This window comes from Cibotium barometz, chromosome 29 (assembly GCF_041138505.1).
Source record: "Cibotium barometz isolate CiBa-2024 chromosome 29, ASM4113850v1, whole genome shotgun sequence".
Taxonomy (NCBI): Eukaryota; Viridiplantae; Streptophyta; class Polypodiopsida; order Cyatheales; family Cibotiaceae; genus Cibotium; species Cibotium barometz.
Window position 1 is genome coordinate 16,173,597 of NC_141074.1, and position 144,179 is coordinate 16,317,775.

A 144,179-nucleotide genomic window follows, 5' to 3' on the forward strand; every position below is an offset into this window, starting at 1 on the left:
ATTCAAAGGTTGGAGGTCACTTAAAACTACCCATGGAGTTGATAAGTAGATATTTCAGTGATATGAAGAATATGACACGATCCATGGCAGAGGATGGCACATAAATCTAGAAATGAATAAGCAAAGGAGCACAAGTATGGAAACATGACTTCAAACCATATGGAGTCATGGGTTTAGTACAATGCTAAACACCAAGTCTCTTGTTAGCCCGCTAGGGTACCAACAAGGAGAAAGCTAAAGGCATGGGCTGAGCTTATCAAAATAAAACCTTGGCTTTAACCAAGAACCTACACAATGGGTCCTCTAGATGAGAGTTTCCTTAGTAAGTTCAAAAGAAAAATGGTGCAAGAAGTATGATGGGACTCATAAAAGCCTAGATATGATCGAAATTAAAAAATAACTCTTCATGAAGAGCATACTAACATTAGTGAGTAATCATCAAAGCCTAGATATTATCAAAATTACAAAACAACTCTTCATGAATAGTAGACTACAATGAGTAACTTCAATAACAACAAGACAACATTAGCTACATCACGCAGAGAAAAAGTGAGTGTGAAAGAGACATGTGGGCAAGCTAGAATGACAAGAGGCAACATCAAGCAACTATGACAACTCTATGCAGCATGGAGCATGGAGATAGGTGGTATAATCACAGAGCATAGCACGACTCATAATATTCTACAATTGTAGTAAAGCTTAGGAAAACCTCAACATTGAGGGAAGTCTCACGAGTGAGAGAAGCCAAAGCTCATCTCCATGGTAGCCTGCAAGCAAGAAAGTAAACACCAACAAAACAACAAGAGAGCACGATTTGAGTTGTAACATGTACAAGTTACCGAGCAATAGCATTGATGGTGGTGGTAGCTTCCACAAACAAAGCAAAGCCTCGAGCATGATTGTGTGGCAACAATCAAACAACATGAGTGAAGATAAGTTTTCATTTATTTTGGAAACCCTAACCTTAAGTTTATAAGGTTTTGATAAGAGTAAACATACTTGAATCAGCCCATGTTTACATACATCTTGTAAAATTCTACATGTGAGTGTTTACAATCACCTTGTAAAATACTTGAATCAACCCATTTTTACATACACCTTGTAAAATTATACATGTGAGTGTTTAGCACATGCCCAAGTGGAGGCATATTTGTATTTTATGTAATGTGTTATGTGTGCCCTAGTTTAGGCACTGATGTATCATATGAGAGTGCCCTACCTAGGCCACAAAGAGCCTGAAAATGGAATTTTGCTCAAAATATCATGTAAGCAGGTGTGCATTGAGTTATGCATACATGCACATCGCTTTGGATTGGTTCTTTGCCCAAGCATGTGGGTGTCCGAAAAGCACTATGGGTTCTTTGGAGCACGACCCATATGGTGGATGTGCATAGATTCAGTCGCACACTTGCACATGCATGTCGAACACTCTAATTTGTCTCCAATTTGTCATTGAGGAGGAGTGTTAAAAGATGACTTTGGCACAATGCAAAATTGTCATAGTGTGGGTGAGTGTTTAATTAATTGATTGGATAGTGGTTAAGTGTGAGTGGAGAGATAACACCCTTCACTTAAGAGAGGAGGTATCAAAATTGTAGGCTCGACTTATGATTGGCATGTGAACACACTCTTGAAGTGTGTAATATATTATCTTGTGTAAGTTGGATGAGAGGTTACCACATGGAGCGTAAGATGGTCAAGAGATAAAGATGTCACATGGGTGGACACATATAAAGTAAGTGGGGCTAAAGGCTGTCTATATTAGAAGTCTCTCAATATATGGTTTACAACACATTACAGTAGAGACTAAGTTTATTGTCTCTATGATCTTGCATTAGTGTGTTAATTATCATTATGGTTATTTTGAGCCTCCTTAAGCATATGCTAATCGTGTGATTAGACTAGACTTAACACAATTTCACATTCTTGATAGTAAAGCTGTGAGGACGATAGACACCAATGAACTATCTTGATAGGCCTCATCAATACATGCAAGCTTTTCCCTCAGATATTTAATCCTTGTGAGTAATTCATCCATTAAATCTCCCTTATTAATATGCTTAGACTCTAATGGCTTATGCAAATAGGCCACTCATGCCTCATTATGCACCTGGTAAGTGTAGCAAGCACATCCCAAGCCTACTTGGCAGTGTTACATAAGCGAATATAAGGAAGAATGCTCCTCTTTCATAGAGAGTATCACTAATGCCATAGTTATATCTAAATTGGTGTCACCATCTTGTGCTAGTGAGATAGGACATGCCTCAATGCCATTGATGACATTCCAAAGCCCTTTGGAAATCAATACTTGACGCATCATATATATGACCACAAGTAGCTGATCCCATCAATCTTGTCCAACGGATCTTAAATATGTTATTTTCTATCATTTCACCATGTAAATAACTAATCTCAGATGATAGAAAATACAAATATCCCAACTACGTGTAGTATTCTCAATACCCATTAAATGCAATTAAGATGAATGTGCTACCAGCAGATTATTGATGACAAAGGAAACCTTCAAAGTGTATGAAAATTTATAGAGTTTAGAGTGTGAAAATGATCCTTGGCACATGAATGCAACAAATCGATGATAATGAGCATGATGCTGAAGCTGAGTAAGATGAGCTCTAAGGTACGATATTGAAGATGACAGTGGCCGTGTCTTCTACACACCAAATACTACTACCTATAGTGCAGAAAACCTAAAATCAAATAAAAGCAATTTGAACTAACACCCCCCTAGATGTCGCGAAAAAACTTTGTTAACAACACAATAATGGTATTCCTTCTCCACTTAAGAAGATAGTTCAATTTGAGATAATCAAAAGAGAAGCTCGAGGAGAAGATAACAAGGGGGTGAGGTCCAAGAGGACCTGCTCTAATACCAATTACTAGAGTGGAGATCAAGGTAGTAACACACGTATTTAGATAACGAGGGGGTGAGGGCCAAGAGAAGATGACCAGAGGTGAGTGCTGTTAATCCCATTTTGGATTAACAAAGATGCTCCTCCAATTTAGAACATTAATAAGTGTTATGTAAAGGCACTTGAGATACTGGCCACCCAAGGCCTTAGTTAGTAAGTTTTGGGTGCCCAAGTGTGAATAAGGGCCAGATGTATAAAAGGAAATTTCTCATAATGAAAGAACACAATCCCCCTTTATGCTATGAGAGCTCTTGCCATGTCTTGTGAGAGAGAGAGAGAGAGAGAGAGAGAGAGAGTACTTTAGTGCATGTTCCTCTTCTATGCATGTGTTTGGGAGAGTGAGAGGTAGATTTCCTTGCATTGTGGTGAGAGTGACTCTGCGGTGACAACGTGGAGGTGGAAATTGAAGGAGTGAAGCTTCCAAAAGCGAGCTTGGGAAGCCTCAAGGAACGTGAGCTCGAAGCATTGGTAAGTACCATTGATAGTTTCTGTCTAGCGCTTCTTTCGATTATGAATGGGTAGAATTCTCTCTTGAGAAGTGCGGTAGCCCATAACATTTTTGACAACGCCTGCTGAGGAAAGACCATTGTTTCTTCTATCCTCTTAGAGCTCCGGCTTCCATTATGCAAGATTCACCATTGCCTTTGCATTTGGAAGGTGCATTGTGAAGAAATTGTGTAGATAAGGTTTGCATGATAGAGAAGGAATTACATTAGTTCTAGAAAATCGTGTGTTGGAAGTGTGGGTGAGTACTTTGGTATTACCTAGAGGAAAGCTACACTTAGTTTTACATTCAATTTTGTTGTTTTCTATCACCAATTCCTACAGTGTGAGCTAGTAGTTGGTGACACGCATTGTATTGTTTTTTTTTTAAATCACAAAAACTACAAAAACAAGGAGCCATTGGTTGTGCATTGCATTTCTAATCCTTGGCACAACCTTTCTAGATCATTTGGATAGGAAAATCACCCAATAACCATCATTCTGTTGACGCAGCTATAAATACGTGAAAGTGCAGGAAACAGTTCATAACATGAACCATAACTTGCTACTTCACGGCATGAAACACTTTTCACAATCAAAGCCGAGAATCTTGGGATTACCTTACTAAAATTAGGGTGTCTTATCCTTACTAAAATTAGGGTGTCTTATCACATCTAACGCAGCGAAACAAAAAAAAAGCTTATCTCATGAAATAGTAGTAAATTGAACAACATTGTGTTTCATGGTGTGAAATAGAGAAGCATAGTCTACTTCACGACATGAACCATAACCTTCTACTTCACGAGTTAACACTTCACAATTTAACCCTTCACATGCTAACACTTCACGTATTAGCAATTCATGAAATAACCTTTCTTACGAACTGCTAGTTCACGAATTAAGGGTTGTCATACCAGCAGTAAGAGAGTACCCTAATTGTACCTTTAGAGTCTATTCCACTTGAATTAAAGTAATTTTGAGCTGAAAAAATGAAACCTAAAACCCAAGTTGCCGTGCAGCATAAAACATAGTTCACGACGTGAACTACAATCTGCTACTTCAACCATTGTCTATTGTTTCACTGAGATCTGCTATTTCATGACCAGAAAAGACAATTCAATAGAAAACTAGGTGAAATGGTTGGAGTAGTGATTTAGCCTATTGAAACACATTCATGCACTTGAGGTCCGGGAAACTCATTAGAGGTGACCTCACCCCCGACAATAGTGCATCAAAACACCTTAGTTCTTCCTACCAAAAAAGTGTTGGCTCAGGCCACTCGATAAGCACTCAATTCTAACTGGGATCTTGTATTCTGCATCAAACTTCGCTATAGGATGCATATTGGCACAACTTGGGGAATTCAAATTGGATTACCCAGTTTGCTTTGCCAGTTGTTAAATGAATGATGCAAAGATAAACTACACCACCACTGAGCATGAAGGGTTCGCCATGGTTTATGCTATAAAGAAATACCAACATTACATGTTAGCCAACAAATTTGTATTCTTTATGGACCATCAAGCCCTATTATATGTGGTGAACAAGCCTTGCACTATAGGAAGAATCACACGCTAGTTGCTTCTACTCTTGGAATTTGACTTTACGATCACGATGAGAAAAGGAACACAACATGTTTTGGTGGAAAACCATATGTCTAGAATTCCAAACAAAGAACCTGCAACCACTGGCATTGACGATGACCTCCCAGATGCTTGTCTATTTGAACTTGACATGATGCCTAAGTGGAGTGAGAAAATATCTGACTATCTAGCTCATGGGTCCCCATAAGATCAACCTTTGAACAAAGATAAGATGCGTCGGCTTATTAAGCTAGCCACACCTTATCAATTGATTGCTAGAGAATTATATAAGTTAGGTAAGGACAATATCTTGAGGAGATGTGTGCGAGAAGATGAGTTTGTCACGATATTAGAAGAAGCACACTTAGAAATAGCCGGAGCACATTTTGCTAGAGAAATTACAACTCACAAGGTGCTTCAAGCAGGACTGTAGTGGCCTACGTTATTAGAAGAAGCACACATAGAAATAGCCGGAGCACATTTTGCTAGAGAAGTTACAACTCACAAGGTGCTTCAAGCAGGACTGTAGTGGCCTACGTTATTCGAGGACGCCATAGAATTTGTAAAGAGATGCAAGAAATGTCTACAATTTTCTATTCCACAAGAAAAGGATAGAATGCCACTCAACCCTGTGACTATGAGACAACCCTTTGAGAAATGGGTTATTGATTTTGTTGGACCCATTAGTCCAGCACAACGCATCCATCACAAGCCCGCCGTTATGTGATCCTGGCCACAGATTATTTCACTAAGTGGGCAGAGGCAAGAGGCTCAACGAACTATGGCCAAGTTTCTATATGAACAATTCATTTCCGAATTTGGCTGCTAACTTGAATTAGTCAGTGTGACTAGGGTTCACATTTCATTAATGAGGTGATTGAACAATTACTTTTATAGGATTCCTTGTAGTCCATCAAATCATAACCTTATTATCCATAGGAAAATGGCTAAGCAGAGAGCACAAACAAGATTTTATGTGCTATCCCTGACTAAAACCTTAGAAGCCAATCACATGGATTGGGAGCACAAGCTGACTCCAGCACTATGGGCCTATCGTACATCATATAAGGTAGCGACGGGGTACACTCCCTTTGTCTAGCTTATGGCATTGATGCAGTAATGCCTATGGAATTTTTAGTTCCAAGCCTGCAAATTGTTGTATACAAGAAAGGCTCTCTAAAAATGGGCTGAGAGGTTGGTTACTTGGAGAAACTCGATATAAAACCCAACTGATTGCACCCCATGGGCTTATGGTCAAAAAACTACAAAGAAAACACTCGTTTGACCATAACCTAAAACACAAAGAATTGGAAAAGAGGGATCTCATCCTCATGTATGGTGTTGGAAGCACTAAGAAAAAAAAACTAAAATACAGAGGGTTAGGACCTTTTAGAGTTTATGAAACCACCTCTCAAGGGTTAGTCTGAATCAAAACAATCAAGGGGGTAGAAATGGAAGGGTACATCAATTGGAGTAAACTCAAAAAGTATTACGGATCCCTGACCTAGGAAATACTCATCCAAGAGAGTCTTCTGAAACAAAAGAAAGAGCTAGTTAAGAAAAAAATCAAACAAGCTCAAGAAGAAGCTAAGGCAAGGGAAGCCAAAGCAAAACAGAGACTCCAAGGGAAAATGCTACATGTGAACATGGCTTCACTCACCTTTCTTGATGAGGATGACCTCAACATTGAGCTTGCATGCCTCAATATAAAAGTCTCCACAAAAAATAGTCACACTGAGAGCATTGCATTGATTGATATGGGATCAAGTCATAACTTGATCTCCTATAAAACATGGGTAGCTCTAAACAAACCCCACCTCAAGGCCACTAATGTATAGGTTCACATTGTGAATTTATCTCACTTAGAACCTAAGCAGTTGCACAACAACACATACCCACAGGCTCCAAAGTACAACATTGGTTCTTGTGGCAAGAAAAGGAAGGAGGATAATGAGGCGAACCCATCTCTAAGCAACTCGGTACAAGGTAAAGGGGTATGTTTTTCATGCCGTGAAACATGTTCATTCATTTCACATGTAAGCTTCTACTCCTCAGAATGCATAACATGTGACCTTGGAGCGTTTGAGCATATAGGAAACCATAGGGTATCAATATTTGCATGCATAAGGGTACAAGCTTTTTCACATCATGAACCAATTCGAAATAGTTCACGTTGTGAAATGCACAGGATTGTTTCACAACGTGAAACACTTCAAAATAGTTCATGTCATGAACCAACTCATCCCAGTTCACGCCGTGAAACGGTCAAAAAACCTCCACGAATCACAGATGGACACAAGGCATACCCAATTAAGATGGCCACTGGGCCCGACAGCTAAATCATAAATACATCTTTTTTTCCTTTTTTATACATTTTTCATCGACCTGTTTCCATCGCTTCTCGGCATCATCATCATCTTCATTGTCTTCTCTAGAGTGCGTTCGTTTGTCTATGCTCATCCTCATTTGATTGCTTGCGACCATCGATTCTCATGTAGGAGCTCCTCACACAATTCCGATTGTTTCATTCATTTGCATTAAAGCATTATTTGAGCTCTTAAATGACACATTCGAACACATTTCTACATTTTACAATTCTTAATCGATTTCATTTGTCCTTTCCCTTATTGTTTTCATCATCCCTCCACTTTAGAAAATGACACCTTCTTCCAAATCCACTCACATGACATAAGGAAATTAACCCGCGAAATATTAGTCTGCTATTTCATGGGGTCCAAACTAAACTCTCGGTTTGGATAACAATGCACCGATCGCTTAAAGATGTTTACTCATACCAAGCGTTAACCACTAACACTCATTCCACACTGATAATCATGACACCACAATCTGCTATTTCACAAAATAACTTACTGCTAGTTCACAGGTTAAGCCTTTCACGAGCTAAGCCCTTCACGGGTTAAGCCTTTCACAAGTTAAGCTCACGAACTAACAGTTCACGGGTTAAGATTTCATGCATTAACCCCTCACGTCTTTACACTTCACGTGTTAATAGTTAACGCTATAACCCTTCACATTGAAGGGTTAACACCTCACAGATTAACCTTTCATGTACAGCTACGTCATGCTCAGCCATCTCACGGCCTGCTTCTTCACTGATTAGTACTAATTCCCAAAAAACACTAATACACACTCTTTATTGATTCATTGCTCACCCCACTAACACTCTTCCCATCAAACATCACTGTACACAAACACACACACACACACACACACACACACCCCTAAAAAAAGGAGGACCGCGAGCTCCTACCAGTCACTATGATTGATGTTCTTACAGATGACCTCCTCCGCTACTTTTGAACTAGAGGTTGAGGGGAACCCAGCCGTAACTTAGGCCAGTACCACAAGGTCACTAGCACAGAAAAGAGAAAAAGAGAACCACATAGCACCAAGCTCACTTACCTTTGGGCCATATGCATAGAAATTACAAGGTACGGTGATCCATAAAGATATTTAGATAGCTCACAAGAAGATTGTATTCTAGTATCACATCCCGAAGTGTTTGAAGATCATAGAGGATTCCGATGTCAATAACAAGTTGGAGAAGGTCGACGGACTTGGCAGAATGGCAAAGGTCCTTTCCCACACCCTCAACCCTCACTTATGTGTGGAATTTCTGAAGTCTTATGATAGAAATACCAAGTGAGGTACAGTCACAAAGGTGGATGGCTCCACTAACAGTAGGTTCTCATCATAGATGAAATGATACAGGAATCTCTATAGTTAACCCCCCCCCATACTAGCACATGTCCATACAATCGATCAGATGCCCATGGAGAACATGCTAAAGAGGGTTTCCTTTAACTCGAATGGGGCGGCGGAGTACGAGAATATAAAGGATGAAGTAGATAAGAAAGCTTGGAGAGCAATGTCATTCATCATACAAGTAAATCCAATGGACAGATATAACAAGGTCCCTCTCAATCGCATAGCAAAGGTCCATGAGGAGAAACAGGAGGACTGGACTGGTATATACACCGAGAAATGGAGAATTACCTCAAGTCACACCAATCCAAGGTGTGTAATCCTTATCTCCTAGCCAAAGTACTCAGCCATGTAGTTAATCTTTCCATTCCCTAAGGCACTCAGGAGGCAGAGGTACCTCAAGCTATTTACCCTCATTCTAGAAGAAGATCCATGGAGCCGTCTATGCTCATTCCAGAAGAGCTACAACAGGGACAAGCGGTCCTAAAGGAGACTAAGGCGCTACTTCAAGAGCTGAAGGGTGGTAAGAAGACAAAGAAAAGTAAAAAGATGTGAGGTAGCCTCCAACATGTTGAATCAAAGATGCAGCATCTAGAAGAAGAGGTAGCCCAGGATATTGCATCCTTTCAACAGGTTTTGGAGCAACAAGAAGCAAAATAAAGGGAACATATTAGCTTGATAGCAAGTGTCATTCCCGAGTCAGCACTACACACACCGCCTTCAGTTAATCTTCAAAAACCTCTCCCCACTCCGTGATTTGTTAATTATCGATCAGCCCACCTCAGTGAAAATTGGTGCAACACATGCTTCAGCAGAACAACAATTGCAATAAATAGATGTGGGAAAAAGTAATGAAGAGGCCACTTCAAAACAACCAGAGGAATATCAAGAAGCTAAAAAAGCCAAGAAGAGGAAGAGAGCCAACAACACTCTAAGTCCCAGTAAGCAACGACGATTGGACACTGAGGACAAAATAGGAGAAGGATCCTTCTTGCACAATCTTGACACTAATCGCTTCCTAGAAGAGACCATGGAGGGCCTCAACATGCTGCTGATGCACCAAATAGAAGGCTCAGCCTCCACAAGTGCACATATTTGGACCCAAGAGCAAAGGGTATGGAGATGTCATTTGCTTACTGCTTATATGATGTATGATAGGAATGCTGAACTCTAGAAACAAGTCCAGGATTCCACTAACTAGGTGAAGGCACTTAAGGAGCAAATAGTGGGGCAGATGCTACACACAAAGAAGTGATCCTAAAGAGTTTAAAGGAAACAGAATAACATGAGGCAAGGCTCTAAACTTTGGAGGGAAATAACAAACTAATCAGCAAGACTATAGGCCACACCACCAAAGAAAATGAGGAGCTCAAGGCCAAATTAGAGTAAGCCCCAAGGCACAACTTCAAAAGGAAGTGGCACGTACCAAGGAGAAAGAAGAGAAACATACACAGCAGCTAAGGGAAGCCCAGGCCATGTTCCAAGATAAGGAAGAAGGATATACAGGGTAGCTCAATGCACTTAATGAAGCCATTGCTAAAGCAAAACAAAAAGTGGTAAGCTCCCAAACAGAAAGAGAACAACTAAACAAAGCACATGCTGAGAAACTGAAATCCCTCAATGAGGTGACCACTACAAAGTTAATGGAGATAGATCAGATGTTGGTCAGCCCATCAACAGGTGCTTGAGCATGTACACCAGCAATTAACTAGCAGCCAAAGCTATTAACTAGCAGCCAAAGCTTGGTAGAGGAGTGGCTAAAGTAGATTGAAGAGGCTATTCAAGTCACCACTTCTAGATTGCAACGGAGGAAGCTGCAGGATGATATGAAGAGCTAGCCGTTGCTCAAGATACATGGGAAGCAGCCATCTCCCCCTTACTTATTACCACCAAGATTCCAGGGTTCAAGAACTGGAATGCCAGCTCGCCCTCCAACAAACATCTCAAAGAACTGACCACCCAGATGAATTATGCCAACTCATCAAACACACCTCAAAGATAGGTTCATTGCCAGTGACTCCTCGAGCCCCTCCTCAAACTAACATTATTTTTATCCACATTAACCCTCTCTCTTCTTCAATACAAAATTAACCTAACCAAAGACATCAATTTAGGATACCTAACCCTCATTCATCAAAACACGTAAAGGGTGCAAACACCCAACCATAATAATGGGAATCCTATGGGGGAGATATACTTCTAACTGACCCAACTAATATTTTATTTTTCCCCTTACATCCTAGATTGCTAAACCTTCATGGTTGGTGTCGAGTGCTACAATAGTCAGACATCTTGGATGACAGTGTTGAAAACTTGACTTGTTTCTACCAGATGATATTCCAATGACACCAGCCGACTACAAGGTTGTTGCACGTAGCTACCACTGGGTTATTAGCCATGGCTGTGGACTAAAGTTTATAATACCCATCAGCATCTAAACCTATCAGAATCCACATTATGGTATCCTTTCTGTATTATAAAACTTTATCGAAATATCCATAAGAATTTGGAGGCTATGCTCACTAATGTGGTTTATAATTTTGATAAGGAGCATATAGAATATCCTAATATAACCACAAGAGATATTCTTGACCCCCAAGAATTTATGAAAACTAACAAGCCCAGCCTACCACCCCCAAGTTCTAGAGAGGGTCAAGAAGAAACACCGGGAACCTCCACTTCTTTTACTTATCCATTGTTCTCTTCCATTGCCAGTAGTAATTAAATCCCTTCCCTATTGTATCCCCTACTAACAAAACTGAGGCCGATTGTATCTTCTCTTGCTTCTCTTCTATCCCCATTAATTTTCCCACTAACACTCGCCCTCGAGTAGATACCAGCACCAACTTTATCTCCACCAAGGCCGGTTGATGAGGTACGTAATCATCACCCTCAGGATAATATCCAAGCTTTTACTGATGTAAATGTTCTTGAGTCTTTGTTAGCTACAGACGAGGGCTTCATCCGCGTAGGCAACCCACTCTTGAAACCTAAACTCATGTTCAAGGTGCTAATACAAATGACACCATTTGAGCCTACCAAAAGGATCCTACCGGGGATGCATACTCTAACATGAAGTCATGGATGCAACCTTATGTACCATACCCTCTTTGAGCCCCAATGCTTTTACCAATGGGAGGAGAGGGGACCTTGTGGGAGAATGTGGCTCATCACACCAAGCTGGCCAATTTACACTTGGCCGATCTGTTGGAGATCTAAATTGTCACATTCATGATCAGCTATTGTTTTTGTAGATGGCACAAACAACACCTAGTGCATACAAGGGGAGGCTATATAGCAATCCAAACAGATGATACCAACCCTTGCCTAGTGGATTTTGGCATACAGTCGGATTGGCACAAGGAGTATCTGACAATCCCAGAATACAATTTTCAATACAGTGCTCCCCGCTAACACAATGAGTGGATCCATTATTCATGCCAATCAAAAGATGACTCACTCCACTCCAATTTCAGAAAGCAAAACAATGGGACTCTCATGTCTATTACAACTTCACTCACTTCTCCGCCATCCACATTCCAGGATATAACAAGTCAAAGATAGCAATTGCTCACATGGATGTGAGCATGGCATAGAATTCCAAATCCAAATATAGTAGCTACCATAAGATTCATGAAGTTGATTGTAGTTCTCATCAATCAACCAAAGGAAAGGCATGATGGATTTGAGGCACAGCAGCTTTGCTTTAACATGAATAGAGGCCCATCTGAAAGAGGCATGATGCTTTATTAACATTGCCTAAGGTGTCTTCCAGGTTACATGCATGTCACGTTCGAAGACATGGTTGACACTGTTGACGTGGAGAAGAAGAAAGAGATGAGAGACTCTAAACATAGCTCCCAAAAGTGTGAGGAAAGCACATTGAGGTTAGGTATATATAGGTGAGACCTAGGGTTAGGTTGGGCAGGCTATATATAGCTCCAACACCCTCGCTCAAACAAAGGTCTCTAGCTGTGGGATAAAAAAACCCTTGGGGAGTAACAAGGGAAAAACCCATAGCCCCGATATATGCCTACCATTTTATTTTATATTTAAAGTGTTACAATGAAAAGATTACAAGTATAATGGTCATAGAGACCTTTCACAGCCTATAGAGCTACGAAAATATGAAAATATTATAAGTACAATGGTCATAAAGACCCTTCATAGCCTATAGAGCTACGGAAATATGGAAATATTACAAGTAACAATGCTTCTTATCACAGAAGTATTGGGATGAGCCTTTTAAAGCTCTGTATGGACAAGATTGCTTAACTCCATTAACTAGGTCCGACCCATTGATTAGGGTCGAGATGTCCAGACAAATGCTTGACGACATGTAGCAGCAGATGCAGGCAATTCATAAAGATATAAAAGCTGCCCAGGATCGACAGAAGCAGTATGCACATAAAAAGAGGACAATCAGAGAATTCAAATAAGCAGATATGGTCTTCATTCGAGTACGGCCCAAAAGAAGTTCTTTATCTCTTGGGAAGTATAAGGAGTTATCCCCCAGATATTGTGGGCCATATCTGATTTCAAAGAAAGTAGGTGACTTAGCCTACGAGCTTCTTCTACCTCCTTCCTGCCCTCAAAAATGCACAAGTTTACATGAACTCTCCTCCTATGTTAAAATTGCATTCCAATGCATGTATAATATTGTTGCCTTCAAATGTTCCTCTAACTGCAAATGAAATATTCTGATCCTTTCTTGGATTGTGTTAACCCGAAATCTGGGTTTAGTTTGGTGGAGCCTTGCCAATTAAACTTTAGTTTACACTAGGAAACCTGCTCAGAGGTTTCTGTGGTCTTCTTCTAAATCTGAGGCCTCCACTCTCTCAATAATTACTAGCAAACTGGATGCATCCTCTAACGTTTTGCTATGATTCCTTCCAACCTAGAGCTTATAATCCGAAGACATTTCATCAACAGCATCCATGTGCTCCACCCTAACTATAACTCCCTAAACCTTTGAACATACGTGTCAAAACTCACGTGTTCGTTTCAACTTGAACATCCATTCACCCTTGGTAACTTATTAAGATTGTGGCAACTTCTCATTAACATCCTTTTATCATGTAAGATTCCTCCCTCCAGCTTTTGAGGTGTAAAGGTGTAAGGACCTCCCCTTCTGTTCTTGTAATTATTCCCCTCTCTGAAATAGAAGAAAGATCTTGTTTTACCCTGCTTGGCCTAGAGAGAGAAAATATCTAGAGAGAGGTAATCCAAAATTGAGATATCTTTGGATATAAAAATCCTCCTAGTGTCTAAAATGGTTTCCCCTGAAACAGAAGTTCAAAATAAACTTTCCAATGTGCATTAGGAATCAATTAAAAATGATATAAGGGACCTTAAGACCCTTCATAGCCTATAGAGCTACGAAAATATGGAAATATTACAAGTACAATGGTCATAAAGACCCTTCACAGCCTATAGAGCAATGGAAATATTACAATGAGCTGGAGATGTATGGTTGAATGGCATGGGAGAATAATCCAATTCTCACCAAGAAGGAACCACCAAGGTCTATGTTTAAAGACCCCCAATATTGATAAAGCTCCAAGGAGTCTTGAAAAAATAATATAAATTGTGGAATTGTATGATACCTGCTAAAAATTTATATGAGTTATGCACAAAACAATGTCTTTAGAGATGGTTCGCGACACCACTCTTTAGACAACATGATGAACATGTACAAAATGATTTATGCACAATATAACATACAAGAACATGTGTACACACATAAATATAAAGTCAACTTAAACAAGGGGCCCAAGTACTAATAGTATGTGGAGCAAAATTGCCCAGTATCTGGACCAAAACTGCCCAAGTATATGGAGAAAAATTGCCCAGTATCGGGAGCAAAACTACCCAAAAGTATGTGGAGCAAAACTACCCAGTATGTGAAAAATATGTGGAGCAAAACTACCCAGTCTGTCTCAAATCATAACCAGGGATATAATCAAAATGCTGCAAGTGATATAATCAAAATCCGACAATTAATAATGAGATTCACCCTTGTGTTATGAGGCAAGGCAAGGCATACATGTCAAGATTATCTGCAAAACCATGCATGATTACCAAAGTCACCATACATGTCAAGATTATCTTTAAAACCATGCATGATTACCAAAGTCACTATAACTTTTATGGTAACATAAATCAGCCATGAGTTACCCCAGAGAGCATATAAAAATGACTCAAATAAAAAGTCAATCATGATGACTCAAAATATCATTCCTTTTGTAATTTGTAATTTTGACTTCTTAGCAACAACTAGAAAAGTCAAATTTGTTAATTTAAAGCATTATAATAGATTTAAATCATAATCATTATAATAGATTTAAATCATAATCACAATTTATAAAGATAGGGTTAGAACGCATCCTTGGAATGTCCAGCTTGAAATAAGTATGTCGATAAAAATAGGAAAGACGTAACATCAATGCTAGTCCAAGGGTGCCGCTACTAAAAGTCCATAAGAGTTGAGGTGGGGATGACCGCCACTAGAAAGGAATTGTCTCTGAAACTAGAATAACATGTAGATAGTCATGCTTTCCATGTTAAAGTTGGAAATCAAGAGAAGCTTCTTGTGAGAATACCCACTAGCCAAGATGAACATTATTTGCTAATAATGGAAAAATTCCACAATATTACTTATTGTCCACATAGTATATCAACATCAACAAATAATATAAAGTCTACCATGATCTGATGGTAAAGGAGACCAAGAACTTATGTAATTTATAGCCATAGATCAACTCAACATGGATGATTGTAGTAGAAATCTTTGCTGCCTTAGAAGAAAAGAGAAAACACAAATCTTTTTTATGATTCCTACATAACCTTGCTTCTGCAACTTGAAACGAAAACTAAAAGAACATATCTCTAAAGATAAAGCTTCTCCAAATCTCTTATTATGCATACTTTAAGAAGGATATTTATTCATAAAGATGATGAGAAATAATAAGCTAAATAATCAATCGTCGTAAAGACAGAATCAAATAAATAATCTGCAAATGAATACTTATAGGTTAGAGCTAGGGTCTTCACATGCATGGATCATGCATCACATATGAGGCATATGTAATCGTAACCTCATCAGAGAAAGCCACATGCAACCATAGCCTTTTTAGAAGAGAGAGATGAGAGACTCTAAACATAGCTCCCAAACTTGTGTGGAAAGCACACTAAGGCTAGGTATATATAGGTGAGACCTAGGGTTAGGTTGGGCAGGCTATATATAGCTCCAATAGACACCGAGTTATGGATGTCCACTCAACATTCCAAAGAACCCTTAAAAAGCTTCAATCCCACTGAAACTTCTACAGACACGAGTTCAGCGCGACCAGGTATTTCGACCTAGGTAAAGGTTCAAAGGACATAACCTACATTAGGTAGGGGGATGTTAATCCCATTTTGGATTAACAAAGATGCTCTTCAAATTGAGGACATTAATAAGTGTTATGTAAAGGCACTATAAAAGTTGTACATTTTGAGATACTGGCCACCCAAGGCCTTAGTAAGTTTTGGGCACCCAAGTGTGAATAAGGGCTAAATGTATAAAAGGTAATTTCTCATAATGAAAGAACACAATCCCCCTTTGTGCTATGAGAGCTCTTGCCTTGTCTTGTGTGTGTGTGTGTGTGTGTGTGTGTGTGTGTGTGTGTGAGAGAGAGAGAGAGAGAGAGAGTACTCTAGTGCATGTTCCTCTTCTACGCAAGTGTGTGGGAGAGTGAGGTAGATTGCCTTGCATTGTGGTGAGAGCGACTCCGCGGTGTGACAACATGGAGGTAGAGATTGGAGGAGTGGAGCTTCTAAAAGCGAGCTTGGGAAGCCTCAAGGGACGTGAGCTCAAAGCATTAGTAAGTACCCAATGATATTTGTTGTCTATTGCTTCTTCCGATTGTGAATGGGTAGAGTTCTCTCTTGGGAGGTGCGGTAGCCCATAACAAGTGCCAAGAGAACGTGCTCTGATACGAATTATTGGAGTGGAGATCAAGGTAGCAACACACGTATTAGATGCAACCAGCAAGAAAAGAGAGAGAGAGAGAGACAAAAGCATCACACTTAAAGTAGATTAACAAGAATACGTGCAAGTACAAGTGAAGTGGCATGATAAGGTCACTTATACACACTCATAAGAGTGTGTACATATGCGTAGGAAAAAAAACTCATAAGAGGGAAAAAGTGCCCCAGCCCATTATTATCACTACTATATAAATGGCTATAGAAAAGAATGCCAAGCGCTCAAAGCTGAGCTCAAGAAAGCCACACGTGAAATCCATCAACTTCAAATGAGCTTGTGATAGCTAAATCCACATGGAAGGAGTTGACCCACACTCTCATGAGCAAGACATGGATGCCCTCAACGTGCAATACCAAAACCTGAAGACCACTAAGGTTGCACCACAAGCCAATGAAGCCGAAAGAGACCAACTCCTAGATGAACTCAAGCAAGAGACCAACTCCTAGACGAACTCAAGCAAGAGGCCCAAGCGATCCATGCTGCTAACCAATTTGCCACCAAGGAGTGTGACGCTAACCTCCCTTGCAACACATGAGGCCACCAAATCTCTCATAGAATTCCAAGAGTACAACCTCACAGAGTGAACAAAGCGGTTGCCAAGGAAGGCTACTAAGGAAGAAGTCTACAAAGATCTCCTCCCTCACAAATAACCCTTGATTTCCAAGGTACATGCAAAAATTCATAAACTGGAGGCCCTCGCCCTCGAATGATACCCCATTGGGCAAGGCCAAAAGAAGCTACACATACTTCTCTCATGGGCTACAGACCTTAACACTTTACCCACCATGAGCCGGTTCTAAACTATACCACTTAACCTCGGCCAGCCACTTCACCCACCAACTTGAGTGATGTAAGGACGTAGTCATCATTAGGAAGTGTGGTATGTTAACCAATATGTAGGTTACCATGGTTTCGCTCACTGGACCTACCATAAGGCACTTTGCCATCTTACTTGCTCGAATGGGCACATAACTTTTGTAAGACGTCTAGAACATATAAAGAAACCTTACCCTATGCACAATGTCAAAGAGAGAAGGTCTATGGACTTAGTGTACATAGTTGCTCAGAACTAGTAATAGAGACTGGCCTATTTTTAAGTTTGGCTAGCCTAGTGTGAAAACTAGTCACTTGTATATAAGTCATTTTTGACAATAAGAAATAAACACTCATTCCCTTATAATAGTTTACTTATGAGCTCTCCTTGTTCCCTCTTCTTGCTTGGTTATATGTTATTGGATTCATGCACGATTAGTGGATACTTGCTTTGAATAGGCTTGCTTCTAGGTTTCCCTCTTTTATTAGCTTCTTCTCCCCCTGCCTTTTATGAGAGAGAATCATCTTGAAGGTTTTCTCTTTTTGCCTCCATCTAGGCATTACAAGCTCTACCTTCACCCTATTGGAAATGGATCATTTTCGGTGACAAACGAAGTGAGGACACTAATAGACAGGCTATAGTGCATCCACATAGAGAAGTTACATTTGTGACTCAAATGCAAGATCCAATGACACATGCTTTGGTAAGGCTATTGTAAGCTCGTGACTTGAACATATTTGGGGCCACTACAAGGACTAGCTTAGAGCTTAGCTTTATTTTTCCATCCATTCCACGCTATTGGGATTATCTAATATTACTCGGTGTTGATTAAAAGGTCACAATCCATTTCTCATCCATTCCAAGCTATTGGGATTACCCAAAATTATACGGTGTTGATTAAAAGATCACACTCCAAAACAAATATGGTCTTGGAGCCATTGGATGTGTTTGTTTGTTGTGTTTGATGTGTTTGTTGTGTTTGATTTTGATTCAAGGTTAATTGCATTAGGGGATTCTATTTTCATCTATTGGTAGGGAAAGACCCTAGTTTATTGGTGATTTGCATGAAACTGAAGCCCAAGAGGCTTAGATTTCCTTACTTTAATATAAGAAATGGCTTAAAATTTGTGATTAACAGTGGGGCCACAAAGAGCCCTATGCTCTTGCATGAGACACACACATCAGCCAGCCTGATATACCCTTGAGGTCTCAAGCCCCAAGTTGCATCACAAGATGGTCACAAAGAGTGTTGTCCTCATTACCATCTATGACCACAAAGAGCCCCACCCTCATTGCCATATGGTCAAGAAGAGCCTTGCCTCATTGACATCTATGACCAGTCCCACCCTCATCACCATCTCTACAGTCAGCAAGAGCCCCGCACATCATCATCTATGGCTAGGAAAAGCCCCACCTCATTATCATCTAGAGCAGCCAGGAAGAGTCCCACCCTCACCACCATTTATGGTGACTAGGAATATCCCTACCTTGTCATCATTATCCTTTTACACGATGAGGGCTGGATCGCCATTTACTCATGCAAATCATTCATTAGTGGTCATGTTGCTAATTCTGATCAAAAGGAACCAACTACTTCTACCAACCACCTAAATTTGAAGGGCCCATGCCACTTCCACAATAGAAGGAGGCCTCGCACATGAAGAACTTCTACATCGCATAATGTGACCTTGAAAGCTGCCCACCCACCAAGGCTACCCAAAGCTTATCACCAATTTGCCCTACATAATCCAATTATGAATTGGTCCTGAATTTACCACTTAAACTCTCACACCAATCCTAGATCATTAACTTGATATTAGCTTTACCACCAACCTAGGGACATGGTGTCAGCATTAGGAAGGAAACCACTTCTTAGGTTGATATGGTTTCACCCGCCTAACCTATCGTAAGTTACCCGCTCAAATGAGCACCTATAATTTGTAAGATGGTATTAGAACATATAAAGAGGCCTCAAGAGCTTATTAATGTCAAATAGAGAAAGCCTATGAACTTTGTTTACATACTTAATTAAGAGTAGTAATAGTGGTCAGTCCATTTTTAAGTTATGGTCTCGTTATGGTCAGCTTAGTGTGAACACTAGTCTCACTTGTATATCAGTCAATTTTGATAATAAGCAATTCATTCCTTTTAGTAATATAATACTTGGGAACAATAGTCACTTGTGTAGAAGTAAATTTTGACAATAAGCAATATATATTGATTCCTTGGTAACAAAATACTTATAAGCTCTTCTCTTCTCTACTCTCGATTGCTTGTGCTCTATTGAATCTTGTATGCTTGTTAGATAGGTTAGGTTTCTCTCTTCTATTAGCTTCTCCCCCATTACACAAAGGACATTCTCTTCTTGCCTCCATCTAGGCTTATACATCTCTACCTTCATGCCTATAGCTATGGAGCGTTTTGGTGTGACAATGAAGCAAGGATGTCATAGTCAAGCAAGCACACCTGCGTGTCAGGGAGTTGCATGCAATGCAAAGATAAGACCCAATAACACATGTTGATTTGGCAAGGCTAAGATAAGATCTAGACTTAAGCACATGATTATAGGGGTGAAAGAATTTGCCTAGATGGAGGTAAGAAGATGTAACAAAGTTATTAATGCCATGTAAATAATGGTATGGGTCAAAGGCCATGGACAATTGTAAAAGGGACATTAAGTGTAGTGTGCAAGGGGCCAAGTATATAAGCCATTGAACATGCTCATTTACCAACTTTTGGAATATAAAATCTCTCTTGAAGCTAATACCTCAAGGTTTCATGGTGGTATGACTACTCATGTGTGCATTCCATACAATGAATGCTAGGATGTGTGCACTTCATCATCATTGAGTGTGCTAACCTTTCTTGCCTTGGTATCAGAGCTTAGCTCTTGATCCATCTTTATCTTCCTTTCAATTTACTTTTTGTAAAAATAAAAAAAATGTGTGATTCTTGAGTTTCTTGATTTTTCCCAATATTTTCGTGAGGAAATTGGTGCAAACATGGAAAATACTTCAAGTTTAATGATGAGAATCATGACAATGGTGATCTTGAGTGATGGTCATGGCATTAGCACATAATTTGGTCTCAATTTTAAGCAAGTTGGACCAATTTTTGACAGGCAAATATGGTTTGGCCAAAGTTTGGTGTGCAATGGACAAGGTTTGAGAGGTGTGGACCTACATCTTCTTCCCCTTCATTTTCTCTCTCAGGTTTTTTAGTCAATAGTGGATTTGGAGCAATAGTGATCACCATTGAAACAAGGGAAGAAATTGAGATGATTTGTAAGCTTTTAAGGGTTTTTGGAGCAGAAATAGTGCCACCTACAATTGATTTCTCCATGGCTTGCTTGCGGTTTCGCCTCCTCCTCCTTGGTTTATTCTCTAAACCCTAATCACCATAATCATCAAAGCTTGGTTTCTTATGTTTTTCTCTTCAGATTATAACTCATACAAGGGCTATAATGGTTGTGATTGGTACTGTCTCTTGTTCAAAATACGAAAATAGGCTGCATCGATTTTCATTAGGGTTTCATAAGAAATTAAATGCATAGTGAAGATTTTTCTTGTGTAGTAATCGTGAGGAAATTTTCGTGAGGAAATTAGTGCAAACATGGAAAATACTTCAAGTTTGATGATGAGAATCATGACATTTTCTCTCTCAGGTTTTTTAGTCAATGGTGGATTTGGAGCAATAGTGATCACCATTGAAACAAGGGAAGAAATTGAGATGATTTGTAAGCTTTTAAGGGTTTTTGGAGCAGAAATAGTGCCACCTACAATTGATTTCTCCATGGCTTCCTTGCGGTTTCGCCTCCTCCTCCTTGGTTTATTCTCTAAACCCTAGTCACTATAATCATCAAAGCTTGGTTTCTTATGTTTTTCTCTTCAGATTATAACTCATACAAGGGCTATAATGGTTGTGATTGGTACTGTCTCTTGTTCAAAATATGAAAACAGACTGCATCGATTTTCATTAGGGTTTCATAAGAAATTAAATGCATAGTGAAGATTTTTCTTGTGTAGTAAAGCTCTTTCTTGCCATACTCTTCTTCTCTATGATTTCCTCTCCCCAAATATGCCCTCAATGCTTGAGTTTGATAATAAATGAGGGTTTATGGCCTCTTTTGAAAAATTAGGATTTCCAACAAACTTTTCTAAAAATTGAAGCATGATCCTCTTCTCCTTGCCTTCCTCTTCCCATGCATGTTACTATGGCTAGATTTTATCAACATAATTAGGGTTTCTTAGTAGATACATGGTTTAGGAAACAAAATCATCAAAATTTAGGGTTTACTTTTATACCTTCTTTCCATATCTACCTTGCCATGACTCTAATCATGCTTCCAAACCATTCCATGAGACCTCTTCATCAAACTTAACATTGCATATGGAATAAATTTAATTTGGGAATAAAGAGGGATTACTAAAGCCTATGATTATACTCATGTGATGCCATGGTGAGAGAATATATTACAATTTGGTGTGTTTTAATCTATGGATACCTATGGGAGAAAGGAGGCCATTTGAAAGTGATGATAAAATGAGGATGTTCCCACCATGAGTGCCTTGGAAAAGTGGTAAGGAGGAGGATTAGGTGAGCTAGAGAGGAGGCAGTGAAAGTAGCTGCACGGCATCAACTTCTTCTTCAATTGGTCACTTATCAACAATTAATGGCAATGATGGGACACATGTATGATGTATACATTGAGCCATGAGCCTATGCTTAAGCACTAGTGGACAAATCATTGGCATTGCAAACTGGTTGGGCATTGAGATGCACTATATGTGGTTATACATGGTGGTAACATGTATATATGAGATGGTTGGGTATTGAGAGTTGGCCATTATCTGGTAAATGTATACTTTGGATGCCTATTACATGTTGGAATAATCACTTGATGTTGGAAAATTGAAATGTGCATCAATTTTAGGGGTAACTGTGGTAAATTTTTACAGTTGAATTGATAATGTTTGATTCAGTCAAAACTACGCAAACAAAATTGAAAGTGAGTACATGGCTTGGAAGCATACTCCATAAGCTTCGAGTCAAGCTATCAAGCATCAAAATCAGAGTCCAAATTCTAGGTCTGATTGGCGATTTCCTACCACATGCGAGTTTTGGACAGCTTGATATGCACATGGAATTTTTGAGATCCAAGGTGTTCATTGGTTCACCTAATTCTTCTTAACAAGCCAAAGAATGAAAGGATCAGGGTCAAAGTGTATAGTCAACTATTTCATAAAAGTCAAAACAAAGGATATTTGCCCTTGGACTGAAGTGAAGCGAACCACATATTTGGATAGTAGACATCTAAAGCTTTCTATAGAGCTAACGATATCCAAAATCAGATATAAGACAAAGAACGCAAGGATCAAGCATCGTTTGGAGGGTCAAAGTGTATAGTTGACTATTTCATAAAAGTCAAAACAAAGGATATTTTCCCTTGGACTAAAGTGAAGCGAACCACATATTTGGATAGTAGACATCTAAAGCTTTCTATAGAGCTAAAGATATCCAAAATCAAATATCATTTGGATGGTAGACATCTAAAGCTTTCTATAGAGCTAAAGATATCCAAAATCAAATATCATTTGATGGTCCAAAGAGGTTTTTAGAGGTGTTGCAAGATGTCAATATTGAGCATGATAATGTGGATGCAATGGATGATGAGGTTGTTTTCCAAGTGCAATTAGGTGATGGTGGCCACAATGCTATGTATCAAATGCATGCCAGAGAGGAGAATGCGGATACCCAAGGGGAGATGCCTAACACAAACCCTCTAATGAGGATGGAGATGGAGATGGAGATGGAGATGGAGATGCCTAACACAAACCCTCTAATGAGGATGGAGATGCAATTAATGGATAATTATGATGTGTTCTATGATGGAGGGCATGATGGATAGATTCAACAAGAAACAAGAGAGATGTTGATTTAAGGAATGATGAGTGAGATGTCTTCCCTTAGAAAGGTGAAGATATGCATCATTGAGGCAAATCCTCTATGGTTGTACAACTCATGGTGAAAACCCAATGTATGGCACACAAGGATTGGCTTCTTCTTCTTCTAGGGTGTATGAAGAAATGGCATCTCAAGCAAGGCAACCCATGGACATTTCCATTGGCAAAGCTGATGAGGATGGTCATGCTAACAAGAATAACCATTCACCATCATCGAGGTCTATGGGAGGAGATCATCATCAAATGCCTTCTTCATTCTGGAATCAAGACAAAGGGAATGTGGCTTTTGATTTCACACGCATTTATGGCACTTGGAATGATAGAAGACCTTCTACAAAGGATGAATTGGGATAACAATGTTGAAGAAAGGGATGAGTTCAAAGGGGTGAAGGACAAAGTGGTTCTCACCAAGTTCAAAGGAGAAATCATTTCCAATGAAGAGTATGATGAGCATGTTATTTTGGTGAAAAGGTAAGAGATTGTAACAATAAGTACCAAGGACAATAAAAAGGGGAAGATATGATAAGATGTATGAAGTGGTGTGCTCCAAATTACCAAAGCCTATGAAGAGGAGTGAATTCATTGCGTACATGGTGTCTACTCAAGTAGGAAATCTATGATTCAAGCATGGTGAACCATTATTCCAAGCTTTGTTTTCATTTATAATGGTGAAGGAGCCACTTGTGTACAACTTAAGAGGCCTACTTCTATGCATTTCCTTGTGGAGACAAAGGCAAGGTGGAGATAGTGACTTTACATTTCGTGGGCAAAGCTAGATCTTGGTGGTTGCAAACAATTCGCAAGCCCATGTGGTGTTGGGAAAGTTTAGCCTATGAAGCTGTGCAAAGATTTATGACTATCCATGAACAAATGAGCTTTAGAATGCATGACACTTCTACATGAGGAGTCTTTGTCTAGGTATGCCGAGGAGAATTGGCATCTTTCTTAGTTTGTGCCGAACTTCAAGGAGAAGGAAGACATAGATAAATTTGTGAGAAAACTAGACAAAGGTTTCATGCAAATGGTTCAATGCATTATGGAGAGTGATGATGACATTTTTCTATATGAGATCAAGATGAGATCTTGGTGTTGGTGGTACTTTTCCACAAGCCAAATTTATCTTTTATTGGGAAATCCACAAAGAATTCACTTCTGTCCATACCTTCTATTGGGAGTCACTCTCTTGAGAACATTACAAGTGGAATCAAGATAGGAAGAATCAATGTAAATGAATTGTTTGTGCCATCTCTTGGTTTATCTCTTGATTTGAGTGGGGATGGAAAGGCTATAATGCATTCAATTTTGAATGATGGTGGCTTCACAAAGAGCAAAAGGGGATATCCATTCACTCTTGCATTTGGTCAATGCATGGACTATGATTATGTGGGGCTTTATGAGCTCATTATGGGAGTTGAAGTGGACATGACGCTTATTGAAACTTCTAGACAACAAGATGAGAAGAAGCCATACACACATCAATGTAAAGATTTGGATTTCATCTTGAGTTTCGATTACACCTCTATATTAGTGGATCATTCTTGCGCTGATTTTATGGAGGGCGTTTTAGATTTTGATGATAGTATTAGTTAGAAGAAGCAGGAGTTCATGCATTGATGTGGATGATGATGACACATGTATTGAAGACCATGCTGATGAAGTAACACTCTATGACAATGTCTTGTATGATCCTTACTTGGATGAGAAGTGGGCGATCCATGGAAATGCATTGTATGAACCCATTGGGATGGAGGTTAAACATGAGGAAGACCTTGTTTATGATGAGAAAATTTCATTTGGTATGGAAGTTCATCACCTAATGGTGGATCTGCCACTAGGAGTTTATTTCAGTTTGGGGCTTTTATAAGAGACAACTCTTCTTGTGGGAACTTCAAGGGATGGAAGAGATTCCATTGATTATAAGGATATCTCTTTGTACACAATGGGGAACATAAATGCATTTGTGGACAGATTTGGGCATGTGTGTAACAATGAGTTACGAGAAGAGAAAATGCATGGTTCTCTTATTGAGGAGAGCGGCATTGATAGTGAGGCATAGGAAGGGGACTATTTCAATAAAGACAAAAGCTACTACGAAGGTCTTGGTAGTGATGAAGGTCAAGATGCATACAAGGTTAGTGAGATTGAAGATACAAATATTGAAGAATATCAAGATGTGGATGCTATTGAGGGTTCATATGCTTATGATCCTTATGTTGATGGCATATACATTGATGATGATCATGAAGTATTGGATGATAATTATATACATTGATAATGATCATGAAGTATTGGATGTTGCTTATGTATATGGGGATCCTCACCATAGTGATATTGATGTTGAGCATTACATCGATCATATCATTGATGTGTTTAAGATGGATGCTCATAACATTGGGGATGAGATTGTGGATGTTGATGAGGATCATTGTTATGGTCACAAGGATGGGCTCTTGAGTTTTCCCTTCACCCTGGATGGCATTGTGATAGAGGATGTGGATCTGTTGACATTTGAGGTGACATGAGAGCTAGAGAGAATGAGAATTATCCCACATACAAGAGAAAAGCCAAGTTGTACTCTCCTCATATAAAAGAGGGCCATTTCAAGCAATGAATATATCACTTGCACTTATCTCAAGTCTCTTTATGTATCAAATCTAATTCATCTTGGTGTCTAATTGTACTTGAGTGCATCTTAATACACACTGATGACTTTTCTTCATTTCTATCCACCTTATATTAGTGATGTGATTAGTGTAGGATTAGTTAATGATTAGGTCGATGTCTTGTCATTAGGAGAGCTTGATCCATGATTCTTAACATGGTATCAGAGCCTGGTTTTGCTCTCCTAGCTTAGTTTAGCATTGATGCATATTATTGGCACTAATCTCTATTATTAAGATTTCTCAATGTGATTAGAGCATCTAGGTAGCACCATTGGTTGATAGTGGTTCTTGTCAAGCATGACAAGGCTAGTAGCAATGGGTACCTTGCATTGAGCATTGGTGGGTTTAGCAAAAGAAGAGGCAAGCTAGAAATAGAGAGAAATCTGTGAGAGAGATAGAGAGAGAGAGGGGGGGGAGGCAATGTCACCCTCGTCCCAGCCTTCACCCGCATCTCATAAGTTTGCATTTCCTAGGTATTCAAAAACCATGCACATGTGATGCCCATTTGGTCTAATGTGCTTAAAATTCTCCAGTAACTTAACAACACTCTTTGTATCGTCTAGATCCCCTTCGGTGACCTGGATGCTGCACACTTTTTCTGAATCTTCAGTGCTACATAGTTGTGCACGTCCTAAGCAAGCCAAACAGTGGAGAAATGGCCTCATTCCAGATTGCGTGCACAACATATCCTTTGACCTTATCATACGGGCTCTTCACTCGCTCTCATCCCAACAAACCAAGCAAGCTGCCAAGCATCACCAAAACAGAAAGGACGAGTGTCATTGACGAAGGAGAGAAAGAAGAACTCAATGCTAATGATGATGACAATTGGGAAAAGAGCTTCCTCTAATGCTATTCGGTAGCCACAAACTAGGTGACATAAGATAAAATCATTTTCCTTTGTGTGGCTCAAAGGATTTAATCCTTATCACTTTAAATTGTGGTGTAAAAGAGCCTCTTATAAGAGGTGTTCACATGGCCTTTGTATGTTGAGTATTCAAAAGGTTGACGAGCATTACCAAAATCTTCAACATCGACATATAGGCCATGCTATCATAGGTTCTTCACTAGCATGATTGTCATCATCATTCACATTCTCTATGTAAGTCTTGTAAGTGGCCAAATGAGCACACTAACATGTGTTTGGGTGAAAGAGAAGAATGCAACTCTTGTAAAAACATCGCAAACAAATGAGTATACGAGTGCATGTGTGCATAATCAAGGCAAAGGTGTATACACATCTAACCTAAGCATACCTATATCACAAGTGCATGAGATGACCATAGCACATAGCATGGCATCCACACATAAGGCATCAAAGGCACATAAGGAAATAAAAAACAATGTATCATGCAATGAAGAGCATCCAAATAGAATTAAGAAAATGGCTATATGGAAGAAGATCAATTTGTAGCAGAAAATGCAATTCAAGATGCCTCTAGCTCCAAAACTCCCCTCTAAAAAAACATTGTATGTCCTACCCTTTGGCACTAATGATGTAACCAAGGTAGAAGAAATAGCTAAAATTTGTAACCCTACTCTTAGAAGAAACCTCTAGACCTCAAAGATAGGTCAAGTCTCCATAAAGTGGGGAACCTCACTCTTAGAGATGACCTCTAGGCCTCAAAGATAGGTCAAATCACCATCTAGGGGGGGTGTTGACATTTAAGGTGACATGAGAGCTAGAGAGAATGAGAATTATCCGACATACAAGAGAAAAGCCAAGTGGTACTCTCCACATATAAAAGGGGGGAATTTCAAGAAATCAATATATCACTTACACTTATCTCAAGTCTCTTTATGTATCCAAGCTAATTCATCTTGGTGTCTAATTGTACTTGACTGCATCTTAATTAGCACACACTCATTATGAGTTTTCTTCATGTCTATCTACCTTAGATTAGTGATGTGATTCGTGTAGGATTAGTTAACGATAAAGTCGATGTCTTGTCATTAGGAGAGCTTAATCCATGATTCTTAATAGGGTCTACTTGGAAATGTAATTGATCTAAGTGGTTACCGATTTAGTTTAAGGGAGCATTGTGCACAAAAGGGGTATCCATTTGATCTCGGAGGTTAAATTTTTTATGATGGTAATGGCCAATTTCCATTTGATATTGGAGGCTATGCGATCAATGCAAAGTTCCTTTGGTAACTTGATTTTATATTGGAAAGGTTTGAATGGCTTTTGGACACATATCATGAGTGATATGGTTGCCAAAAGGAAGCTACTTGCTTGCTGGACTTTTCTGTTGTGATAGTTTTTGGGGCCCCATAAGTGGGAGATTTGGGTCTCCATGTGAATAATCTTTCATAGGAACTATACATTGACAATGGAGATAATTTTGGAAATGATTTGAGAGAGTATTGTGCAATTCTTGATGTATGGAGAGGCATTATGTTCTTATGGACAGATTTAGATCCATGTACATCAAGACCATTATATGCTACATATGGCCTACATGGTCATGGGAGTTACATTCCATTTCATGAGCTGAATTTTTATGGGTTTGAGGATGAAACCAATGGAAAGGGATGGTTTGTAATAAAGTTATTAATGCCAAGTAAATAATGCTATGGATCAAAGGCCATGGACAAGTGTAAAAGAGACATTAATAAGTGTAGTGTGGAAGGGGCCAAGTATATAAGCCCTTGGACATGTTCATTTACCAAGTTTTGGAATATACAATCTCTCTTGAAGCTAATAGCTCAAGGTTTCATGGTGGTATGAATACTCACGTGTGCATTCCATGCAATGAATGCTAGGATATGTGCACTCCATCCTCATTGAGTGCTAGCCTTTCTTACAAAAGAGAAGAGCCTTCATAGTGATTCTCTCTCATAAGAGATGGGTAGAGAAGAAGCTCATGAGAGAGGCAGAAACCTACGCCAAACCTATTCAAGCAAGTAAACCATCAAGCATGCAAGAATCCAATACAATATAAGAAATCAAGAGAGTAGAGAAGAGGGAGAGCTCACACACATTCGTAAGGGAATGAATGTGTATTGCTTAATCTCAAAATTGACTTACATACAAATGACTAGCTTTCACACTAGGCCAAACAAATGACTAGCTTTCAACTAGGCATGACAAAACTTAAAAAATAATTCTAGACTACTAGTTCTAGTCTTAAGAAAGTATGTACACAAAGTTGGTGACTTCCCTATTTGGCATCAGGGTAAGACCATAATAAAAAGTCCAATGGTGTCTTACGTAAGACATGATTTTGTTACACACAGATGGATGGTAATCTTCATACTGTAGGATGGGCGAGTGAAACCATGTTAACCTCCAAAGTGTAACAATCACTAACCCACTCATCTAGTACATAAGCTTATGATAGGCATCTTACTGTAGGATGGGCTAGTGAAACCATGCTAACCTCGAAAGTGTAACAATCACTAACCCACTCATCTAGTACATAAGCTTATGATAGGCATCTTACTATAGGATGGGCTAGTGAAACCATGCTAACCTTGAAAGTGTAACAATCACTAACCCACTCATCATTAAGCTTAGGCTAAGGCCATAATATAAAGTCCAATGGTGTCTTACATAAGATGGGCTTTCGTTACATGCAGGTAGATAACATTTTATGGTAGGCGTAGTATTGTAGGTTGGGCAAGTGAAACCATGTTAACCTCTAAAGTGTAAAAATCACTAACCCACTCATCTAGTATACATATGCACAAAAACTCTACTATGGGCCCTAATTAGCCATCCCTTGACTTACAATGTGACTCCTAACTCACCTTGTCGTCTATCTTCACTTTATCTAACATCACTAAAGCCATACATTTTGAAATGGGTGGGCGTAAAATTGTGAGGGGGTATACTTTGCAAAGCACGTTGCACATGCATGTGACACTCTTTCACCCTTGGTAGGCTTTTTGTTCAATAAAGCCTTATGTCACGAGTTCACACACTCTTGGTCCTATCAACAATGCCAGGAAGGACCCATTAAAGATAACTACATGATTATCATGATGGTCAAACTTTAAGGAATTGTGTTAAAGCTTAGTTCCCTTGTAGAGAGAGATGGGTTCAGGGCCACAAGGCACATAAGACTTATTCCACACAAGATCATTTTTTTACATTGAGATCTATCACTGAGGAGACAAATTATAAAAATGCTGGGTTCACTATTTCTTTGTGAACGTCCGTAAACCTTCTAACATTATATCTTGGGGATGCCCACTAAACTACAATAAGATCTAGGAATACCTTTAAACATGATATGTGCATCATAACACAATGAGTCAGCCACCACCAGTAGCCTAATCAGATCTCCAAAGGACATGTCACAAGAGAACTTTAGGACAATTGAGTGAAATGTGGCCATATCAATTTTCCATTGGTAGGGGGTAGGCCGGAGGCAATGAAACTTGGATAATTGAACCAACCAAAGACCTTATAGGAAAATATAGACCCAACTCTATTTGGACTCTACATTGATGAGATTAGTGACTTCATTGACAAGCTTGGAGTTATAGGTTCCCCTTTAACACATACCTTAATCTCCATTCTATTTTATGAGATTAGTGACTTCATTGACAAACTTGGAGTTATAGGTTTCCCTTTAACACACACCAAAAATCCCCATCTATTTCATGCAAATGATAAGTCCTTATTTTATATTCAATTGAGGGGCTACAGAGACATCTAGACGATTTGTGCATGTTTTATGAGCAATGGGGACTTGACAATGAACCTTAACAAGACCAAGGTGATAATTTTCAACACTTGAATATTAACATCAAAGCATCACTTCACCTACATAGAGGATCTAGTGGATATGGTCAAATCCTATGTCTACATGTGAGTTACCTTCTTTGGGCATGGAGCTATGTAGCCCAAGCTAGAGTGGACAATGGGCTATGTAGCGCTAGCCCTCCTTATTGATAATGCTTCTAGACACACTTTAGGGAACCCAGTACTAAGGGATGCCTTTTTGACACCTTAGCAATCAAGCTTTCGACAATCTATGGGGTCCTTGTTTGGGGGACGAGACCTTGGGCATGAGGATTGGAGGAGGCCTACACCTTTCTTTGTGGGCACCAACACCTCATACTAATGAGATTGTAGCTCCTAGGATGACTCAAACTATGCTTGTACATACGTGCCAAATTTGGTGGAGCCCCTCAATCTAAATGGCCTATCGACTTGATTGCACTCCTTATAACTAATCAAGCATGTGTAACCCCTTTGCTAAGGGTGATCCTCACACCCCACTCCCTCACATATAGTGAGTTGCATTCAAATTCTTGAGAAAATCACCTTCAGAGCTACATGGCAAAGATCAGCCCCCCCGGGCATGTGCTAAGAAGATTAAAGAGACCAAGATTTTTTCATGACCAGGCACATACTTGCTACTAAAACTCTCAACCTCAATGGAGCTACCATGCTATTAAATTTCTATGTTCAATTGGTTTAAAAAATATATTCCCCAACTTAATGTGCAAGCAATAGGGATAACTCTAAACACCAACCCCTCCACCACTTAGCTAATAGCACCTTCCATACAATTAACTCACACTATGTCCTAAGTTCTTAACCCTAATTACATAGATAATTTTGTAGGCATATCAAGCTTTATGTTGTAAAAATCAATGCATGAGTGCATGTGCTTGTCACAAAGTTCTCAAGGTCTCTTGTGCAATTACTTGTTAGAAGGTCTCCTGTGCTGTGACTTGTTAGAAGGTACATACACTTTTTTTTTGAGCTTATCTCTCACCAAAGAACTATGTGCGTCTCACCTACATAGAATTATACACGTGTTAGTATGGGCCTTTTTACATTCACCGGCCCAAAGATCTTCAATGAGCATGAAATATTACTCGGTAATCATGTGTGAATGTGATAGTGCTTGATCTCCTAAGATGAGTCATAACTTTACCTTGATGTGCTTGACTCCACCTTCATGTGCAGTAAGAACTTAACATAGATGTGCTCGACTCCACCATGTACACGCCACTTTCATTCGATATGCATTAGGCTTTTAGGTGTGGGAAAGGATGCTTGTCCACCACCTCCACCCATGCCTCCTTGTCTAGCCCCATGTGTGAAACAATTTCGTGTGTGTGTATGGGATTTAATAAGAGCGATACGTTGTGTATGGGATTTAATAAGAGCGATACGTTGTGGCTGAGATGGCACTTGCTACCATTGGCACAATAAGTAATCGAGTGATTGGCTACACCTCACATCTCTTTTAGCCAGGGAGTGGATCGAACTCAGGCCTTTTATGTGGGCTTTAACAAGAGCGATACGTTGTGGCCGAGATGGCACTTGTTGCCATTGGCAACAAGTAATCCGGTGATTAGCTACACCTCACATCTCTTTTAGACAGGGGAGCGAATCAAACTCAGGCCTTTTGTGTGGGCTTTCACAAGAGTGATACGTTGTGGTCGAAATGGCACTTGCTACCATTGGCCTCACATCTCTTTTAGCCAGGGAACGGATTGAAATCAGGCCTTTTGTGTGGGCTTTAACAAGAGCGATACGTTGTGGCCGAGATGGCACTTGCTACCATTGGCAACAAGTAATCGGGTGATTGGCTACACCTTACATCTTTTTTAGCCAGGGAACAGATCAAAATCAGACCTTTTGTGTGGGCTTTTAACAAGAGTGATATGTTGTGGCAGAGATGGCATTTGCTATCATTGGCAACAAGTAATTGAGTGATTGGCTACACCTTACATCTCTTTTAGCTAGGGAGTGGATCAAACTCAGGTTCGAGCCAACGCCCAACTTGGGTAGGGAAATTCATATGCAGAAATCTGCCGGCTATATAGAGTTTTTAGTGGGTGCACCAGAGGGCAAGTCCCACACTACTCAGACTCCTTACTAAGTCGCTATTGTACCTAGCTCATGGGTCTTCCGGGGCAATGCCTTAAGGAAGTAGCAAAACTGTCTCTAAGACTGAAGAAAGTTAATGACAAAAACGTTTCTCTGTTCGAGTCCGAGAACGAACTTGTTTGTTTCTGATCGCGACTCGAAAAACAAACAAATCAAACTCAGGCCTTATGTGTGTGAAACAGTTTCATTGTAGGGAGAGTAAGGAAAAACCGAAATTACAAGAATTATGGCAAGCAAGCAAGTAGAGTTGTGCTCTGCAGCAAGACGACATCACATATGATAGACCATCACCACAACTCTGCACCGATCGATCTGCAGACCTTCAACCATGGCGGGCAAGAGCCCCCCTCGTCATCGCCACGATGGGAGCTCCCCTCTTCCTCTGGGAATGGATTACAGCCCCGCCCCCCTGCGATGGGTGAATCATATCTCGCCTTAATCTGACGCAATTACCGCTAATCATGTTACAAATTTAGCTAATTACAGCACAATCACATTCCCCTGATGCATTTTTTGGTTAATTATTGATGCTAATCCAGCTGTGTACAGAACTAATTATTTTTCTTCTGGTATTAAAATCATCTTTTTTTTTTGCAGACCGGCCCTAATGCTGTGTGGCCTCATGATCCACGGACTGGCTGGAGTTACTGCGTAATGATCCCTTCTTGGACCATGCTCTCAGATGCTAAGGCTGCAGATGCCCAGCTTGCAAGCCCCATAGTGGTTGGTCATTCTGAATTCTTCCCTGTTTTGTATGCCCACACATAGAGTGAGTGTGAAATTTTTTCATGGGTCTGAAATAATATGCTTTAATACATACGAGCTAGCTCGTTCATGATATCATCATCATCATTGTGACCATGACCATGATAATGACCGTGACATGATCACGATCATGATTACCTATCATCCATCCCTGTATCCTCTCTTGTATCTCAAAAAAAAAACGTAACAATCAATCAAAACGTCTTTTTGAAAATCGCAGTAGTGTACCCAAGTATTGTTATGTGATTATGGAATGGAGAAATTGCACAGCAAAGTTTGTTGAATGGGTGCACTACAGAGACGAAGGCTGATCTTATCCATTATTATCAGAATTCATTGATGGAGTCTTCATCTTTCAGAGGGAATATCAAGAAAGAATTGCATCCTGAGCCTTATGTACTCCACTTGACATTTGCTATGTAGTCCCATAATGGGCTATCTCAGGACACACATAGAAACATATGATGTGTATGGAGTCTGGGCTACAAGCTGCACAAAAAGTGCATCAATGGAACCACTTTAAGAGATAGATTGCACTCAGTTTAGGATTGCACTTGATCAAAAAAACGAATGAGGAATTTGATTCTTGGTGAAAAGGATCTTGCACTTCCTTCTTAGCAGGAATTTTTTGTACTCCTCCAATCTGCAAGTACCTCTGCTGCTTGAGGCTCAGTACAGAACCTTCTCTGTCTGTGGGATGGGCAGGGAGTTGGCCAGGCAAGATTGCTCATCCATCCCTGACGGGCGCTCATGATGGGTGATGGTTACCCAAGCTAGGCCTGTCTGAAAATGGCATTTTGTCCAGCCCTAAAAAGGGGATTTATTAGATTTTATCCATCTTTTTTGTGTCGTGCTGCTTTTCGACTGCCCTTTCACTGGCCGACCAGTAGCCCCCTTGACTATATATAGCATTGCCTCTTCATTCAGTTTTTCGTACCACTTCATAGACATATCCGGTACCACATCATCTATCTGCTGCTGCTGCCGGCGCTTGCCCTACATCAGCACATCTTCTTCATTGACAGCATATCTGCAGTGGTTTCCTTCAGCAGCATACCTTGGGACAGCAGCCCACTCTCTGCTACACGGTACAGTGCCTCAGTATTTTATCATCAATACACCACTTGGGATAGCAGCCCACTCTTTGCTCACCATCTCACACCACTCAGGACGGCAGCCCTCTGCTCCTCTCCATCCCTCAAGTACTGCAGCACCCTTGTCACAAGAGCTTGCACCACTACAACACTCGGGACGGCAGCCCTCTCTGCTCCTCACCACCCCTCAGGTATTGCAGCACCCTTGTCACTAGAGCTTGCACCACTCGGGACGGTAGCCCTCTCTGCTCTTCATCACCATTCAGGTACTCCAGCACCCTTGTCACTAGAGTCATCATCATCATCATCATCATCATCACTTCAGCTTCCGCTGCCCACGACCACCTCATGAAGTACCTTTGCCTCACATTGACACGAGCCTTCGGCACCGACCGTGCTTCAGCTCCGACATCCTCTTTGCTTTTGCACTGGTCTACTACTAAGAGTCACCTCACATTAGAGGGCTCTTGTACATATGTTCACTCACCATTATATATAGACTCACTCACCTATTTCATGCTGTGTTGTTTTACTCTGATCTCTTGTACATGTGGTCCTTTTGTCTTTTTGTCCTCACATGGTATCATAGGTAACGTGAGCAAAAGGATTGAAGACTGTGAGAGCACAAAGCATGGATCGTCTACCCGCACTCTTGAAGGACCAATTTTTCGCACCAGAAGTTGATTCTCCAAACTTTGATCTGGACCACCTAGGGAATGGGACTTCTTACTCAGAGGAGAGTCCCGTTCAAGGTCTTACTTTGGGAGATGATCAACCCATCTACATCACCTCACCTCACCACCTTTGCCATCATGATCGCGCCCTCTTTGACTTTTTCAGACTTTGCTTCCAGAGGGGGATACATTCCTTCTGCCAGTGTGTTAGTGTGGGGCCCTGGTATCCTTCATCTTCTCTCATGGTCCCCTTTTTGGCCTGAGAGGGGGTGTCTGAAACTGGCATTTTGTCTAGCCCTAAAAAGGGGATTTATCTGGATTATTCTAGATTTATTAGATTTTATCCATCTTTTTTGTGTCTTGCTGGTGGCCGTTCGCCCTTTCATTGGCCGATCAGCAGCCTTCATTCAGTTTTTCGTACCACTTCATAGACACATGTGGTACCACATCATCTATTTGTTGTTGCTGCTGGCACCTGCCCTACATCAGCACATCTTCGTTGACAACATATCTGCAACGTTTTCCTTTAGCAACATACCTTGGGACAACAACCCACTCTCTGCTACATATCATCAATGCTTCATATCAGCTCATGGGACAACAACCTTCTCTGCTACAGTAGAGCATACCATCATTTTACCTCAGCTTATGGGATAGTAGCCCTCTCTGCTACACACAGCACATCAGCGTTTTTATCTGCGGTTCATGGGACAGCAGCCCAAGCTCTGCTACATAGTACATCGCCTCAACGTTTTATCATCAGTACACCACTTGGGACAGCAGCCCATTCTTTGCTCACCATCTCACCCCACTCGGGATGGCAACCCTTTGCTCCTCTCCATCTCTTAGGTATTGCAACACCCTTGTCACAAGAGCTTGCACCGCTACACAACTCGGGACGGCAGCCCTCTCTGCTCCTCACCACCCCTCAGGTATTGCAGTACCCTTGTCACTAGAGCTTGCACCACTCGGGACTGTAGCTCTCTCTGCTCTTCATCACCATTCAGGTACAGGTACCGTAGCACCCTTGTCATCAGAGTTTGCAGCATCATCATCACTTCAGCTTCTGCTGCCCACGACCACTTGACAAAGTGCCTTTGCCTCACATTGACGCGAGCCTTCGTCACCGACTGTGCTTTAGCTCCGACATCCTCTTTGTTTCTACACTGGTCTACTACTTAGAGTCACATCACATTAGAGGGCTCTTGTACATATGTTCACTCACCATTATATATAGACTCACTCACCTATTTCATGCCGTGTTGTTTTGCTTTGATCTCTTGTACATCTCATCCTTTCGTCCTTTTGCCCTGTGTCTTGTTGTGGGGTGTCGAAGGCTGAAGAAAATCCTCAAATCAGGCCCCAAACTGCACATTTCTTCCATGCTGAAATCTACCAAGTCTAATGTCCTATGGGTCCTCAAAATTCTCCATTTTGCTTGACTAAATCTCCTTCGGGTGCGGATCACAAAGCAAAGTGCAAGGAAAAACATTGTGGATGTCTGGCTGAATTGAACTGACAAATGGGATTAACTGGAGGAAGAAGTTGTTTGGGTTGACGTGCCAAATCATGTGCTCGGTATGTTCTGGATCATCATGAAGAGTTTATCCACATGTGTGTCGAGACTCCCCAGTCAATGAAATGGGCAAATGCTGAATTGACAATGACTGTCCTGAACTTGTTCTGACAGAAGTTGCCTTGTCTTAATGTTGGAGAGTGCCCTTGTGCCATGCTTATACACTATGGACAACAACTGGATTTGGATTTCCCTGTTAATAGTGATGGTGTGATGTGGCCTACTGCTGGCAAGAGTACAACTCTCAGGCTGGAGGCGGCCAGAAGTGGGGCAGCTGGTTGGTGCTTTAGTAGTGACACTAGAGGCTGTCAGAAGGTGACCAACAGCAGGGTAAAAAAGCAGCCAGCTATGGGGTGCAGAAGGGTTGTGTGCACAAAGAAAAAGCATGCCAGAAAAAGCCTGCAGAAGCTCACCTTTACAGACCAGCAGAAGGGGGGGCATATGGATGTGAGAACCCGCCAATAAAAGAGGATGTGTATGTGATATCAGAGGCAGCCAACTTTTTTTTGGAAAAAGCGTGCTAGGGAGGGAGCTCAGAAGAAAGCAAGAAAACTAAAAAGAAGGGTGTCCTATATAACATAAAGTATGGGGCGGCTTTTTGGTAGTTATAACAAGTGGATGTTCCCATGTGCAACAGCAGGCAGTGGCTCCTGCTACCTTACACTTCCAGGGCATACCTTTTTCTGCAGAGAAAAAGGAATACGGGGAGACATTTGTGCACAACTGGTTGAATCGGTGGACCACATATTTTGATTTGGTCAACGAGACAAGATGATCATAGAACCCCCCGGGATGAGATGTTTTTAAAGTAGAAAGCTTTTATTTGGTGGCGAGGTCTGCAGCCAAAGCGAGTTACGTGGCAAGAATTTGTGGATGCCTTTCATTGACAGTTTGTCGTGGTAGATTCCTCATAGATCCTTTCTAGGCCTATTGCAAACTGAAGGACTTGTAGCCATTTATATGGTAGTGATGTGTGGACGTAGGCTATGTTGGAGTATGCACAGGTGGAAGCATAGACAAAAGAAAGAGAGAGAGAGAGAAAGAAGGAGAGAGAGAGAGAGAGAGAGAGAGAGAGAGAGAGAGAGAGAGAGAGAGATTCTAGACAAGATCACTTTATTGATTAGCAAGAGGCTTACAATGGTGATTGCTGTAGGCATATGCTCACTTATGGTAGTGCTATGTGTGAACAGGGCTTAACCAAAGGCACTTTTTCCCATGTGGTTTTGCCCCTTGGATATCAAGTGTGAAAGGACACTCCATCCATATAATATTTTGTACTTCTATATTATATGGATGTGTGACACATGCAAGGGTTGACTTGCATTTTGTGGCTACCACACTTTTGGGAGGAGGTGGAGAGTGAGGAGCATTATGTATGCAGATGCAGAGCATATACAGCCATGAGAGAGAGATATCCCATTTTACTCAGAGAGCCACATTCCCTACGCCAGCTCTTTGAGGCAGCAGACCAGCGCATACTGGGGAGATTCATTCTAGACATACAACGTCACATAGAGACATCATTACAGGCTCAGACAGCTCCAGAGGGGGGACGACAGACACAGATTACTACATTTTTTCAGAGATCCACCCCACTCCCAGCCACTACACAGCAGGGAATTACTCTCCAGAGAGCAGACACTCAGAGCCCACAGGAGACAGGACACCTGGCTTTCGGACACCACGCCTCTACTAGAGAGAGATGACAGAGATCAGAGCTCAGTTTCACAGAGAGGGTGCGGAGCGACTGGCTAGCTTTAGAGCAGACCCAGGCATGTTCTTCAGGGAGCCGTGGACACCCCCTTCATTGATGTATACCATTTTATACCCCCAGTATGGTACAGGATGGAGCTAGCTAGGTTGCATATCATGATTGTATACTCCATGCATATAGCTTTGCATTCTCCTAGTAGTAGAGCTCCATCCCCTCCCCCACTCATTGTACTTATTGCACACCCAGATTCAGCTTTTTAGCTCAGTACTTTTTCATTTTGTTGGGATGACAGAGGATACCCCACAGAGGTACACTGATTTGTCTCATAGGCCGAGTTCGGTCTTTTGGAAGACGTTAATAAAATCTCTCTCTCTCTCTCTCTCTCTCTCTCTCTCTCTCTCTCTCTCTCTCTCATTTCTGTGTGTGAGCTTCTTCTTCTTGCACCTAACCCTAATTTGCAGGATTCTATGTGTGTGTGTGAGTCCAACACCAACAATTAGTATCAGAGCTGGGCTGCAGCTGTCTTCTTTCTGTCGCCAGAGGATTTCCGTCGAACAGTCTGTCCGTCGGTTGTGGAACAGTTCGTTCGTCCGTCGGCTTTGGTGTAGTCCGTCGGATCCATCCGACCGTCAGCCGCCTCTCAGCTGGCGGCGCTAGTGCTGAGGGATCCGTCTGCCCGGCTTGCCCTCCCAATCCGGCGTCGCCACTGCCCATCGCTCTGCCGTTTCGCCGCATTTCGCCTCCAATCCCGGTGGACCTAGTGCAGATAGCTCCACCAACGCCTCGCACATTGGCTACGCTGCTTGTCCGTGCTCGTAGGGTCCACCGTCCAGTGTGGGGGGTTTCGGCGCCCATATAGTTCCGGCCGCGCCACAGGTCCGTCAGGTGTACGGTTCCATCGTCTGGCGCCCACCCCTCAATGCTTGCTCGCCTATACCTCTTGCTTTGTCACCCGCCCTCTGTACCTGTACTTGTACCTGCTTGTCTGACATCCACTGGCCAATCCGTACGTGCTCGGACTCTGACCGGTTCCATGGCCAGCTTGGCCTGCCTGTAAACTGCTTGGACGCCGTGCAGTTCTGTCTCACACCCACTTGGCTTGCCGTACAGAGGTACTTTTATTTCAAGGAATATTTTAAACCAAAAAAAAAACCAGACATTCTTGTGTAGGTTGAGGAAATTTTGGGGGTTTGGCCAAAAATTCCCCCTTTGCATGGAAAATTGCAGGAGGCAAAATTGCATGGAAATTATTTGCTGCAGAATTGCCCATGCTGTTTTGGTTGGAATTTGGGGGTTGAGGTCAAAATCAGCAAATTAAACCTCCCCTGGTTGTAGAAATTTGGGGCTTTTGTGAAAATTGGGCAATTGACTGCAATTGCAATGCATAAAAATTGGGGCTTTTCAGATTGGAGCATGTAATTGGGGATTACAACGGTGATTTGTCACATATGTATACACATTGTGTGTAATTGGACAATTTGGTGCAGGTTTATACTTGCTTCAGGTGCAGGTAAAAATTTGCACATGACATTTGGTAGCCTGGCAGTGCACATTGGTGCTTGGTTTGGTTGCCTACTTGAAGAGGCAATTGGATCTTCTTTCTATGGATGAGGGTGACTCCATGGCAGATCATCTCACCAAAGAAAAAGATTTGCAGGAACAATTGCTCAACATTGATGAGGTTATCCCAGACAGCTGGTCACCAACACTCTTCATTCTTTACCACTTTCCTACTTGGACTTTCACGCCTCTCTTAACCTCTCTATGAGAGGAGGTGGCGATCCCGTCACTTTTGAAGAGCTGGTGGGTTTACTCTTGCAGGAAGAGCAAACAAGAGCAAACTTATCTAGCAACCGTGGTGGAGACAAGGCATTTATAGCCAAGGATAAGGGTAAAGCAAAGAGCTTTAGGCATGGGGGACTACAGTCTAGTAAGGCTGGTCATGGGCAGCCCTCTTCTGGTTGTGAAAAGTCTGACAAAGGGGATGTAAACAAGCCTAAAAAGAAGGGCAAATGTCACTACTGCCATAAGCCTGGACACTACATCAATGAATGTTGAAAGCGGATTGCAAAAGAGAAAAAGAAAGATGCAAGCAATGCAGTAGCAGACTCTTTTGATGATAAAGCACAGCAATCAGCTAATGTAATTCCACTAGTGACACACCAAGTGCTTCAGAAAACGATATGTCTTGCATTGCATCTGACAGACAGGATGTATTGTGGTATTTTGATAGTGGTGCTTCGAGCCACATCACTTCATGCAAAGATATATTTTAGCACTTGGTTTATGCTTCAAATGGCCACACTGTATCATGTGCAGATTATACCACATATCTAGTAAAGGGAATTGGCAATGTCATACTTGTTGCAGCCAATGGTGCCAATATATGTATGAAAAATGTGTTGTATGTTCCATGGATAAAGGAAAATCTGCTCTCCGTCTCAGCCATAAACGACCAAGGTTTAAAGGTTGAATTTGAAGATGGGAAGTGTTTGGTAAAAGACCCATCAAAGGGTTATGAAATAGTCACTTTTGGAACACGATACAAAGGCTTGTATAAGCTGGACAGCTGTCACCATTTGGCCACCCAATTGGTCCACCTGTGCTTTCTCATCATGTATGTACATTGGACTGGTGTCCATGGTAGTTGTATATGCTAGGGATTGATGCCACTCATGTGATACTGCCGTTGGGACTTGTGCCTCCGTGTACATGCCCGGAAATGCTTGGTGGATTGGTGTTCCATTGGGTCTGGTACTTCGTGTACTTGCTTGGAGCACGTCTGAACGGGGATTGTCCATACCAATGCTGCATTGCATAGCATCTTTATGTGCTTGCTTGCAATTGAAATTGCATGCTGTTTTCATGCTTGCTTGACCAATGTGTAGTTCTGGGTACGGGGACGCCTGCCCGCGAGAAACTGTGTGTTGACATGGTTATGTTGCATGTGACAAGTAGTAAGTATTGGTCATAAACCCAGCCTTAGGAGTTAGCACTAATTTATAAGTGAGTGTGTATACACTTCATTAAGTTTTGGGCGACCAAAACTCACTTATAAATTATGACCAGCCCGGTGTTCACACACACTGATGTCCCGAGGTGGACATAACCCAATGTCCACCGCCCAGACCTTATCCCCTTTGTACAAAGGGTACTACGAGCCATTGATGACTACTCCAGGTTTGCTTGGGTTTACCCCTTGAAAGCGAAAGCAGAGGTGTTTACATGCTTTTGACACTTTGTAGAAATGGCTGAAAATATGTGGATGTAAAGTCCAATCACTCCTCTCATAAAGAGGTGGAGAATACATGTCAAATGCATTCAAGGATTATATGCTTCAAAAGGGCATCAAACACTAATGTACTGTGCCTTATACACTGCAACAGAATGGTGTAGTAGACAAGAAAAATAGATCTCTCATGGAGATGGCAAGATGCATGGTGAAAGCACCAAAGTTGACTCATAATTTTTGGATGGTAGCTATAATGTGTGCAACTCACGTGTTGAACAGGTCTCCAACAAAAGCTTTGAAAACCATAACACCATTTGAGGCTTGGTGTAGCCGAAAGCCAAAAGTGGATTATATGCGTACATTTGGGTGTTTGGCATATGCACATGTGCCAGAACAACTCCGAACAAAGCTAGATGATAAAGCAATGAAATGCATTTTTGTGGGCTACAGCAATGAGAGCAAAGGATACCGTCTTTATAATCCAACAACACGCAGGATTTTTGTCAGTAGAGATATGGTATTTGCTGAAAATTCAGTATAGCCCATGTATAGCTTGTATTAAAGTCATGATACAGGCATACAGAACATGTTTGATGGGCTATTACCCATTGCAATTCGGGGGGATTCAGATCAGCCAGTCCCTACACAAGAAAATCCTCATGTAGAACATGTGGAATAGCCAGCCATTCAGCCCCCTTCTATGGAAGAAGTGGAAGATCTCGTCAGGGAAGAGCAAACAGCCATAGACACAGCCAAGTCGGTGCGAAGATGGTTGCTGAAAACTTTGCAAGAAAGCAAACTTGCAGCTCCACTCACAGGTAGAACAAGGGCTGGTTCCAGCCATGCATTGAATATGCATCATGGGGAGTCTGCATTAGCCATGGGTAGTCTCTTTGATTCAGAAGAGCCTTCTTCTTATGAAGAAGCACATGAGAATGAGCACTGGGTGCAAGCCTTGCAAGATGAAATCTCTTCTATCATGAAGAACAATACTTGGGATCTTGTGGAATTGCCGAAAGGCAAGCATGTCATTGGAACAAAGTGGGTGTACAAAGTCAAAAGGAAGTTTGATGGTACTATTGACAGGTACAAAGCAAGACTTGTGGCTAAAGGCTACTCTCAGAAAAAGGGAATAGATTATGAGGAGACTTTTGCTCCTACTTCGAGAATGACTACAATAAGATCAGTGATTGCATTGGCTACACATAAAGGTTGGAAAGTGCATCAATTGGACGTCAAAACTGCATTCTTAAATAGGGATTTACAAGAGGAATTATATGTAAATCAGCCCATTGGTTTTGTAGTTCCTGGTGAGGAACATAAAGTATGCAGGTTACACAAAGCATTGTATGGTTTAAAGCAAGCTCCAAGAGCTTGGTATGATAAAATACATGCTCATCTAACCAGCCAAGGTTATGTGAATAGTCTAGCTGAAAGCACATTGTATGTGAAGAAAATTGGTGCCAATATTCTCAGAGTCATCTTGTATGCAGATGACATGCTCATTACAGGGACTAGCAAAGCACAAATTTCAGATTTGAAAGCTGAATTTGATATGTCAGATTTGGGGCCTTTACACTACTATCTCGGCATACAGTTTATGCATACAGATGATGGCATTGTTATGCAGCAAACTAAGTACATAAAAAGTTTGCTAAAAAGGTTTCACATGGATGAATGTAAGTCCATTTCTACTCCAGTAGAACCAAGTGTACGGCTTGTTAGACATCATTCCCTTCCTGCCGGTTTCCTCTTTGGTGTCCTATTTTAGCCTCTAGGGCTGACCATGTTAGTTAGAGGGGCTGGTCACCCCTCACTTCTATTTTACCCATATTTATTCCCCATTTATGGTCCTGGGTATTTTTCCCAGTCGTGGAGGTCTTTTTCTCCAGTCGGCTGCCTACATGTAGAGGTATATATAGCCGGCATGCCTCCCTCATATTTCATTGCTTGCTTAGCCTTGTTTGCTGCAGTCCCTCACATACGAGGTTCTCCTCTCTTGCTCGGGACATGTATTCCTTTTGGTGATGATATTGAGAGCAGGATCTCACCTGTGTTTCCTCTCCATCTCTCTCTCTCACTCTCTCTCCTGTGTTTCCCTTCTTCCGCTGCACATTCTATCATGGTATCAGAGCGCCAGTGATCACTAGCGTTGGATGCTCCCTCCTCTACCACTTCAGTTCTGCGTTTTTCTGCCCATGTGCAGATCTGCGTTTTTTCTGCAGACGAAGCTTGCGTTTCAGATTTTCAAGGGCTGATTGATCCCCATTTAGTGGGCTGCAGTTTCTCCTCTTCAGGGCGTCAGTTTGCAGCCTGACAGGGGCGTGTTTTTTCCGGACAGCATACCTGCCCTTTCTTGGTGGCACCTTCGAGGGGTTCTCAGGCGTTTTTTTCAAGTCTGGACAGCAACATAGCTGTCCCAAACAGGCTGTGTTTTTTGCCTGTTTGGGCTTGCTTTCCCAAGCCTTGATCTTGGAGCTCTCTGGGCCCCCTTTTGCCTGTCCCTTCTGGTTATCTTGTGCCATCCCCCCTCCCCCCCCCCCCCCCCCCCCTCCCCCGATTGTTCTTATTCTCTGCAGCAATTCTTGATTTGAGGCTTCAGCGTTTCCATATTCAGCCCCTTCTACAGCCCCTTATACCTCTGCGTTTTCAGATTTGCAGCCATGGTTGCTGCGTTTTTCTGATCCGATCTTGCTAGTAGCTCTACCTTCACTTGGGCTTCATCTGTTGGACCCAAAGGTACCTTCTCTTCGGTGTTTTTCCTCATAGGAGGTGTGGACATTGGTTGACCTGAATTTTCAGGTTTGTAGCCCTTGTTTGGCTGCGTTTTCTTCTCCAGTGGACACAGATCACTTGCAGAGGGGGTTTCTCGTTTGGATTGTGGCTTTGGAGGCAGTTTGGTACTTGAGGAGGATTTTGAATTTCAGATTTGACTCAGCTTTTTGCTGATTTTGGAGCATCTATACCTGTGTTTTGTTCTTGGCCTACACGGTTTTCCCAGTTTCTTCATGTTCCTTGCCTTCTGTTGGCGGTGGAGTGCTATTTTTTGCTGGACAGCAGTGTTTTGGCTACATTTTGCTTCCCACAAGAGCTTTCTACACTCAGAGGGGGCCTATCTCCAGCTACTTCATTATCGGTTTCGGGAGCTGCTTTGTTTCTGTGGAGACTTTCTTATGTGACAGGAGTTTATAGATTTTGGAGGAGAGCAGTGATCTTTTCAGAGATCCTGAGCAGAGTTTATTTTGTCCGAGCTTGTGTTCTTTGAAGTGTTTGCAGAACAAGGAGGGTGTTTTGTCCGTGCGGTGTGATCCTTTCAGATCCTTTCACATGGATCATTTATTTGTTGTTGATTCTTGGGATCTGATTCTACTTATGGAACAGTCTTCAGCTCTCAGTGATGCTTTTGAGGACTTTGTTACACTGCAATTTATATTCCTGCTTCCCTTCCGCATTGTGAGGAGCCTACCTCTGCCTCTCTTTGTGATGCTTATGAGGATGCTCCTTCCCCTGCCAGTTCTGCAGGTTTGTTGTTTTGGACGGTTTTTTGGACCCAGTGGGATGCTTTGGATTTGAGGTTGCTAATCGTGCCTGGGGCACAGTGGTACTTCCAAAGTTTTTTGGATTTGGATCAGAATCAGGTTGGGCTTGTACTAGTCTGACGACATCAGTTTTCAGAGGGGGATGTGGAGTCCTTTTATCTTGCGATGCCCACCTCAGTGGTGTGTACTTATGTACAACATTGGGCAACTCATGGTGCAGAGTTTGAGCAGATGGACCCCATCTTTTCTACAGAGTCTTTACTCCTTGCGATGCCGACCTTTTCAGAGGATGCTTTTGTACAACATTTGGCTACTCTTGATACAGAGTTGGAGCAGATTGACTCTATTTCTTTTGAGGGTTCCAGTGAGGAGCAGTTTGCTTCTCCCAGGATTGATTATATACAGGATTTGATCTTGGTTGGTTATGAGGTTTTTCATACCTTCTCCAGGCTGGATACACGACATTCGACTTCGGGGAGTGTTCTTACACTTGGGTTTGGAACCATTATTTGGAGCAGCACGTCGCAGCCTACATGGTTGTTTTCTTCCAGAGGAGCGGTGTACTTGGCAGCTTGTTCTGTTGCTTTTGTAGCTGAGTTGCTGAGGAGATTGCTTGTGGAGCTTTCTTGGTACCTGTTTCTGCAGTCTTTCATCTTTGATCGAGGACGGTGTCTCTGGCTTCTTGGAGTTTACTCAGCACCCGGTGCTGAGAGGGGGTGTTAGACATCATCCCCTTCTTGCTGGTTTCCTCTTTGGTGTTCTATTTTAGCCTCTAGGACTGACCATGTTAGTCAGAGGGGCTGGTCACTCCTCACTTCTATTTTACCCATATTTATTCCCCATTTATGGTCTTGGGTATTTTTCCCAGTCGTGGAGGTCTTTTTCTCCAGTCGGCTGCCTACATGTAGAGGTATATATAGCCGGCATGCCTCCCTCATATTTCACTTCTTGCTTAGCCTTGTTTGCTGCAGTCCCTCACATACGAGGTTCTCCCCTCTTGCTCGGGACATGTATTCCTTTTGGTGATGATATTGAGAGTAGGTTCTCACTCGTGTTTCCTCTCCATCTCTCTCTCTCACTCTCTCTCTTGTGTTTCCACTTTCCCTTCTTTCGCTGCACATTCTATCACGGCCTACTATGCATGATATTGGAGAGCCTTTTGAGGCCGACATTTACGTCCAGGCAGTGGGATGCCTCATTTACTTGTGTAACACAAGGCCTTGACATATCTTTTGGGGTGTCTTTGTTGAACAAATTCATGCACAACCCATGCACAAAGCATTGGCAAGCAGTCAAATGCATTTTTCGTTATCTTCAGGGTACCCTGGATCTTGGTTTGTTCTATCCCAGGGGGCAGCTTGCAGCTTTATGCATACAGTGATTCAGATTGGGTTGGTGATTATGATACCAGGCAATCCAAAGTGGGAATTGTTTTTTTTTCTTGGCAGTTCATGCATATATTGGTTGAGCAAAAAGCAACCCACTGTTGCCACATCTACTTGCGAGGCTAAGTACAGGGCAGTATTCACAGCTACAGTAGATTGTGTATGGTTGAGGAGACTATTGGCTGATCTTCGTGAGTGTCAGCAGACACCCGCCACCATTCTCAGTGATAGCCAGAGTGCTGTGGCCGTGGCACAAAATCCCTTATTTCATGCACGTACCAAGCACATTGAGATCATTATCACTATGTCAGAGAGAGGTTACATGCAGGGGAGATCAGTTTATCTTACTGTCTACGCATGATAATGTTGCATATCTATTCACAAAGGCTTTACCTCGAGAAAAGTTTGAAGCTTTCCGCAAAGCTTTGGGCTTACTCTCATACAGAGAGTGATCTGCTACCTTGTACAGGTTCACACTTTCACTACAAGGGGGATTTCTATGAGTTCTTGGTTATGCCTTTCGGTCTCACCAATGCTCCAACTACTTTTAATCGCATGATGGACCAAATTTTCAGAAATCATAGAGCATTTACAGGTGTCTTCTTTGATGATATTCTTGTGTTTTTCAAGAATGAGGAAGAACATGAGAAGCACTTGAGAGTGGTCTTCGATGAATTGAGGCAACACAAACTTATGAGATAAATGGCAAAAAGAGTGAATTCTTCCTTTCGGAGATTCACTATTTGGGACGTATAGTCTCCAAATATGGTGTGAGAATAGATCCCGCAATGATCCAAGCCATCAAAGATTGGTCAGAACTCAAATCCATACATGAAGTACGTAATTTTCTTGGTTCATGCTCACACTATAGGAGATTTATCTTCCTTTTCGCAATGATTGCTTTGCCATTGCATGAATTGACCAAGAAACGTGCTATTTTCAAATGGACGAAAGCTGAAATTAATGCTTTCAATTCTCTCAAGAATGCCATTATTATTGGGTCAATCTTGATCATAAGCCATTCATTGTTGAATGCGACGCATGTGGCAATTGTATTGGTGCTGTCCTAAATGAAGTGACGAGTGTGAGACCACTTGTCTCACTTTGATCCACAATCCTGTCACATGTCTCAATTTAAGAGCTGTTTCCCCCCCCATTAACTTTATCTCCAAAAATATCTCAACTTGTAGACATTTTGACAAAGGTGTTTCTGCAAGTCCGCCCATTTGCTTAGCTTATAGACATCATGATGTGAATGGAATTTCTATTGAGGATGTCCAAAAATAGTAACCCTCCTAGATTTTAGGAGTGTGTTCCTCTCATTAGAATTGTATGTGAGCACCATGTAGAACCATATTTTAAAGCTAGATCTCTCCCAAATCTCGGGAGCTCACCATATATGCTTTCCACTGGACACTTGAGCTCCAATGCCCATTTCTATGTCCAAGAAACCATCTCGGGCGCCTAGAGCAAGCTTCAAGCACTTGATCTTTTGTACTGGATAATCCCCCATTCCCAAAGCTTGTACATCAACGCATAGTTGGGCGTCTTGGAATCCACCATACCCCTTTTCACACTGAAAATGTCCAGGCTGGTGACATTGGAGTGGGAAAGGTAAAACAACTATAAGGGCTTATGTTTCAAAACGACAGTTAAAGTGGAAAAGGTATCTTCCCCACACTTGGAATTCACGTACAATAGCAATAAGCATTTGGCTACAACTTTTACCCATTCATGCCTATGTACGGTTTTCAACCTAGGTCACCAATTGTAGTTGGGTTGAGTAAGATCCAAAATAGGCAAGCTTTAGGTTTTTTGCAAGATATGGAGGAGACGCTTAAGTTAGCTAGGGAGAGTGTAAGAACAACTCCAGAAAGAGCTCTATCTTATGCTAACCAACATAGATCTCCAAGAATCTTGGAGGTGGACAAGTGGGTATTCTTGAAAATACCAAAAGATTCCAAGACCATGCGTGCAAGAAAACATTACAAGTTGTCTTCCAGGTATTGTGGGCCATTTTGGATCATAAGGAAGATTAGTGATATTGCTTACCAATTAGATCTTTCACGGGAAGAGATGGTCCATTCAATTTTTCATGTCAGTCAACTAAAGGAAAATTTGGGTTACTCGGAATGGTGGTTCCTTTAGAAGAACTGTTTTGAGAAGGGTACTAAGCACTCAAGAAGTTCTTATGACGAGTATGTGATCAAGTGGAGGGGTAGAATTGAGAGGGAAGCTACGTGGGAATTTGTTTGGAATCTCAAGGCTCAATTTCCCCGGTTCATTGCTGAGGATATCAATGATCCTTGAGGGGGGAAGTATGTTGTGTCCACAGGTTATCCAAGGTTAGTTTTAACCGAAGATTAGGAGATAATTCCACATGGGTTAGGGCTTATAAAGGGAGGCCATACTTATAGTCAATAATAGGATTACTAGCTATTGTTAGGCCCAGGCTAAAGTAATTGGCTAGAGGTTTATATAAGCAAGCCCTAGGGACTCGTTGTGAGACAGGATTGTCAAGTGTGACTTGTGGCGCATGGCCCACAGGGAGTGCTCGGCATGAGGACACCCTTGAGGTGTGACTAGGTGGTATGGGACGCCTAGTCTTATCGCGTCTGGAGTATGGCCTAGGATGTACCTATAGCTTGGGGTGAGCTCGACGGATTCTATGAATGGGAGGTGAGCCTTAAGCCTTGATTCTCAGTTGGTTCTATGCAGAAGATCTTTGGGTTTGGGGGTCATATGCTGATGATCTTTGGGTTTGGGTCTTTGGGACCTTACATTGGACCAATTTCTAGAGTCTACCAAAGTATGAATCATGTTGGCAACACCCCTTGAGAGATAAATAAAAGTTACTCGATATCTCCGTGAAAGAGGTAGCATTTTGACCTCGAGAATCCTACTAGGTGCATCTGAAACCTGATTGGTTGCCCCCTTTCGAAACGACTTAATCTTGGAAATGGAAACGGATAAGAAATGGCTTCTTGGAAAGAACATAGTTATATTTTGTATGCAACCTTAAGAGTTTTATCAAGAAATGGCACAAGGAATCGAGAAGTGGGTGACATTGGAAACGGAGTTTCCGATTCGATAGACCCCGAAACGGAGTTTTCTTGTGACTATGGGCCCGTTAGCCTCGTAGGTACTCTCTTACTCCCTTTAGAGCGGTTCTTGCAAATTTAACATGTGTGCCGTCACCCCAAAATGGCAACACTAGTACACTTTTGGGGATCCAAAATGGCAACACTAGCACACATGTTTTGTCTCACCTCCAAAAATAGAGGAAGCCCATGTGCACCCATCTTCTCCCCTTTCGTTTTCCAAATTGGGCTAGTGGCCTGTCTTCTGGGCACCTTCTACAAAGCCCACACGCGTCCCAAGGGCCGCCCATGCAGAGAGTCAGCCATGGCCACTTGCTGTAACTGTACGGCCACATGCAGTACCTATCCGTACAGGACAGCTAGCCTCATGGGAACTCTCATGGCTTTTACTCCATGCCTGTGGTGTTGCGAGTCCAGCCCCTGTACAGCCCCCCCGGCACAGTGAACTTGGCCAAGCCGAAATGGAAGTGGGCCAAAAACGACCCATACCACCCATATAGATCTTAAATATGGGTGTGAACACTCTACCTTATAAAAATATAACTAAGCCTTAATCATGATTTTTGAGCCTTTCGACGGCCAATTTTGGTGCCTACAAAAAGCTAATCACAAATCAACAAGCAAAGGCATCCACACAGTCTCGTAGCCAGTAGTTCTGGGCGTATCCAGCACTACAAGACCGAACATAAGCAAGCATGCCACTCGCACTACTGATCATATCAGCAAAGCTCTCATCCCTTTGGAAATACTGGTCCATGTCACAGGACTACTGATCATATCTGGTGAGCCCAAACACTGGACATCCTGAGGGTGATTCACCAATCAAATTGGTGTCCAAATGCATAGAAAGGTCCAGTTAGAATCTATCGTTGCATTTATTTAAGGATACCTTGTTGTTTAGGGAGCCAAATGGTGACATCTCCCCCCTCTTCTAAAGAGTTGACCACAATTGAAAAGCTTCCAAGTAGGCATCCAAAATCTAAGGATAATCTTTCAATGTGTGTTCATCCAACCATTTAGCATCCATAGCGGGATAGTTGCGAAACTTCACTAGATACCACTGCTGCAAATGGCCTCCAGGGAGTCTCTTTTCGTTATGAAAAAGAATTTGCTCAGGTTGAAGAAGCTCTTCCTTTTCCTCAACTTCAGGAGGGTCCTCTTCCATAGGTTCACTGGGTTTTGGTCCCATATACTTTCAAAGTAGGCTCATATGAAAAGCATTATGAATCTTCCAATGATCTGGGAGAGCCAATGTGAATGCAACTTTATTAATCTTTTGGGTGACTTTGAAAGGGCCATAATACCTGTTGGCATTGGGCAAGCTTAGGAGTAGCACCCTCCTTGCGAGGTCTTTTACGAAGTCTGGCCTTATCAAATTTCAGCAATACCCAATCTCCTTCTTGGAGATCCATGTGTAGTCTATGCTTATTAGCAGCCTTTTTATGCTTTTACTGGGACGTTTGAATGGCTGTCCGTACTTTTGCAAAAGCATCCTGCAAATCACGTACATATTCATATGTTGCAAAGATTTCATCTTTTGTACGCAAAATGGGACTCTGCAATACATAACCTCAAATGGTGCTTTGCCCGTAGAGGAGTGTATGGTATTGTTGTAGACAAATTCTACCAATGGTAAAAGTTTTTCCCACATGCACTTTTGCTTGGCAACATGGCGTTTAAGCAAATCAAGGATGGCTGAATTTGGAGCTTCTTTCTCTCCATCCGTCTCGAGGTGGAAAGGTGATGAAAAGTTAAGTTTTGTGCCCATATTATCGAAAAGAGCCCTTCGGAATAGGCTAGTAGTCCAGAGATCTTTGTCACACACAATGGACTTAGGCATTCCATGATGCTTAAAGATATGTGAGAGAAAAAGTTTAACCATGTGCTCTGGCTTAATGGTCTTCTTCACTGGGATGAAGTGAGCCTGCTTGCTGAATCTGTTCACAATAGTCCATCTGGCATCATTGCCATATTGTGAGACGAAGCAAATCCATGATGAAATCCATAGTTATGCTTTCCCAAGGTTCATTAGGCACGGGTAGGGGCTGAATTAACCCTTGGGTCTTTGCTTGCTGAATTTTACTTTTTGGCAAGTAATACATTGAAAGAAATACCTCTCAATAAACTGAGTGGTTGGTAAAATTCCTCTATGCCCTACATAAGGTGGTGCATGAGACTCGTGCAAAACTTTTGTACTTAGTTCTTGGTAATACATAATCTGTTAGCATACATGGGGTATTGTTAGCATAACCTGGTGAATCAAGGAAAAGCTAACCAATTTTTTATTCGGAATGGTCTCTTATTCCAAAATGATAAGGTTTGCGTGCCGGACGTGCCGGAAATTAGACTCAGAATCCTCTTTGAGTGTCATGATGTAATATGCAGCGGAAGTCTTTGTATTGGAAGATCTTGTCACACAAATGCTCACACCGTCTTCTATATCCTGAGTTTCGTGAGTTTAGCAATCCACTTTAATACTTCAAACTTTAAAGAGATGAGAGATATATATATGAGAACTGTACACCAGATTGGGTCCCGAATTACCCACTGAAGGGCCCTCTATCCCAATAACAAGATAGTATTTGCTTTATTACTTTAGAGAGAATGACTGTGGATTGTAGATAAGCCAAACACAAGATCTCGGAGGATCGGGAGCCTGGCTGAACTGTACACGGTTGTAGAAACACCTCAATGAACTCCCAAGGGCATGAGGAAGGGCTACACACCTGAGGCTGAGAAAGGACTGCGGTGGACTGTTCTAAGCTATGTAGCTATGCTGTAAATGCTTATGAATGATATGTTACCTTCACCAAATGACTGTTGCATGTATGGATGATGCACAGAAGGCGGGGTACTGCTATAGGACTGAAACGCAATGCTGGAAACTGCTGTAGATTTGCAAACGCAAGACTGAACTGACCTGAATACTTGCTGGTGCTGATCTATGCTCAAACGCAGAGGGTACCTACTAAACTGGGGCCTGAAAGAGTGCTGTATGCAGGCGCCTGTAGGCTGAAAGGACAGAACTGCTGCGTTAGGGTAAAGATGGTTGCGCCTGAGGGCTGTAAGGACTGTGGTGCTGCGTTAAACTACTGGGACTGCTGATGTGCTGCGTTAAACTGCAGGGACTGCTGAGAGCAAAAACGCAAGTTTCAGGGGTGTTGAGAGGCTAACGCAGAAGCTCCAGAAGGGCTGGATTAGTCTTGGCTGAAGGCGGGGAATGCTCCTAGTGCTGAGGATGAAGGCACCTAGCTTTCTGTAGACTGAATGGAGAACTAAGCTCTATGCAAGCCTATTTATACTAGATAGGGGTTGGTCAAGTTGGCTGGTCATAATTTAATAAACTTTATGTTTATAAATGACAATAAATGCTTAAATAAATACCATAAAATATGGGAAAAATACAAGATAAACCCTAGTAAATTCCCTAAGGCTTCTGGGATGTTCTAAATGATGCACATGCATATGAATGCATATTATGCAAGATGCAGAGTGCTTTTTGATGCAAACCCTAAGGCTTCTACTGACTCTATATGCATGAATGATTCTCTCCAAGTGGGTCAAGGGACTTGGCTGACTGACTGACCCGCTAAGGCTGAGGAATGACCTACGTAACTCGTGCCTGACTTATCCTGGATTGAGGATGTACAATGGGGTCACGACGTACGACAAATATCATCCTACTGGGTTCTAATAATGTACAAATGTTGCACTGCTGTGATAATGAGTCAGTTTGTCACCATGCACTGATTGTAGAGTGCATGTGACATTCCCTCCTGCTTAGCTTGGTGGCAGGTTCATGGCTTCCAAGTAGTCCGCCAACAACTGGGGGTACTCCTGGAAGAACTCCTCGTCTTGCCATACGGCTTCGTGGGTACCTCGATCTTGGAATTTCGTATAGAACTGATGTATCCGTCGATCGGAACCATACTTCCATCGATGAAGAAGGATCTGCTCGGGCTCAATAACTTCTGCTTCGTCTATCACGTCTGGCTGTTGTTCATCTGAAACATCAAACACTTCTGGGCCAACATATGGTTTTAGCCAAGAAACATGGAAAACATCATGCATTGTCCAACTGGTAGGCATATTTAACTTCATGGAGACATCACTTAACTTCTTAACTATTGGAAAGGGCCAAAACTATGGAATGAAAGCTTGGGACAATGTTTGCCCACTTATTTCAATCTTTGTTTCATGATGCACTGATAGACCCAATCCCCTTCCTGGAAGTGGATATCTCGTCTAAACTTACTTGCTTGTCTGTGAATTGAATAAAGGCCAGGCTCAAAATTGAGGGCCAAACTGGGTTGAGTACCAAACTCTGCGGAATCGACATACTGATCTTCTATGCTTTTTAAGTCTTTTCCAGAGATGTTGAGAATGGTAGACTTCTTACTGGTCTGGATGCTGGTCTTTCTACTAAGAACATCTACTACTGGGTTATGCTGACCAGGGATGTACTTGGTCATTCCTCCAACCTAGTGGAAGAGCTGACCCTGTCTATTGTGCTTAGCATTCCACTGGGCACTTGGCATCGTCGGGAGCCACTTAAGTGCTTGGTGGTCTGTGATGACTGTGAAAATGTGTCCATAAGGAACAGGTTTAAAATGTTTGAGAACTGACTGCTGTTCTAGCTTGCCTTTGAAGGTCTTGGAAAGACAAGAGGGAAACTTGCTAGGAGGTTCTTATAACTGTGGGATACTGGGTGGGAGATCATCCTTAAAAATGTCTGAATGAGAAAGGAGATCTGCCAACTGAGGGACTGAAGAAGATGAGACAGCGGTTATCGATGAGATAGAAGCTGTCTGAGCATAAATTAATGCTCCTTCTGCTCCCTTGCACATAGCTCGTCGGGCCTAGAGATGAGAAATCATAAGAACGCCAAGAATGCTCCTATCCCCCCGAATCATGACAGGCTCAGGAAAACCTTTAGAGATAATAAAGGCGTCCTGCCCCCAATTGGGAATAGGTTCATACTGACGAAACCACTAGATTCCTAAGATCATGTCACATCCCAAAAGAGGAGCGACAATGAAATCTCGATGAAATGAGGCCTTTTGAACTTCAAAGGCGAATTGCTGTGCCTTCTGGGAAATGTGGGTGCGGAGACCAGGTGTGAACCCGGGTCCCGTCTACCTCCAAATGATATGGCACTAAGGTACAGCTCATGTTGGTAGCCAACTGGGGAGAGATGGCGTCCTCAGAACTGCCTATGTCAAAAAGGATGATGAACTGTCGGCCCTTGGCAGAGCTATAAGCTCGGATTAGGCTTTTCTGTACGGATGGCATGGAATGCATAGAAGGTAAGATGTGAACCGCATTGGTGGTAGCAGGCGGGTTTGGAAGAGCGGGGGATACTGCGGCAACTGTGTGGCAGAAGGCTCTTTGGAGGCTTGCTCCGCTTGCCTTTTTCGACAAAGGAAGGGCTACACACCTGGGGCTGAGAAAGGACTGCGGTGGATTGTTCTAAGCTATGTAGCTATGCTGTAAATGCTTATGAATGATATGTTACCTTCACCAGATGACTGTTGCATGTATGGATGATGCACGAAGGTGGGGTACTGCTATAGGACTGAAACGCAATGCTGGAAACTGCTGTAGATCTGCAAACGCAAGACTGAAACGACCTGAATACCTGTTGGTGGTGATCTATGCTCAAACGCAGAGGGTACCTACTAAACTGGGGCTTGAAAGAGTGCTGTATGCAGGCGCTTGTAGGCTGAAAGGACAGAACTGCTGCGTTAGGGTAAAGATGGTTGCGCCTGAGGGCTGTAAGGACTGTGGTGCTGCGTTAAACTGCTGGGACTGCTGAATAAGACTGCTGATGTGCTGCGTTAAACTGCAGGGACTGCTGAGAGCAAAAACGCAAGCTTCAGGGGTGTTGTGAGGCTAACGCAGAAGCTCCAGAAGGGCTGGATTAGTCTAGGCTGAAGGCGGGGAATGCTCCTAGTGCTGAGGATGAAGGCACCTAGCTTTCTGTAGACTGAATGGAGAACTAAGCTCTATGCAAGCCTATTTATACTAGATAGGGGTTGGTCAAGTTGGCTGGTCATAATTTAATAAACTTTGTGTTTATAAATGACAATAAATGCTTAAATAAATACCATAAAATATGGGTACATAAAATATGGAAAAAATACAAGATAAATCCTAGTAAATTCCCTAAGGCTTCTGGGATGTTCTAAATGATGCACAGGCATATGAATGCATATTATGCAAGATGCAGAGTGCTTTTTGATGCAAACCCTAAGGCTTCTACTGACTCTACATGCATGAATGATTCTCTCCAAGTGGGTTAAGGGACTTGACTGACTGGTTGACCTGCTAAGGCTGAGGAATGACCTACGTAGCTCGTGCCTGACTTATCCTGGACCGAGGATGTACAATGGGCTCACGGCGTACGACAAATATCATCCTACTGGGTTCTAATAATGTACAAATGTTGCACTGATGTGATGATGAGCCAGTTTGTCACCATGCACTGAGTGCAGAGTGCATGTGACACATGCTACACCATCGGCAGGACATCTTGGCATACAACCAACCTTGGCTTTGGTTAGAAGGACATTTTATTGGCCAAAAATGAAAGATTTTATTTAGAGTTATGTGGTCCGATGTCATCAATGGCAGATAAATAAGGCTGAACGCCTTAAATTTGCTGGGTTATTACATTCTTTGGATATTCCGTCTCGAAAGTGAGAAAGTATTTCCATGGATTTCATTATGGGACTTCTACCAATAGGGGTCACGATGCCATTTGGGTAGTTGTGGATAGATTAACAAAGATGGCTAGGTTTTTATCCATAAAGACAACAGTCAAAGCGTTAGAATTGGCTTACCAGTTTGTCGAGCAGCTGTGTAGAGTTTATGGTCTACCTTTTGATATTGTGAGCGATCTGGACTTTAAGTTCACAACGTATTTTTGGCAAGAAGTTTTCAAGAAATTGAAACCTACTTTGAGTACAAGTTCCTTTGATCACCCGCAGTCTTTTCTTGACAACTACTTTGAGTACAAGTTCCTCTGATCACCCGTAGTCTGATGGGCAAACAGAGCGTGTGAATCAGATTTTAGAGGATATGCTTTGTACGTATATCTTTGGAAAACCATCGAGTTGGGAAAAGTATCTTCCAATGATGGAATTTGCCTATAATAGTACTAAGCATATAGCTACTGGTTATAGTCCCGTTCATGCTTATGTATGGGTATTAACCCAGGGCACCCGTTGATGTCAGTCTTAAGGACATTGAGCTTAATGCATCGAGCGATTTCTTGCGTGATATGCAGGAAATGCTGACCCTAGCTCAAGATTCTATATCAGGAGTGCTCAAGATAGAGCATGGTTTTATGTTGATAGGGGACTCTCACCTCGGTCTTTTGAGCCAGGAGCGTTGGTTTATTTGAAAGTTCCTAAAGATTCTTAGACTTAATATATTAACATGAAAGTGCTCAAAATTGTTTCCTAGATATTGTGGTCCATTTCGAGTTATATATTGGATTGGCACGGTTGCGTATGATCTAAAACTACCTCCACATGTCAGAGTTCATCCAGTCTTTCATGTCAGCAGACTGAAAGAGAAGCTGGGAGGTGAGGATAACACAGTTACTCCTCACGAACTCGTTGAGGTCGAGGATTTATCCTATGTTCCACATGAGCCGAAAAAGGTGCTTGAATTCAGTGAAAGGAAACTTCGTAATCGCTTAATCCTTGAGGTTAGAATTAAGTGAAAAGATAGGAAAATCGAGGATTCGACTTGGAGTCAGTTGAGAACGTTCAACGCAGGTTTCCTTCTTTTCATTGTAAGAGTCCAATGTTTTGAGAGAGGGGAAGTATGTTATGTGCACATCAAATTATGTGCATATACTAGGAGGCTAATCCACCCTAGGCATGTGAGCATGGGACCATGGGACCATGGGAACATGCTCTAGTGGGACAAGGGCTAGACCTAACCTTGGGTTGGGGCTAGGGTCAGACAACCAAGGGTCACACATGGAAATGGAGAGTTAAGAGTCACTTGAGAGCTCTCCTATATAATAGGAGCATGAGGCACTCTCAAGGGATGTTCTCTTGTGTAGAGCATAGTATCTATTCTCTTGCCATTTTATACTAGAGCTATGTGCTGTTGGATTGAAGACATATCTCTTGGTGGTATGCGACACCAAGGTTAGGTATGTGGTTCTTCATTACTTTGATGTGTGCAACCTTGGGCTCGGGGATGGTCGGGTGGATGAGTATATACCTGGATTATGTGTATTTAGACCAAAAGGCATGACCAAATACTCACAAAGCCCAAATAAAGTACGGAAAGCAGTCTTATGCACATCTTGGGGTGCAACTCTGACTTAATGATATCCACTCTTCAAGTCTATCGTGCTAAAGCATGAAGCTCCTTGCAATCGATCCAAGATATCATGCGAGAAATAGGAAAACGGTTCTTAATGGTTATTTTGTTAAGAGCCCGGTAATCAACACACATCCTTGAAAGAACCATCCTTGTTTTGAGTAAGGAGAACATGAGAGCAATAAGGAGATGAGCTAGGTCGAATAAGACCCTTTTCTAAGAGTTTATTCACCTGTGTCATGATCTCTTCCTGTTGGCTAGCACTGACTCTGTACGCCGGCCTATTGGGCGGAGAATTGCCAAGTATGAGATCAATGATATGATCTTCAGGTCTAGGGGGTGGCATGCTAGCCGGTAGAGACTCTGCAAAGCAATCACTAAATGTATGAAGAAAATTCAGCCGGCTTTCATCTAGAGCATCCACATGTACATTATTATGTTCTATGACATCACGAATAAAATCAAGTATGAGGAAATGCTCTTTTTTATTGCTTTATTTATTTGTATATGTCACGATTTGGCCACCTGAATGGTTCACTCTTGCTTTCACACTATGTACATATTGGATTGGTGTCCATGGCTTATGGAATGTGCCTATGCATGTGATTGACACGTGTCATGCTGTATAGTTGGATATGATATTCCACTGGGACTTGACGTTATCATGCCTGGAATATCTGGAGGACTTGGCTTTCCGCTGGGACTTGTGCCTTTGTGTACATGCCCGGAAACGCCTGGAGGATTGGCTTTCCATTGGGTCTGGTATCGCATATACTTGCCTGGAAACGCCTGGTCTTATATGGTTTCATGAACGGAAATTGCTCATGCCAATGCTGCATTGCATAGCATCTTTATGTGCTTGCTTGCAAATGAAATTGCATGCTGTTTTCATGCCTGCATGACCTATGTGTAGTTCCGGGCTAGGGGACGCCCGCCCGTGAACCGTGCGTGTGAAACTGTCTGCTGACATGGTTGTGTGGCATGTGAACAGGTGGTAAGTATTACCCAATCTAGGCTCAAATAGCCCTTAGGACTTAGCCAATATTTCTAAGTGAGTGCGTTTCCCACTTCATTAAAGTTTGGGCGCCCAAAAGTCACTTATAAATTATGACTGCTTCCAAGTTCACACTCACTGAAGTCCCGAGGCGGACAAGACTCAATGTCCAGGACCTGATCTTCCTTTTTTACTCATAAATGGGCATCTCCCCATGTCCCTTCACCTGATTGGACCCCAATTCACTTACTTATTAAGAGAAAATTCGTGTTTTCTCTTCATGAGGATTTTTGGAGGCTGAAAACTCTGTTTTTCCACCATTTCTCTCCATTTCTCTCCATTTCCAAGCTCTCCATAGCCATACCCAACTTGCTAGGGCAAATGCTTTACTTGTGGCAGCACTTAGCACATGGCAAGAGCATGCCCAAATAAGAAGAACAAAGCTGAAAATGCTAATGTACCGAAGCCTAATGTGCATATGGTTCCCGATGTGCAAGGGGATACAATGCATGATAGCAAAGATAGGGTTGTATGCAAAGCTTGGGGACAACTCAAGAATCAGCCCGCTTTGTTTATCTTTGATGATTGTGCAACGGAGAATTTCATATCCACTCAGATGGCAGCTGCTTTGGGTATTGATGAAGTGGAGGACATGGGTCCTCAAATTGAAGCAGGGTCTGCCTTTGTTGGTAGAGAAGTGCAGGTCATGCCTATTTTTGGCAAGTTGCGCATACACATTCAAGGCTATGTGGATCATGAGGATTTTCTTGTGGCGCCTTTGAATGACTGTGATGTATTGCTTGGAAAGCCTTGGCATACACGTATTGATCCGTGCAAGGCTTACAAGACTAACAGGATCACCTTCATGCATAAAGGCCGAGAACATGTAATTGATGCTGGTGAAGAGGGTGATACCATTCCCCTTGTATCTCATGTACAAATTAAGAAAGTAATGAAAAAGAGTATTTTTGCGTACTTGATTTTTGTACGAGATCCTGTTGAGGAAAATAATGTACATGTAAACACTCTTGGTAATGATAGGCTGAAATTTTTGCAAGAGCACAATGATTGTTTTGCTGATGAGTTACCACCTGTACGACCGGAAGATCATCGCATTGATCTTGTGCCGGGTAGCTCACCACCTGATAGGCCAGTCTATCGTGTAAGTGCATCCCAAAAAGAGGAGATCATGAAGCAAGTAAATGAGCTTCTTGAGAAGGGTTTGGTTCAGCCAAGCTTTTTCCCATATTGTTCACCCGTCCTCTTAGTTCAAAAGAAGGATGGATCCTTTCGTATGTGTGTGGATTATAGAGCTTTGAATAAGCTTACCATCAAGAATCAGTTTCCGATTACATCAAGTGCGTGTAGTGCTTGAGGATGTACACAAAACTGCTTTCAGGACAGCATTTGGGCTTTATGAGTATCTTGTTATGCCTTTTGGTCTTACAAATGTCCCGGCTGCATTCAATAGAATGATGGATCGCATATTCCGTGGGTACAGGAAATTTACAGGTGTCTTCTTTGATGACATCATAGTCTTCTCGAAGACTGAAGAAGAGCATAAAGCTCATTTGGCTATTGTTTTTGAAGAGCTCCATAAGCATAAACTCTTCATAAATGCAAAGAAGAGTGAGTTCTTCTTGTCAGAGATACATTATCTTGGGCATATTGTGTCCAAAGATGGAGTGCGGATGGATCCTGCAAAGATTGATGCAATTCGGAATTGGACCGAATTGAGTTCGGTGCATGAGATCCGTAGTTTTCTTGGATTATGCTCTTACTACCGCAGGTTCATTCGGCACTTTGCATGGATTGCTTCTCCTTTGCATGATTTGACAAAGAAGAAGGCCGTGTTCAAATGGACTAATGTAGAGAGAGATGCATTCCTCAAATTGAAAGATGCAACTACTCATGGTCCAGTGTTGATCGTTCCGGATTTGCAAAAGCCTTTTTGTGTGGAATGTGATGCATATGGAAATTGCATAGGAGCTGTCCTTAATCAAGAGGGACACGCCGTGGCTTATGACAGCCGTAGGTTGCATGATGCGGAGCTATCTCTTGGCATATATGAGAAAGAGCTCTTGCCTGTAATTCATGCACTTACTATATGGAAACATTACCTTCTTGGGGCTGATTTCACTGTGAAGACAGATCACCAGAGTTTGAGGTATTTTCTTACTCAAACTAAGTTATCAGAGAAGCATATGAGGATGGCCAATTTCCTCTCTATGTTTCATTTTCAGATTTTGCACACCCCGGGAAAGAAGAATGTAGTGGCCGATGCATTGTCACGAAAGCCGTATGTAGCAGCTATCTCGGTTGCCTCTCATGGGGACTTGTCTACCATGCGTGATTTGTATCATACGGATGTTGATTTTGCCACTATTTGGACTGATTTGATGGTTGGTCATGCACATGCCTCATATGTGATCAAAGACGGTTATCTCATGAAAGATAATTGCCTATGTGTGGTGTCTGACATGAGGCAAAAGGTTTTGGATGAGTGCCATGCTCCTCCATATGCTGGTCATAGAGGCATAATGCCTACTACGCACATGATTGAGCGGTATTTCTTTTGGCCAGGTATGCGGAAGGACATAGAGGCACATGTACGTGCATGTATCACCTGTCAAAAGGTCAAATTTGATAGGCAAAAGGCACCAGGTTTGCTTCAGCCATTGCCTATTCCCACCTAGCCATGGGAAAGTATTACAATGGATTTCATTATGGACGTGCCACGTACCCAACAGGGTAATGATGCAATTTGGACAATTGTGGACAGGTTTAGCAAGCAAGCTCATTTCTTGCCGGTCAAAAAGACCATCAAAGCTGAGCATATGGTTAAAATATATCTTGCACAAGTGTTTAAACATCATGGAATGCCGAAGTCCATTGTGGGGGATAGAGATCCCAGGACTACAAGTCTCTTTTGGCAGGCCTTATTTGATAATATGGGCACCAAATTGGACTTCTCATCAGCTTATCACCCTCAAACGGATGGGCAAAGTGAGGCTGCAAATTCAGCCGTGTTGGATCTCTTGAAATGTTATGTGGCGGATCAGAAGTCTTCTTGGGAGAAGTACTTACCGCTTGTGGAATTTGCATACAACAACACAGTGCATGCATCCACGGGAAAGGTCCCGTTTGAGATTGTTTATGGTAAGGTGGTTTTGCCACCCATCCTTCGCACAAAGGATGAGATATTCGCAGCTGATGAGTATGTAAGAGACTTGGATATTGCTTTTGCTCAGGTGCGGACAGCCATTGCAAGGTCACAAGACAAGCATAAAAAGGCTATCGACAAGCATAGAAGGCAATTGGGTGTTAAACAGAATGATTGGGTATTGCTGAAATTTGAGAAAGCAAGACTTGCAAAGAGGCCTGGCAAAGAGGGTGCATATCCTAAGCTTGCAACCAGGTACTATGGACCTTTTCGAGTGATCGAGAAGATCAATGAAGTGGCTTTCAGATTGGCATTACCTAGTCATTGGCACATACACAATGCTTTTCATGTGAGTCTCCTTCGCAAGTATGTAGGGCCGGAGCCCAGTGAAATGGTCATTGAGGATCCACGAGAAGTGGATGAGCTTGAGGAGATCTTGCAGCTAGAGCAGATTGTGTATCACAAGGAATGCAAGCTTGCTGCAGGCCAAGTTGTGAGGCGTTACATTGTGAAGTTTAAGAACTATCTTCCCATTGATGCTAAATGGGTAGATGAAGAGTTCTTTAAAGATTGCCCGCATGTGCTTCAGACATATTTGGATGCATTTCAGTTGCGGACAATTGTTTAGAAGCGGGGGAATGTCACCATTTGGCCACTCGAATGGTTCACTCTTGCTTGTACATATTGGATTGGTGTCCATGGCTTATGGAATTTCCAAGCTCTCCATAGCCATACCCAACTTGCTAGGGTGTTTTCCAAGCTTCCAAGAGTGTTTCCAAGTGCTAATCACTCTCCTACTCACTCCCAATGACTGAAATTCAGCAAAACAGCTCTCATTTTTGCTGTAATTTCTGGTCTTTTTGCTGAAAACCCTAATTTCAGCCTTCCTTTCTCAAGTTGAACCATAGGGGAAGCTTTCCCAGGGTTCCTTTCATCCTCTTGAAGACTTTTGTCGCGAAGGATTGCGGCAAATCGAAGATATCAACACTTCTAAAGCTTCCAATGCGAAGGCTGCCGCTTGCAACAACTTCTATGAAGACTGGTAAGCTAATTGGACAATGTGTTGTCATTACTTATTCAGTAGAAGGGCAGGACTCCTTGTTTAGCCGCCCTGTGTAGTATTTCTCTTGTCCTATGTGCTCTTGAAGATGTTGCTACCTTGCTTGGTAGAACATAGAGCCAATGGTAGAGAATATGGGCACTGAAGTCGGGCCGGGCATCAAGGCAGCTCCTTGGTGATCTACATCGACATACCATTGTTTTCTAAATGCTAAATTTCATATGCATTGGCATGGAGGATTTGGCAATGGATGCCCGTGAAGCTATGTATTGAATTTCTCCAATAGTAATACAATTTACTCAAGGGAGGGGTCGGCCGTTCTGGCTCATTGTGTGTCTCTTGTCAATTCAGCAATTTACTTCTTGTATATGAGCAAGTGTCCTTCGAAAAGGTAAGTCATGACCAATTAGTGGCAATGGGTACTGCCCTGACCTCTTCTCAGTTAGCTTCTCTCCTTCTCATCAGGCTTCTTGCAGATTATGACATGGTTTCCCGAGCTTTGCGGGTTCAGATCACAACACGTTCCCTCGAGTTTGATGATTTGTGTACTCTCCTCTTGGAAGAGGAATCCATCCTAGTTTCACAGGGGAAGTTGAAAGTTTCATCGTCTATTGGACCTGATCAGGCACTTGCGACGGTGCAGAAGAAGAAGAAAGTTTGGAGTCGGTGTTACAAGTGTGGGAAGAAGCCTGTCAAAGGATTGTTAGTCAAAGGACAAAGGCAAAGCCAAGAACAAGGGCAAGTCTTCAAAGAAGGGCAAAGACAAGTCACATGACGCTGACAGACTCGTCTAGTGATAACCCCAGCTCTCCCAAGGCCTTACAGTCTTGAGAGAACATGACTGGTGTCCTGCTCTAATCCTAAGGGCATCCCCCCGCGTGCTGTCTTCCAGAAATGGCTTGTGGGCGGGAGAGGGGGCTTTCAAAAGCTCTCTTATATTAAATTTGGAGCATGGGATCCGTGTGTCGGAGTTGCAAGTATAAAGACAGGCAAGTTCACTTGATGGTCCGGATGAGTTCTAGGATCAACCAAGTTTCCTTCATGGTTCGGATGAGTTCCAAAACTATTGGTTAGCAGAGACTATGGACAGGATGTGTTCCATGTTCATTTGTTCGAGGTTATTGGATGTGATGTGTTCACAGTTCTACTTTGAGTTTGGAGCCAAGCAGGTTTTCTTTTGCTCTTTATAGTGACATTATGTTTTTTGAAGACAACAAGCTGACATGTGCATTTTCCGAGGTGTACTCAGTACTGGCCATGCTGAGGTGTCCATGGTCGCACCTTCGTCATCAGTTTTCTTCGGACTTTTTTGCACACTTCAAGATGCAGAGGGGGTGTTAAAATATTGCATCTTTCTCTTAATGCTGTCGTGGAGTTCTGTCGGCTTGTTTTCTACAGCCGACTGCTTCATGCACAAGTATATAAGAGTTGCTCTCTTTTATTCATTCTATCATCATTCTCTGCCCTATTTGCTGGCTCTTGTACTCTGTAACCTCAAGCTAATAAAGCTCTAGTTCTTGCTTGCAATCTTTCTCTCTCTCATGTTTATTTGCTTCCGCTTGTGCACATTCTTTCACAAATCTCCTAGGAAAGAGCTTCCTTAACGGAAGTGGGCTCTTTGTCCTGAATGATATGAGACATAAAAGCATAGTTTACCTATAACTTCTTTGATTGACTTTTATCACGAACTTTGTGCGATCTTCGAGGTCCATCCTTTGTGGTCCACTCAGAGGGATACTCTGTGATACCTGACTCCCAAATGGTGTCCAACAACCACTTTGGTACTCGAACAAAACGCGGAGCCTCCTGCTGTTGTTGGGGCTCATCTCCAGCCTCGGGCTCAACATCTACACTTAAGTGAGGTTGTCTAGCTAGAACAATAGCCTAGGAGTCATCCTCAGACTCATCTGGTTCTCCAAGAAGTGGTGGCTCATCAACAGTGGAAGCTGGAACATGCTCATCAAAGACAACATCCCTACTGACGACAACCTCGTTGTGCTCTAGGTCATATAACTTGTAGCCTTTGAAAAGAGAGTTATATCCCACAAATACAAGCTTCTGGGACTTCGAGTCAACATTCCCCCTTTGCTTCTTTGGAATGTGAACATAGGCTTCACTCCCAAACACACGGAAATGGGAGACATCTGGTTTCGTGCCAAAATAAGCCTCATATGGAGTCATCTTTGGTACTGAAGTCGTCGGAGATAAGTTGAGGGTATGGACAGACGTAGCCACAGCCTCCTCTCCCCAAAGTGGACGAGGAAGATTACAATGCCCAGCATCGTCCTCGCCATCTCCACCACAATCTGGTTCTTATGCTCAACTACTCCATTCTCTGAAGGCGAACCTGTATTGGCCAGCTCCCACTTGATGCCATGCTCTACACAAAACCGCACAAAAGCATTAGAAGAGAACTCCCCTCCTTTGTCAGCCCGAAGAGTCTTCACCTACAATCCGGACGACTCCACCACCATAACATGCCACTCCTTGAACCGAGCAAAGGCTCAGTCCTTCTGGGAAAGAAAATAAATCCATGTAAATCTGCTACAATCATCCACAAGCAGTATAAAATACAAAGAACCTCCCAAAGATGGGGTTTGCATAGGTCCACACAAGTACCAACTCCAAAGGTTTCGAAGCCCGCCTAGTAGCCTGCTTCGGAAAAGATTCGCTATGTTGCTTACCACAAATGCAAGAACTATAGTGTCCTTGCTTGCTGCACATCTGGCAAGCCATCCACCAACTGGTCGCGGAAAGCCCGCCGCAGCGCATCCACATTCAAGTGGCCAAAACGGAAATGCCTCAAATCACCGAGCTGAGTACTTGTCAGAGAAGAGAGTGCAGATAGTTTGTGAATCCCATTCTCCACTCCACCTTCCCAAACAACCTGGCTTGTTGCTTTGTCTGGGAGAGCAACATAACGACCATCAAACTCCACCCGTATGCCAACCTTGCAAACCTCATGCACTGACAAAAGATGAAAACCAAGAGCTGGGACATAAAAAACTCGGGAGGAATGCTTCCCTCCTTTGCCATCAGGAATATCTCCAACCTGCCCTCATTGTGAATCGAGATAGTGGAGTTGTCACCAATGAAGATGCACCTGTCTGTCGTCGAAGATCCTGTAATAATTCTCGGAAAGGAGTCCAAGACCATAGGCAGAAGCTCCTCCCACGTGATAATGCTGAGCCTCCCACTGGTGATCAAAGAGGAATAGAAAGCTGAATACTGCGAGGTCAGATGAGACAACAGAGTGATGGCCATATCCTTTGAAGATATCTCCTTCCCAGCCTGAAGAACCTTCTGTTGAAGAGAAGAGCGTGGAGTTTGTTGATGCGCTCCTGCATCGTCGAAGACTTTGGAGGATTCATCACTCGCATCTGCACTTCCACAGAAACCCGCTTCATAGGTGACAGTCAGGACTAAGCCTTAAGGAGGCACAATACATGGAAGGACTCAAATGAGTCAATGACAAAAAGTGCTAAAGCCTAGAGGCTAGAGGCTAGAGCTAAGTAGTAAGGCCCATGAATCATGATCCATGAATGATCATCCACGTGAAGTGCTCACCTCATGGTCATGGGTAGCTTGTGCCAAAGGAGCATCAAGCTGATTCTCACTCTCATCCTCACTGGCATGCTGTTCCTGCACCTCATCCTCTTGTTGCTCTTCTTGTTGACTCATCTTCCACTCGGTGAAGGGATCTGCCTTCTTGGTCATGTTCTTGCAAAGCATTCGCAAGTTCGCGTTGACGAAGACAAGGTCATTGGCACGCCCTACCCCCAGTCGGTTCCTCTTCTTAGAGGCAATGTGACTGTAGGTGCTCCAAAGTTGCTCCAAGCAAGAGGAGTTGACGGCCTGGCTAAGTATGCGGATGGCCAGCTGCTGTAGCTCTGGTCCATCCGAACCAAAGTCCTCCCACCATAGAGCAGCACCAACTTTGGAGGGGTCAATCTGTGCATCATGATATCCATAGGAGCCATGAAATGACATGTGAAAGCTGGACCCTAATCTTGCGCCTAACCTATGCATCAGGCACAAGATGGTCCAAGATGATCCTCCATCCAGCACTCACCTCTTGGTCGCTCTCCTACTTGTTGCCTTGGAATTCTGGGTCCACCACATAAGTTGCTGCATGCAATGGAGAGTAGTAGCAATTCCACCTTCCTAGACACAAGGCATGGATCTCCTCGTATTTGTCTTCGTCAGGCGCACGAAGTCTTTCAACTTCTCTATCATGCGATCCATGGCCTCGTAGACCTTGCCTATGCATGGTTGCATAGTGTCTACAATCCTCAATAGGTGGACTATGGGCCTCACCATAGCATCCGTGGGCTTCACACGCTCCCACCAAGAGGCCTCATCCGCCCGTAACCTACACTCTTGGCCAGTGTTTGTAGGAGACTCTCGCATGTCGACAAACTCGTCGCTAAAAAGCCCCCCCTCAAAGCACCGCTACAATCCTTCAACCGGCCCAACATGAGGAAGTTGTAGGCAAACCGGGTGTCGGAATATTTGAGGAGAGAGACAGAGGACCTCTTGTTGAACTCATGCCGGGGAAGCAGGCTGATTGGCGAGCTGAGTTAGGGATAGACTAACGGGCGGGCGCCCAAGTGTGGACGCCCGATGACCGGCCAAGAGCCTATAAAAGGGTGGCCAAGGTTAGTCATTAGTCATATAGAGTCTCGCGTGATTTGTAAGAGCTCTATGGTCAGGAGCCTGGATCTAGTGCAGACGTGCACCTGCCTCATGCAACCGAGGCCGGCAGCAGTCTCGAGGCCCGCAAGGGTAGCTTCGTGGCGGTATGGGACGTCACGAGGTAGAGATTGGTCGGTACGTCCATCTAGTTAGCTCAGCTCGTGGCTCGGTGGGGACAACCAAGTCTTGTGGGTTTGCCCATGGCTGTCGAGGTTGGGAGGTGAGTCGGCCTGCACCCCCTTCTTGTTTGTTTGTTTTGTTTGCAGGTTTCGAGTCTCGTATCAGGAGCGTTCTACGAGGAGATCCTATGGGGATTTGACAGTGGTATCAGAGCATGCCTCGTGAACGAGCAAGTCGGTAGGTAGAGAAGATGAGGTCGAAGAAAAGGTATGAGTTCAAGAAGCTTGTTGTTTTTTCTATGCATACTGTTGTTTTTTCAGATTAGTATGTTGCTTTTTTATCGAAGAAACCGGTGATGATGCAGATGGTGGTCTAGAAAGGGTTGTTTGCTTAGCAAAAAGTAGGGCTGTATGTTCTTCAACTGCATGAACAGTTTTGAAGAGAGAGAAAAAAGAAAAAGCACGTCGACTGTTTTTTTTTTCTTTTTAGAGAGAGAGAGAGAGAAGGAGAAGTGTCGCTTGGGGGTAGCACAACCCGTACATGCCAAGAAGCTAGTATGCGCAGCCAGGGTAGGTGGATAACTAGTCGCTGGCAGCTGGTATACACAGGCAAGCGGGCGTCACCAGATGCGTAGGCGGGCACAGGCGCATAGGTGCGCAGTCGGCAGCATGGGCAAGCGGTTCAGCCAGACACACGTGCGGGTACACGCACGCTGGCAGTCGGGGCGTCAGGCACGTGTGCTGGCGACAGCCGTATGCATGCGGCCGGTTACGTGCGCAAGAGTATGCATGCGGCCGGTTACGTGCGCAAGCGTCAACGCTGGCAAGCGGGCGTATGGGTGGCAGGCGCAACAGAAAAAGTGAAAGCATAGGCGTATTGTTTTTAAAAAAAAAGCTTTTGTAATAAAAAAAAACTACAAAAAAAAACCCACGCCACGGTTCCTTTGCTTTTGTTTTTTCTGAATCTTAGTAAAGGGTAAAAAAAAAAAACCCCAAGAGTTGCTTTACAATTGTTTTTTTTCTTTTTCTTAAAAAAAAAAGAAAACAGAATATATATATATATATATATATATATATATATAGCCCAAAAAAAAAGAAAAAAAAAACACAAAAGCAAAAGCTAAAGATAGCTTTTGGGGAAGCCTATATATTCCCCTTAAGCGGGCTTCTTGCCACACATCTCTCAAGTTTTCAAGCTCTCAAGATCTTAAGTTCTCTAGCACTTTTCTTGTGCAAAGATCGAATTCTCTCCCCTTGTCCTCTTCAAGATGTCGACCCAAGAATTTGAGTTGGAGCCTCTTATCGAACGTGAAGGCCTGCCGGCTACGAAAGATACCGATGCTGAACTTTTCGACGATTATGTGTCAAAATTAAATTTCCAAGAGTTTAAAGTTGCTCTTGAAGCTTCTTCTTCGGAATGTCAAGCACAAATCGCCGCGTAGATGCAGGCTTTGCAGAACTCCATCTCTTTTGACTACTACCCTATCTACTTTTTTGGGTATGGATACCTTGGCATTTGCTTTAGGCCCCAACATTACTCCGGAACAGTTCGGGGGCGAGCAAAAGCAGCGTACCAAGGAGATAGTGGACACTTGGCTACATAAGTGGCAAGCCCATTTTCAGTTCCATCCATATGATGATAGGAAAAAGATCCAATTAGCAGCAGGTTTCCTCTCAGGCAAAGCTTTGCTTTCGTGGAAGGAACTCAACCCTAAACCAACGACTTGGGCACAGTTCGAACGACGAAGACGTCTTCAAGAAAGAATTCCTCAAGGAGGAGGATGATTATGATGTTGTTGCCCGGTTTACTACTTTGACCATGACCTCGTAGAACCTCACTTATGAGGTCTACCTTCAGAAATTTAGGGACTTGCAGATGAAAGCTACAAAGATGGATCCCACAACTCTTTTGGAGTTCTTTGTAGCCTGTTTACCCGACTCATACCGTTTACAGGAGGTTAAAAATAACAAATGCAAAACTTTGGATGAGGCCATTCATTCCGCTCGTATCTATGATGATACAATGGTCTCTTCCAAGTCTAAACTCGTTACCGAGCAGGGGAACAAGCACAAAAGAAAGTTCTCTACACCAATGGCTAACTCGACTGAAGGAAAGTCTTTGGACCAACCTTCGAAGAATTCAAGTTCGATACCAACGAAGAAGAAACGTCTTCTTAAAGCTTTGAAGCTCAAGAAGGAGGGACGCTGTTTCATCTGCGAAGAAAAAGGACACATGCGTAACGAGTGCCTGAAGCAAAAGGGTGCAAAGACCAACACAGGACCCAAGCCAAAGGCAGCTAACCAGTTGTCTTTGACAGGTACGTCAGTTACTGTACTTTCTCGTCCTAGTACATGTTCTGATTGTTTGTTCAACTCTAAAGTTTTTGGCTCGCATGATCTTCGCGGAGTTTATGGAGAAGTGAATGGCCATAGAATCCACATTCTTCTAGACCCTGGCAGCTCACACAACTTTGTTAACTACAAACTTGTGTAAAAATTGGGTCTTGATACGACACCCAGCGATCATACCTATGAGGTACGCCTACCTGCGGGTCGGCAAGTATGGGATCGAAAGGTGGAGATGCTACCAATCCGGATTCAGGACTACAAAGATACTCTGGATTTACGTACCGGCTATCACCAAATACGTATTCATGAAAGGCATGTTAAAAGAACCGCCTTTCGGACTAGGTATGGCCATTACGAGTTTCTCGTATTACCTTTTGGGTTAACCAATGCTCCAGCCACTTTCTAGCAAATGATGAACGATCTTTTTCGTGAACATTTGGGAAAATTTTGTGGTTGTTTCCTGGATGATATTTTGATATATAGTCGTACTCTTGAGGATCATGTTAGACACCTTACGATTGTCTTATCTATTTTAAGAGAATCGACTATATGCTAAGTTAAGTAAATATGAGTTTTATATGACAGACATCATTTACTTGGGACACAAGATCCTAGAGATGGATTGAGCATTGACTATGACCGAGTTCAGAAGGTTCTGGACTGGCCTATACCACGAATTGGAAACAACTTTGAATTTGAGTTCCTCAGATCATCCTCAATCTGATGGCCAGACTAAAAGAGTGAATCAGATTTTGGAGGATATGCTTCGAGCATATGTATCCAAAAGACAGAGTTCATGGGAGGATTATCTTCCTATGTTAGAATTTGCATATAACAGTACTAAGCATATGAGTACAGGTTTTAGTCCTTTCATGCTTATGTATGGTTTTCAACCTAGATCACCTGTTACAGTGGGATTCTCAGGACATCAAGACCGAGACAGATTTTATTCTAATAGACATCGTTCACCCAGAGAGTTTTCTGAAGGAACGATGGTGTATTTGCGAGTTCCGAAAGATTTCGAGACTTTACGGATAGGTTGATCTCCGAAATTATCCCCTAGATATTGTGGACCATTTCGTATTACACGACGGATTGGTTTAGTTGCATATGAATTGGATTTGCCTTCTCATGTGAAAGTTCATCCTGTATTTCATGTCAGTAGACTTAAGGAAGTACTGGGTGGAACAGACCAGTTAGTTACTCCTCAAGAAATCATAGATGTCGAGGACATGACATTTGTTCCACACGAACCTGAAAAGATTCTTGGATTTCGTCAAAGAAGATTGTGTAATATGCTTATCACGGAATACAAGATCAAGTGGAAGGATTGTGTTGAGGAGGATGCTACATGGGAGACATTGACTACTCTTCAGAGAGATTACCTTGGCTTTTTAGTAAGCTCAGGAGTGAGCTCTTAGAGGAAGGGGAGTATGTCATGCGCACAGTGTGTATCTACCGTGTGCTATACGCACAAAAGACTAGCTTCGAGGTTTGGGGAAGCTTGGAGCTAGGTAGGCTGATTGGCGAGTTGAGTTAGGGATAGACTAACGGGCGGGTACCCAAGTATGGATGGGCGGGCGCCCAAGTGTGGACGTCTGATGACCGACCAAGAGCCTATAAAAGGGTGGCCAAGGTTAGTCATTAGTCATATAGAGTCTCGCGTGATTTGTGAGAGCTCTATGGTGAGGAGCCTGGATCTAGTGCAGACGTGCACCTGCTTCATGCAGCCAAGGCCGGTAGCAGTCTCGAGGCCCGCAAGGGTAGCTTTGTGGCAGTATGGGACGTCACAAGGTAGAGATTGGTCGGTACGTCCATCTAGTTAGCTCCGCTCGTGGCTCGGTGGGGACAGCCAAGTCTTGTGGGTTTGCCTACGGCTGTCGAGGTTGGGAGGTGAGTCAGGCCTGCATCCCCTTCTTGTTTGTTTGTTTTGTTTGCAGGTTTCGAGTCTCGTATCAGGAGCATTCTACGAGGAGATCCTATGGGGATTTGACAAGGAGACCATGGTGTTGGCATCCTCAATGAGTGGGCTGATCCATGGCAATGCTCCTATGTCCTTGAGGAGGTTGTTTAGGCAATGAGCCATACAAAAGGACACCGTGACATGTCCATACATACCTTGGAGGATAGCTGCCGCCGCCCTATTGGAAGGCTCCCCATCCGCAACAAAGCCCACTACATGCTCAAGGCCAATGATCTCCATGGTGGTAGCCCACTCCGCCGTAAGCACATCTGCCCTCTCCCCTGTGCCGGATGCATCATGAGATGATATGAAGTACATCTCTCCGCGGGAATACGCAACCACACCATGAATACTCCTCTTGCGGGTGTCACTCCATCCATCCACAATGAGGGAGACTCCGTTCCTCTCCCATTGCCGCTTTGTGTTGTCGGCCGCTTGCTCTACAATGCGCTTCTCCTTCTCGAGCAATGTAGTGTGCAGGCTCTCGGATGAGGGAGGCGTATAGGTTGAGCCATAATCCCCAATCTTCTTAACCATGGCCTTGAAGCCGACCTATTCAAGAAAGCAATTTACTAATGAGAAGGGGACTAGGATGATGAAAACATGAATGATGAATTGGCAATGATCGATTGCACTTACGTAGCCACTTGAAAGGCAATGTGGTCATGGAAGAAGAAGCGGGCCACTGCCATATCCACCTCCTCCTTCAATTTGGGGTTCCAATCATCCTGAAGTGTAGATTGTCGCGTGGGCCACGCAAGGGTTGAGAGGCCATGGAGATGGAGGGTGCCGGCGTCATGGATGGAGCAACATTCCAACTCGATGGTGAAGGTGATGGCTTGCACGATCCCGATCCACCACATGACTCCATTGTAGAGGCTTGAGTTCCTCTCCCCATCGTCGCGGGGTCCACGGCCACTCGTGGTGTTCTTCTTGCCTCTTCGACTGCCATTGTAGATGGCAAGCTTGTCAAGAAGTTCCCGTCTCTTTTCGGGTGCCACATTCGTGCAAAACCGCACCTCATGCCCACTCTCATGCAAGAGGTGGGCTTGCACTTTGTCGGCGCCACCCGTTCGCTGGTATAGGCAAAGCTTGCATGCCCATGGCCGAGAACCGTCTCCATGAGCGGATGGGGTGTAGTTAACCTCCTCCCACCATGTACATCCTGTCGTCCTTCTACGGGAAGCCCCGGCACGTGAGGAGGATGCCATGGTTGAAGATGGCTTGAGTCTTGAGAGAGAGAGAGAAATGAAATGTTATATTAACGTCTTCAAAAGGCCAAAGTGACCTATGAGACCAAAGTTACAACCATATGACATCTGATACACTATTTGGAAAAGAAAAGAAAGGACTGAAGGTAAGTATCTAGCCCTACAATACATCAGTAGGGAGCATCCGGAAGCAACTAGGGAGAGTGGGAAGCTAATGCTACTAGTCAAAATGGGGTACATGAGTACATGGATACATGAATACATGAATACATGAATATGGGGGAGTACAAAAGTGACAGTGAGTACAACAGTATATGGCTGGAGTGGTAATCATCCTAGGAGCTCTAGCATGGGTCTCTGCCGGATGGCCTGGATATCTGCCATAGTGAGATGCCTGGTCAGACGAGCCTGATGCCTCGCAATGATGCTCTGAATCCTCCGGTGTAGGCACCGTCTCTGATGTAAGGATCCGCGAACCCTCGGGCGTCTGGATCTGCCCAACTGGATAGCTCTCTCAACTAGAGTCCCACGGGGTGCCCACTGTTGGGCTGTCGGCTGTGTGTCCTCCCGGGTAGTCCCTCTAAAGAAGTCAGTAATCTGTCTCTGTGTGGACTCCCTGCCAGTCGGGCGTCTGCTCCTGATAATGGACTCTCTGAGCCTGCGGATCTCCAGGAGATAAAAACCCAGGCATCACTGATCACAATAGTCCATGACTCTAGCTAGTGGTCCAAATCCCTCTCTGAAAAGGCAATGGTAGCGCCCTCGAATCTCATAATATGCTGTGCAGCGACAGATGTAGTGCTCCTCCGTCTCTGGCTCTATCCAACAAATATGACATATCCTGTCCCCTGGAGGTATGCCTCTAAATCTGCCTGTCGCTATCTCTAACTGATGTGAAGAGGTGTGGATCTGCCCAATGGCGCACCTCAATCCATGAGACAGATGGGTATCCATGTAGCTCGGTCTAAGTATAAAGCTATCCTCAGTGGTGGGGAGAAGATGGTCTCCATAGAAAGCCATCTTCGTCCCTAACTCCTGTGAGGGCTCTAGCCATGTCCTCGTAGTGTCCAACTGAATGAGGTCCTGTCTGATGACTCTACTAATCTCAGAATGTGTCAAGGTGAGAGATCTAGAGAGTACTGGAAGGGTGGAAGTCTGTCTAAGCTGAACCCGTGGAGCTCAAACCAGGATGCTATCTGCGCATACCAACATGAAGTGTCTCCCTCTATGGCTAGCTGATGAGAGGACTCTAAAGCAAGTCGTGCATACTGGTGCCGGGGAAGCTCCCAGGTGCTATGAATGAAGGACACTGATCTGGCAAGAGCCTCTCCTACGATTGGTGGTGCTCCCATCTCGGCTCGGATAATCTCATGGGGTACCAAGGCCTTAGCCCGAATCATCCTGGAGAGAGAGAAATGAAATGATATATTAACGTCTTCAGAAGGCCAAAATGACCTATGAGACCAAAAAGGTTACAACAATTGGTGGATCTGATACAATGTCTGTGTAAGAAAAGCTAAAAACAACTAAACAACTAACTGAAACTGAAACAACTATGAGGAAAAGTACGGTACTAGAAGCTCCTAATGGATAACATCTGGGAGGAAAACTCCAGCAACAAAGGTAAGCATCATACACATCACTATCCAAAGATGTCTCTCATCGGTCGATGGCGGATATCCTCAATGTCCTCCATGGTGAGTACTCTGACTGGACGTCTCCCATGCCGTGCTAGTATGGTCCTGATCCTCTGTTGTAGTCTCCGCCGGTGTCGAGATGGGACTCTCATCTTGGGGCGCCTGGACCGCCCCAGCTCTATAGCCCGATCAATCAGTGTACCTCTAGTGCGGCTATACTCTGGGGCTAGCTGCAATGCCTGCTGGCCTAACTGCTCAATCTCTGGTCGAAAGAAGTCTGTAATCTGCCTCTGTAGGTGTCTCTCCCTCTCTGATCCCCTCCCTCTCAAGAGACCCTCTCTGTCTACGAAGCTCCAGCAAGTATAATCCGAGGCATCTCTGATCCTGGTATCTCATGACTAGAAAGTGGTCTGAAACCCTCTCTAAACAGGCAGTGAAAACGGCCTCGTATCTCATAATATACTGGACAGTGACATATGTAATGTAATTCTGTCTCTGGCTCCATCTGGCACAGCTGACAAATCTTGGCCTCAGCTGGTATTCCTCTGAATCTGCCAGTCTCAATCTCTAGCTGGTGTGAGAATGTGCGCATCTGACCAATAGCACACCGTACCCCATGAGAAAGATGAGTATCCATGTAGCTGGGTCTAATCACAAACCCATCCTGCGTGAGCTGGAGAAGATGATCTCTTTAGAAAGCCATCTTCGTACCAAGCTCCTGTGTCGGCTGTATCCATGTCCTCCTAGTGTCCAGCTGAATCAAGTCCTGCCTGATAAGTCTGGTAATCTCTGCCCGTGTGAGAGAGAGGGAGGGTGCATCCAGGGAGTACTGAAATGGAGGTAGCCTGCAATTGGAACCAAGCTGTCATTTGTGCATACCAACATGATCCGTCTCCCTGTGATGCCAACTGTCGTGAAGACTCCAGGGCTAAGCAAGCATATCTGTCTCTAGGGAGAGCCCAAGTGCTATGTATAAAGGAGACTGATCGAGTGAGTGCCTCTACTACCAATGGGGGGGCAGCCATCTCTGCACGGATAATATCATGTGGTACGGAGGCCTTGGCCCTAATCATCCGGGAAATCATAGAAACCAAGGGCCTCTCCATATGTCTCCATCCATCAGTGCTACCAGCTCGGCTGTGGTGATCCACTGAGGGTCCCCATATCTCCACTCCATACAGCATGGCTGAAGTGACCAAAGTGTCAAAGAGCCAGAGCTTTGTTCGAGGTTCATGAAACTGAACCTGCGAACACATCCTCTCTAGTCTCCCCAATGCTGCATAAGCTCTGGTCAATCTGGTCTCCGCTGCTCTCCTCAAGGAAAATAGTGGGCCACTGAAAACCACACCAAGGTAAGTATATGCATCTATATACTCCACTGTCTCCTGACCATATGTAAAGGTGGGTACTGACCTCCTAACCCACCGTGCCGTGGTGTTAAACACCATCACCTTGGTTTTACCAAGGTTAACAGACAATCCACTGTCTTGTGCAAACGTGTGCAATGCATCCAAATGACGCTGCATCCCCTCTGGAGAATCTGAGATCAGCACAATATCATCAGCATACAATAACAGCGGAACCATGTCCCTGCTAGCTGTGCTCCTCTGTCACCCTCCCGCTCTACATAGTCTGAAACCTCATCCACGTACATCCCAAATAAGGTGGGAGAAACGGGGCAGCCCCTTGCGGTATTTCTTTATTCAATTCCAAAAATATGAATGGCTGAGTACAACAAAAATCAGCCAAGAGATTACACCTGTATATCCAATCTGACGGCCCACAATACCTCTTAGCACAGAGGATCTATGCACACAGATCTGTGTTTCACAATAACACACTGTGCCTCCCTCTGATCAGCCAAGACCACTAAGCAGGGCAGCCATGAGCATACATCTGGCATAACTCAAGTGCATGATTCAACATCTCAGCTCATACATACATATACTGTCCAAACTCTGTCTCAACCCTTGTCAATCTGCCATACCCCTCCTCTCACAAGGGGCCAGATAACTCATATCTGCAACAGACATCAAGCAGTAGAAAGAGAGATAGATGAACAGATGAGGAGCTTACCAAAATCAGCTCGTGAATCAGCACTGGAGGAAGCAACGGTACCAATCTGTACTTGCAGGCACTTGTTTCCACAACCCTGCTTCACACGCATGCACGTACTTGTCTGTACCCTCCTCCTTGTGTTCACTTCTATGCTGTCTTTGACTATACAGATCTGAAAAACAGCCCCGTACCCGTGGGATACGTGCCAGGAGTTGTACTTGCAAACGCCGCCTGCTGTCTTGATACTGGTCGCCTGCGCCGACTGCAACAGAGGAGGTGCCTACACCTATACTTGCTGTTGTACAGCAGACACCACCTGTACCTGACTGTACGGCCACCTGCCAGCAGTCGTACAGGTGTCAGAACCTGCCGTACAGCCCCTGTCAGAGCCCACAGCCCCTGTACTTTCTCTGAATGTCTGCGCCGACTGCACCCAGTGAAGAATCTGCAGCAGATTACAGCAGTCCACTGTACTTGCAATCGTACAGTGCTGTACGGACTGCACACGTGGGGTGTACGGCTGAATCTGCAGAGGAGAAAACAGCAGCAACACAGTTCCAGCAGTCGACTCCTTCTTTACAGCTTTTCCACGCTTCCCCACATGCAAGTATGCTCCACGATTTCCAAAAGGGAAGAGAGAGAGGGAGGAGAGAGAAGCACACACTCCAAAAGTGGAGTGGCCTCCTCCCCATAATAATCCTAGGGCCCCCAAACTTTAAAAGTCCCTAGGGGCCACTAAGGCCTAGGGGCAACTTTAATAAACATTAAAGTTTAATGTTCTAGTTCCCCCCCTTCACACCTAGGGATGTCCACACATCTTTAACTCTGTCCGGGCACCCCCCATGTGAATCACTCAATATTCTGACTCTGCAACCACCATGCCCACACTTGTGCTGTTCCATTTTCACAGGGCCATGACATACCCCCCTCTTGAAAAATGGCAAGCGTCCTCGATTGCATTCTGGTGATAGAGCAAAATATCCAAAGTGAAATATACAATATGGCAAGATCAGCGTCCCAATCTCTCTAAGCCATACACATGTATCAACATTCACTGCAAACCAATGGCATAGTAATAGTCCAAGTTGTATACCACTGTGAACCATACATATCCACAAAATCCCATGTGACTAGTACACATATATCATAGAAGTCTCATAAACAGATGTACTGTCAGCGTCAGTACCTTCGGGTGAGATAAAAACTGCACCAAGCGACCTCTAGATGTCATCTGAGCCTGTCTGTACCAAGGGAGTGGAGGTGCTACCCCCCTCTTGAGCATCAGGTAATGCTTCAGACCCATGCTCTGCTGAACCTGAATGAGCCACAACAAGAGTCGGCTCTAACTCAAAGGCATCGAGATAAAGCTGCAAAACCTGAGGTGAATCTGTTAAGTCACCTTCCTCCATCCACTTCGCATCCATCGGTGAATAGTTGTTGAACTTCACAAGATAGCGACGGGAAACTTTACCTCGTACCTTGCTTTCTTTATGTGCCAGTATATGCTCTCGAATCAGAACCTCATCAAGTTCCTCAACTTCCGGCTGAGCCTCATCTGATACATCCTCAGACACATCCCCACGGAAAGGTCTAAGAAGACTCACGTGAAAAGCATTGTGAATCCTCCAGTGATCTGGTAACTTCAAACGATAGGTTACCTCACCAATCTTTTCCAAAACCTGAAAAGGCCCATAATAACGCATGCTCAACTTAGGGAATAAGCGCTCTTTACCCTTCATCTTCTTGAGTCTAGCCTTTTCAAAGCGCAAAAGAACCCAATCACCCAATGCAAACTGTAAATCACGTCTGTGACGGTCTGCGGCTTTCTTTTGCTTCTGCTGAGTTTTCTGGAGTGCCAACTTAACTCTCTGATAAGCTTCATCCAAGCTCTCCACATACTGATCAGCCTCAAAGATCTTATCCTTTGTATGCAAAATGGGTGGTACCTTCTTCCCTCCTTCCACAATCTCAAAAGGCGCCTTGCCTGTTGAGTTATGTACAGTGTTGTTATATGCAAACTCCACCAAAGGAAGATACTTTTCCCATTGTTGCTTGTGCTCTGACACATAACACTTGAGAAGATCCAACACTGTAGAGTTAGCCTCTTCTGACTGACCATCTGTCTGTGGATGAAATGATGATGAAAACTTGAGAGTTGTACCCATGTTGTCAAACAACCCTCTCCAGAACAAACTCGTCATCCGTGGATCACGGTCACTAATGATAGACGTAGGCAAGCCATGATACTTGAAGATGTTCGCCATGAACAACTTCACCATATGATCCACTTTGATCGTCTTACGCACGGGAATGAAATGAGCCTGCTTACTGAACCTGCATATGATAGTCCAAATGCCATCATTTCCCGTTTGTGTGCGTGAAAGATCAAATACAAAATCCATGGCAATGCTCTCCCAAGGTCTATCTGGAATAGGTAAAGGCTGTAATAACCCTGGTGTCTTTTGACGGTCAAACTTTACCTTCTGACATACGATGCATTGCCTCACAAAGGCATCAACATCTCTTCTCAAGGTTGGCCAATAAAAGAAAGTCTCCACTGCTTTGACCGTGGCGTCAATACCTCTATGACCTGCATACGGTGGAGCATGACTTTAAATCATAACCTTGAGTCGCAACGGCCTGGTAACACACAGTCTGCCATGCATCAATAAAAACCCATCTCTGAGAGTATAGTGCTCATGCCGCTGACCCTCAGACATCTGATCATACAACCTTTCAAAGTCCTTGTCATGGGCATACTGCTCTTTCATTTCATCAAGCTCATGATGATAAGCAAGTGAAACTGCAGAGACCTGTGGCTTGCGTGACAAAGCATCTGCCACTACATTCTTTTTGCCTTCCACATGCACAATCTGGAAGTGAAACATTGACAAAAAGTTTGCCCAACGCATATGCTTCTCTGAAAGCTTAGTCTGCGTGAGGAAATATCGCAAGGTCTGATGATCTGTCTGCACAGTGAAATCAGCCCCAAGCAAGTAGTGTTTCCATGTAGAAAGAGCGTGAATTACAGCCAACATCTCTTTCTCATAAACCTGTAAATGCTTCTCAGCATCTTGCAAAACTCTAGTCTCATAGGCTATGACATGTCCCTCTTGCATGAGAACTGCACCAATGCTACTTCCACATGCATCACACTGGACAACAAAAGCCTTTCGGAGGTCCGGTAACACCAATACTGGGTCCGAAGTAAGCTTTTCCTTGAGCTTTTTGAATGCTGTAATTTCCCGATCAGCCCATCTAAACGGAGTTGCCTTCTTCGTCAAAGCATGAAGAGGCGAAGCAATTTCAGCAAAGTGCCGTATGTACCGCCTATAATAGGAACACAATCCTAGAAAGCTGCGTACATCATGCACGGTCCTCAAAGCTGGCCAATTAAGTATTGCTTCCACCTTTGCTGGATCCATACGGACTCCATGCGCAGACACAATATGCCCCAAGAAATGTATCTCTTGCAAAAAGAACTCACTCTTCTTGCCATTAACAACCAACCTATGGTTTCTGAGTTCTGCAAACACAATGGCCAAATGCCTTCTATGCTCTTCCTCAGTTCGTGAATGCACAATCATATCATCAAAGAATGTGCCCACAAACTCTCTATGAGGCCTGAAAATCTTGTCCATCATTCTGTTAAATGTGGCAGGCGCATTCGTCAAACCAAAGGGCATAACCAAGAACTCATACAACCCAAACGTGGTTCGGAATGCTGTCTTATGCACATCCTCGGGTCTAATGCGTATCTGATGATACCCGCTTTTCAAGTCAATACGACTAAAAACTGTGGAGCCCTGTAAGCGGTCCAAAATGTCATCGATCCTCGGTATGGGGAATCGATTCTTGATGGTATTCTTGTTCAGTGCCCTGTAATCAATACACATGCGCCAAGAACCATCCTTCTTCTGCACCAAGAGCACAGGTGAGCAAAAGGGTGATGAGCTAGGCTGTATCAATCCCTTATTCAAAAGCTCCTGCACCTGACTCATAATCTCTTCCTGTTGGGCTGTACTAACACGGTACGGCGGTCTATTCGGTGGAGTACTACCAGGAATTAGATCTATGGCATGATCTTCTGGCCTCTCAGGAGGTAATTCTCCTGGCAATGACTCGGAAAAACAATCTTGAAACCCACATAAGAAATCAGTCCTGTCCTTATCTAACATAGACAAATTAGACTTAGACTCATCATCCTGTGCATCCTTTATATAAATCAAGTACGCGGAAAGATGCTTTTTCATTATTACTGATGAAATCGCCAAAGCGGATACAATAGGAACAGATTCCCCTTTGAGTTTTACATCCAATACATGTTCTTTCCCTCTATGAGTCAGAGTGATTTTCCTATTGTAAGTATCCACCACCGCATGTACCCTGTGGCACCATGGCATCCCCAACAAAACATCACAGCCATCCAAAGGCATGATGAAGAACTCTTCGCTGTCCACATAACCCTGCAAATGAAGCCGAAGCTTCCCAATGATAGGAGTAACGGGTTCTGCATACCCTGGACAAGCCATATTAGCCTCATGTAACGGTCCCATCTCCTCTGCGCGAATCCCCAATCGGCCAGCCAAATCTGGCGAAATGAAGTTTGCTCTAGCACCTGTGTCAAAGAAGATCAAGGCATTCTGGTCTCTCACTTTGCCCCATGCCCTGCACAACTCTGTTGTTTCACCACCTGGCTGTTCCCCCACAAGATCAGGAACTAAGCCTGCAGAAGGCTTTGGTTTCTTTGGCTTGGGCTCTCCTTTATTGTCAGAGTCCTTTTGGGACTTTCTTTTGGGACAATTGAATGACGTATGTCCCTCTTCAGTACAGTAAAAACATTTATGAGCATCTCTCAAAGCCTGTCTTTCCTCAGAAGTCCTCTTGGGCATTGGCAACTTCTTATACTTCGTCTCTGAAGACCCTTTAGCATCACGAGAAGCATGCCCAAATTTTTCAGCTTTCTTGCTCAATTTTTTACTGCCTTTAAACCCAGATGATCCACCAGTGAGTAACGCATTAGCTGTCATAGCATTTTCAATCATTTGTGACATGTTCGTTACTCTTGTCTTGATACAATAATCTCGTACCTCTTTGGGCAGCCCACAACAATACTTCTCTACCTGCTCAGACAGTGGCACCGCACGATAAGAAGTCACTGGGAGTAAAGCTTCCCAAAACTTCTTGTTATAATCCTCCAAACTATCACACTTTGAAGCATCCAACTTGTGCCATGCGGTCATAACATCCACCTCAAATGTAGATGTGAGCCATACGGAAGAGAAAACCTGTTTAAACTGGACCCATGTAGTGGGTGCTATGCCCTGCAAAAGAAGAGTAGACCACCACTGCAAAGCATTGCCCGTGAGAAAAGTGGTAGCTTTCCTCACCTTAGAGGACTCTGTGTAATTCCCATCAGAAAAAGCAGCATCAAACTGCTGTAAAAAGGTAAGTGCTTTAAGTTTATCCTTGGCCCCACTGAATGTATCAAACTTCACTGCAGCTCCCCCTTCCTTGTAATCCTTCGCCTTTCCCAAAGGCGTTAGATTATCATATGGAAGTGGTTTCGCAAGATTGCTGCCCCCAACATTTATGCCCATCATTGGGTCAACATTACCCATTCCCACACCAGGCATACCATACATTCCAGCCATGTTTCCAAACATTCCGTTATGCATACCTGGCTGCATACCACCAAACATATTGCCTTGCATCCCAGGTTGCATGCCTCCAAACATATTTCCTTGCATACCGGACTGCATACCACCATACATATTCCCCTGCATACCAGGCTGAAAATTAGCTCCAAAAGGCCCGTGCATACCCATGCCTCCCTGAGGGTAACCCCCAGTCATAGATTGGAACACCGAGCCACCACCAAAATAACCTGGATGCATATTCTGCTGAGGAATAGGTGGCTGTCCATAGAAGGAACTCTGAGAGTTTGCACCATAAGCATGCTGCATGTTCGGAAACTAGCCAAAAGATGGTTCCTGTGGGATGGCACCACTATGACCCTGTGGAAGATTCTTAGAACGAACCTTTTTCTTCTTTTTCTCGGGCTCTGTGCGGGGCTCTATGCGGGATCTCATAAATTCAGCAAATCTCCCACTCTGTGTGAGCTGCATAAAAGTATCCATAACACTAGCCAAACGATCTTTGAACCGAGCATCATCATCCTCTTTACCATGCACATCTTCTGGTTGTGTTACATCCTCATAAGGCTCAACATCTGCAGCCTGTTCTCCTGCAAAAATATCCTCAGATACATCTCTCTCAGGAGAAGTCTCTTGCTCTTCTTCTTCATGATAGAAGTACTCATCCTCTGTATCAGACATGTTTGCTGAATTTTCAGCGATGGCTTTCTTCAAAGCAACCACGAGCTCACCCCCTTCAGAAAGTTGATGATTGGTCCCGGCAACAACGGAACCTTGAAACCGGCCTCTGATAGAAACCAGAGTGCGGTAGACTAGCAGTCACCCGTCCACTTGTAGTCTAGATATGAAAACAAAACAGATTGGAGCTAGAGTGCCCAAATCTGAAAACAAGGCGACACCTGTTGGCCCCAAAGCTTGGCGCCCCTTGCGGTATTTCTTTATTCAATTCCAAAACTATGAATGGCTGAGTACAACAAAAATCAGCCAAGAGATTACACCTGTATGTCCAATCTGATGGCCCACAATACCTCTTAGCACAGAGGATCTATGCACACAGATCTGTGTTTCACAATAACACACTGTGCCTCCCTCTGATCAGCCAAGACCACTAAGCAGGGCAGCCATGAGCATACATCTGGCATAACTCAAGTGCATGATTCAACATCTCAGCTCATACATACATGTACTGTCCAAACTCTGTCTCAACCCTTGTCAATCTGCCATACCCCTCCTCTCACAAGGGGCCAGATAACTCATATCTGCAACAGACATCAAACAGTAGAAAGAGAGATAGATGAACAGATGAGGAGCTTACCAAAATCAGCTCGTGAATCAGCACTGGAGGAAGCAACGGTACCAATCTGTACTTGCAGGCACTTGTTTCCACAACCCTGCTTCACACGCATGCACGTACTTGTCTGTACCCTCCTCCTTGTGTTCACTTCTATGCTGGCTTTGACTATACAGATCTGAAAAACAGCCCCGTACCCGTCTGTACTACCTCGGGATACGTGCCAGGAGTTGTACTTGCAAACGCCGCCTGCTGTCTTGATACTGGTCGCCTGCGCCGACTGCAACAGAGGAGGCACCTGCACCTGTACTTGCTGTTGTATAGCAGACACCACCTGTACCTGACTGTACGGCCACCTGCCAGCAGTCGTACAGGTGTCAGAACCTGCCGTACAGCCCCTGTCAGAGCCCACAGCCCCTGTACTTTCTCTGAATGTCTGCGCCGACTGCACCCAGTGAAGAATTTGCAGCAGATTACAGCAGTCCACTGCACTTGCAGTCGTACAGTGCTGTATGGACTGCACACGTGGGGTGTACGACTGAATCTGCAGAGGAGAAAACAGTAGCAACACAGTTCTAGCAGTCGACTCCTTCTTTACAGCTTTTCCACGCTTCCCCACATGCAAGTATGCTCCACGATTTCCAAAAGGGAAGAGAGAGAGGGAGGAGAGAGAAGCACACACTCCAAAAGTGGAGTGGCCTCCTCCCCATAATAATCCTAGGGCTCCCAAACTTTAAAAGTCCCTAGGGGCCACTAAGGCCTAGGGGCAACTTTAATAAACATTAAAGTTTAATGTTCTAGTTCCCCCCCTTCACACCTAGGGATGTCCACACATCTTTAACTCTGTCCGGGCACCCCCCATGTGAATCATTCAATATTCTGACTCTGCAACCACCATGCCCACACTTGTGCTGTTCCATTTTCACAGGGCCATGACAGTAGTACTCACATGAGAGGGTGAACGGTCATCCATCTTCAATTAGCAACCTTAATGTAGAGTTATCCTTCGAAACTGGATTAGTATTCCACCAAGGTATGAGCGAAGAAATCGGGCTCTGATACCAATGAAACCGAGGTGGGTGGTGCAATCCAAATTTCTAGGAATTTTAGACCTCACATTAAAGACACTAACTACAGATAGCTTTACCAGTTACAACCACACTCACCCACACTCATCTTAATGACTATAAAAGATTTGGGAAACTTGACAACACAATGGGTCCGGAACGGCCCCTAAATAAAACTTTATTATAGGGAGGATTTACAGATACATGTAGAGGGTGCTCTTGCACCGGATTTCCAAGTACCAAAGATGAAAACAATATAAAACAAATCCTCCGCCCAAGCCCAAGCAAGGGGTGTTTCCATCTTCACACCAATCTATTGTGGATCTCGTAGGAGAAGCCCTCTCTCACATAGTCAACTATGTGGATCTCACAAGCTCTCCTAGTCTCAGACTATGTCCTCGAGAACTAGGCTCATCTAGTCTTCAAACATAAATGGGGAACGGTTACTTTGTTGTACCACTCTTTATGCAGCCAGTATGCAGTCCAACGTAGTAAACTGCCTTATAGGAAAGGTGTAAAGGAGGTGACCAGCTGTTGCCTCTCCTGTGTGAAACAGAGGTAGGTAGCACGATGGGGCCTGCCACTGGTTCAGTTCTGAGAGAAGAGAAGGATTGATGCTTGCGATTCAGTCTCGCTTGGGAGCCATAACGATGTCCTTCATTCAGCCTGAGTGAGAGAGAAAGGGAGAACTTTGAACACTTCAGTCGGCTGGCGTATAAGAAAGAAATGAAAATGAAATGAAATGATATATTAACGTCTTCAAAAGGCCAAAATGACCTATGAGACCAAAAAGGTTACAACAATTGGTGGATCTGATACAATGTCTGTGGATCTGAAAGAGAGAATATCAAAGAAGGCTTTTGGCCGCCTGTGAGAAATAATATGAAATGTTATATTAACGTCTTCAAAAGGTCAAAGTGACCTATGAGACCAAAGTTACAACCATCGAACATTTTTTTTTTGTTGTGCAGCTGGCTCAGCCCAATCGGTGAGAGAGGAGAAAAACAGCCCGCATCCCTCAGCCCATCGGTGAGAGAATGATTCAATCGTTGGCCAGCCATCCTCTTTCCCTCCATGTCGACCACCATGCTATAAGTGTGTGAGAGCTCCAGAAGCTACCCACGTAGCCATTGATGTCCTTTTTATTTGTTGTATTTCAAAACACCACAAGGCTTCGTAAATGACAGAAGTCTTTCTATACAAATGTATTAAAAGTTTGAGTGCCCATTGGGGTGTTCACACCCATTTTTAATGTGGGTGTGAACAGTCCACCTTATAAAAATATAACTAAGCTTTAATCATGTTTTTTGAGCCTTTCGAAGGCCAGTTTTGGTGATTGCAAAAAGCCAATCACAAATCAACAAGCAAAGGCATCCACACAGTCTTGTAGCAAGTAGTTCTGGGCGTCTCCAACGCTATGAGACTGCACATAAGCAAGCATGCAGGACAGAAAACAAGTCATGCATCTAAAACATCTTTTATCTTCGCACATACACAAAATGAAGTGCATATGCAAATATACATTGGAAATCCTCCGTTCTCAAGCCATGTATCCCACTCAGGGATCCAGTCATACTTGTCACACCTCCAAGCCTACTAGTCACACTAGCACTGCCAGAAGGGATACTAATCATATCAGCAAAGCTCTCATCCCTCTGGAAATACTAGGCCATGTCACAGGACTACTAATCATATCAGGTGAGCCGAAACATTGGACATCCCAAGGGTGATTCCCAGTCAAACCGGTGTCCAAATGCATAGAAAGGTCCAGTGAGAATCTATCTTTGCATTTATTTAAGGATACCTTGTTGTTCAGGGAGCCAAATGGTGACAGTATCTCTCTTAGACTGACTCAATAACTCACTCACATAGGCCACTTAATAAATAGGTGCCATAAATAGGCCAAGCCTCTAATAACTCATCACCTCCCGATTTAGATGCCTAATTACATCCCCTCAGTTAACCTAACTCTGCATTAGTCGTGTTAACCTTGCTGGGGCCTTGGAATGCAACATGCAATTGCGCTGTTCATCCATGCATCTTGAGCTAACCTTTACCTTGTTCAAAGCATTTGATAGTGTTTTCTTTTACAAATAAAAGAAAATTGGAAGCTATATAATCATTAGCAGCCAAGAGTACCTTCTAGGAATAACCATATTTGCTCCTCAGACACTTCTGCGATGTGTCTGTGTATGTGGTACAAAGTCAATTGTAGTATTCTTCGTTTGAAATGTACCCATAAAGCCTTTGGTCGTGTGCCACCATGGTGAGCTCCTCCGAGTCAAAATCAGTTCCATTCACTTGAAGTTATGGAGTTGCAGAGGTTGCCTGTGAGGCTGGATGATGATGTACAGGTTGTAGACCAAGGTTGGAAGCAGGAAGTGGAGACCACACAAGTGCAAGGTTTTGTGAGTATAAATGTTATGGCTAGTATGGTTCAAAATGCTTGCTTGTTGATGGCCATTAGTGAACTGGCCATGTCTTTATTGTGTTGGGGTGGAAACTTGTTAAGCATATGCTATGCCCAAGTGGTGGATGAAGAGTTAGGGGTGCTGTCTGATGATGAAGATAAGAGCGGTGATGAGGTGGATATGGTCAGGGAACAAGTCCAAGAGATTGAAGTGAAGCTGCCGCTGGTCAGCCCTGTGTTGCTAGATGAAATATCATGCTATATGCAGGTTGTTGCAGTGTTTGTTGTAACAGGGGGGTTGGCTTTATTAATGTTGCAAATAGGTTGCACCTTGTGGAGTCAAAATTTATCGAACTAAACCACGGACATGCATTAACCAATGAAGTATGTTGTGCATTAAGAACCGAGGAATATATACATGATTTTAACCGCAAGTGGTTGTTAATACAAATCCAGCATCATACATGCCTCCAAACCCATATATGACTGCACCGGCATACATGCTTCAGACCGGAACACCACCACCACCTTTAGTGAGCGAGGCAAGGGTGGGGGACATTGTGACAAGTGTGTTGGGAAAATTTAAAGAGTCTTGTGATCTTGGCTGTATGTCTCTTTCTGATTGCGAATAGATCCACTGTTGGGATCTATGATGTCTCATCTCAGTCACTCGAGCAGCCCTCTCAATTCCAACCCTAGAATGGGGATGAGGTGCTACAGTGAAGAAAGCTTTCAAAGCCCGTGCCCGAAAGTAGTCCACTGTGGTCTTGAATAAGGAGGTGATGTGAGTCTGTGCGTGCTTTAATTGCTGTTTTCTTATTAGCTTCTCTTGAAGTGCAAGGAGGAACTGAACTAGGCATCTGTGATCTGGATAGTGAATCAAGACTCGAGAGCAAGGGGCTCAAAAACCCTCCTAAAAGGCAATATTATCTACTTTTCATCTTCTAATAGACTGGGATGTGAAAGGTAATGCTTCTTGCACTCGATCTCCTCTCTCATAAAGCTATACATGCTATGGGCTGTCCATGACAGTGGATCACAGTAGAACCTCTTCTCAATTCTCAGATAGTGTGAGCGGTCTACTCGACCGATGACAATCCTTGAGTGCGACATGTACCTCTCTTTCTCTCTGTGGATGTGCTCAAAACATTTTTAATAAACATTCCATGGATACATAATGCATCTTAAATGATATTGTTTGTGTTGATATCCCTTGTGCATCCACATGGGATCGGACCAAATATACTGATTGTGTTCTGTACATTTACTGTATGTAAAATATCTATTGCATGGTCCAACATAAGTCAGTCTCAAAGCAAATTTTTCTTGCCATTTTGCTCCTCAGTTTTACAGGGTGCAAGTTGGGATACAGTCGCCACAAGGGGTGAGCACGTTGCGCAAAGTTCTAAGGCGATTTAGCGACTTTTTGAACCTTCATGCATCGGTATTGGCTTGTTTTCTCTTAAAAAAGAAAAGAAAAGAAATAATGGGTATTGTCTTTCAAGCTCATGCCCCCTTCTGGAGGCAGCATGCTGCGATAGCCGCTGGGGTATTTTAAATCTCCTCTAGGCCTACATATGGTGACTAGAGTTTTGATATGAGAGCTGGACACTTTTTGTTCTGTGATCAGATTTGACATTTCAGCTCTTACTACTTTCTTTGATTTTTATTTTTAGTACCTATGATGATGTATTTCATGGACATGATGTAACCTTTTGGTCTCATAGGTCATTTTGGCCTTTTGTAGACGTTATTGATTTGTCTCATAGGTCAAGTTCGGCCTCTAGTAGACGTTAATACAGCTTTCTTTCTTTCTTTCTTTCTCTCAGCTGTAGTTATGTGGCATTAAGATGAGCAAGAATCGTGTGCCGCTTTTTTTCAGTTAAAACGAGCATTTCCAAAGAAACATCTACCCATGGCTCCCCCAAAGAACTCTATGCTATGGATGAAGGCAAACGAGACTCATCTCGAAGAGGTAGTGCTTTCAAAGCTTTTTCCAGCATGATTTTGAACCAAAATCAAATCCCATGTTTTTTAAATTGCTTTGCAGAGAAGGATTGCTTTGATAGACTGGCTGGCCAAGCTACTTGCTGATATTGATATATCTCGAAGTGCTCAAGTGGCTGCATTTTTTGAACTGGAAGCCGCTGCTAGGGCAGGTAACATGCTTAGACTTTCGAATGTTTTGGAGCCACAAAGTGCAAGCATTTTCCTATGTTCTGTGTGAATATAACCATCTCTAATAGAGCACGACAGGCATTTTATAATGTTCAATGATAGTAGCATGTGCTGCGTGCCCTCCCCTCGCCCCCCTTTCTTTTCTTACCCCAAAACACACACACACACACACACACACACACACACAAGAAAGAAAGATATATTAACGTCTTCAAAGGACCTAGAGGGTGTATGAAACCAAAAAGGTAGTACAATGCATCTATGATGAATACTGAACCACTGAAAAGGAAAAACTGTACGAAACTAGCTGCAGAAGCTAAAGTATCCTTGTGATGCTGCATGATGACAATGTGTGGTCATACAATGATACCATCCTTCTCCAGAATAGAATGCAGAAAGCAGCCATAGCATCTCCCTTGTGTGATGGGAGGTTGCCATGTCATTGAAGGATACTCTTGATCTGCAGCTGCTGGGTGGAGGGATGAGGCTTTTGAGATCTCGGGCGTCTAGCGCTTAGAAGGGATCGTGCATGCAAGAAATGAGGGTTCCAGGCTAACGGCTCTCTCTCTCTATCTCTCTCTCTCTCCCCCTGAGGACCAGCGGCACCTACATGAGGACCAGCGTAGAGAGTGCTCACTGATTTCTTCTGGACCCGAGCTCCAAGGGCAGACCCATCCACCCTACCTGGACCCCAGGCTGATGTAGGAGCCCGACCTAGAGGAGGGACACTGGACAGAGCCACTGAGCTATGCAGAGGTCGATGACCTCGACCTAGAGGTCTCCGCCCATGCCCGCGCCACCATAGAAGGATCAAGGCCATCATCTTACACCATCACAGGACTTCCTCACGGCGGCTCAGCTTAACCACTATGAGTGCCATGTTGCGGTGCCCCATGCGGGATATCTTAGGATGATATGCGAGTCTTATGCTCTTTGTACATGGATCAGCCCTAGCATCTCCACTTTAGCATTTTAGCTTTGTCATTTTCTTTCATTTTAGCACCCATGATGGTGTATTCCATGGACATGATGTAATCCTTTTGGTATCATAGGTCATTGTGGGGGGAACCTGTATGAGGGTGGGGCGGAGAAGCTGCGAGGTGTGGAAAAGGCATGCTTCTGCAACCCGGTCCTTAAAACCAGTGTTGATATCGCGGAGGGGGGGCCTTCGAGAACTTGATCCATTGAATCCCCGGTGTTTAGGGGCATATGCTCGTAGGAAGACGTGAGCATTTCCCAGTATGAAAGGGGTCTGGTGGACTCCAGGATGTCTGAATATTTGGAAAGTACAAGCTTTGGGAATGGGGGATTATCCTAGAATACAAAGGACCACACTCCTAAAATTTAGGAGAGTTGCTATTTTTGGCCCGACTCCGATGGAAATTCTGTTTGCGTCATTACATTTGGAATTGAGCAGATACCAAGAGTTGGCAAAGTGCCTATGACAGAATGTCTACCAGTTGGGATATTTTTAGAGATAAAATTTCTGGAAGGACCCATCTCTTAGATTGGGACATGTGGCAAGAAAGTGGACCAAAGTGAGACAAGTGGCCTGACACTTGTTAGAAAGTGGATCAAAGTGAGACAAGTGGCCTCAATTGTGGCTCTCCACTTGTCATTGTAGCCTTCTCTTGCCATTTTAGCTCATGGGAGGCCCAAATCTATAAATTGGAGCCCTCTCTCTTCATTAATAGAGGCTCTCTTGCTGCACACTAGCCTCTACCACCGTTACAGGCTGCCCTAATGATGGCTACTCTCTTTCTCTCTCTCTTGAAGGCTGCCCGTGAAGAATACCGGCTGTTGGGGACCGTTTTGGAGGCTTCCATCGCGAAGAAATACTGAAGGCAAGGGTATTTAATCAGTTATTATGATTTCTAGCCATTGTACTTGTTGTATCAGCCTTTGTACCTATTGTACCAGCCATTATATTGGCTGTACCAGTCCTTGTACTTGTTGTACTTATTGTACCACCCATTGTACCGACTGTATCAGCTTCTATACTTATTGTACCAGCCATTGTACTTGCTGTACTAGTCACTATACATGCTGTACCAACATTTGTACCTACTGTACCAACCACCGTACCGGTTGTACCAGCCACTGTACTTGCTGTAACAGCCACTGTACCAGCTGTACCAGCCATTGTACCTACTATACCGGCTGAATGGAGAGTTGTACTTGCTGTACCAGCTCTATTGCATGAAGACCTGTGGTTTTCGGGGAAGAATCAGTACCCACACGGAGGTATATGGATTATATTGTTGGCTCGGCATTTCTACAGCCTATGTTCCGGCTTTGTTGCCTCGTGTTGGGCTGTGTTATGGCATTTGTATATGGATAATCCGGCATCTCCCGTGGGGAGAGTAAGGCCCTCAAAGCTTGTACATGATATTATTCTCCTTGGGTAATAAATGTCCTCAAAGGCCCCCACATCCAGTCTCAATGCTCCGTTGCAGTTCCATACTGCAAGTCTCAGACTGGTCCCATAGGTCTCGCACCGTCAAGTGGTGCGTCTCTCTAGTATCACCACTCTGCCTCCTCTGTGAAATGCTAGCTTCCCTTTTTCTCTGGCTGCCCTAATCTCCGGCATGCACTCCCTCATATGTGCTAGCTGTGCCAAGGTGAGGTCATCTCCTAAAAAGATGCCCGTTTTCTTAAGGGCGGAGCGCTTGGCCAAGAAATCCTTCTTGGCCTCCAAGGTGGGAAAGCGTAAAATGAGAGCTCTCTCCTTCGAGCTCTCTCCTCCATTCTTGTCTTTCTTGCCCACTCTCCAAGCCCCCGTGTGTGTAGGCCTCGAAATGCCCATGCGTGTATAAATCTTTGGCTTCCTCCTCTACATTGTCACCATTGTTGGGGTAAAGGCGTTATGCCCACCCTTATAGTGTGTACAAGCCCATAAGTTATAGTACATAGTACACTTAGTACTTTTAATGTACTAAGTGCACTATGTGTACTAGTGCAATATACATGTGTGATAGGGGAGTCACACACTCATGCCTCATGAGTTGACTTATCCCCACAACTCTCTCTCTCTCTCTCTCTCTCTTGCTTCTCTGTGTATGTCTCCCATGAATGAACTCTAACCCTAATTCAGGTTTCTCCCCATCAACTGGTATCAGAGCCAAGAAGGCGGTGCTATTCATCTCTTCTCCTTGATAGCTGAACGAGCTGCTTGCTTTGCTGCTGTCATACTCTGTGGCATCAACACTCGCAGCAAGGCCTGCAGGGCATCAACACTCGCAGCAAAGCCCTTTAGTGTGAGCAGCTTGTATCAAGGTCACAGTAGCCAGGCGGACAAGTAGTCACGCGCAGCCAATCAAGTGAAGAACGCAAGAGCACGCACGGGCGTAGCTGGATGAGTCGGCAGCAGCCAGGCGAGTGTGGCAATCGTAACGCATGCGAAGGCAGCAGCACAAAGCGTCGACTTCAGGCGTGTAGAAGGCGCACGGCGAAGCAAACAAAACCCAGCCCAAGTCGCATGTAGACGTCATCAGCCAGGCGAGGCGTGAACGAAGGCAGCAGAGCGAGACTTGTGACGCACACCTTGTGGCTTTACGCCTGCAGCAGCCAGGCGGAACAGGCATCTCACAGTCGGAAGGTGGAAGGGGTACGCTTGAAGGCACCACCATTGCTCACGCGTGATCTCCGCTGGGTTCCCTGCCGTCGCCTGCCGATACCACCTCTAAGGGGCTGGCCAACCAGCATACTTGGCTGCCCAGGACAACCCACGCAGCCAGCCTACGTGGCTGCCCAGGCTGCCCAACCAGCACAGAAAGGGGGCGGCCAGCAGCCCACGCAGCCAGCCCACGTGGCCGCCCAGCACCGAAGGCGCCGCCGTACAGCACAGCAGCAGCAGCAGCAGAATCCTCCTTTTTTTGCAGCAGCATCATCATAACCCCCCTCTTTTCCTGCAACAGAAATAAGAAATTACAAGGTATCTTGCTTCAATTTTTTTTTTTTGGGACTTGCAATTGAGTAGGTACAATAATCAATTGAGCAGGTACAAGTGCCCAATTGCTCAATTTTGAGCAAAATTGGCAAAATCGGGTGACATTGGTCACAATCAGGATAAATTTGCAGGAAATTGGTCAAATCAGGATCAATTTGCAAGAAATTGGATGTCGAAATTTGGGGCTTTTGATGTAATTGTGCAATTAAGCACTCATACATGCTGTATGATGTGAAAAATCGCACATTTGGGCAAAATTGCAGCAAATTGCAGCAAATTGCAGTGCAAATCAAGGGGCTTTTGTGCCGATTTGGTTGATTTGCATGCAGGCAATCGCGTTTGATGCTATGGATAATGTGCTGATGCCTTACAAGCACTCAATGTGCCTGTAAATCAAGGGGCTTTCATGTATTTGATGTATATGTGGCCAGGGGGAAGCATCGTGAACACACAGGATGCCTTCATGTGCGCAAATGTACCATGTATGATCAGCAATTGATCTTAAATCAAGGGGCTTTTCAAGTTTGTATGCTTGTTGAGCTTGGCAAAGCAGCAGGCAAGACATTTATGCCTTGAATCCTCAAAAATCAGCTTGCAGTCAAGGGGCTTTTGCCCAATTTCTGTTCGGGACTGTTTTATGCAGTGTACAGGACTGTAAAAGTCTGATTTTCACTCATTTGGACAGCCAAGAGAGCATTTATTGCTATTGTACTTGCTGGTACAGATTTGGCACAGCTTTGTGCATGTTTTGGCATGGCTGTACACTGTTTTGAGTGACCAAAAGGTTCAATTTCAGCTGCTGAAATTGCCGGTACAGGTTTGGTACATCATTGGTGAGCACTTGGTACTGCTGTACAGTACTTTGGAAGGGCAAAAGAGCACATTTGAGGTGCTGTCCAAAATCTGCAGCAACCAGATTTTGGTGTTTTCATCACATAAAGTGGGAGAAAAGTTGCATTCTTGCTTCCGCAGTGGGAGATAAAGCTTGGGAGAATAACTGTAAGCACTTTGTGTGCTTTTGGTGCAGTGTTTGCACATCTTGGGTGCAGTGTTTGCACATTTGCAGGGAGTCAGGCATTGACAGGTTGCATTTTGCTATGGCAACCACAGGTGAGAGCTCTTCATTGCTTCACATCAAGAAGCTTGAAGGCTCGCATAATTATGATATTTGGCAAACCCAATGCTACAATGTGTTGCTCCAGAAAAAGCAGCACAAGCCTATCAAAGAAAGGGGTGTGATGCCCGCTTCTCTTACTGCTGAAGAGTGGGAAGATATGGATGAGCTGGCAAGATCTACTATCATGTTGTCTGTGTCAGACTCATTACTTTTCAGCATTCGTGAAGAGAAGACAGCTTGGGGAATGTGGCAGAGATTGCAGGACTTGTATGCCCAACAAAGTGCCTCAAGCAAAGTGTATTGGTTGAAGAAACTCATAGGTCTTCAGATGAAGGAAGGGGCTTCTATGACAGCCCATCTCAATGAGTTTAATGGTATTGTCAGCCAAGTCATCAATCAAAAGTTGGCAATGGACGATGAGTTCAAAGCCACTTTTTTGTTATGCACTTTGCTAGAAAGTTGGGACACATTCAGGACAGCCACTAGCAATTCGAATGCTATGCTGTCATATGCAGATGTTGAGGGTGCTCTTCTTCAAGAAGAGATGAACAGGAAGAACAACTCTGTTGGAAAGTCCAATGCAATGAATGCACGTGGGAGATCCCAGCAAAGGGGGAAAAGCCAAGAAAGGGGAAGGAGCAAGTCTCGCTCCAAAAAGGATTTGGAATGCCATTATTGTGGCAAGAAAGGACACATTAAAAAGCAATGCTACAAATGGAAAAATGATCAAAAAGAAAAGGGAAAAGGCAAAGACAAAGACAAGGATGAAGCCAAAGATGTAAAGCCAAAGGGCAAAAGTGGAGTCAAGATCGAAGAAATCAATGTGTCACATGCAGGTGGCAGTGAGGATGTGTCACATGCAGGTGGCAGTGAGGATGAGGTCCTATTTACTTCTTCACTTGATGCCCATTCACTTCTTACAGGTGGTCATGGTATGCACTCATGGATCATTGATTCAGGTGCCTCCTTTCATGTCACAGGTTGCAGAGACTTGTTTGTCAGGTATACTGCTGGCAATGAAGGAGTGGTTTATTTGGGTGATAACCATGCATGCAAGATACTTGGCAGAGGTGATGTGAGGCTTGTATTTTCAGATGGCTCACAGCTTATGCTCCATGATGTCAGGCATGTGCCTGAGATCAAGAAGAATTTGCTTTCTACTGGACAGCTTGATGATGCTGATTATGTTACCACATTTGGTAGTGGAAAGTGGAAAATTAGTAAGGGCTGCCAGAGGCTCTAAGGTGGACACTCTTTACTTTATGCACGCAGGTGTTTGTCACCATGCTAATGTAAATGCAACCGAGCTGCCGGAAATTTCTATGTGGCATAGCCGGTTGGGACACATGAGTGTCAAAGGAATGGAGCAATTGTCTTGTTTGGGTTACTTGCCTTCTCTAAAGTTTTCAAGTTTTCAGTTTTGTGAGCATTGCATATATGGTAGGCAACTACAGTGCCCCCACAAGAAAGCTCTTGGACAGAAAGATGCTCAGTTAGAGCTTGTGCATACAGATGTATGTGAGATGCCTCAGCTTTCTTTGGGAGGGGCAAAATACTTTGTGTCTTTTATAGATGATGCCACACGCAAGGTGTGGGTTTATCCTCTTCGTTTGAAGAGTGATACATTCTCAGTGTTTCAGAAGTTTGTTGCTCTTGTTGAGAATCAAACTGGCAAAACACTGAAGGCTTTGCGTTCCGACAATGGTGGAGAGTATATGTCCAAACAGTTTCAGGACTTTTGTGATGCTAAAGGCATCAAGAGGGAGCTCTCTACTCCTTATGATCCTCCACAAAACGGGACAGCAGAGAGGATGAACAGGACCATACAGGAGAAGGTCCGTTCTATGTTGTCACATGCTGCATTACCTCATGGTTTTTGGGCTGAAGCTGTTATGACAGCCGTTCACCTTATAAACAGGTCACCTAACACGAGGCTTGGTGGGAAAGTGCCAGAAGAAGTATGGACAGGGAAGCCTCCGTCATACAAGCACTTGAGAGTGTTTGGTTGCGTTGCGTACGTGCACATACGCAGGGAAATGCGCACCAAATTTGATCCTAAGTCTCACAAATGCATATTCCTAGGATATGGTGACAGAGGTGAAATGGGGTATAGACTTTGGGATCCCATGAATAGAAAGATCATACGCAGCAATGATGTCATTTTTGATGAAACATGCATGTATAAGGAGCCTGCAAGGCAACAGGAGCCTGGCAGAGTCATCTTTGATGATGATGGACATCATGGACAACATCAAAGGGCTGTAAATCAGCCATTACAGCAGGAAAACCAGCCCTTAAATGGTGCTGAAAATGGTCCAAATGGACAGCCAGAGATGGCAGAACATATCCCTATGGATATACCACAGTTAGAGGAGATACCGGGCATTATATTTCAGCCTTATGGCATGGAACAGGAGCCACCAATGGGTGATATGCAGGCTGGACAGCAACCTGCAAATGATGGTCATTGGGTACGGAGGTCCACTAGACCCTCCAGAGTCCCTGACAGGTTTGTTCCAGGGGTTGACTACTTGATGCTCACTGACTGTGGGGAGCCCTCATGTTATAAGGAGGCTTTACAGAGGGCAGACAAAGCTCTATGGGAGCGTGCCATGAAGTCAGAGATGGATTCTCTGCATAAAAATGGAACTTGGAAGTTGGTGCCTTTGCCTGCAGGCAAGAAGGTTTTGCCATGCAAGTGGGTATACAGGCTCAAAGTTGCACCAGATGCAAAGCCAAGATACAAAGCCAGGTTAGTGGCTAAGGGCTTCAAGCAGGAATATGGTGTGGACTTTGATGAGATCTTCTCTCCAGTGGTCAAAATGACCACACTTAGAGCTGTGTTAGCTTTGGTTGCACATGATGATCTGGACTTGATTCAGATGGATGTGAAGACTGCTTTTCTTCACGGTGATCTCCATGAGGAGATATATATGCAGCAGCCAGAGGGTTATGCAGTGAGTGGAAAGGAGAAGCTTGTATGCAAGCTGAAAAAGAGTCTTTATGGGCTCAAACAGGCACCAAGAGAATGGTATCATAAATTTGATACATTCATGAAATCCCAGAAATTCAGGAGAAGTGACATAGATCACTGCTTGTACACCAAGAAAGCTTTGGATGGCAGTCTCTTGATTCTCATTTTGTATGTTGATGATATGTTGATTGCCGGGAAATCTCGTAAAGAGATGGATGCCTTGAAGCAGAGGCTGCATCAAACCTTTGATATGAAGGATTTGGGTGATGCAAATCACATCTTGGGTATGCGGATACTTCGGGACAGAAATCAGCATGTGTTGTATTTGTCTCAGAAGGAATATATTGGCAAAGTTTTGCAGAGGTTCAATATGGACGGGGGGAAGAAGGCTAGTACTCCTTTGCCTCCATATGTGAAACTCAGTGCTATGGACAGCCCACAGTCAGATAGAGACAGGGCTGATATGGCCAAGATTCCGTATGCTTCAGCTTGTGGCAGTCTCATGTATGCCATGGTTGCTACTAGGCCGGACATTGCATTTGCAGTGGGAGTGGTTTCTAGATACATGGCCAACCCTGGCAAGAAGCATTGGGAAGCAGTGAAAGGTGTCATGAGATACCTGAAGGGCACACAGGATTTGTGCATTTGCTTTGGCAAACAGGATGCATTAGTGCATGGTTACACGGATTCGGATTATGCCGGTCATCCAGATAACCGGAAGTCTACTACCGGTTATGTATTTACATTCACAGGAGGTGCTGTGTCATGGATATCCAGGATGCAGAAGTGCACTGCCTTATCTACTACAGAGGCCGAGTATATTGCAGCCACAGAGGCTTGCAAGGAGGCATTATGGCTATCTCGGTTAGTGGTTGATTTGGGTTATACAGGGGATATTCCATTGTTGCATTGTGACAGTCAGAGTGCCATCCAGTTGGCAAAGAACCCTGTCTTTCATGCAAAGACGAAGCATGTGGATGTGAAGTATCACTTCATCAGAGAGGTGATAGAGAACAAGCAAATTCAGCTTGTTAAGATTCATACGGATGACAACCCGGCTGATCTGTTGACGAAGAGTTTGCCTCCGGAGCGGTTTGCTCATTGCAGACACTTGATGGGCATTGGATGAGGCCATTTTCAGCCTTGATATGGCCTTGTATATTATCATGTACATGCTGATTTTTTCTTTTCCTTTACTTAAGGGCACTTTGCCTTTAAGTGGGAGGTTGTTGGGGTAAAGGCGTTATGCCCACCCTTATAGTGTGTACAAGCCCATAAGTTATAGTACATAGTACACTTAGTACTTTTAATGTACTAAGTGCACTATGTGTACTAGTGCAATATACATGTGTGATAGGGGAGTCACACACTCATGCCTCATGAGTTGACTTATCCCCACAACTCTCTCTCTCTCTCTCTCTTGCTTCTCTGTGTATGTCTCCCATGAATGAACTCTAACCCTAATTCAGTTTTCTCCCCATCAACCATCCTTAAGACCGGTGATCCGCACATGAAGTTCCCTTGTCTTTCTTCTTTGTTCCTCCTCAATGGTTAGGTTGATAATCTTCGAGGTAGATGTTCTTTCGGCCTCCTTGTTCTTACCTTTCTTGACCACTTCTATCCATTTCTCCATCTATGGAAGACCCCAAGGGCCTATGACACCAAAAGTAATACAATGGTACCATGGATATACTAAGCCATGGAAAACTGAAAGAAAAAGTAAAATGAAAACATCTGTCAGTACATGTGATCAGTAGATGATCCTGTGTAGAGCGAGATATGCTGTGATTAACTAATGACGATACGTGCCTTGGCCAGAACTGATCTGATGGTGGAGTGAATGTCAGGCCTCTGTGATGGGAGCGTGTCATGTCGGCGGAGAACCTCACGAATCTGTCTTTGTGTGGTGGAGGGTCTTGATGCTCTAGGTCGGGGATGTCTGGCTCGAAGAATGGATCGAGCTCTCTCGCTAAGAACTCCTTTGGGGTGTGAAGATGGAGCATGGGTATGGGTGGTGGGCTCTGATGTTGTAGAGGAACTATTGTGGGCACTGGATTTCGATGTGGATGTGTGTACCACAAAGAAAACTGTGATGGCTCTCTGTGAGGTGTCGTGTCGGACCCGGGGTTCTCTCTCAGCATGCTACCTCAACACTACATCCTTGTGTTGTCTGAGCTCCATCAAGTACATGCTCAAGCACCTCTGATCCTCAAACTCTTATCACCCGTGTGAGTGGTCCGAATCCCTCTTGGAAGAGGCAGTGGAATGTCTCCCGTATCTCATAGTAAGCCGGGCAACTGAACATATAATGGGCCTCATCCTCTACTGCTCCTGTGATGCATACTGTGCATGTCCTCTCCTCATGTGGGATATCCTCAGCTCTGCTAGTCTCTACTCTGAGGCGGTGGGAAGATACCCTGAGCTGGCCGATCGTGATACGCATAGCATGTGACATGTGTATCTGTATGTATCCCGGGATCTCGATGAATCCTTCCTCGGAGAGTCTCAAGAAGTGATCTTTGTAGAACTCACACTTCTTGCCAATCTCTGACGGAGATACCCATGTCTGGTGTATGTGTAGCCCGAGTAGATCTAACTGGATGATCCGGTTGATCTCCTGTCGTGAGAGATCAAGGTATGGGGAATCCAAGCTATACGAAAACGGGAGGAGACGGTCCATCTGTATGCCATGTGCATGAAACCACTCGACTACCTCAGAGTACCATGCATGTGTCGGTAATGGTGGTGGCCGTGTCGTTGAGGAGGAGGGCAGTCGAGCTCGTCTCTATCGCTCCCTCTCGCCGTATAATTGCATAGAGGACTCTAGTGCTAGTCGTGGAAGCGATCTCTGTCAAGCGTGTATACATGTTGAATATAAGTGACACTTTGAAATTCTGAAAATGAGTGAATACCTCACTCTTCTCCTTCATAAAGTATACCCACACTTTCCTTGTGTGGTCATTAATAAATGTCACATAATACCTGCAGCCTCCCATAGACATGGTCTTCGTAGGACCCCATACATCTGAATGCATAACATCTAGTACATTTTTGCTCACATTTCTGTTACGTGGAAATACATGCTTTGTTTGCTTTCCAAATTGGCATGCTTCACATATTCTCTGCATACCTTCAATTTTAAATTTTGGCAGCCCTGTTACAATTCCTTTAGTTTGCATAGACTACTTCATTCTCTGTACATTCACATGTCTAATTCTTTTATGCCAAATGTCTGTGTCTGTAACAATTCCTGAACCATTTGCAAACATCTCACTTCAGGCATGTTTACATTCAATGTAAACATTCTGCCCACTCTGTTGCCTTTTGCAACCAACCTGCACTTGTCTTTAAAGTCTTCAACATAACAATCATCAGGGTTAAACCAAACGTGCAAACCCTGCTCAATCATCTGGCCAACTGAAGCCAGATTCTTTGTTATGTTCGGAATATGAAGTACATCTGCAAGGTACTTCACTTTGCCATCATGCATAGACAATGGCACATCTCCAACATGGGCAATTGGATGAGCAGTGTCATCCCCTGTTTCCACAAAACCTGATCTTTCAAGGTTTTTCATCTCCTTGAACCACTCCCCACGACTTGTCATGTGGTTCGAAGCACCTGAATCAACATACCATACATTATCTTTATGTGCTGCTTCTACATTTTCAGACATGGCATTAACGACATGTTGCATAACAAACAACCTTTCATTATCAATCAACATACCATACATTATCTTTATGTGCTGCTTCTACATTTTCAGACATGGCATTAACGACATGTTGCATAACAAACAACCTTTCATTATCCTCATTGTTTCTTCTCGAGGATGCATAGTTGTTTTGCTGCAATTTTCCATTTTGCATGTCAGCTTGCTTCTTATAACAATCTGTCTGCACATGTCCAGGCTTACCACAATAAAAGCATCCACGTGTATCATTATATTGCCTTTGCCAATTTCCACGACCTCTTTGACTCCCCCTGCCTCTGAATTGGCCTCTTCCACCTGCGTGTTGTTGTTGTGAATTCTGGGACTGTTGTTGTTGTTGCTGCTGGCCATAATTGTGATTACCTGTTCGGCCACCTCCTTGACCGCGTCCACGGCCTCCTCTACCTCGTCCTCTTCCTGAACTTGTGTAGAAGGCCTGTTGCTCTGAACTGTTTTTGTTTTGTGAAGACTGTTGGTCTTCACCCAAGCTCTTCTCTTCTATAATCAGCATAGACACCAAATCTGTAAAATTGGAAATGTTTTTCCGAGCCTGAATAGACGTTTTGAACGCCTTGTATTGTGGCCCGAGACCACGTAGACAGACTTCCACCTTATCATCATTATCTACTGAAACACCAATAGATGCAAGGGATTCCACAATACCCTTTATCTTCAATGCATAGTCATTCACAGACATACTCTTTTTCTCCACAGTATGAAGTTTATGCTTCAACTGTATCTTTCGTGCCTTGGTATTTGTTTCATAGAGTTTTACCAAGGTGTCCCACGCCTCCTTGGGGGACTTGGCATCCTGTATGTGCCCAATCATGGTGTCCTGTATACTGATAGAGAGCCAATACATAACTTTTCTGGCTCCTTGATTCCAATCCTTAAACTCTTTCACATCTGCAGCAGTCGGATTGATCTCCGGTATCTCCGGTGCCTCTTCATGCTCACCTTCTATGTAGTCCCAATAATCCTTTCCTATCAGGAAATTCGTCAACTTGAACCTCCAAGCATGGAAGTTGTTCTTATCAAGCTTCTCAGCAACAATCCGGTTTATGCCATCATTTGACATCTTGCCAGACACCCAAATTTACCAGAAACAGCACTCTGGTTTGTCCTGCACAAACTGTTGTATTTTCTGCAGCGGTACTGTAGTACACTCAAATGTCACAACCAGTGATCTCAATGTGCATACATACACCCAATGGCTACTGTTGACCTCCTTGCAGCACACACAGTGTCTGCAATGCAGTTCTTAAAACAGAGTTTTGCAGAGAATCGATGACTTACCTTCCTGCAGTGCTCGAAATCGCCTGCTTTCTGAAAAACAGAGGTCTTGACGCGTCCGAAACGCGTTTTCGGCCCACAAAATGAAGTCCGATAGGACAGTATAGTTGCCCTATAGCTTTACTCCCGCGAAGAAAGCTCCTCAATCAGAGATCGTTTGCCGGTGCCTCCCGTAGAGCTCCCGACAAGGGTGTAGTCACCAACACAAATAAGGAAGAGTAGTTGAAGCTTTTACCCTCGTACCGCTTCCTGTGCTTCTCTTGCTTGCAGCGTAGAGTAAGTACACACTCTTGGGTCTTCTACTTTTTAATATCCCCAGATATACCAGGGGTAAAAGAAGAATTTCAGATCCAAGGTTCTACAGCTAGGGATTCCAGATTGCACACTGCACAAGTTCCACTTGTTCATGCAGGCATTGCATCTACCATGAAAGCTGGTCAAACTCAACTTCCTAAACATACTCAATCCAACTCCTTGTTATCCCATTGGTCCATGCGATCATCAATGAAGGAGTCTCAGGTAAAGGGGTAAAGAGGACTTAAGAAGATAACCTCAAAATTTCTTGCCTCAGAAAGTGGAAAGAAAACTCATGTCAAATATCCCTAGAACAGGAGAATTGAGAACCAGTTCACATACCAAAGTGTCATAAACTTGTGTGACAAGCTGGTGTCTACTGATCGCTGCAGTACAGCACTGTGCTCTGAATATGAACAGCCACGTCGCCACTGTACGGCCATCTGTGCATGCTTGCTGGACTGTACAGATACCAACTCAATCTGTACAGACAAAGTGCACCTGCGCCGTCTGCACCCCCTGCAGCACCCTAACAACCTGTATGGCCAGTGGAGCAGCGCCTGTATGGCCAGGGCCAGGTGGCATCTGTATGTGGAGATAAGCAAAGAAGACGGGGAGGGCGGCATCTTGGCCATTGGGGTTCAGCGCTGTGCCAATTGTGAATGATTGTTCAGTTTCTTATCATTTATGCGATCCAAATTTAATTCAATTGTGTTGATTAAATTGCTTCTGCCAGGGTTTCCTGGTATCACTTTCAACCATTATGTTTGTTCTCATGTATGCATAATTATTTTAAAACTCTATTCAGAGTGAAGTTTTTGCAAGGTTGATGTGGCGTAAATTTTAGCACAATGGTTCAGTGTGATGATTTTTTGTTTGCAGCTATGGATGTGATCAAGGAGGCACAGCTTTCCTCGACTACTGCTGGTGACCCGAGCTTGAAGTCACATGTTTCATCGCTTGCATCAGCCACTTCAGAAACAGAACGCAGAAGTGATGCAAGCTGCGATGTGCTTGGGATAGAAATCCCAAAAGAGACTTCTAAACAGGGTGTGGAAATAGAAATACAAGGTTTGGAGGAGTCCAGAGGGATTAGCCATGAACTTCATGACTACGATGTGCATGTAGCCAAAAGTGGGGATAAGCAAAGGCTATCTCCAGACAAGGATGAAAGATTTTCACTCAAGGACACCACTCTAATACTGGATCGGGATATAGTGGGAACCAATAGTGATATTGAGCAGAAATTGCAGCCTGTGGTTTCTGGCCCCGAGGAGGCAAGGAGTTGGCATGGCCGAAGGCCCTCACTTGACAGTATTGGGAGCGAGATGAGCTCTGCCAGAGGGAGTGACTTCTCCTTTGCAACTACTGGTGATGGACCTGCAGAAAACTCTCAATGGGACATCTTCAACAATACCAGCAACCAAAGCTTGGATTGTTTTGGAGCTGAAGTGTTGAAGGGTGTCCAGGCATCTTTGCCACTGGATCAGCGGGGGAACGTGAGGAGATTGCTGGCGAACCTGCATAGAAGGCTGAATACGGCAAAAACTGACATGGAGGACTTGATAACCCGCTTGACTCAGGAGACCACCGTGAAGGAATTTCTAGCAGCAAAGGTGCTACTGCTGCATAGTGTGACACAGTAGACTTCTGAGATGCACATGCATAGGGACTTTTGAAATCAATCGGTGTCACTGTTTGATGTTTTAGGTCCGGGACTTGGAAGCTGAACTGGATATTACTAGAAGAAAGAGCAAGGATATGCTACATCGAGCATTATCTATGGAGCGGGATAATCTTAATAACCTCCAATGGGAGCTGGAGGAAGCCCGAGCATCTCTGGCTAGTAGTAACGAGCTGGCACGTGCACAACAGGTATGCTATCTCCAAATATCGTGTCTTTTGGGTCGGTTCTCTATGCTTACATGCCCTTGTTGATGGTTTTTGTGGATTGTAAACCTGTCAGGAGGCCAGAATCCTGGTGGAAGAGAAGATGAAAATCGTTGAAATGGAGAAAGAGCAGGCAAAGTTTGAGGTTATCGATCTCAGGGAAAAGCTACAAAAACTTGAAAAAGACAGAGACATTGTTGAAGCTAAAGCAAAGGCCGAGGTGAAGGTGCTTGCACGAGAAATCAAGACTTTAAGAAAGTCTCAGCCAGAGCTCAAGGAAGAATTAGAGATGGCCATCAAAGACAAAGTTAAACTAGAGGTACATAGCATTGTCACGAGTTTTGAGCTTTTTATGGTGCTGCAGATGATGTGATTTAAGAACAGATTTAGTTGAAGAGGCGTTTGAAGCAATGGCTTTGTACTTTGTTATATGGCAACATAGATTAGGCCCTTGATTATGTTTTGCAAGAGTGTCCAGACTACATAGGGAGGACTGAACTTCTGAGCCTTACCTAGGTTTGGTAGATGATGGTGAGTTGAGCGTGCACTGTAGGAAGTTTCAACATACTTCAAAGAAAGAGTCTGTTTTTTAGTTAGATTTTTGGACCTTCATCTGAGAAATTGTACTGGTGGATCTGAGAACTTTATGAGTGAAGTCTATCATTGGAGTTAGTGTCAGGCACATCAACAAGGGAGTTTTCAGGGCGCGCTTGCACAAGAGGATTGTCATTGATTGCTGATGCTTCATGAAGAGAAGCTCTTGAAGCCCTTGCAAGTTCTTGCAATGAGCATGGATAACCAAAGCTGTGATCTCAGAGCATGTGATGCATTAACTGGCCTGGCTCAACGTAAGCAAGCCCTAGAAGGATCTGCTCTTTTATTTTGCATCTATTTGAAGGCTGTGCATCTTAAGATAGTTGCAATCTTAGTGGGGGGGAATGTGACACTTTGGCCATTCACAACCATACACACATTTTGAAAGAGGGAAAAAGCAACGCGAAGGTTTTTTGTTGGAAATTAGCAGGAGAAACCACCTGAAATGTGGTGGAAAGAGGATGGAAGGTGGAAATGGGCTTAACTAACCACATGGTTGGGCTCTGAAAAGTGAGCTCAAGGGGATGTTTTGAGAATTCAAAAGTGAGAAGTAGACACCGATTCAAATGGCAATCATCTGCCTCTAATTAACTTGCACTATAAATAGGGCGCCCTAGCCCTCAATTTCAGAGCAAGAGCACTTGCAGCAGTCAGCATCCTATGTCCTTGCATGTGGGAGGAACATTGTAGTAGAGTATGGGTACAAAACCTTCCATATAGTACTGTACGGTGAAGTACTAGTACTGTACGCAACTAGAGGCTGTAGGAGGTCACTGGGACTGATGTCTGGCTGTTTAAGGTTATCATCTTTGGAATTCTCAACTACCTAAATACTGCCTCAAAGAAGCTCTTTGTTATGTAGGGAGTGGGACCTATGAAAATGATATACCTGCACTATGGGTGGCGTTTAATCAATTCATTTGTGCCCAATTATTTTGTGCATTCTAGCATGACCTCCCGTTTTTGATATTTTTTTCCAGGCTCTCATTCAGAATGAGAGGCAGAAGCAAGAGCAGCAAAGGATGGACCAGGCTAAGTTTTTGCATGAAGTTGCAAACCTCCGCAAAAGGCTACAGGAGTGCAGTGTAGAGTTCCTGGCAAAGCAGAATGATAAGTCAATTTCAAAAAATGCTGCGGTAAGAGATGTGATGGATCTTCTGATGACATCAGACAATCGCATAGGGCTCCTGGCAGCAGAGGTATGGGATATTTTTATTCTCTGTTTTTGTCAACTTCTTTTTATTGAATTGTGATGTGCAAGTGGAACATGACCATGTGCATCTTTAATATTGTGCTTTAAAATGTCTAAGCCTTTGTGTTTTCAATGGATTGCTCTGCTACATCAGTTTTCTTTGATGCCTTCAACAATGAGTAAATGGTATCTTTCCCTATGCATGTCAATATTTGTGGTATTGAAAGACTGGGAGTTACAAACTTCTCTCTTTAGAAATCCAAATGCTTCTCTTGCTATCTTCGCCATCTGTGAGTTAGAAGACAACAATGGTGGAACGTGTTTATGACCCCAAGTATACTTTGCGATAGAGCTTATACAATGTCCATGCTGTAAAAAGATTTTACATGTACTCATACATTGAAGTACATACTTCAAAATGCAAGTGTTTATGACAATTGCAAAATGAAAGAGAAAGATACGGATGCACAAGAAATGTTTTGGCAGATGCTTGCTCTTTGACACTGGAGAAGTGCTAGAAACTCAGTTCATTGGTTTTGGTTTATCTATGAAGATTTGTCTACTAAGGTGACATATCTTTATGCATGAACCTGCACCTACTCTTGGGCATTGATGTGTCATAGCACGTAGTCTATGACATGCATGATGGAGTTGATGATTTGAAGCTTTGTGAGTGGACTCTTATGGAGTCAAGATTGCACTTTGGTTTTTGTTAAAGTTTGGGAAATAACCTGAACTTTCCATTGGTATATAGACCCTCATTGCCATATCCAAACGGCTAGTGGACAGGTGACTCACATTACACGTAGAATTTTTGAGACCTTGCAGTGGTCTCCTGTGAGACTGACTGTTAGACAACCCGATCAGAGGCGGACACACCAGTGTGATCACTGATACCCATTGTTAGACATCCCGATCAGAGTTGGACACACCCACTGGCATAGGTGACCTTTTTTGATCTCATTGCTTCTTCAGAGGAGATTGTCAGAGGACAAGGTATCTCTGTATCTAATGGATGATATGTTCCCTCATCTCACTAGAGACTAGTGATTATTGGGTTTCCTTTTCTTTTTTGAAGTCATCTTGTAGGATTTCGGCGATTGCTTATGCATCTTTTATTACAGTATTACTACCCATCATGTATTCATTTTGGTCTTGGAGGCCAATTTGGCCCCTTCTACATGTTAATACAACCTCTCTCTCTCTCTCTCTCTCTCTCTCACACACACACACACACGTGCGCGCGCGCTCACATGCACACACATGTGCACACTCATGGTTGTGGTGCTGTTACGAGGGATTTCCTGGATTTGTGCAGGCACAGCTTCTTGCAGATGAAAAGGAAGAAGATAAGGCAATCTACAAGTCTTTTGGAAAAGAGGACTTGCCGAATGGTTTTCTTACTAGCAGCAGCATGCCAAGGGTGCAGGATCAGGACTTGCAGAGTGAGAGAGCTTTCAGAAAGATGCTCTCCGAGATCTTCATGGACAATGTGCAGTTGTATAAAGTTGTGAACTCCATGACATTGAATGCCACTGTGATGGATGCCAAGACGGAGAAAGGCGGACAGGAAGAAGCTCCGGTCAAGAAAAACACCAGTATGTTGAATCGATTTTTGTGAAGGGAAACTGTTATCATATGCCACAATTCCGGGATACGTTAAAATGTCTTGCAAAAATTCCGGCCTTTGAATGCCATGCTAACTGACGACAAAAAAAGACATCAGTATGAACTGAGGATGCAGTGTGGACATCCCATCATCGGAATAAATACAGCATGGTTTTGGCAAAGGTCTATATCCCAGTGATCGGAAAATTTCTGTGCATTTGTGCATGTTAAAGATCAGACTCGTGCCCAGGCATTGCTGGACGGGATCAGACCAGTTTGGACTCGTCCTAAAACAAAGCAAAATCCACGGCTCCCCCTCAATACAATGTTGTGAGATGTGTTATTCGTCACCAAGCTCCGGTGCTTGTGGATCTCCCAGTCAGTAAGTTCGTAGTTAGGGAAACGGAAAGGGAGACTTCTGTGATTTGCTTTTTCAAATGGCCATGTAAAAAAAATGTTGGATGGTCATGACAACCATCTGAATATAAGAATATAAAGAGTTTTTTGCGTGCTTCCTACAATTTTGGTGACACTGCAGTTTCAGTGACGTGGAATCATGTATCACAATTAAGTAACGAGAAGTGAGCAGTACAAGGATATTTTTGAATTTGTGGTCTCCTCAAAGCGATGCATTTTTATATCGTGTGCGTGCGTGTTTGCCAAAAAGTGTGAGAAACTCGGCATGATGTATCTATGAAGATTGTTCACTAAGGCAGGCGCCTGTATATATGAACCATCACCTACTCTTGGATGCTGATGACATGAGTGGGGATATGAGAGCATGCACCTATGTAGTTGATGATTTGAAGCTTTCTGCGTAGACTCTCATGGCATTAGAACCCTTCATCGATGTTCTTCTCAATAACAATTCCTTGCTGAAAGGTACCTATGAGCATGCACTCGTTGAAGTCTCAAACCAGGCTTCAGCATTTCTCTCAAACATTTTGTTCTCTCCACTCGTCATGGTAAGAGCTAGAGATCATCAGGGGCTTATAGAGCTTTTTGCGTATGCGTGGGAAAATTGCCCATCTTAGCTGATTCTTCTGATGAGGTCGTCTGCCAAGGTTTTCTAAAACACAACCCTCATCCACAAGGATGGAGATTCCATGGAACAATTACTTAGAACCATCATCATGAGCCACTCTTGACTTTTGATGAGAGACAAATAGTGGTCCTCTTTTAAGGGAAAGCAATAAGGAAGCACGTGAAAGTTGTGTTCCACCCAAAAGTTCTCTCTTTTGACACCTTGACTTCCCAAATGAGTTAATATGATGTGCAATAACTCTCTATGAGCAGAGGTTACAGGGTGTTTGTGGCATGTTTGGGAAAACTAAAAGCATTGTTGGACCAACTTATTTGAGCTTTATATGGGTTTTTTTGTTATTATAGAGGACTCTTCATGAGCTTTATAACGATGCGGTGGTTGATTTTGTTTAAGGTCATAAGTGGATTGTAAAAAGGCTTTTATGATGTTTCACTATATGTAGATAATAATATGTTGATTTCCTCTTCTTTTGAAGGGCTTCCAAATGCAATCGGGTGCACTACATATCTTTTTTGAGTAGAAGGGAAGTGAATCTGAATAAGGCTACGAGAGGATATTTATATCTCTTAGGGAAATGTGAGGGGTGGTGGATTATTACCTAGTTGTTATGGGCACAAATGTTTTTCTCGAGGTTTGACATCACTAACTGCACGAGTAGCTATTCTCCAAAAAGACAAGTGATTGTGCAAAAAGACTCCCAAAGCTTGATTAGTCATCATTTAGTCTAGGTATGTAAGAGTGAACATGTAGTCTAGGAGTAAGAGCTTCATTGGTGGTGTGAGCCAATCATGGCTCTTCTACGTAATAACTAGAAGAGGGAGAAACACATAGACCCAACAAGCCACCTTAAACCTTATCGAATTGTCCATAAACAAGCGAGATGGTCGATTATCGATTCACCATGTTTTTCCCTAAAATGCTCCCACTGTTTCTTCAATTCATGCTTGCAATCTATTGGAATAAATTGCTTCAAGACTGTCCTGTGACAGTCATCCTAGCAAGTCACAGAGTGATGCCAAAGTTTTTTAAAAATAAAATGGTTTCACTCATGTGTGTGTGTGTGTGTGTGTGTGTATCCTTGTGTATTACAAGATCATTCATATTTTCAATACCTGAGGGAGAGCTCCAAATTTCTTGCATGTTTCGAGGAACCCGCCTCCAAGTAGCTAGGTGATCCCAAGGTCCGAGCCTTTGACGATGAGCCCCAACTGAAGGAGACTGCATGATAATAGTCATAATGTCTCAGGATTGGGACATATCTCATGGTATATTTCCTTGTGGGAGCTCCATTAGGACGAGGGTTGTTAGATGTGTGGACGTGTGAATTATTTCACTGTTATTCCAAAGGTTTACTTGTAGGGCAGACAATGACATGGGGTGGATGTGTAGTGCACCAAGAGTTAGGTGGGAAAGGATTGATCACCCTGAGTTGGCGTTGCAAGTTTCAAGGCAACTATATATGGCTTACCGCAATGTATGTGGGAAAGTGCTTGTACTCCTTTCTCACTCACGTGTGAATTATTTCACTGTTATTCCAAAGGTTTACTTGTAGGGCGGACAATGACATGGGTGTAGGGTGGATGTGTAGTGCACCAAGACTTAGGTGGGAACGGATTGATCACCTTGAGCTGGCGTTGCAAGTTTCAAGGCAGTTTTATATGGCTTACCACAATGAATGTGGGAAAGTGCTTGTACTCTTTTCTCACTCCTTTGAGAAGTGCTTGTGCCATCACTTCATCTTTGATGGTCTATATCTATGTTCATAAGCTCATCTTTGAGGTTTTTGAGCTTCAGCAACAAGTACTCATGTACACTTTCATTGGAGTTATTTGGGGTATCATTGAGCTTCTCTCTCAAGTGCATAGCTTTGATGGTGCTTTTAGCTTCAAACACTTTGGCAAGGATGTCCCATGCCTCTTTTGCTATGGCAACATTTTGAATGTAGCCCATCATATTGTCGTTAACATTGATGTTGATGAAGCCTTATGCTTGGGTTGCTCTTCTATCCCAATCATTTCTTTGCTCTCGAGCATGAATTGGTATGGTTTCATCTCCATTCACTATCTTCCACATGTTCTTGATCATGAGAAGGGTCTGCATTTTGGTGTAATTGTTTTGGTTGAGCTAAGTTGCTTAAATCTCCAAGGAAGGGTAATATCACTAGGAGCCATTGATTTGGATAAGATGTAAGCTAGGATCTACAGAAACCACACACACTCTCAAATACTCTCAGCTATGAATCTCTCTTATCAAAAAAAATGGAGGACTTAAAGTGGTATGAACAATTGTGCCTATAGCTTCTCAATTCTCAAACACACAAGGTAGCTATGATATGTGCAAAAGCATGGGATAAGAATAATCACGCAGGATGATTGAATAAACAACAATTAAAATAGACAAGATACATACACACAATGAGTTGAATAATTGAGATAATTGTGTAGGCAAAAGCTAGTCAATTATATTGATTTGAAATAATCTGTACAATGAGGCCAAATTGGATCTTATGAAGCTAGGCTAAAGTATTGAGATAGGCTAATTATCTGATTTGATCAGTTACACTCCCTTAATCCTCTAATTGATGAGGATGTTACAACCTGCTTATATAGTGGACGCTAGATTACCTACTTCCTGCAGGACTGCAACTCAATACAGAGCTGATATCTCTCAATCTATTGGTCCAATCATCACCAAAAGTGGTGGGCGGGTTGAGCTAATAGTGCTCTATAACTTCTTAGAAGAAACCATGGTCGAATTCTTCATGGTTGGTGAGATATACCTAAATTAGTGACCTGTTTCTTATTTGGTTTATACTCACGTCCAATTAATCCTCATTTTAATCCTTGGTTGAAGGTGGTTGGCTGATGAGGTTGTGAACACACTTTGATTTAGGTTGGAGTTGATTTGGCCACCTTTTAACAATAGTAGAGTGTTCCCACATAGTGACTTGTTAAGTGTCATTTGCACACATTTTTTTAACAGGCACAACCTAGGCACACCCCTCTTATCATCTCAGAAATAAAAAAATCATCACTTTCAAAAGCATGATTATGCAGACCGCATAATTAGGGTACCCAAACTTTATAAAACCTTAAAATTGACTTCACCAAAGTGAAATTGAAGATGCCAATGGCAATTTTGAGGGTGAAAATCCCCAAAAATCACATCGTGATTTTTAGCCTGCATAATCACACGTGTGCTTATATCAACCAATCACACCTATGCTTGCTGTTGATATCAGCAATCACGTGTGACACATCAAGAATCATGCTAGTATGTGGCATTACTTGTAGAATCACAACGGCTATAGGATCAACATAAAAACATCAAATTCAAGGACAACCCCTTCCCATGCCTTTGGTGCATGAACAAATGAAAATCAAGCCATGTGTAGGCACCATGATTCTTAATCCTGCAGAATCATGGTCGGGTTTACCACATCATCAATCACGGTGCCATGACATCTCTATAGAATCACGCTATTGCCCACTATGATTGTATAATCACGGGTGATGATCCATCATGAAAACATCAATTTCATAGTCCTTAACCCTCCCCACATGTTTTAATGCACAAACAAGTGAAAATACTCATGTGTTACACACCATGGTTCTACAACTTGCAGAATCATGGTCACGGTATTGACATAATCCAGAGTGTTAAAAATCACCCTCGAGTGCCCTCATACACATCTTTACTAATACCAAAGTCATAGCCTAACACTAGCAAACTCATAATAAGAGAACACTAACTCATAACAAAGCAAGAAGGTGATCCTACCAGTCCTTTGACTAATAAATCTTATATTTCTCAGTGTCATGGCAGGGAAGGAGATAAGCCCTACCTCTTTTGATAAAGAACTAGAGTCACCAAAACTGACCTCGAGCAGAGAGGGCAAGGTAGCCAAGCTAGTGCTAGAAATCCAGCTACCTTGCCCACTCATGGATAAATGCTAGGGGATACTACTCAACCACATAGAGAAAGTGGACAACAAAAATGTCTATTTCTAGTACCATTTCCTGAAGTGCATGGGTTAGTTAATGATGACAAAGTTAAGGAGAAGTTGGCACAAAAAGGGCTAGGTTTTCAGTACCATTTCCTGAAGTGCATGAGTTAGTCAATGTTGATGAAGTGAAGGAGAAGTTCGCACAAACAAGGCTAAGGTAGTTTTACAGAAGCAATCCAATGCAATGTCAACAACAAGTTATGTGCAGAGTTCCTGGCATCCTACTAGAAAGGTACAAAAAGAGGAACATTAACCTAACTTAAAAGGCCCAAGGAGATGGTTTTCATCTTCGAGAACCTCCTAAGAGAATCCTTGCTATCAAGGAGAGAAAAGCTGACACCTTTTTCCAAGAAAATAGAATTCTTAAAGAGATCTATTTGGCTGACAAGGTGAACAAAAATGGACCCGAATTCTCATTTCTCAAGGATGCAAAGTTAGAGAAAGCTATGATTATGCAAGAAAACCACTGGGCCAACATGTTAAAACAAGGACTTCACCCATTATCTAAGTAAGCACGGTAACAAGATAGTGAACCCTTATATCATGACCAAGGTGCTTAGCCATGCAATAGGGATCCCCTTACCAGGAGATAATTTGGGAAACTTGAAGATTTGCCCTTGTCACGATGTGATTGATGGCATGGCAAATCACGGTGTGATTGATGATGTGGTGATCATGATTTTTTTTGAGATGATGTGGAAACAATCACGGCATGATTGATGATGTGGTCAATCACAACATGACTGTTAATGATGTGGTGGTCGTGATTTTTTGGTATTTTTTGATGATGTGGGGATAATTATGGTGTAATTGATGACATGCCGAATCACGGCATGATTAATGATGTGAGGATCGTGATTTTTTCACGATTGTTTTAATGACGTGACAACATTCAGGATTGATGATGTGATAGTCATGACTGATTGATGATGTGGTAAATCACAACATGATTGATGACATAGAGGTCGTGATTTTTTTCTTGAGATTTTTTCTCGGGTTGCCATGTGGCACACACCACTCTACTCGTGGGTAGTTTGCATTTTGGTTAAGGTGGTTTCTTGGTTTTCACAGGTGTGAAAGTTCAAAAAGGTGGTTTTCCCAAAAAGGTGAGTGGGACAAAAGTCAACACTCCACTTCATTCAATGCCCACCATGACAACTTTCAACCTTTTCTTGGCTTATGCCCATGCCCCTCTTACACATCTCTTACACGCCTCTTACACATCTCTTATACATGCATTGAATACATGACAACTACGCTCCAATTAACATTAATGCGTTGTGTAAAAATTAGCTTAAGTGCACTAATCAAAGATTAACACTTATGCTAATTTTTCTCTTTGTGGCTCAATTTTTGGGTTGTAATTAATTCTTAATCATGAATTAATTCACACAATGTTGCGTATGAGCAGATTACTAATGAAAATGATGCTAAACTATTTGTATAGGTTATTGTGCCATTAATCTAATAATTAAGGATTAACTTATACCAACTTTTCTTAGTGTAACAAGGCAAAAGAGAGCAAGAATTCACCAAATGATGTACTTGGGTGTTTTGATGCATCTAATGCTCTCAAAATACTAAAAACCATAAATTTCGTCCCCCTATATGATCAAAATGGAACATATTTTTTCAAAAAAAATTAGCTCTTGAGATTCATTAATCACTCCTTAATGGAAAAAACTAGTCCATTAAGAGTAATTAGTGATTTTTTTCATGGATTTTATTTATTTATTAATGATTAAGCTTCTTATAATATTTACTAACAATTTAATGCACTTAAACATAATAAAAAAATATAAAAATTAAGTAAAAATGCTCTATTTATCATAGAAAGAAGGCTAAAAAACACAAGCCAATGCATTCCTCCATGCAACGAGGAAGCAATTGACCTTACAAAATACTACTCCTAATAATCTAACAATTTACATTCCAATGCATTCCTCCATGCAATGAGGATGCCAGCATGCTTCTAAACACAAAAAAGAGAGTAAAAGAAGGCGAAAACCATACCATTTCCACACAAATCCCCATCAAATTCCACTGTCATTTGTGGCACTCCACTATTGAAGAGTGTGAGCAATGGATAAACCGTAGATTAAAGAAAAACAAATGATAAGGCTAAGGGATTACCCCGGTAGCGGCACCAAAAATGTTAAGGCTAAGAGCTAGCAAAGAGGGAACCACTCATCTCTACTCTCCTCAACATGTCATGGGGATCTTTCTGATGCCGAAGCTCGTAACCCTTGAGAACTCCAAGCTGTAACAAAGTAAAAAGGGGACTCAAGAAGTTAATTTGGTCCCAAGGCCAAGGGATGAAGGGGATGTGAAAGGGGCTAAGGGTTAAGACTAGGCTTGGACATTAATAAGTGTAGTGTGAAAGGGTGTCCTAGTATATAAGTGAATATGGGTCAATGTCATAGAAACCTTTGATATGAATCTTGATAATCACTACCTTAATGGTAATCATCTTTTTTCCCTAATCATAGGCTAGTTTCCTAAATCCTTATCTAATCCATGTTTTTTAGGCTAATGAGGGTAGCTACTTTAGTTCATTGGTATCAAAGCTTAGTTTTTGATCCACTTTCATCTTCGTTTCAAGAAAATTTGAGAAATTCTTAGATTTCTTGATTTTCTTAATCAAGAAGAGGGACATGGTGATCTTGACTGGGTGAATTTGCTCTTCTTAATTGGTTAAATTTGCTCTTCTTGATTCATTTCCTAAGCTTTTGATTGGGTGAATTTACTCTTCTTGACTCATTTCTTAAGCTTTTGGGGCCATGGGTTTGTTGAGGATCAAATTTTGAGGAGCCGCTCCTAATTTCAAATCATAGGACCAAAATTGATTGGGTGGAAGGAAGACTGTAGACCTCACCAACCAATGAGGAATTACCTTTGCATTTTGAGGAGGATGCCTTTTACAAAATGGTGCATTCAAAAGATCCTAGACATGGCATGTCTTGAGTGTCAGTCCAGGAATCCATTCATGAGCTTGCAAACCTGGTTTGCCTATACAATGCCATAGTTCATATGTCATGAGATTATTTTGCCTATAAGAATAGATTTAAGATTGGATGGTTTGGACTCCCAAGCTTGTTTCAAAGCCAGTTTCTATTCTAGGAATACATTTAAGTGGTTTAGATTCTAGAGTCTTAGGTTCTGAAGCGTCAACAAGTTGAGCTTCCAACTGTTTTGACTCTGAAAAAATGAGTTTAGACTCTACATTTTCACTTTTAGGTCGGGGCTCATCTGATCGTCGTCGAGCAATGTGAAGGATATTTTAGCGGTCTCCAAGAAATATGGTTTGCTTTATCTCAACAATAGATACTAGGTGTTGACTAACCAATCACCACCAAGGATAATCTCCTCTGTCTCCTCAAGGGTAACTTGAATTCACATTTGATGTTGCTTTCATCCTGAGATAGTAAGAATTGTCTGTGGGAAATAACCCAAGACTTTGAGGTCTTGGTCAGCATCTAGCATGTTCATTTGTCCTAGGAGTGAGCATGGGTTGACCTAAAGATGCCCAAATTCTTTAAAAAATGATGTTGTGATGAGTAAACTAATCAGTACTTGTTTTTGTTGATGATTGTATTTTCCCACTCAAAAATCTATCCAAATGTTGATTGGATCCTCATCAAGAGGTGGCATAGATGTTTCAGTGAATAATTCCCATTCACTTTCAAATTTATTTATTTGATCTTTAGTTTTCATCTTATATTCTCCTAAAGCACTTTCAGGTTTACATTTATGCATGGAGGGTTGATCAGGGGGTTGAAGGTCATTGTTAGGGCCCATAACATTGATTGTGAACAAAGATGTATATTGTTTACCCCTTCCCATTGGTTGTGTTGACATTTATATCTCATTTTCATCATGGACATTGTCAGTTTCATTTTCTTTTAGCTTATTATTTGCAACAAGCTAAAGACATTGTTCCGCCTCCATACAACACATTGAGTTCTCTCCAATCACCTTGTCTCAAGGGTTGAGTTTCATTTGGCAAATATTTCTCATTTTAAAAGGGAAATTGATAACTCTGTTTGGCCTTGTTTTCTTGTGTCAACATTTGGGAAGTCGATGGGGAGGAGTCAATAGGTGACTCCATGCACCAATTAGCAAGTCTCACCATGCTCTCCCACATTTTGCTTTTGAAATTGTCCATTGTAATCAACTCTTCTTCATTTGGTTGGGAGGGTGCACGTACTTCTAATCCCTTGTTTTCCCATGTGTTGGAATAGGACAAAGGTTTGTTTTGAGTTTGTGTTTGTGTCCCTCCATGCAAATATTGCATTGCACTCTCTTTATTTGCTAGCAAAACTTGTGTTTACCATCATCAATAGTTTCACATGTAAGTTTTGATGTTTCTTCTCAGATGGTGGATGTTCCTGCTTTCTAATTTGACTTGAGTCCCCTTGGTGAGCGTTTTTTGATTTTACTAACCACATTTAAGCTTGTCTCAACCTCTATCTTCTGCTTGCCCTTGGTTTTTGAGGTTCCAGATCCCTTTTCTATGGTTGAGTTTTTGGCTCAAGGCTTGTTTATTTTCATTTAGTTTTTATTTCAATTTTCGGGATTCATCCCCTCAACTTTGGATCCTCACTAGTATGATGTGGTACAATATTTCGCTCAACCTATTTTGAAGTTTCAACGTTGGCGTATTTTGTTTTGGTTCGCACCTTTGCTTGTAGTCATGTTTGTTGGATAAAATTGATGTCTACATGGGGATGAGGCATAACCTTAGGGAAAATATGTACAAAGATCAAATTTGTATTCACCAAGCAGTAAAATATTAAAAGGATTCATCCAAGTAGGTGGAAGAAACATGACGAGAATCAGGTAGATGAGAGATCATGGGTGAGAGAATGTAGCGGATTAGTAGCTCATTTTATGGGCTAGAATCAAGGAGAGAATGTGGGAGCATCTCATTAGTGATTTAAGAAAGATTAGAATCACCTAATCAAATGTACTCAAGCCTATATGATGAGGCTCACATTCATGAATAAACATCTCTTGCATTTTATATCATTATGCTAGTCATCTGCTTGCTAACTATGTTGCTTATTGCTAATCACTTAATCATGTGCATTCTTACGTTTAATCCACCATGTTAAGGCTTGTCTTTGATCCACCATGAACTTCAACATGGTATCATAGCCTTCTATTGTTGTTTTTTTTCCTTCAATAATAGTTATAACCTAGTCTTCTACTATTGCCGCTCGCGTCTATTGCTATCGCGTAGTGTCTTCCACCTATTATATTGTCGATCCCATCTATTGCTATTTCGTAGAGTCTGCCATCTAGTCTCTGAGGTCAAGCACATCAGCATCAGCTTCAGGAGGCATCTGAGATCAAAGTGCATCATCATCAACTTCAGTCGATATCGTCGATTAGGTTTGGGCTATACTGGCTTCATGTAGACCTAAGATATAACAATCCGGAAAGTATTGCTTGGCTCCACCATAGGAAACTTTAGCTCACAATCCAAACGCGGAATCAACAAAGACTTGCTTTGCTGGATTGTCGTCACATATGTTGTTGCATGTACTTGTTTGCTGATAGTCGACGACCTCTACTAACAGCCAATAACCTACATTAATAGTCAACCACCTACTGCTGAGAGTCGATGACCTCTGTTGCTTTTGATAGCCAACGACTTGGTTTGCTGACAGTTGACAAACTGACACTGTGCTGACCTTGAGCTTTCCGCATTCAACAATCGGCTTTTAGTGTTTGGTCAGGTTTACTTTCTTGGTCAGAATTACTTTCTTGGAAAGGTTTACTAAAGTTACTAAGTTCGACATTTGGGTTATAGATTTAGCATCAGCTGCTTGTAGACTCTCACCTGTAGATGTCACGTCTACTTTTGACCTATTGAGCCCACGTAGCTTCTGTGAGCTATTGATTCCATGTTAGCTTCCTACCTATTGATGCCATGTCATCTTTTGACCTATTGATGCCAAATCAGCTTCTAACCTGTGCAGTTAGTTGTCACTGAATCAGTTGTCTAAATCAGTTGTGCTGTTAGAGTTAGCCTATCCGAATCACATCTTGTTTCACATTTATTCTCATGCATATATAATTCAGGGAGGGCTCATTACTTAAACCATTTGGTATTAATCTTTGCATTAATCATTTATTTTCTTGTAAAGGGACTAGACACTCCCTCTCTGAGGTAAGACCTTCCCTAATGGCCACCAAAGTCACCTAATTATATGTACTTAAAGCCTATATAATGAGGCTCACATTCATGAATAAGCATCTCTCACATTTATATCATTATGCTGGTCATCGACTAATTGCATTGCTTATTTTGCTAATCACTTAATCACATGCATGCTTAGGCTTAATCCACCATGTTGAGGCTTGTCTTTGATCCACCATAAACTTCAACAGTGTTAGCACATTCAATGTTGAGTGGTGCAGCTTCTATTGTGTTTGGTTTTTTTGTGTTTAGTTTGTGACATTCTTTGAACAATTGGTGTAATGTACATTACTCATATGGGGGTTTTAAAGTGTCGAATAGCTAGAGACGAGGTGTTCTAGATACGGAAATCTATTATCTTATGTGTTCCACGATAGTAAAAACACTGGAATGATGGTCTTGTCATGTCCTTAACAATTTCTACCCCTTATTTGGTCTTATTCTAAGCCAAGGGAACTAGATTTTCTAATGTGAGTTCTTGGATTTGTAAGGTTGGAGGGTTTTGGGTCTTGCATTGATTAATTTGTGCCATGAGTTAAATGTGTGGTAGTGTTCCACCAAAATTGTTGTTGTGCAACTGCGTTTGTGATTGATTTGGTTTGGTTGCATAAACCTTAGGACAAAGTGCGGTTCCATGGCTATGTTTGCAATGATTGTAATATAAAAGCATTGGCTTTATTCCCCCATGTGGAAGAGGTTTCAGATTTTGCTCCCCATTAAGGCGGTGTAAAGCTGTTGAGTGGTGAGCCCCGAAATTATTTTGTTTACAACTCTTTGTTTGGTTTGAGGGACTCCCCACTTCCATGTCATCATCTAGCATGTGTTGTCATCCAACCGAATAGCCTCTTTGCAACATTATTCAAAGGTTTTAGGACTTGATACAAGGATCAAATTGTGCAAGCCAATTTTCTTTAGCCCCATCGTAAAACGTTATCATTTCAATTGAGCATCATTTAAATTTTTCCATGGTTCATAACATGAATCTAGAGTTTTTATCCGAATGATAAAATCCTGTAAAGTTTCATTAGTTTTCCACTCAATTTGAGTAAAGTTCACATGATGCACACCACCAATGACCTTGTCTTAAGAACCCATAGATGAAAGTTATCTTCAAAGTTCTAAAATTGACTTTATTTTAGGCTGTAGTGTGGTGACTGGCTTGTCCCATCAAGCATAATGTGAAAGCTTGAACCTTAGATGGGTAGTCAATAGCTCTAAAAGCATCATAATGGTGTTCAAACACTTGCATGAACTCATGTGGGTATATGGAACCATTAATTTTTTTCATATATTTGGATATTTTCCAGGCAACATGTTTAAGAGCATCCCTTGAACTATGTGCAAATCCTTCTTTGCCTAGGACTTTTTTTAACCCATGAGCGACTAAACTGTTAAACATGGAAAGAGCTAAATTTTCACTAAAGGATAAAGGGATTTGAGAAGTTATCACGTTGAAATTAGTGTTATGAAAGGGACTTGGGATTGGTGGCATTATAGGTTTGGTGAAACCTAGTGGAGCACTCTCCTGTATAGTGTTGGTCCAATGCGGGTATGAAGTACCGAAGAAGTGTGGGGCCTCAACGGGTGGCATAGGTCTCAATGGCATAAGGCCGGCTTTGAGGTCTAAATTAGACATCTACATGTGTAGGGGTATGCTTTGACATTAGCCTAGCCATTTTCTCCTCTTTTAACCTTGTTCTTACACTATGATTTTACAAGTTTACATTTTCATGGCCGTGATTCAAGAGGCGTGATCATTGATGTTGGCAACAATCATGGTAAGGCAAATACCTTTGACTATGTGCATCAAATAAATAATACAATGTGTGCAATGTTCATGTACACCTATAGTGGTAAATGAAGCTCAATGTTGGCCTAAGTGTTAAACCCATGGGTTAACATTCCCCCACCCTTTGATGCACATCTGGTCCCATTTGGATGTAGAAAAGGATGTCTAAGTGGTGGAAGTACAAGGGGGGAAGTAAGTAAAAAAGAGATAAAATGATGAGGCATAATAGGCCAAAGAAGATCAAAAGATGTATCGAATGAAGCCCGTATCGAAGGAGGTATAGGTTGCTCCCCTGATTTTATTATTATTATTATTATCTTGGGTGATGTGGCAACAATCACAGTGTGATTGATGATGTGGCAAATCAAGGCGTGATTGATAAAATGGCGGTTGAGATTTTTTTTTTCAGGATTTTTTTAAAGGATTTTAAAAAAAAATGATGAGTGTGTGAGAAAGGTGAGAATACGGGTTGGTGGCACCCATTCTAGGATGACTATGTTGTCAAATTTAGCCCCTTAGCCCCATTGGAATTGAGGCTATCATTTTGGCACGATTAGGTGTCAAACTTGGGTCATGGCTTCCTTCCCACTGTGGAACTTGGATACATGGGCCGAGAGATATAGTAGTGCTCTACACATGAGATCATGTGAATGGGATTCGGTGAAGTGACCCATCCGGCATCTCGACCTCCCCTAAATTATTGTTCGTATTATTTGCAAGCCGTTAGGCTACACCTTGTCTAAAGGGATTACTTCACGTAATTAGAGTATGGTGTGGCACTCAATCGACATGTGAGGGACCCTAAAAAGGCATTGAGGGGGGTTTTGACCTGCCCATTGGGGAGGGGTCCATGCCAAGGCTACAGGATGTAGGCCCCAACAAGGGAGAAACACAACCCTTTTTTTTTTGGAAATAATCCTTTTTAATAACTAATAGAAAGAGAAAAGAAAAAGAAAAAGGGGAGATTCTTCTTCTTTTTTAATTAATTAATTAATTAATAATAATATTATAAATAATAATAATAATTTAAAAGGAAAAATCAAAAGGCAAGGGTTTAAAAATAAAACTAAAGAAGTTAAAAAAATAAAGTAAAAGGAAGGAGAGGTGGGGGGAAATTTAAAATGAAAAAAAGGGGTAAAAATTTAAAACATGGGAGAGTTTTATTTTATTTTATTTTTTATGAGACGAGGGGCCATGGCAGAAAATTAAAATAGGGGAAAGTTTTTTTTTAATTTTTTGCATGACGACGGGCGTACGAGGTGCATGTGCTCGTGTGATCGGGGTGGTGTGAAGGTGTAAATGTGCACGTGCACGAGTGGATGTGTGTAAACACGTGTGCACACATAATGCAAATGTGGGTGCACATGTGGCCCTACGAGTATATATGGGTGTGCACAGGAATGTGCAATTGATGAAAAGGGGAGTGTATGTATATGTAAAGGTGTGTAAATGTGCATGAGTGTGAGAGTGTCTACACATGCGGATGTGAGGGTGCTTTTCTCCAATATGGTGTGTGCACGTGTGTAAAAAAGTGCCAAGGTGTGTGCACGTGCAAGAAAAATGGGAGTGTGGTGTGCATGCATAAGAGGAGGTTGTTAACCCCATTTCAGGGTTAACAAGATTGCCACACCCATTATATGCTAAATCATGAGTAATATACATCAAATGTCAAAGATGGACACTACTATGGTCCAATTAGTAAAAGGTCTAAGGAAGCATTTCAACCAATGGTTGATGTTAGGAAAGGAGATTTTGTACTTATTCGGCCAGCAGATCCAATCTACCCAATTTGGCTAGGCACATCACAAAGTAACATTGATGTGAACAGGTCATCTGAGAGCTACAAGAAAGTTTTGATACAGTATTGGGCACCAGTTTTAGTAAACGAAGAAATGCAAGTGATGCCGAGGTTTATGCCGATTGTTGGAATAAGTTCTAGATGTGCAATAGGAAAGATCCTGTTCATTTTGGGAAGATGTTAACTCAATAGTGTTTGCATAGGTTACAAAGGGACAAAAGATTCCACAAAGGATCAAAATACCACCAAACATTTGCTCAAAGGCACTTCAGAGCTTACATGGTTGCGATGTGGAGAATGAATGAGGATGCATTTATGGTTCCATACCTTATTTTGTCATGTAAATATTGAGAACATGGTCATGCTTTTTCTTTTTAATATTTTGGCACCACACTAATGTTTCTTTTTTTTAATTTTGTATATCCTTTCCACATTTTTTTAAAACAATTGTGGAATTGTTCAAGTGAAATCAACTTAAATGGTGTTTATAAACACCACCTAAAAAATAATTTAGATCAACGATCAGCAATGCTATGTATGTTACAACTGACTTAAATGGTGTTTATAAACACCACTTGGTAAATTGATTTTAATCAACAATCAACAATGCTATGTATGTTACAATGATTAGTGTTTATAAGTAACAAACAGTATAGACCTGTTGAATATGGTGCTCACCAAACTCATGTACAAATAAGCCATGAAGCAATAGTGTCCAAATCTTAAACTTGGATGGGTGCATGTAATTAATGGCGATTTCCCGCTCTCCAAGAGCATGTGGTAGTGAGCTAGAATCTAGTCCTTAGTGTTGTAATGCATCAATGTATTTTGAGATGAAGCAAGGTACAATAAGAAATAGGCCAAATAGAAGCTTTGGGCACCTACCCAGCCATAGTTTAAGTGCGTGTAAACACTTATGGTGGCCTTCATGTATATAAGGCAAATTTTCTCATATGCAAGGACACTCTCCCATTGTGCAATTAAGCTTTTTCTCTTGCTAAACCTCTCTCTAATGTTCTCTCTAATGCATCCTAGTAGTGAGTGTGCGAGTGATTTGATGTGGGAGAAGGAAGTAGTGCTCGTAGTGCAACGTGACTGTAAGATTCCTCCCCAGCCCCTCAAGATGTCCAGTTTCTTTCCCTGTAATCAATCCCCTTTTCAGAATAATAAAAGATCTTGTTTCTACCTGTTTTGGCCTAGAGAGAGAAAATATTCTAGAGAGAGATAATTCAGTTTTTAGATATCTTTGGATGGAAAGATATCCCTTCTTATTAAAATAAATTCCCCCGAAACAGAAGTTTAAAAAGAAATTCCTAAGGTGCATTAGAAATAAATTATAATGTGCACAAAAGACCTTAGCCTGAGGGTCAAGATTCTGAAAATTTTGGATTAAGATTAATCCAAATGTAGGGAGGAGATAAATTGAAGAATAAAAGAAAACCCCTCCCAAGAATGAGTAAATACTCACATAAGATGAAGAGTGGACTAAGGACTAAAGAAAACAATTAAAAAAACTGAATTTTGACACCTTAGAGTGGGGATCTCCCCTCATGAAGTAGGCGCCTTTTTCTCATCACTACCCCCAATTTTTAATCAATAAAATGAGATATTTTCATCTCTCCTATTTCAAAACTAGATCCAAAAAGTAAGCTGAACTGACCCAAAAATGGTCAAAAATTGACCAACTGATCTCGAAAATTCTAGAATCAGTTTGCTTGGTTAGAGGCTCACTTTTTCCTATAAATAAAAGCCTCCCCCTTTGTAAAAGCTTAATGGTGTTTATGCACTATTACTCTACTCCTGCCGCCCTGAGCCATGCCCTGAGCCATCTACATTGAATTTTTTAATAATTCAATTGTTTTTGGCGTAATCCTCTCCAACGTGAATTGGTGGCCACTCCTTCTTCAAACAAGAGTAGAACCCTCAATCCCTCAAGCCAAAGGAGAGCTTACAAGCTCCATGTAAGCTAATTTTCTTACTGTTTTACGAATTTTAAATCTATGGTTTTCTTGATTTTTATGTTTTACAATTGATTGAATTAAATTCAAATGCTATGCCTTTGATGAAAAGGCCACCCCCTTCTCTTCTTTACATTCCTGCCTTTCTCAATCCTAGAAAGATTAACTAAGTGATTAATTAAACTCTTCTTATTGTTTACTCTCTTGAATTTAGAAAATTGTATAGATTAGAGTTCTATAATTCTAAGTTGGGTTAATTAAGCTGAATAAAGAAAGATAAAAATGAGAAATGGTCAGCCATACCAAGGAGGTTATGGCAAAATTTTCTAAAATTTTGTGAAAAAGAGAGTTTGTTTTTATGTTATTCCAAAAGAGTAATTCCCACCATTTTGCATCTAAAAGAAATATTCTAAATACTCCATATACATATTCACCTATGAATATGCATGGATATCACTAATATTAATTATTAAATTTGATTTCTATGCATAGAAAGATGCATAAAGGATTTGTTTTTATTACAAAAGTGTTATTCTTATTAAAATTAATTTTTATGCATAGAAAGATGTATAAAGGAAATTTTTTTATTACAAAAGTATTATTCTCATTAAATTTGATTTTTATGCATAAAGGAAATTTTTTAAAACTATAAAAGTGTTATTCTTATTAAATTTAATTTCTATTCATAGAAAGATGCATAAAGGAATTTTTTTAATTACAAAAGTTTTATTCTTATTAAATTTGATTTTTATGCATAGAAAGATGCATAAAGGATTTTTTTAATTACAAAAGTGTTATTTTTATTAAATTTGATTTTGATGCATAGAAAGATGCATAAAGGAAATTTTTTATTACAAAAGTGTTATTCTTATTAAAATTGGTTTTTATGCATAGAAAGATGCATAAATGAATTTTTTTATTACAAAAGTGTTATTCTTATTAAAATTTATTTTTATGCATAGAAAGATACGTAAATGAATTTTTTTCTTATAAAAGCGTTATTCTTATGAAAATTGAAATTCTTTTTTTATATAAAAGTGTTATTCCCATCGAAGTTGAATTTTATGCAAAAATAGATGCATAAAGAATTTTTATATCAAAATTAGAATTCTCTTAAATTGTAGGTTTAAATTCTATGTGTATTTGATAGATGAATAATTAAATACTCTAAGAGAGAAATTTCTATCGTTTTATATTCACATGGATTGTAAAAAGAAAATTCAGGGAATCTAACGAGATCGAAATATTTAGATAATTGATTAATGTATTCCTTATTGGAATTCGTAACTAATTTAGAAATTAGTTAAGTGAATATTCAAAGAAAGAAATTCAGTAAAATAGTAACTAAATTATCAAACCTTTTCTAGAAAGAGAGTTCAGAAAAAATCTTATCCGACTCGAACCTTAAATTCGACTCAGTTTCAAGAAAAATACACTCAAAACTCCCGCGCCTAATTTGAAACTAAGTTTGAGACCCTTCGAATTGATATGTGGATCAAGGTTACAGAATTCGAGGAATTCTGATATGAAATTCAAAATTTGGATCAAGAAGTTTTGGAGATACTGATTCAAGAAATACTCCTTGTATTCAAAAGAAAATCAAATTGAAAACTTACATAGAAACCCTGTTTTCTTAAAGGACTGTCTTACGCCAGAATGCTGGCCAGAATGCTGGAGGGAGCATTTGGTATATGTTTTTCTAAGGGAAGTTCGGTTGCAACAGCTGGCGGCAGGGAGTGTTTAAAGGACAACTCATGCGGTAAAGCCTTTTGACTAGCTTGGGTATGACTGAAAAATGGTGCACTCTTTGTACGATGGACGAGGGCCGACGAAGCTGTACCTGAGTGAAGTGCCACGACACCTAAGGAGGATCCTGGAGGGTTCTGACCAGGCGATGCATGTGTTCGCGGTGCCTAGGACACCCATGCATATGTCGTGGAAGATATGTATGATGGACGAAATGATTATTGTAATCTGTTACTAGATCTCATTGCTCACAAGTTGGTCTCAACGGAGAGTCCATAATAATACTGTTTTTTGAGAAACAAGGGACTGGATGGAATTTTTGAGTTATGACATCTGTAACCAATAATTATTTGTCAATGGATTATTTTATAAGTTAAAGTTGTAAAGAGGAGTGTGTGCGTACCTGTATTCAAAAGCAAAAGATAAGAAAGGCATTTAATTATGGGTGGGTGAGTAATTGTCTGGTTCTACCGATTCTAGTGGTTGGGTGGTGGCTAACCCATGGGCCGGATGGGGTTAGGCTAGAATCAGTGGAGTTTTAATAATTAAATTAAAAAAATAAGAATATGCTTAGAATTTGAGTAGTTAAATAAAAACCTGAAGAATTTCTCAAATGAGTAGATCAACGGCTATGCCTGATTTCGATTAGGAAAAAAGCGTTGATTTCCTTAAATGAAGTCAGTGATAGTTTTCCTTCTATCTGGTTTAATCAGGTGAAGAATAGTTTAGTCTCTTGACCCCGTTAGAAAATTCGTTAAGAAAATCAAAATGGTGGAATCGTCCCCGTTTTTCGGGTAAGGAAAATTTTCTCGATTTCGGTTTTGGAATGACCACCAGATTAGTCTCATGTCCGGACATTCAAGGGCGAGGGAAACCCTGCCCCGCGCAAGAGTAAGCTACTAGCAAAACCGAGAATCCGGTGCACGGAGGGGGCAGAGGGGTCTCACAGCTGGTATCAGAGCGCTATTGTAAACTTACGAAACTGCAGCAGAAATTGCCTAAAATTTTAGGGTAAATTTGGGAAATAATGTTTTCACTTGTTAAGATTATGTTTGAAATGAACTTTATAAATTGAAAACTCATAAATCTGGGAAATAATGTTTTCACTTGTTAAGATTATGTTTGAAATGAACTGGATTTTTAGATGGATATCCCAAATCTGTCTAGCATTCCTGGACTCTCCCAGAGTCAGGATATGATTGCCTTTGCCTTTAAAAATCTCATCGAAGCAGAGTGAGACTCGCTCGTCACTTTGAGGATCTATACTTTCCTGATCCAGTAGAGTGACGTCACCATATGTGGTTCTCTGGAGGGGGAAGTGTTCGCGTCAATACCAATCAACAACAGAGACTCAAACAAAATATCTCGCTAGCCATGATCTTGATAAAGGTAGGAGTTATTCATTATGTATAAATCTATAATCATTCACCCTGAAATTTTAGAATTTCTTGCCATATTTTTCGACTTCTTAGCCGCTTTATTCCTAGGAGAAGAATTACAGCACCATTATCAGTGATGAATCGTGTATATCATAGCATGTCTCCATCACAGTATTGCCTTTTTATGCGTACATGATTGAGGCGGTGACTTATTGAGCCGAGACACTCTATGTATATATCAAAAACTTTTGATAGTAAATGATGTTTTGCAAAAGATCCAAATTGTTTTCGTGGTTGTGAATATTGGTTAATAAAATTATCAGAGTGAATCTTGTTTTCAAGAATTATGATGGAATATTTATTTGTTTAAGAAATAAGTGTCAAAAAGTAAATAGTCATAAATCTGATGACAAAGTTAAGTTGACAAAAATATCGTTTTGTCAGAATCATGAGGCGCACGGCCCGTGGTAGGCGACCGGATCCTCTTACCGATGATGAAGAGTTAGATCCAGACATTCGTAAAGCCCTGCACTGATCCCAACCTGGTCCCTTCAAGGGTGAAGGGAAACAATTAGGAGAAGTAGTGGAAAAATGGATCGAGGCAATGGAAGAGTATTTTGATGTAACCAGTTATAAAACGAGAGGAGCAAGATGGCTCTCGCCAGATTGAAAATTGTGGAAATGGCCAAGGTTGCATGGAGGAACCATTGTGAGACAAACCGTCTCGACCGAAATACCCAGATGTGGTCAGATCTTAAAGCTTACCTCAAGAAGAGGTTCTGTCCTCCGGGCTTCCTGGAAACCAAAGTGAATGAGTTCTTGGAACTGAAGCAGGATAGCCAGACGATTGAAGAATACCATCAGGCATTTGTCCTTCTCCTCAAATATTCTCCACTTTTGGATGAAGAGCAGCTGATGGCCAAATTTATTCGAGGAATGAACGAACCCTTGGACACTTTAGTGAAAAATGCCAAACCAATCTAATGGCTGAAGCTGTCAGAATGGCAAAGGACTTTTCCAAAGCATTTGTTATTAAGGTCCCGCCGAAGCTTGCACCCTCAAACTTCAAAAGGTTCCAAACCCTGAGAAGTGCTTCAAACTTTCCACCCCCTAAGAAGCAGCAAGGCTCTAATCAGAATCAAGATGTTGGGAGATTCAGAAGTGAAGGAAGACCATTCCCTCAGAACACTTTCTCAAGAGCCCCACCTTTTTCAAGGATTCAGAGGGATGAGCTTAGAAGTGAGAACATGTGTTTTGGGTGTCAGGGTTTCGGTCACCAACTTAAAGACTACCCGACTCCTGCCATGTCAAGAGGACAGGGAAGTCAAGGACCCAAGAGTGTAGAGACCAGTCCCTTCGTATCAGCCGTCTTGTGAAAATCAGGGCAATCCCAGGAGGACTCCAGCTCAACCATCTGCTTTTGTTCATAGTAATCTTAGAACTCCCTCCCAGAACTGGGATAACCAAAGAGAAAGAGTTCCGCCCCAATCTGCACCAGCAGCCAGAGCAGTTACGATAGCAGAAGTAGTGGAAGAGGAAAGAGGTTGGATTTATGCCGCTATTGAAAACCAAGGGCCAAATCGTCAATTCTGTGTCATCCATGCTCCAGCTGAGTATAAGGGTAAGCCATTCAAGCTTTTGATTGATTCAGGCAGTACTCATTCATTTATTTCCACAGGATGCTTGCGTAAGCTAGTCCTAGAACAGAAATCAGGGAAACCTATGCAAGTTGAATTGGCGAGTGGGAAGATTCTTTTCACTCACCACCATGAGACAGATCGAATTCAGTTTAATCTAGATGGGAATGTAACTGAATGCCAGTTCAGAGTCTTACCTTTGGGAGTTTTTGACGGAATCCTTGGAATGGATTGGCTCCACAAAAGTCAAGCTGACATTCACTGTCACAATGGAACCATTTCCTTCCGTGACCTTCACGAGAACAAAGCCCAAGGAACTGGAACTTTCGGACCCCCAGATGTGCAATTAGTAAAAGCTTCTAGGTTACTGAAGGGACTTAGAAAGAAGCAACTCATTTATGTTGTCAAAATGAATCCGGTAGACACAAAGTTAAAGGTTGAAGAACTGGAATGGTTAAGTGAGTATGATGATTTATTCCTCCCAGCAGAGCTAACTGAGATGCCTTCGATTCGGGAAGTAGATCATGAGATAAAGTTGACCCCCAGAGCTCAGCCACCAATAGCCCAGCGCACGTACAAAATGCCAGTCCCTGAAGCCATTGAACTTAAGGAACAACTTAGGTAGCTGTTAGAACAAGGGTTTGTAAGACCCGGTGTTTCACCTTTGGGAGTGCCAGTTCTCTTTCAGAAAAAGAAGGATGGAACGTTAAGACTTTGTGTGGATTACAGAGGTCTCAATCAGACAGTAATGAATAAGTATCCTATCCCCAGAATTGATGAGCTTCTGGACAGGCTAAATGGAGCCCAGATCCTCACAAAGATAGATCTCAAATCAGGGTATTACCAGATCGGGATTAATGGTTAAGATATCCCGATGACAGCTATCCCAATACTCGCTATGGGCACTATGAATTTACTGTCATGCCATTTGGATTGACAAATGCCCTAGCTACATTCAATCGCCTAATGCAGGACATTCTCATAGAATACTTGGATGATTTTGTTCTTGTTTTCTTTGATGATATTCTGATTTACTCAAAGAATGCAGTTGACCATGAAGCTCACGTCCGTAAAGTTCTTGAGATTCTAAGGAAGCACTAACTCTTTGGAAAAAAGAGCAAATGCACTTTCTCTGTCGACCATGTTGAATACTTGGGCTTTCTGGTATCCAAAGATGGAATTTCTCCAGATTCCACAAAAGTCCAAGCAGTCATAGATTAACCTGAACCAAAGATAGTAAAAGAAGTCAAGGGATTCTTGGGATTATTGGTATAGAATTTTTATACCTAATTATGCTCTCATAGCTTCCCCCTGACTAATCTTCTCAAGAAGAATACCCCGTTTCAATGGTTTGCCGCCGCCAGGTGTCAGAGTGCTTTTGATAAGGTGAAGACCGCCATGGTAAAACCAATCCCGTTCTGAAGTTGCCAAATTTCTCTCTACCCTTTGAGGTAGTAACTGATGCCAGTGGTTTTGCCCTGGGAGGTGCGCTCATGCAGGAAGGTCATGCAAGGCCTATGAATCCTGAAAACTCAAAACGCATGAGAGAAATTATGCTGTCCACGACCTAGAGCTACTTTCAGTAGTCTATACCCTGAAGTTGTGGAGACATTACCTACTGGGTCAAAGATTCACTTTGATGATAGATCATGAGAGCTTAAAGTGGATCTTCACTCAGAAGGATCTCAAAATGCGCCAAAGAAGGTGGATGCAGATCTTGTAGGAATTTGATATTTAAATCAAGTACGGCCCAGGCAAAGAAAATGTGGTAACAGATGCCCTCAGCAGAAAAGCCTCCTTGCTTGCAATCATAGTGGTGTCAAATCCATTTCTTAATGAAGCAAGAAAAGATCATGCAGGATAGATTCTTTGGCCACCCTATTGCTACCCTACTTATGCAGGAAAGCAAAACTCCTCAGGAGTTGAACCGAGTTCAAGAGTACAGCCTGGATGAAGGAATTATGTATTATAATAGCAGGCTATGCATTCCCAAACAATGATGAGGGAACTATGGGTTAAATTCTGAATGAAGCCCATGATAGCCTTATAGCAGGACATCCAGGTTTCATCAAGACCTACATGTCTGTAAAGAAAAGCTTCTTTTGGCCTGGACTACAAAAGGATGTACTTCATCATGTACGTCAATGCCTGATATGTCAGAAAGTCAAAGCAGAGAGAGTAAAAATGCCTAGGAAGTTACATCCATTAGACATCCTCCAGATGAAGTGGAAATGTATCAATATGGATTTTATTACTGGACTACCTTCAGTGCAATCAGGTTACAACTCCATCTTCGTGGTAGTTGTTGACAGACTAACCAAAGTTGCCTATATGATTCCAGTAAAAGAAACCTACACTGCAGTGGATGTGGCTAGAGTGTTCCTCAAGGAAATCTTCCGATTGCATGGCCTACCGAGGAGAATAGTAAGTGATCGAGATCCCAAATTCACTCAAGATTCTCGACCGCATTCTTCGAAGCAGTAGGAACTTTCTTGGATCTCAGCACAGCTTACCACCCCAAGACCGATGGTCAAATAGAAAGGGTGAACCAAATAATCAAAGATATACTTCGATCATGCTGTGGGCAGGGAACCCAAGTGGCTAAGCTATCTGCACCTAGTCGAATTCGCCTACAATGCTTCTTATCACTGAAGTATCGAGATGAGCCCTTTTAAAGCTCTATATAGACAAGACTGCCTAACACCATTAACTTGGTCTGACCCATTAATTAGGGTTAAGATGTCCAGACAGATGCTTGACGAAATGGAGCAGCAGCAGCAGATGCAGTCAATCCGCAAGGATATAAAAGCTACCTAGGATAGACAGAAGTAGTATGCAGATAAGAAGAGGTCAGATAGAAAATTCAAAGAAGCAGATACGGTCTTCATTGGAGTACACCCCAAAAGAAGTTCTCTATCTCTTGGGAAGTACAAGAAGTTATCTCCCAAAAAATGGTCAAAAATTAACCAAACTGATCTCGAAAAATCTAGAATCAGTTTGCTTGGTTAGAGGCTCACTTTTTCCTATAAATAGAAGCCTTTCCCTTTGTAAAAGGTTAATGGTGTTTATGCATTGCTACTCTACTCTTGCCCTGAGCCATCTACATTGAATTTTTTTAATAATTCAATTGTTTTTGGCCTAATTCTCTCCAAAGTGAATTGGTGGCCACTCTTGCTTCAAACAAGAGTAGAACCCTCAATCCCTCAAGCCAAAGGAGGGCTTACAAGCTCCATGATGTAAGCTAATTTTCTTACTGTTTTACGAATTTTAAATCTATGGTTTTCTTGATTTTTATGTTTTACAATTGATTGAATTAAATTCAAATGCTATGCCTTTGATGAAAAGGTCACCCCCTTCTCATCTTTACATTCCAGCCTTTCTCAATCCTAGAAAGATTAACTAAGTGATTAATTAAACTCTTCTTATGGTTTACTCTCTTGAATTAAGAAAATTATGTAAATTAGAGTTCTATAATTCTAAGTTGGGTTAATTAAGCTAAATAAAGAAAGATAAAAATGAGAAATGGTTAGCCATACAAAGGAGGTTATGGCAAAATTTTCCACCAAATTTTTTTGAAAAAGAAAGTTTGTTTTTATGTTATTCCAAAAGAGTAATTCCCACCATTTTTGCATCTCTAAAAGAAATATTCTAATTACTCCATGTACATATTCACCTATGAATATGCATGGATATCACTGATATTATTCTTAAATTTAATTTCTATGCATAGAAAGATGCATAAAGGAATTTGTTTTATTACAAAAGTGTTATTCTTATTAAAATTACTTTTTATGCATAGAAAGATGCATAAAGAAATTGTTTTTTATTACAAAAGTGTTATTCTCATTAAATTTGATTTTTATGCATAGAAAGATGCATAAATGATTTTTTTAAATTATAAAAGTATTATTCTTATTAAATTTAATTTCTATGCATAAAAAGATGCATAAAGGAATTGTTTTTATTACAAAAGTGTTATTCTTATTAAATTTGATTTTTATGCATAGAAAGATGCATAAAGGAATTTTTTTAATTACAAAAGTGTTATTCTTATTAAATTTGATTTTTATGCATAGAAAGATGCATAAAGGATTTCTTTTAATTACAAAAATGTTATTCTTATTAAAATTGATTTTTATGCATAGAAAGATGCATAAAGGAATTTTTTTATTATAAAATTGGTATCCTTATTAAAATTGATTTTTATACATAGAAAGATGCATAAAGAATTTTTTTAATTATAAAAGCGTTATTCTTATAAAAATTGATTTTTATGCATAAAGAAATTATTTTTTTGATATAAAAGTGTTATTCCAATTGAAGTTGAATTTTATGCATAAATAGATGCATAAAGAAATTTTATATCAAAATTAGAATTCTCTTAAATTGTAGGTTTAAATTCTATGTGTATTTGATAAATGAATAATTAAATACTCTAAGAGAGAAATTTCTATCGTTTTATATCCACACAAATTGTAAAAAGAAAATTTAGGAAATCTATCGAGATGGAAGTATTCAGATAAATGATTAATTTATTCCTCATTGGAATTCATATTAACTAATTTAGAAATCAGTTAAGTGAATATTCAAAGAAAGAAATTCAGTAAAATAGTAACTGAATTATCAAACCTTTTCGAGAAAGATAGTTCAGGAAAAATCTTATCCGACTCGAACCTTGAATCCGACTATGACCAAGACCAAACTCTTTCGTCAGTTTCGAGAAAACAAGGTGTGACCAGTTTAGAAAAATACACTCAAAACTCCTGCCTAATTTGAAACTAAGTTTGAGACCCTTCAAATTGATCTGTGGATCAAGGTTACAGAATTCGAGGAATTTTGGTATGAAATTCAGAATTTTGATCAAGAAGTTTTGGGGATACTAATTCAAGAAATACTCCTTGTATGCAAAAGAAAATCAAACTGAAAACTTGCATAGAAACCCTGTTTTCTTAAAGGACTGTCTTAAGCGAGAATGCTGGAGGGAGCATTTGGTATATGTTTTTCTAAGGGAAGTTTGATTGCAACAGCAGCAGCTGGCGGGGAGTGTTCAAAGGACAGCTCACGCGGCAAAGCCTGTCCAGGTCTTGTTGACCAGCCTCGGTATGGCTGAAAAATGGTGCGCTTCCGGTACGATGGATGAGGGCCGACGAAGCGGTCTCCCTGAGTGAAGTGCCAGGACACCTAAGAAGGATCGTGGAGGATTCTGACCAGGCGATGCACGAGCTCACGGTGTCTAGGACACCCATGCGTATGTCGTGGTGTGGAAGATATGTATGATGGACAAAATGATTATTGTAATCTGTTACTGGATCTCATTTTGCTGACAAGTTGGTCTCTCAACGGAGAGTCCAGAGTGATATTGTTTTTTAAGAAACAAGGGACTGGATGGAATTTTTGAGTTATGACATCTGTAACCAATAACTGTTTGTCAATGGATTATTTTATAAGTTAAAGTTTTAAAGAGGAGTGTGTGCGTATCTGTATTCGAAAGAAAAAGTTAAGAAAGGCATTCAATTATGGGTGGGTGAGTAATTGTCTGGTTCTACCGATTCCAGTGGTTGGGTGGTGGCTAACCCATGGGCCGGATAGGGTTAGGCTGGAATCAGTGGAGTTTTAATAATTAAATTGAAATAATAAGAATACTCTTAGAATTCGAGTAGTTAAATAAAAACCTGAAGAATAATAGGAATAATAGGAATACTCTTAGAATTCGAGTAGTTAAATAAAAACCTGAAGAATTTCTCAAATGAGTAGATCAACGGCTATGCTTGATTTCGGTTAGGAAAAAAGCATTGATTTCCTCAAATGAAGTCAGTGATAGTTTTCCTTCTATCTGGTTTAATCAAGTGAAGGATAGTTTAGTCTCTTGACCCCGTTATAAGAAAATCAAAATGGTGGAATCGTCCCCGTTTTTCGGGCAAGGAAAATTTTCCTGGTTTCGGTTTGGTCAGTCCAAACGGCATGACCTTGTACACAAAGGTTCCCCATGTGGTGTTGAAAGTTGTTTTAATTGATCCTCTAGGGCAATGGATACATGGTTGTATCCTAAGAATCCATCTAGAAAACTGTAATCTTTTGCCCTTGCCACTCTTTCCAAATCATGCTTTGTGTATGATAATAGGTAGTGATCCCTGTGGGTCGTCACATTCACTTTCTTCAAATATCAACACCATGAGAAGCTTTCCATTTTTCTTGGGTGTAAAATCACAATTGGTGATAACCAATCAATGTGCTCAATCTCGTAAATGAAATCTATAGTAATGAGTTTGTCAATTTCCTCCTTTATAATTGTTGTATTTTGGATTCATTAAGGATGTTGCCTGATCAGCCTTAAACCTTCAATAATAGAAATGGTGTGAACCACTTACAATGGCACACCCTTCATGTCCTTATAATTCCAAGTGAAGTCTCATGTCCGAACATTCGAGGGTGAGGCCCCGAGTGGGAAACCCTGCCCTACGCAAGAGGAAGCTACTTCCGCTGCTCTAGCAACCGGAATCTGGTGCACAGAGGGTGCAGAGGGGTCTATCCCGGTATCAGAGCGCTATTGTAAACTTACGAAACTATAGCAAAAATTGCCTAAAATTTTAAAGTAAATCTGGGAAATAATGTTTTCACTTCTTAAGATTATGTTTGAAATGAACTTCATAAATTGAAAACGGATAAATTGAACTGGATTTTTAGATGGATATCCCAAATCTGTCTAGCATTCGTGGACTCTCCCAGAGTCAGGATATGATTGCCTTTGCCTTCAAAAATCTCCATCGACTCGGCTACAACCCGAGAAAGCAGAGTGAGACTTGCTCGTCACTTTGAGGATCTATACTTTCCTGATCCAGTAGAGCGACGTCAGCATATGTGGTTCTCTGGAGGGCAAAGTATTCGCGTCAATACCAATCAACGACAGAGACTCAGACAGAATATCTCGCTAGCCATGATCTTGATAAGGCTAGGAGTTATTCATTATGTACAAATCCATAATCATTCACCCCGGAATTTTAGAATTTCTTGTCGTATTTTTAGACTTCTTAGCCGCTCTATTCCTAGGAGAAGAATTACAGCAACATTATCAGTGATAAATCGTGTATATCATAACATGTCTCCATCACAATATCGCCTTTTTATGCATACGCAATTGAGGTGGTGACTTTTGGAGCCGAGACACTCTATGTACATATCAAAAACTTTTGATAATACATGATGTTTTGCAAAAGATTCCAAATTGTTTTCGTGGTTGTGAATATTGGTTATAAAATTATCAAAGTGAATCTTGTTTTCAAGAATTATGACGGAATATTTATTTGTTTAAGAAATAAGTCTCAAAAAGTAAATAGTCATAAATCTAATGACAAAGTTAAGTTGACAAAAATATCATTTTGTTAGAATCATGAGGCGCGCGGCCCGTGCGGTAGGCAACCGGATCCTCTTACCGATGATGATGAAGAGTTAGATCAAGACGTTCGTAAAGCCCTGCACCGATCCCAACCTGGTCCCTTTCAAGGGTGAAGGGAAACAATTAGGAGAAGTAGTGGAAAAATGGATCGAGGCAATGGAAGAGTATTTTGATGTAACCGGTTATAAAACGAGAGGAGCAAGATGGCTCTCGCCAGATTGAAAATTATGGAATTGGCCAGGGTCACATGGAGGAACCATTGCGAGACGAACCGTCTCGATCGAAATACCCAGACCTGGTTAGATCTTAAAGCTTACCTCAGGAAGAGGTTCTATCCTCTGGGCTTCCTGGAAACCAAAATGAATGAGTTGTTGGAACTGAAGTAGGATAGCCGGACGATTGAAGAATACCATCAGGCATTTGCCCTTCTCCTCAAATATTTTCCACTTTTGGATGAAGAGCAGCTGATGGCCAGATTCATTCGAGGAATGAACGAACCATTGGACACTTTAGTGAAAAATGCCAAACCAGTCTCAATGGTAGAAGTTGTTAGAATGGCAAAGGACTTTTCCAAAGCATTTGTTGTTAAGGTCCCGCCGAAGCCTGCACCCTCAAACTTTAAAAGGTTCCAAACCCCGAGAAGTGCTTCAAACTTTCCACCCCCTACAAGGCCCTAATCAGAATCAAGATGCTGGGAGATTCAGAAGTGAAGGAAGACTATTCCCTTAGAACTCTTTCTCAGGAGCCCCATCTTTTTCAAGGATTCAGAGGGATGAGCTTAGAAGTGAGAACACGTGTTTTGGGTGTTAGGGTTTCGATCACCAGCTTAAAGACTACCTGACTCCTCCTGCCATGTCAAGAAGACAGGGAAGTCAAGGACCTAGAGTGTAGAGACTAGCCCCTTTGTATTAGTCAAATGCGTCTCGCCAAAATGAGGGCAATCCCAGGAGGACTCCAGCTCATCAACCATCTACTTTTGTTCACAGTAATCTCAGAACTCCCTCCCAGAACTGGGGTAACCAAAGAGAAAGAGTTCCGCCCCAATCTGCGTAGCACAGCCAGAGCAGTTACGATAGCAGAAGTAGTGGAAGAGGAAAGATGTCAGATTCATGCCGCGATTGAAAACCAAGGGCCAAATCGTCAATTCTCTATCATCCATGCTCCAGCTGAGTATACGGGTAAGCCATTAAAGCTTTTGATTGATTCAGACAGTACTCATTCATTTATTTCCCCACCACAATGCTTGCGTAAGCTAGTCTTAGAACAGAAATCAAGGAAACCTGTGCAAGTTGAATTGGCCAATGGGAAGATTCTTTTCACTCACCATGAGACAGATCGAATTCAGTTTAATCTAGATGGGAATGTAACTGAATACCAGTTCAGAGTCGTACCTTTGGGAGTTTTTGACGGAATCCTTGGAATGGATTGGCTCCACAAAAGTCAAGCTGGCATTCACTCTCACAATGGAACCATTTCCTTCCGTGACCTTCACGGGAACAAAGTTCAAGGAACTGGAATTTTCAGATCCCCAGATCTGCAATTAGTAAAAACTTCTAGGTTACTGAAGAGACTTAGAGAGAAGCAGCTCATTTATGTTGTCAAAATGAATCTGGTAGACACAAAGTTAAAGACTAAAGAACTAGAATGGTTAAGTGAGTATGATGATTTATTCCAGCTAGCAGAGCTAACTGAGATGCCTCCGATTCGAGAAGTAGATCATGAGATAGAATTGACCCCCGCCAGTAGCTCAGCGCACGTACAAAATGCCAGTCCCTGAAGCCATTGAACTCAAGGAACAACTTAAGTAGCTGTTAGAACAAGGGTTTGTAAGACCCAGTGTTTCACCTTGGGGAGCGCCAGTTCTCTTTTAGAAAAAGAAGGATGGAACGTTAAGACTTTGTGTGGATTACAAAGATCTCAATCAGCTGATAGTTAAGAATAAGTATCCTATCCCTAGAGTTGACGAGCTTTTGGGGACAGGCTAAATGGAGCCCAGATCCTTACAAAGATAGATCTCAAATCAGGGTATTACCAGATCAGGATTAATGTGATCAAGATATCTCGAAGACAACCATCAATACTTGCTATGGGCACTATGAATTTACTGTCATGCCGTTTGGATTGACAAATGCCCCCAGCTATATTCAATCGCCTAATGCAGGACATTCTCAGAGAATACTTGGATGATTTTGTTCTTGTTTTCTTTGATGATATTCTGATTTACTTAAAGAATGCAGCTGACCATGAGGCTCACGTCTGTAAAGTTCTTGAGATTCTAAGGAAGCACCAACTCTTTGCAAAAAAGAGCAAATGCACTTTCTCTGTCGACCATGCTGAATACTTAGGCTTTCTGGTATCCAAAGACGAAATTTCTTCAGATTCCGCAAAAGTCCAAGCAGTCATAGATTGGCTTGAACCAAAGACAATGAAAGAAATCAAGGGATTATTGGGATTAACTGGTTGGTATAGAATTTTTATACCTAAGTATGCTTTCATATAGCTTCCCCCTGAATAATCTTCTCAAGAAGAATACCCCGTTTCAATGGTCTCCCAGGTGTTAAAGTGCTTTTGATAAGCTGAAGACCCCGCCGCCCTTGGTAACCAATCCCATTCTGAAGTTGCCAAATCTCTAATTTTTGGGGTGTCACACAAGTTGCATCAACACGATCGCAATAGCCTAAAACATATAATAGGCAAGTTTGTGTGTGCACTTTTCAAAAAAAATCTATACTTTTTTTTAACCCCCCCGACGCTACCTTTTTTCTTTCCCTTTTACCTTTTCACTTTTTATTATTTTATTATTTTTACTTTTCTCATTTTTGGTTTACTATTTACAATTTTAATTTTTGGTTTTATCGAAAAGGGGTTTTTCTAGAATCTTTGACTTGGGGCTTGCATAAAAGATTGCGTGCATTGAATGCAGCCATACCATCAGAACTCACCCAAAAATGGGTATTGACAGGCTTTTAGAATTTTTGGGCTAGTGGCCTAAAAACGTGCATGCATTAAATGCGGACAACTAGTCAAGATACCCCATATTAGGGAGAGGATTAAGCTTAATTAACTCAAATTAATTACACTAATACAAAAACATAGAATGTGCAGAAAACACAAAAAAAAATGTGTTGCAAATCCTCTCCTAATTTCCATTTTCATCTCGATTCCTCCACACAAGGAGTCAAAATTGGGATAAATACTATGCTAGAAAACTGATTTATGGTCTTTTTAACCCAATTCATTCAATTTTATGTTTAATTTACTATTTTTTTCTTTTTGAAATTGAAAAATGTAAAAAAAAATAAACTTGTACATGATAAGTGGAAGAAGAGTTAACCTAAATGCACAAATTGCAAAACTCATAGAAATTACAAAAATGACAAAATTTTGAAAAACAAGCAAGAATTACATTACATGCAAAAATTGCAAAACATGTAGAAATTGAATATAAATTTCTTCAAATTTTAACAACAATGCAATGAAATGGATAGATTTTTAGCATTTTATTTTATCATTCTTTAAAAAAACAAAGAAAATAGAAATATAACAGAAATCAATCGTATGCACACACGCATTCAAAATGCATTATGGATATGCATTCCCTAGTAGCCGCACTACTTATGGGAAGCCCTTGCCCCATAGAAAGAAAGCAGGAACAAGGCACACCATGGAAAACTGTGTATCGTACACTTTACGTGTGTGCTCACCACTTGTATATTAAAGGCACACCATGGGATCTTAGGTTGAGAGTGCTAGCTTAGAATAGGTGTTTACACTAGCTATAGTGGCCAAATGAGCCCAAGGACCAGACCTTGTCCGCCCAAGGGTGTGAAACCTAGAGGTCACCTACAAAACCTACAAGAATGGTCAGCACCCTCTAGGATCCTTCGCAGGTGACCTAGCGCTTCACTCATAGGCCGCTTCCTTGGTCCCTCATCCACCGTACGGAAGCTCACCATTTTAATCGAACCGAGGCTGGTCAAGGCCTCGGTCGACCTTGCTACGCGAGACGTCCTCCATTGACTCTCCGTCAGCAGTTGCAACTTTATCAGTTAGGTCTCCACGACCTTAATCACAAGACGGTCAAAATGCTTCCCCAGCATTCTTGACATAAAACAGCCATTTACAAACAGCATTTACAAACAGTTTACAAATATAATTTCTATATTAACTCTCATTTTTTCACATTATCCCTCATTAATCCACATTACTTATTCCACATTCCATTTATATGTGTACTCATCCAATCACATCATTTTCCATCTCTTCACTTCAGATTCCTTCACATCACATATCATATATTCACATCCATATCCACATCCATACATCCACATCCACATCCACATTCACATCCATACATCCACATCCACATCCACATCCATACATCCATATCCACATCCATACATCCACATCCACATCCACATTCACATCCATACATCCACATCTACATGCTTACCTCCATTTTCACATCCTCATTTATACATCCACATCCCATATCCACATTCATACATACACATCCACATCCACATTCACATCCATACATCCACATCTACATGCTTACCTCCATTTTCACATCCTCATTTATACATCCACATTCATACATACACATCCATATCCACATCCATACATCCACATCCACATGCATACATCTACTATCACGTCCTCATTCATACATCCACATCCACATACATACATACATCCACATCCACATTCCCATTCACATCTATACATCCATATCTACATCCACATACATACATATATCCACATCCACATTCCACATTCGCATCTATACAGCCACATCTACATCCACATTCACATCTATACATCCACATCTACATCCACATTCACATACATCCACATCCACCTTCCCATTCACATCTATACATCCACATCTACCTCCACATACATACATACATCCACATCCACATTCCACATTCACATCTATACAGCCACATCTACATCCACATTCACATCTATGCATAAACATCTTCATGCATACATCCCTTTCCACATTCATACATCCACACTCCCATCTCCACATCCACACATCCACACTCCCATCTCCACATCCACACATCCACATACATACATCCATTTCCACATTCCCATTCATATAACTCCATATGCCTTCACATTTAATCTTTTACATCACATCCATTCTCGCCCTATCACAACCCATATACATCTTATCCTATCACATACACTTCTTACCTCATCCCATACACATCTTATCAAATCTTAATTCATCTTATCACCTCATAACTTATTTCATAAGCATCTTATCACCTCTTGTCACATCTTATACACCTCTTATCACATCCTATCACATCTCATATCTATTTATAGAATACAAGAGAATTCTTATATTTGATATAAGATTTCTTTACACATTTATTTATGCATAAATTCTATTTAAGGAGATTAATACTTTCGAAGTAAAAATCAATCTTTTATGCATCTTCTTATGCATAAATTCAATTTGGTAAGAATTACACTTTTAGAATAAAAGAATTTCTCTTATGCATCTAAGTTATGCATAAAATCCATTTATGATGAAAATCACACTTTTAGTATAAAAGAATATCTTTTATGCATACCTCTATGCATGAAATCCAAATATAATAAAATTCACACTTTTAAAATAAAATAATCAACTTTTATGCATACCTTTATGCATGAAATTCAAATATAATAAAAGTCACACTTTTATAATAAAATAATCAACTTTTATGCATACCTCTATGCATGAAATCCAATTATGATAAAAGTAACACTTTTACAATAAAATAATCATCTTTTATGCATACATCTATGCATGAAATCCAAATATGATAAAAGTAACACTTTTATAATAAAATAATCAACTTTTATGCATACTTTTATGCATGAAATTCAAATATGATAAAAGGAACACTTTTATAATAAAATAATCAACTCTTATGCACACTTCTATGCATGAAATTCAATTGCGATAAAAGTAACACTTTTATAATAAAATAATCAACTCTTATGCATACTTCTATGCATGAAATTCAATTGTGCTAAAAGTAACACTTTTACATTAAAATAATAATCTTTTATGCATACCTCTATGCATGAAATCTAATTATGATAAAAGTAACACTTTTATGTTAAAATAATAATCTATTATGCATACCTCTATGCATGAAAATCAATTATGCATAATATAAAAATCAATTTCTCTATGAACATCTTCAATTAATCTAGGATGATAATTCCTAGAATATGGTAGGAAGTCCTCTTTTCATGCTTTGAAT

At 42.1% G+C, this 144,179-nt stretch overlaps 1 protein-coding gene across 2 annotated transcripts; it reads left to right on the forward strand.

Annotated features, from left to right (window-relative positions):
- The first annotated feature begins 33,157 nt into the window (after positions 1-33,157).
- LOC147621903 (PX domain-containing protein EREX-like) lies at positions 33,158-109,466 on the forward strand. Of its 2 annotated transcripts, XM_086822920.1 has the most exons (10): positions 33,158-33,468; positions 33,648-33,773; positions 89,493-89,591; positions 90,030-90,122; positions 90,198-90,306; positions 104,547-105,280; positions 105,375-105,539; positions 105,631-105,873; positions 107,129-107,347; positions 108,659-109,466. In XM_086822920.1, exons 1-10 carry the CDS (start codon positions 33,379-33,381, stop codon positions 108,959-108,961), a joined length of 2,181 nt encoding a protein of 726 aa, XP_086679046.1. In that variant the 5' UTR covers positions 33,158-33,378; the 3' UTR covers positions 108,962-109,466. The 2 variants fall into 2 exon arrangements, with proteins under 2 accessions (XP_086679046.1, XP_086679047.1); XM_086822921.1 differs by lacking the exon at positions 89,493-89,591.
- Positions 109,467-144,179: the final 34,713 nt, after the last annotated feature.

Bases quoted from the DNA above. Each gene is read 5' to 3' on its own strand.
- LOC147621903 (XM_086822920.1), top strand. From the start codon at position 33,379: ATGGCGGGCAAGAGCCCCCCTCGTCATCGCCACGATGGGAGCTCCCCT. The intron at 90,307-104,546 runs GTAACATGCTTA...TTTTGTTTGCAG, and splicing joins GGAAGCCGCTGCTAGGGCAG to CTATGGATGTGATCAAGGAG. The intron at 107,348-108,658 runs GTATGGGATATT...GGATTTGTGCAG, and splicing joins TAGGGCTCCTGGCAGCAGAG to GCACAGCTTCTTGCAGATGA.